This window comes from Diabrotica undecimpunctata, chromosome 2, assembly GCF_040954645.1.
Source record: "Diabrotica undecimpunctata isolate CICGRU chromosome 2, icDiaUnde3, whole genome shotgun sequence".
NCBI classification, from domain to species: domain Eukaryota; kingdom Metazoa; phylum Arthropoda; class Insecta; order Coleoptera; family Chrysomelidae; genus Diabrotica; species Diabrotica undecimpunctata.
Window position 1 is genome coordinate 116,583,418 of NC_092804.1, and position 144,179 is coordinate 116,727,596.

The window sequence follows — 144,179 nt, forward strand, 5'->3', positions numbered from 1 at the left end:
CCATCATGGCAATCTGTAGTTTGCACAGTGCTGCTCGGAAAAGATTTATGGTTATTGTTTTGAACCACGTACGTAGATTTTTCAACCAGGAAATCCTTAGCCTTTCTGGTCGTCGCTTTCCTTCTATTTTTTCTTGTAAAATTAGTTTCAGCAATTCATATATTTCGCTATTCCTCATGATGTGAACGAGGTAGTCGATTTTGGCTGTTTTTATTGTGGTTAACAGTTGTTTTTCTTTTTGTATTATTATTAAAACCAGATTAGTAACGTAGTCGATAGAAGATATCTTTAGGATTCGACCATACAGTCATATTTTGAAGATCTTAATATTCTTGCAGGTAGCGTATGTGAGAGTCCACGACTCTCCATACAACAGTATAAAAAAGATATAACATCGTAGTTACCTGATTTTTATGGGTATTGATAAATCATGATATTTCAATAGCTTAGCCATTTTTTGAAATGCAGATCTTGCTTTCTCTATCCTACATTTGATCTCTTAGGAATGGTCCCAATTTTCATTGCCGTTCGTACCAAGGTACGTATATGTTTTTGCTCACTCTACTGTTTTTTGTCTTATTGTTTACACTGATTTGTCCAAATTGCTGTTCCTTCTTCTAGATCATCATACATTTTGTTTTCTTATTTGTTTAGTGAAAGTCTCTGACATCTCTGATGTCTGTGACTTACTTCTGTTATCTTATTTATTCTGGACTCTGGGAGGAACTCCTATAGGGTTCATAACTGTCAGTGAATACCGCCTTGTCGTCTACGTATCTGATGTTATCGATACATTCTCCGTTAATTCGAATTCCGGCTTCAACATCCTCTACTGCGCCTTAAAAGATTTCCTCAGAGTATATATTAAACAGCTGGGGTGATAGTATACATCCCTGTCGGACCTCACGTTTGATTTTGATATCATCGGATTCTCCTGTCTCTGTACGGATAGACGATGTTTATCCGTGAAGATTCCAGTGAAGACTGCTAATAATTATTAGATCACATATGTTTATATATTTGTTATGTTTTCATCAGCTTTTAGTGTTTTACTATATCGAATGTTTTATGGTAATCAATAAAGCATTCGTAAATATCGCAATTTACGTCTCTACATCGTTGAAATAGCACTTGTATAATAAAGAGAGCCTTAAAGAGAGAAAACGAAATTGTGTACAGCTGATTTTTTCTTCGCACAGTCTATATATCCTTTGACGTATGATCTTTACAAATAACTTGATGACTTAGAGGGCTCATTAATCTGATGGTCCGGAAATCACTGCAGGATACGGATTTTGTTTCTTTGGTTAAGAAATAAACGTCGACTTAAGCCATTTTCGTGGTATTACTCCACTTAAATACATGTCATTAAATATTTTTGTTAGGCAGTGAGTGCCGTCGGTGTTAAATAGTTTTGTGAGTTCAGCATATGCATTGTCAGGTCCAGTAGCTTTGCCATCTTTTAATTGTGATATTGTTTTTTCCACTTCATCTGATGTGATTGGTAGGTGGTCATTACATATGTAGAACGGTAGTTGTTCGGACTTATTATCATCAAAGAGTTCTTGTATGTATTTAGTCCATGTCCATATGTAAATGTCTTGATTTTTAGCTATGGTGTTACCCTGTTTGATGTGAAACATTCCAGACGGTGTATTTTTGATTCACAACATTTAAGACAAAAACATACTTAGTTTAGATCTGTATGAAGGTCTAGAAATTGTCAGAGACATTAGGACTAGCCCCAATTGAATCAATCGTCACCTCTCTTTTAATCGTGACTTTACTCCCATAAACCGACAATTATTTTCTTAATCTTTATTCCATTCTTCTTCTTATAATTTATTGTTTTCTCATCACTACTTTGCCAGTACTTTTTTTTCCATTTGCATCTATCCTTTATCCTTTTCTTCACAATATAAACATTATTCAATATCATTTATTACCAACATTCAGCATACTAGTCTTTCGAAGTCTACCTGAGGTTTCCTACCATTTCTAATGTTTTCAATTTAGCTCAACCTTCTATGCACCCTCCTATTAACATCATATTAACTCATTTCTTACTGTGAAAACAGCTAATCCTCACATTTTCCGTTTTCTCTATCATAAATTTATATTCTAAGATATAACCACCCAAATATTCACATTTTGATTCTTCACTCATATATTACTGCAACTCTTCAATTTTATCATCAGCTCATTTATTTTACATATTGTAAAATATATATTTTACTAAAATTTTTATTATTATACAAATAGTAGTTGTATACTTCCATTTTATATAATATGTCGAGCAACCTCTAATCCATAAAATCTAAAATTATTTTTTTTAAATAGTGCACTCTGCATACTTCGAGGGAATTTTATTAAAAAATATTTTTTTATATATTACTAACTCACATGTTTCTACACACAGTGTATCCAGTGGGAAAAGACATAACTTCAACATAATATCCTGTTTTGTTCCTACTCCCTTGCCACAAATTTAATTTAAAATTTTTATAAATTTTGTAATAGGTACAATTAGGTAGGTACTGCACTTTTTTTAAAAACATACAGAAACTCTTGTCTATAGGACCCCATTTAGTTGATCAAACATGTACACATTTACATATTTATTTTGAACAGTATTTGAATCAAAATTGCCTAAAGTATTTTCAACTAACATTCTTGGTACTTAGTCCATATCGCTGTTCTGGAAGTACCTATAATGACATAACTGTAAAATTAAAAAAAAGGACCTTATTGTGTTGGAGTGATCAAAACTGCATTTTCTAGATGTTTGTAAATCGTCGTAATTGTACTTACAAATTTTTTCATGACTAGTGATTTCGTAAGTACAATTATGATGATTTAAAAATATATAGAAAATGCAGTTTTGATTACTCCATAAAGTCATTTTCCAAAATTTTACAATTATTGTGTCATTATATTTCCGGAACAGCGATATGTTAATCCCCCTTTTTTTCATATATTACATTCTTTTGTGATTACAACACATTTATTTAAATAATTACAATTTCACAATATTCATCCATTTTTCTTTTTAAAAAGACTACAGGTTATCCATACATAGATATATGAATTTGAACTTCTACAGATACTCACACTTAGGCAACCATAAACACTCTTTGAATACTCATATTATCAACAGTAAATATATTATCCAAATTTAATCTATTATATTAAATTATTATACCATTATTGATTTTTTTTAATAAGTCAGTTTATTGAATGACGTCATCACTGGAAGGCAAATATTTATCTTTTTAATTATTTATAATACAATTGTTCTTTTTCCTTTAACAACAAATAATTTAAAACAATAATATAAATTTAATTCTAAATAATATTGGGCATATACTATTCGATGATTTTTTAAAAAACTACCTCATGTATCTTCAAGATCTTGTCATTTCAAAACAATTTTTACTTCCTTCTATCAACTGTTGGTTGTTACCTCTCAGGGCATAAGGTTCCCCTTTTCAAGCTGGGAAATTGTACGTTCCCTTAAAAAGTGTAATCCTTTATCATCTACCTAGTGTCTTATTAATTATAATGTTAGTTACTCAAATGATCTAATTTAAGGGTCATCTGACATCATTATGTGGCTAGTTTCAACTACTATATGGGCGTAAGTAATAATCACATTTTCAATTTAACCGTCAAAATATTACCCCTTTGTTTTAACAGTCTAAAATTTTTACTTTATTGTAAGTTTTTTTAAGCTGGTATACAGCCAACCACTGGGAATTTCCCTTGTAAAATATTAGCCTGTTTATCTCATAATTTGCTAGCTGTGTCAGATATCTGAAGATCAGCTACTCATTCAACCTTTTTATTTCGATTCTTATTTGTCTCGGCATATTGTTGTACATTATTTTGTTGTTTTTTGATTTTCTTCTTTCTTCCATAAGTTGCAGTATATTATCATTCATCCAACTTTTCTGTTCTGTTTATTTTCTATTAGATGTTCTTCTCTGATCTTGTTAAAGCTTTCACATATATTCTGGAACAATACTTCTGCATTATATGTTTGCTCCATGTTACTTAGCTGCTCTGGAGGAATCCATGCGACTGTTTCTTTTATTTTCTTACCTGTTGGTCTTGTCATATTGCATTTTTTGTTACGATTATTTTTTCCGACCTCCTTAAATCCAAACTTAAATTTACCAACAACAGCAACATGATCTGACGATATGTTATCACCGGGTTAACATTTATCTAATAGGGAACTATTACAGAATCTCTTGTTCACCATTATGTAATTAATTTGATTTCGTTTTAGGTTTACTGATTGATCTTGCGGAAAGACCCAGATATATAAGTGTGCTGGTCGTAGTTTAAAGAATGTATTTAAGTAGTTTTGCAAATTCTTATTCCTCAACAATCAGTTTTAATCTTTTTTCCTTTTAATTTTTTTCCATAGACCAAAATCACCAATGAATTCACCGCTTTTCCCTTTCCCAATGTTCGCATTCAAGTCACCCATAATAATCTTCTTTTTTTTATAGAATTGCTCTACCTCTTCTTCTAATTTATCGCTGGAGGGAGTATTTAGTTGGATTATTACTAATCTTTCACAAACAGGTTTAATATTTGTAACATATTGAGGTAATTGAGGAGACACGATTATTCCACACATATGTTGACCGTCATCATTTTTTAAAGGTATACCATATGGTTGTCAATAATACAAGCACCACTATTTGGCCAAACATGGTATTATAAAGTTTTCCAGCCTGATAGATTTTTCTTCACATTCCAGGTACATATTTTAATAATCAACTCTGAAGTTCTTTGAAGAACACTTTTATAGTTCTGTCACAGGAGTTTTGCTGGGGACGACCTTGGAGGCCCTGTGATCTAAAGGTGGATCACCTCCCCTGCTGAATCTTGGCTTCCGTATTCCACGATTAGTAACTGTTTCCACGTTAGTTGTATTTTCCATGAAAGCTTTACTAGGTATCAAGGACCTTTAATGCAATGGTTTCTCGTTGCCTTCTGCATTTTGATGCCGTTGACCACTTTCTTGGTTCTTTCGCCTTCGAAACCAATTTCTTAGTCTCAGGATAATAGAATGCACTTCCACTTACCAGCTCATCCGCCCGAAGCCTTTGGTCAGTAAATGGTGGATTTGTTTATCCCGGCAAACACTTGAACGTCGGAGCCTTGTTAGTTATTTAACAGGATGTACCAGATGACCGTCACCTAGATCATCATAAAAGCAGGTGAGGTTGAGATTTGAATAGCATAGGCTACATGTTGCGCATCATTATCCCATTACATCCTATTCAATCTTTAACCATCGACAATATGTCGTTTAATTTTATACTTTTAAATAACTTACATGTAATTTAATTACACCGACTGCTTGGTAATGAGGTTATTTTAACAAGTGCTTGAAGTTGGAACTTTTAAGTTTACAGAAAACGTTCGTTCTGAATAATTTCAATAATTGTAGTCCATTTGGATTTTTGATTTAATGTTCAATAAATATACAGCAATTACACTAGAAGTTTTTAATTCATTGTAAAAGTTTATTATCTGATATTTTCACCTCCAGCCTCGTAGATGGAATTTTCTGTATTCTTGTGGGGTTATTTAGTTACCTGAATAATTCTCTTCCAAGTTAATAAATAACAAAGCAGTTATGATCTTCTATATCGTATCTTCTCTCTTCTTGTCATTTTTTTTGTGTTTTCTACTCGTTGTATATTATGTTTGTTATCGTACGAGAAATCCTATAAATTCCACCATAGCCTTCTTGTCTCTATATTTCTTGGTGAGGTTTTCCAATTTCTTTGTCCTAGTATTTGCAGTCTTATGGAAGTCTTATGGATGTTGAGTCTTTTGGATGCACCTATCATTTGATTTGCTTAAAAAATGACGTATATCCTACCTCTTTTTTTTTCTCTTGACCTAATAACTGTATACAATCTTTACTAACGTCGACTGTTCTGCACTTTTATAAAATAAAGTTTTCAGTAGGCATTCTTCGTAGTGTTCTTCCTCATATCTTTCATATTTTATTTTTTCTGTTGCATTACATTTGAATTGTATATTAGGTAGGTAAATACTGCGTTCATTGCGTCATTGGTAATAGGTAGGAAGGTAGGTATGGCATTACATGTATCTTTATGTAGAATAGTACAAATAACTTTCTGTAAATGTTAAGCACTATTTGCCTCCCTTCAGATTTAGTTTTCTATTCAGTCTTCCTGCTCATATTACTTTGTTTTCAGTTCATGTTCTTACCGCTCTAATATTTTTGCCATGTTTATATTTAAGCTACATTTCTGATTATACCCTAGAATGTTAATTGATTACTCGAAACAAATAAAATTCAATACTGATTATTTTTTACCCCGACTTTAGATATTCTCTATATTCTTCTTAACAGAACTGGAACCTTCTTTGGTCAATACCACCTGGTTATAATTTGCAACATTTTTGTTGTCGTTATATGTTTATTGTATTGTAGAAAAATTATCAAATACACTGGGTTAGCTTTGTTATATTTTTAGTTTACGTTAGACTATTTATACAACATTGATCTGACTTAGGTACTACTATCATTATTACAACTTTCCTTCAGGAAGCCGCATAATATCATCACTTGTTGTATCCATTAGTCTAACTTACTCCACTCTCTATTAAATATTTATAATAAATAATTATGCGATTCTTCTTGATAAATGTTTAGAGTTTGGAGTATGAAAGTATTATAAATAATAATTACATTCCCTTTTATTGGTTTTGAATTATGTTCGTAATGTTGGTTGCCTATATTTAGTATAGAGAATGAAATAAATTTTCATAAAAAATATGTATTACATGTTCTGTTTTTAATTTGAGTCAATTATTTACTAATCTAGAAATTAATTTTGATAGAAAAAATATCAGATTATTTCTTCGTGGTAACGTTTGGAGATTTCGAAATAAATTACAAAAAATCATTCCTAACATTGTACGTTGAAAAAAGGCAATTGCATTAATTTTTAATACCTAGTTGATTGAAAAAATAATAAAATTATATCCAAATTACAAATAAAATTAAACGGGTTAAAATGAATGACATTTTTATTTTACTGTATCAAATATTTGATACAGTTATGCAAATAGTTACCTGAATCATACATATTACATTAAGCTGTAAAGAATAAACACACTGTAATCCGCAGTTGATATTTCATTCTTTGGAAATAAGTCACTTCCGCCTTAAAGGTGTCAGTATTTATCTGAGTTAGTTAATATAAAACCGTTCACAAATACAGGGCCGTCATTATCCTAATAGCCCCTTAAAAATGATTGTAAAGTAATAAACAATACTCGCCTTATAAATCCTCTATTGTTTGAATTGAAAATTTGTAAGTTATCAGGGCTGACTTAAATCATAATTAAATAAATATGCAAATTTTTAAGGTTCTAAATTCAAAAAATTTAAACTTGGTAAATTACTTAAAACTTATAATCTTCAATACATTGTTATTGGGGTTAATTTTGGTGTTTTCAAGCAATTATTGTTTTAAGATTAACCTGTAAGGTTAACTACCTGTTCTGTAAAATACAATGTAGGTATACCTACGTCGTACATAAAAAACAACCAGTTGAAAAATAATCTTTGAGTGAACAAGTTATTATAATGGAAGGTGGGGGAATTCTACGCACTTAAGCAAAACCTTTTATATTGTTGTTTATTACGTTATTAAAATTATTCAAATTAGTTACTAAAGTTAATCTTAGACGTATATAAGACACAAAAAGTCAAACGGTAAATATACATTCTGAAATTATGAATTCAATTTTTTTGGTGGGTGCGCAAAATTACCCATCTATGTGTGTAACTTTACGCAGTGTATCGGGTAATTTTGCGTAAATTATAAAAATTATATGTACAGTTTAATTTTTTTATTAAAGTATTTATTCAACACACATGTCACATAATATAGTGCTTCAAACTCTCTCGCAGTGCAAGAGGCGTGGCCCAACCTAAACAAGATGCACATTGATACCACAATGCTCTACCCTTTCCCAATTCTCCACAGATCAGGCAGATGTTCTCTGGGTTAGTCGGATACAGTATTTTCAACTAACATTCTTGGTACTTAGTCCATATCGCTGTTCTGGAAGTATAATGACATAACTGTAAAATTAAAAAAAAAGGACCTTATTGTGTTGGAGGGATCAAAACATTTTCAAAAGTATTTATTCAACACACATGTCACATAATATAGTGCTTCAAACTTTCTCTCGCAGTGCAAGAGGCGTGGCCCAACCTAAACAAGATGCACATTGATACCACAATGCTCTACCCTTTCCCAATTCTCCACAGATCAGGCAGATGTTCTCTGGGCTAGTCGGATCTACATCGTGTAGTTCATCATCATCACAGATCTCTTTCTTCGTTTCACTTTCTTAAAATTTAATCTTCTTAACATGGATTGAACCGGTAACAATAGAGTCCTTAATGTATGCAGACGACATAGTACTAATAGCAGATTCCGAGAATAAAATGCAGAAACTAATGGATATATGGGTAGAACAAATAGAAGAACTTAAAATGGAGATAAACGAGGAAAAAAGTAAGATAATGATAATCAGCGGCAAAGGAGATAAGGAAGATAATCAAATAAAGATAAAATGTAAAAACTCAGAATTGGAAATAGTAACAACTTACGAATACCTGGGAAGTATAATAACTAATGATGGAAAAATAGACTGGGAAATAACAAATAGAGCAAAGAAATCAAACAAGTTATATTATGCGTTAGCCCCAATAATGGGAAAAAGAGAACTTGCACGAGAAACAAGAATAAAAATATATAACACAATAGTGATACCGACTGTGCTCTATGCAAGTGAAAACTGGACAATTCTGGAAAAACATAAGAGCAGGATAAACGCAATGGAGATGAGACATCTAAGAAGGATAGTTGGAAAGACAAAATGGGATAGATTAAGCAACGAGACTATTAGGAGAATGGCAAACCAGGAACCGATAATGAACAAAATAGCAAAGAGACAAATGAACTGGTATGGGCATATGATGAGGATGCAATCCAATAGAATAACAAGAAAAATTTATGAAGCAAAAAACATCGGAAAAAGAAAAAGAGGCAGACCAAGAAAAAAATGGATACAGCAAGTAGTAGAGGCGGGAAAACTTAAAAAATCACTCGAGGAACTGAAAATAATGGCAGGAAACAGAAAAGAATGGAAGAGGTGGGTAAATGGAAATTAAAATAGCTAGCCCAAATCCGACACCCTATTAGGGTAAAAGGAAGGGGAGAAAGAAAGAAAGAACATGAATTGATCTTTGGCCTCTTTGCCAAACAGTTTTTCTTTTTGTAGTAGATACCTTCTTCACATTTCTCTCTTTCCTTTCAGCTTCTTCGAGAATATTCTTCATCGGTGTGGATGTTAAGATTTCAGATCGTTTCTTTGTACACGTTTTAATTTTTTTTGAGATTGTGTGGGCTTTTAATAGTGGTAATAAATTCAAAAAAGAAACATTGGCTTTTGATACTCCAGGAATTAGATCCACTCCAGAATTTACTTGTGGGACTTTTCTTATTTATAACTTGATATTCCAGTTGCCCGGTATCGGATACTCTATGCAGGCAAAAAAATCATCTTAAGATTTATATGGGTCGAAAGGATAAATAACAGCAGATTTAAAGCCAGCAATCCCTCTCTTCATTGTAGCAACTTTTAGATAGGCTGTGTTAAAAGTCTCAGCTAACTGAAAGTTAGTTATTCTCTGATGTGGATGTGCTCTGAGATATAATTCACATTCTTTATTAGGTGCTCTCTTAAGATAGCTAAAAAATTAAAGGTCAAGGGGCTGTAGCCTATGGGAAGTGTGCGGAGGTATGAATATGAGGTGAATTGAATTAGCTTTACAAAATGAATATATTGTCTTCATTGAAATATGACTTTTGTGATTGTCAAGTATTAATAAAACAGGGGAATGTGAATTAGAATTGACCTGATATTTAAAGTGCTTTAACCACTCGTAAAACAGCTCGTTATTTATCCAGTCATTGTGGGAGCAGTGATATACTGCACCGATTGGGCCAATATTTTGAAGTTGAACATTGATCCTCTTCCTGGAAAAGGATCAGGACATCATTGGAATGTATCATCCAGTCGCAGAACTTTCCAACGAGATTGCAGAACCTATTTATTTCTGTCCCTTTGGGCCCAAAATTTTAGAAGGTTTTTGCATCGTCATTAGGCCAGTCTCGTCAACGTTATACATTTGATCTGCAGGAAATTCAAATTTACCTGATATTAAAGCAATATTCGAATAAAATGTCTTGACCTCGATTTTATTAAAGATGGTTATTCGATTAATACTTGTCCCTTCTGTTTTCTTCAGACTTACTTCTAGGTGTCTCTTTTGTAACCGTTTCAAAAGATAAAAGAAAATCATTATAAATTTCAATAATTTTTTTTAAATAAAACTAATAGCCCCATCTATCTGTCAAGTACCTACCTGTAGCCGACTCAAGGATTCTTCTGTAATTCCCAAATATATCCGGTAGATGAGCATATTTTTCAACTTGTCACTCACGCCCAATTTCCAGATTCAGGCGCCATGACAGCGCTTCGCTCTTTTCTGTTAAGACCGTCCAACCGTTAAGACGTGTTTCCAAAGTGGGTCTCAATTCAGAGGTGAGTTAATAAATCCTTTTCTTGTCCATATTTCAGTTCAGATAGATATATTATTTTTTTAGACCCTCATTGGAGAGGCTATAATGCTGATATTATATTTCTAATACTCGTCGCAAGATAGTATTGCTATGGAGTTATTCCAGATCATGGCCCAGTAGCAGTATCTTTTTTTGGAATCCCTAACCCCTCTTATCTAGGATGGTGGTGATTTGATATAGAACGTAGCTGAATCAATGGTTTATTTGGTGACTGATTAAATAAGAAGAGAAACAGAGCAGATTAAGGTTGTACCAATTTTTATTATACCTACTTTCAAGACAACAGAAATGATTATGAACTCAAAAAAAAAATGAAAATATAGTGAAGTGTTCTAATTTAATTTAAAGGTTTATTTTCTTCATTGTTCCTAGTTGATAAATAACTATATTATTTTCAATGTAAACAAATTTCGAAATTTGGGGTTAATATATATATCCATTCATTTTCTTTATAACCAATTCTTAATTTAATACGATACAAAGATTTTTTGTTTATGATAATGTTAACATAAAATAATATTTTGGAATCCCTTTGGGATGACGTAACTTTTAATGTTTTCTTTTTGTTCATTACTAAGAAATAATAAAGAATAGTTTTCTTGTGAACTTTCAATAAATCTTAATTTTTTTTGCTCTTCCCCTGCGAGAATAAACCAGGGGTGGCGTCCAATAATAAATTATAACTTCATATTATCTAATTGTGCTTGGATTTAAAATACGATATAGTTTCTATATGTTTATGAAAACCCCGCCCAATTCTCTTCCGACAGTGAGCGATTCAGGCCTTGTAATATTATTGTAGCACGGCAGTGTTACATAAATGTCGCCCAGCGTGTGGGGCTTTTGAATATTCCTGTATCTTCAGAGTTTTTTTTAATATTATTAGTTGTTTTGTACCCCCCTGTATATGTGGTTAATTAGGTCTGTATGTTTTGAACCATTTTTTTGGTTAAATTGTGTATTTGTTTTATCCAATTTTTCATTAAATCAACACTGCTACTATTTTAGAATTTTTTGCAAAGTATTTATATGTATTCGTTTTTAATCTTCGTAAAATTACGTAGAAATATTTCCGTCTATTTTCTGAGATCAAAATAAAACGTATTTGGAATGATGTGATGTAAACATTCACTGCTTAATTTCTTTTTGTCGGTATTCTTAATGCGAACGATATTAATTTGTGTATTTACAGACTCGTCTATAATAAACATTCCATGTTAGAGAAATTTTGTTTATGTCCATAAATTAATTCGTATCTAAACGATGGCTTTCTTTGCAGTTCAGTCTTATTTGTTTATAGGAACCATAATAATTATATTCCTCAATGTGTTTATTTTAAATAAACGAAATGGCTTTTAGCGTTCGTTATTTGAAAAATCAATTAAGTGAATTTTATTTCTTGACCTTGATTCATGGTTTCTATTTACGGCAAACAGTTGGGAATTATACCTATATACAGGCTGTCCCGACCTACCTAATTTTAAAATGTGTTATCTGGTTTTGTGTAGAATACTTACGCGAAATATTCTTTTTTCGAGGATTTGAAGTTGAGTTCTTTGATGTTAGGATGTTTTTTTAATGTCTAGTCTGTTTTCTGTTAAATTTTCTTTTTAATTTGTTTTCGTTTATTTTAAAAATTTATTTTTTCATAGTTTTTAACTTTTTCGTACTTTGAAAAGAAAATTTTATTTCCTGAAAAGGAAAATGCTTTCTATATTTTACAGTCCATGGTTCTTTTGTTTTGAATGTATAAGGAAGTAATGATATGACTTCGTTTCTCTCTGCCTAAGGCGTCTTTGTTGAGAATATAGAGCGGAAATATTGTTATTCTCCTTCTGTTATGTTAATTTTATGTCTTTGTGTGGTCAGATGTAGTAGAAGTATGTTTTTGGTACTGGAACTTATTTTTATTTTGTGGTTTTACCTTTTTTTTTCTCGAGATGTCCTGTAGGACGTACAGGCACGTGACCTGTATTATTGTATCTTGAGTTATTTGTGTGATGTCAGACTGTTGTATATCCAGCAGCTTTCTTTTTTTGTCGTTGACATTTTTGCGGTGTTCTAATAGTTTATTAGACCACATATACCTTTTTGCTTTGAGACTTTTGGCTAAGGCTCAAAAGCTTTCATTTATTATCTTGTGTTCACGATATGGTACAAGTGAGGTTGAAGTAGTTTGCTGTTGTCTATTGTGACTCTTTGTATGTACAGAGGTGAAACAACCCGCTGCCGCCTATTGTGAATTTATCTTTTATCTTTATGTCGACGTTAAGACCACGTTTGTTTAACAATTGAGATAGTTCTGGTACTACCGTTAAATGACCCACTGAGAATTAAAAGTTTATATTATTTTGACTCTGTTAGAATTCTGCTAAATAACGGTAAACATTTCTTTGTGATTTGTATGACGACCATATTGGATTCAATTAGGTGTCAAAAATGTTTTACTGTTCAACTTTTTTATTGTTGTGGTGTGTTACATCCAACATCACGATTTTTTATTATTGACGATGGACTGTAATATTTTTCTATTTCTTTGGAAGATTGTAATAATTCTTCCGTTCCTTTCAAGTCTTTTCGTAAGTTTTTGTTTCGTGAAAGACTCTTATGATTTTTTTTTGTTTCTTTTGGAAACAACAGTTTTAGACTAAACTGTTTGTGTATCGATTATGGTTTGTATGCCATAAACCCATTTTCTTTCTTCTTCTCCAAGATTGTGTATTAACGGTTTGGATTTATTTTCTTCTTTTGTCCTTCTGGAAGTCTTCTTGCTTGGAAATTTTCCACTGTGATCAATCCCAGAGGATATTCTTATGGAACTATTGGCCATCCTGTCTTTCTTCTTTTGCGTTAGTTCAATTTTCAACCAGTGGTTGGAAATTCATTAATTGCTTGACTGTCATAGTCAACTTTATTATTGTTTGATGCCATTTAGGTTGTCTACCTAGTGGATAACCATAGCGAAGCTTGCTAAGACTACTTAGTTGGCCACCCGCCTTTGTTGAGCTGGAAGCATCCCTCTTTTCGCTCCCAGAAACTTTAACACTGATCTGTTCCACACTTTTGGTTAGGTTAGAGCCATATTTATAGAAATCTGCCATTGGTCGTTGTGCCTAATAGCCAACGAACTGTACCTGATGTCGATTCATCAAATCGAGCATCCAGTTTAATTTTGCATGTAAATATGTCGTGATTTTTGTTTATTTTTTATTGTTTTATTTAGACCTAAAAGCTTATCAACCAGTCAGTGTTTCGACAGATAATTTAGATTTGTCTGAAAACGAATAAATCGATTTTCTTAAATTTTTAATACCTTTCTTCTAAAATGTTCAGTCCATTCTTAATTTTTAATTTTTTAGTTGATTCCCTTTGCGCCTTGCGTACTTAATCTTTGCTACCTTCTCCAGCGACTATTCAACCCCTCCGTGGCCCGTGTACAGGAAGAGTTGCGCTAACGCGAACTTTATCCTGGAGAGGATTCGTTTCCTTTCCAAATTTTTTTGGCGTGGGGTCAGTACAGCACTGATACCCTAGTACTTAGTACATTGAATACCACTTTGCTTCGGCAAATCTGTCCCTTAGTGCTTCTTTCCCTTCAGGAAGTTGACACGTTTCAATTTTTTTTTGAGCTGTCTCGACAACCCTTGTTTTATGTCGGTGGTGTTGACTATTAGTCAGGGAGCATCCTGCTATAGTCAAGTGGATTAGTGGACCTATCCCTATTCCAATTAATAATTTTGTGTATCTCAGATGTTGTCGCAAAGAGACGAGCCTCTGGAAGTAGTGTAGGAGACTCCGCACGTCGATCTCCAGAGCAACTCAGTTTGGCTCGCACCCCAGTTCGTTGAACTGTTTTACTTTTTATTATTATAATATTGATCATTTATTGTGTTCAATATGTCTATATATATGTATATATGTCGTATTTCTTTTAGACATAAATTTTATTTTTATCTTATCTTATTCTACTTCGGTATTATTTTCTCTCTAGTTTGTATTGATCGAGATCTTAAGTTTATGCTACCCCGACCAAGAACCTATATTGATTTTAAGGGTGTTTGCAAAATTTAATCTCATTTTATTTTTAGAATACCTTGGTAGAATGTGATATTTTTATGCTTATGTTAGTTTATATTACAATAAATTGTACATACCTTTAGTTGTCTTCAAGTGGATACAAAATTCAATTTATCTTATTTTACGGATTTATAAATCCAAGTAATTTTTTTTGGTATCCATACCAAAGATATCAAGATTCCTCTGTCTAGTTACCAATGATAGTTCATTATAGTATCTGTTCATTTGCCTAAGTTTTACTCTTAGTGTGAAGACCTTCGAATTTCGACTCTCTATTCGAAACCCCCCAAAATAATGTTTGAAAAGATTATTGCTGTCTAACATCCTATATTCTGAATGGCCAGACACTGAGGAAGGCTAGGGATGAAGTAAGCGGATTCCCGCTAGTTGACTCGTCGGAATGATAAGCCATTCATAATTGTATTTCAGTAATAAATCTAGAATAACAGCCTCCCGCGTCAGGAAACTTTTTTTAGTTCTCCAATACCTGTTTAGTTATGTAATCTAGAATTATTTAGACCCTACCCGAAGTTGACCCTACCCGAAGTTGACCTACCGATGTTGTCCCTATTATAGGCGGATGATACACGTTAGTTATCACAAATTCTAGTTGTCATACTAATAACTAAACATCAGCTTTTTTTGTTTCTATAGATGTGTCTTACAGAAATTCTGATGTCTGCCTCTCCCAGTAAACTTATTAAGGCTTGTCTTTGTAGAACTTTAATGTACCCAATTTTGAACTATTAGTAACTCTTTCCTTTTATTTGTGTATTTCTAAATGTGTCTATAATGACGCGCTGCGTTATTACCTTATGTTATTCGTGGATTAAGTCATAGATGAAAGACTCTATGCTTCCGAACAAACGATGACACATTTGTATTTTGTATCTTATGGCGTTAATGATACGATTGTATTATTATTCTTATGTTATTCGTGGATTAAGTCATAGATGAAAGACTCTACGCTTCCGAACAAACGATAACATTATTTTTTTTTGTGTTTTATTGTGTTAGGTCTCATAACGACTACGCAGTAAATTATCTGTTTTGTATCTTGGTGACAACACTAGTATGTTTTGCTTTATATTACTTATGAAATTTCAAATAATAATATCTTAATTATATTGTTTCGATTGAATGCGAGCATTTGGTCTCAAATAATGATTTGTAGATATGTTTTGTTTTATTCCGCTTTGTTCATGATATTGGTTATAGGTGAAATACCCTATGCATTTTGAGAGTGAGAATGCAATTTTTTTTTGTTTACATTTTTATAGTTGAGTCATTTCTATGCGTTCTGTTTCGCTTTGTTCTGAAATCTTTGAGTTGTTCCCACGTGAGTTGTGAAAGAAGGATTCTGTGAGTCCAGATTGTAGCTACATTTGTCCATTCTGTTTGTCTTACCTCTCCGTATATCTATTTCCACTTTTGAAAAGGTTAGTATGGTGTGCCACCATGCCTAGTCCGATTCCACGCTGGTACCCAGTTGAAATCGTGGGGAGGGCTGTGTAACCGTTTCAAAAGATAAAAGAAAATCATTATAAATTTCAATAATTTTTTTTAAATAAAACTAATAGCCCCATCTATCTGTCAAGTACCTACCTGTAGCCGACTCAAGGATTCTTCTGTAATTCCCAAATATATCCGGTAGATGAGCATATTTTTCAACTTGTCACTCACGCCCAATTTCCAGATTCAGGCGCCATGACAGCGCTTCGCTCTTTTCTGTTAAGACCGTCCAACCGTTAAGACGTGTTTCCAAAGTGGGTCTCAATTCAGAGGTGAGTTAATAAATCCTTTTCTTGTCCATATTTCAGTTCAGATAGATATATTATTTTTTTAGACCCTCATTGGAGAGGCTATAATGCTGATATTATATTTCTAATACTCGTCGCAAGATAGTATTGCTATGGAGTTATTCCAGATCATGGCCCAGTAGCAGTATCTTTTTTTGGAATCCCTAACCCCTCTTATCTAGGATGGTGGTGATTTGATATAGAACGTAGCTGAATCAATGGTTTATTTGGTGACTGATTAAATAAGAAGAGAAACAGAGCAGATTAAGGTTGTACCAATTTTTATTATACCTACTTTCAAGACAACAGAAATGATTATGAACTCAAAAAAAAAATGAAAATATAGTGAAGTGTTCTAATTTAATTTAAAGGTTTATTTTCTTCATTGTTCCTAGTTGATAAATAACTATATTATTTTCAATGTAAACAAATTTCGAAATTTGGGGTTAATATATATATCCATTCATTTTCTTTATAACCAATTCTTAATTTAATACGATACAAAGATTTTTTGTTTATGATAATGTTAACATAAAATAATATTTTGGAATCCCTTTGGGATGACGTAACTTTTAATGTTTTCTTTTTGTTCATTACTAAGAAATAATAAAGAATAGTTTTCTTGTGAACTTTCAATAAATCTTAATTTTTTTTGCTCTTCCCCTGCGAGAATAAACCAGGGGTGGCGTCCAATAATAAATTATAACTTCATATTATCTAATTGTGCTTGGATTTAAAATACGATATAGTTTCTATATGTTTATGAAAACCCCGCCCAATTCTCTTCCGACAGTGAGCGATTCAGGCCTTGTAATATTATTGTAGCACGGCAGTGTTACACTTTAAGAACAAAGTTACCCAGTCTGTTCTAGCAAGTTCAGTCTCCTTACAAAGTTTGTGCCTGATTTCATTTGTATCTGCATATTTATACACCATTTGCTTCAGCTCTCTAATAGTGATATCATAAAACATTTTAGCTAGATCCAAGATATGTTTAGTTAATTCTTTCTCCCGTTCTTCAGTAAAGATGTTGAAACTTCGTCCAACTTTTCTAATTTTTCTGCTTGTGCTAATAACAACCAAAGCTATTTGAAGGACGTCACCTGCAATATTGCCACGAGTAACACTTTTCGAACATATGTTCTAGGCATCTGCAATTACAACATATAGGTTTAGTATTTACATTTTACTTTTTAACATTTTAACCTTTTATTTATACAATTTTCTATATATTTTACACCCATTTTTTTTACATTTTATTTTTACATTCTATCTATACACCAATTTTATTTATTTATTTATACAATATTATTATTTTACATTTACACATATATGTTGTTCTGTCCGTATGTGTGTGTGCATGTAACCAAAGAGGTGTATTGCCCAGTTAAATCTGGGCATATACCCAGAGTGTTTGTGGAGAGTAAGGACTTCGAGCGTGCATGGTTTTTTACAGAGCGTCGAGTGTTCCTTTTATAGTAGAGAGTTGCGAATATGAACCCGTCAGGGATACCCTTATTGATACCTTGCAGATTGTTTGATAGAGCGAGGAAATTCCTGCAAAGAGGTGAACGAATAAGTCTGGGAGGCACCAAAGAGATGTTATATCCACACAGGATGGTTCCATTTGGCGTTCCCTCGAGAGTATGGCGGTGGTGGTTTTAGCTGGTAGCGAGCCCTTTTGGTTCGAGTCCGGCACTGTTCTGTAGAGCATTCAGCTCTGCAGTTCGCACATAAAGTCTTTCGATTACAGGTTATAGGGTAATTTTACGCAGCATAAAGTTATTTATCCTTCATTTTGTACACAATATTACCTCATACGACAATAACTATTTAAATGTTTTAAAAATATTAGAAAGACTATTCTAATCGATATAAAATTAACAAGCAAATTCCCAGTAAGAATCTGTTCATTTCATAACATAAAAACCATAGTACAAGAAAGATAAACGCTTAACTTTTTATACTTTGCACGGCTATTTCTTAGAGGAATCTATGTATTATAATTGAAGTCTCAACAACAAACAACAACTGAAATTCGTAAGCACGTGTAGCAATATCTCTACCGGCCAACTGATATGCTTTGTTAGACATTTGGACGTGCGCACATGCCACCAGCTAAGACCGGTATATTTGAATCGACTCTGATCTGAGTATAATAACCCGCTGCGTAAAATTCCCCCACCCTCCCTTATGTAAACAAATAGTGAATAATTTTTTTAACCTTAACCGATAGGCATATGAGTAAAACTGCAGCTATAGAAGAAGCTGCCGCTCCGACTCGGATACCAATTTCAACCGTTCGAAAAATTATTAATAATCCAATACTTTCAACAATTAAAAAAAGATGACAATAATGTTTGTAGGAAATTTAATAGAGAGGATGAAGACATATTATGTTATGTATAAAGAACAGTTGGTGCCGACATTAGACAATCTCCTTAATAAACTCACAGATGACACTGGAATTAAATTGCGGCAGAATAAGTGTTTGCGGCATATGGAATTTAGGTTTAAAAAAGTAAACAAAAGGCAGATATTTATGGAGTTCCATCATCTACTCATATGGCAAACGAAATATTTAACAAAAATAAAACAGTACCAGAGAGAAAATTAATTAATTATTTATATAGATGAGACGTACATCGACATACACGATACTCCATAAAAAGGTTGATTTGACAACAGCGAACACTGTACAACAAAATAACCATCCAATAAAGAAAAACGCGCAACGATATTTCACACTGGATCAGTAGAAGGATGGTTCCAAACGCTATGTATTTATCTGCAAAAAACATTAGTAAAACAAAACTTGCTTGATTATCACCAAGACACAACCTCGGAAGTATGTGTAGACTGGTTTAAAAACAAGTAATACCAAATATACGACCAAACAGTGTAATTATTGTTATAAACGATGCGTTTTATTATAGTACACATACTAAAAAGGATTATTGCAAATTTTAAACAATTTATGTACAAAAAAAGAAAATGTTTGTGATAAGTATGCAAAAAGTGTGAGCCATACAAGTTTAAGACTGTCACCATATTTTTGTATTGTTAATCTTATGTGATGTGACTATGACCGATAATCTGAATGACTTACAGATATTAACAAATCGCATAACAGAAGTCAGCAACAGATACGGACTAGCTCTTAACATAAAGAAAACCAAATTTATGACAATTAGTAAAAAACCAATACTAAACGCTCAACTTACAATCAACCAACAGAATATCGAAAGAGTCGAGCAATATACATATCTAGGCACCAATTTAAATAGCCAATGGGACCACTCAACAGAAATTAAACAGCAAATAATAAAAGCAAAAGCAGCATTCGTTAGAATGAGAACCATTTTCAACAGTCGAGACATATCATTAAAAACAAAATGCCGTCTATTGAACTGCTACATATTCACAGTTCTGCTCTACGGAATGGAAGCGTGGACACTGACTGTTGCATCTATGAATCAGCTCGAAGCTTTCGAAATGTGGTATTATAGGCGCATCTTACGTATACCCTGGGTTGACAGAGTTACTAATGTGGAGGTCCTGCGTAGAATGGGGAAAGAATGTGAAATTCTCATGACCGTCAAAACTAAAAAGTTGAAATATCTAGGACATATAATGAGAAATCAAGAACGTTACGGCCTTCTCCAGCTGATTCTCCAAGAGAAGGTAAATGGTAAGAGAGGACCGGGAAGAAGACGCATTTCCTGGCTTCAAAATTTACGAAAGTGGTATAACACGACTACCACTGAACTGTTCCGCGCTGCAATAAACAAAGTAAAGATAGGCGTGATGATCGCCTACATCCGGAACGGATAGGCACTTTAAGAAGAAGATGTGGCATCAATTAAAATCTGGCGTTAGGAGAAAAAATGTTCCTAATAATCTAAGTACTATTTAAAATTTTGACGGTAATGACAACCGGACTAAGAAGTCCGCCAAAAATTGGATCAATTGCATAGGGGATGGATTGTTTAGAAACATTATTCAGCAAAGATGTATTCGGTAAGATAAAAGATCAGACTTGGGGCACCACTGAATACCTAAAGTTGTTGTATTTTCATTGAAACCTAATGCAAGTAATATATCTGGATAATTTAAGTTATGCAAGTTTTGAAGAACCTTCAGTTCATTAGAGATCCATTTACGCACTGGAAAGCATCCATATTCTAAAATATAGCAAATTTTAAGTCAAGGATAATAACTTTGGAAGCCTCTGGATATTCATCCACGAATCAAGAGATAGTTGATGACGACAACGAGTTAGCAGGCAAGAAGCAGCAGCTGTGCCACATGTAACTGTGTTGAGTTCATAAACGCTAAGTGGTTGAGAAGGCTCATCTCAACATGCAACACAAATTTTCTGCAAGCAACGTTGCAATGGGTTCACTAAAATTTGCCGAACACCTTGCAAATATCCGCAGTGACAACATGAGAATGTTGACGAGATCTTAATATTATAGATACATCATCTTGAAGTGAAGGTCCTATCGTTTGTTGGTCATTAATGGAAACTCCTGATGAAGGGACAAAAGAGCCATTGAAAACTACCCTGAGTTTAGTAGTCAGGCTCTCCTCTTTAACTACTCCAAGATGAGAAAGATGAAAATCTGGTTCGGTAGTATCAGTGGTTCGGCAGTATCAGCCGAAGTACATTGGGATACATGTCCTAAAGCCAAGTATTCGTTAATAAAGTTAACATATCTTTCTTTGAGAAGAACATTAACTTAAAGTTTGCCCTCTAGACTATAAAAACGTCTTATAGCAGCTTGAATAGCATTTCCAAGTTAAGAAAGAGAATCCTTTAAAGGTACAACGAATCTACTTTGTTTGTTTCTTTGACAACTGTTTTTGAAACGTGTTTCACAATTTATTTATTCTTCTGAAAAAAGTTTGTAAGTATGACGCTTTTTTCGAAAAACCAAGATAAGTCAGGGCATATTATATAAAAAGTTATTCATAGTTTTCGAAGATATGGGACCGGCTATAATCCATCCCAGTTTTGTTTTCTGGAGTATTGGATTGTACTTCATTCATTTGAGTAATACATAGCAGATTCCAAAAGTGGCTTACACCGACAAAAATATCAATATTAGATGGGATGTCATAGATTGGATCAGACAAATGCATATTAGAAAGAATATGAAAGGCTGAAGATGGTAACTTGGAATCGTATCACATATGTTGTCAACGATAAAAATGACATTGAAGATTCATAAGAAGAGTGAAACGACTTGATTTGGATATTTGTTTTGAATTAAACATTAGAAGATACTTGACCCATAACGATAACAGAGATTATTACTTTATTTCTGGCAGACCGACTTTATTTAGAAGCCGGTTTGTTACAGATTTGAATGACTACCACTTTCGAAGAGAACTAATTTGTTTAAAGCGTTTATACAGACTAACATAAGCGTTTATACAGCAATAAGCTAAAACACATAAAAAGTGGTAAAGGGTACCAAATAATAAAACTAGTGATCCTTAGCAAACAATATTAAGCTCAAGCTAAATAAAAGCGTCAAGCGTTCTTAGTGTACCTACAAAAAGTTTCATTGCGGCTCGTGACAAAGTCAAAAACGAACAATTAATGTATCTATGCTATAATTTCACTATTTGGGAGAGTGATTCATCGTTTAAACGCTGAATATTCTCAAATTTAAATGTACACAGCGGCCCTCGAAAACTACCTGTTTTCTCAATTGCAATTTGCGTTTTCTCATAAGAAATTACACAATATATAAGTAGTATATTTATTTGTGCTTCTCTATAGAAAAATTAAACAGAAGTTGTCTTACAGTGTAGCCAATTCTTGTTAACAAGTAGTAATTATGGTCATACAAAACCTGTATTCTTCCACGCAGCGATTATTACCGTCATAAAAATACCAAAAAACATGATTTTTTCAATAGTAAAAATTAAGCACAAAATTGTAATTAAATAAATTTTATTTATATATTCCGTTTCGTTACATATTTAAATTTATAAAATAAAAATCGATATTTTAAAACATTATTTTTCAATCGTTTGGCAACTTTGGAATTAGCGACGGAACTCCGTTTCAATTCCGACCCACAGAAAGCCGTAAAACTAGTTTTTGCGGAGCAAGTGCCCATCAACAATCGTTCATTTACATTGGCGTTTCTGAGGGTAGTGCATGTGTTGCATTTTGTGAATATATTTTATGCGATAAGTTTGTGTTATTGATAAAACGTGTTATTGATAATACGAGTGTTATAGTTTGTCGTTTTATAGTAAATTTTTAGTTATATTCTGTGATTATTTGGTTTGAGTTTTATTGGAGTTGGAAGTAGTATGCTATTAGAAAAAAATAAAATTATTGTGTGGAGAAGAAAATATTTAGAAGAAATACGCAAAATTCGCAGCACTGGATGCAAAATATCTTATTTGGATGAAACCTGGATTAACGAAGGTCATACAGTTGGAAAAGTTTGGCAAGATTTAAATGTCAAAAGTAAACGCGAAGCATTTATAGAAGGCTGGTCTACAGGATTAAAAGCTCGATCAGGAAAGGGACAGCGTTTAATCATCAGCCATATAGGAAGTGGTACAGGGTTCCTTGATGATGGTTTTCTTCAATTTGAGTCGAAAAAACAGGTGATTATGAAAGAAATTGAAAGGGAGGATTCAAGAATGGCTTACAGAAAGGGGGATTGCATACGAAGAATCAATGCTCAAAATTTAGCTACTTGACATTGCACGGTTAAGGAAAAGTGAATATCTTAAATATGCTGTAGATGAAACTGCAAAAGATTATGGTATCAAAGTTCTGCGTCTACCACCTTATCATTACGAACTTAATCCCATTGAACTTATCTGGGCGCAAGTGAAAGGAGAAGTAGCACGCAATAACAAAACGTTCAAATTAAACGAAGTTAAGGAACATTTGATTCAAGCAATCCTCCATGTAACTCCAGAGAAATGGGCTAAATGTATAGGCTACATAATTAAAGAAGAACATCGTATGTGGGAACTTGACACTCATATCGAAGTTTAACCAGAGCCAATTATAATTACATCAGGTGGTGAAGATAGCAGCACTGCATCTTCAGATTTAGACAGCGAATAATATTTTCTAATAGATTAATAAGAACATCAGCATAAAAAAAACAAAAACAAAAAAAAAACGAAAAGAACATAGTAAGTGTGTATAGTGTTTGTGTTTAAATAGAATAGTACAATGTTTTGTAACATCAAACATTATTTTTATTTTGTTTATATAGAATTTTATTTTGTCTTATAGGATTTTATTTTGTTTTGTTTTATACTGTTTAAGTATTTTGTTCATTTTATTTAATAAGACAATATGGCTCTTCGACTTCAAATTTGTTTTAAAAAAATTTCATTGTGTAACTCTTTAAGGACTGGTCACGTCAAAAGACATTTTAGCGTAAATTCCGCGACAGCCGGGTGGTATCAGTAAGCTTTCTGCAAAATTACTTGTTTTTTATAGCTTTTTGTTTGTGGCATTCTGTATTTTTAGGGGAATTTAGGGAATGAGCCACAAAATATTTATTCGTATGTTTATTTACTGAAGTTTCGATCTCTATATCCAGAGACCGTTTTCAATTATACAAATGATAGTAATATTTATTTTCTATGGGTTTTTGCTTGTCGTTCTGTATTTTTAGAAATAATGTTGGGAATAAGCCACAATATATTTATTCAAATGTTTAATTTACGGACGTTTCGATCTCTATAAAGAGACCGTTTTCAAACATACAAATGACAGATATATTTATCATTCTATAGCTTTTTGTTTGTGGCATTCTGTATTTTTAGGGAGAAGGTTGGAAATAAGACACAATATATCTATTTACATGTTTAATACACTGACGTTTCGATCTTTATTCTGTTTTTAAAGATAGAAAAAAAAAGAAAATAAATAATATAAGAATATAAAAATATATATTAATAAACAAATAAAATAAATATAACTATCGTTTATATGTTTGAAAGCGGTCTTTGGATATAGAGGTCGAAACGTCAGTAAAAACTTGTAAAAAAATATATTGTGGCCTATTACGAACATTAATATTTGAAAAATAAAATATAATTAACGTTAAAATAAAAGTGAGTGTACGTCACTGGATTTTCATACGTCTTTCCGCATTTCTCCGCCTTTAAACGATGAATCACTCTCCCAAATAGTGAAATTATAGCATAAAATAACAAAACTTTGAAACCTGTTATCATAAAAGAAAATGCATTTTGCATATATGTGGAACATGCCTGTATGATTCAGCACTGCCAAAAATATAATATGCATGGTAAAAACGTGGACAAATTTTTTTATTTTTTTAACAAGAAATTTTAATTTTGGCTATCAAAAGAAACATTTATTTCGATAAATCACATATTAAATAAAAACATTTTATCAATCCATAATTTGATAATTATACCAATTACATTAATTTTAGGTAAAAAGGTCTTATACTCACAATCCGTATTAAGTTGTTCTAGGTATTTATTAACAAGAAGATTGGGTGATTAGTTTAAAAAACTAAAGGCTGAAATAGATGATATATGTAAGCCATTATGTATAGAACTAAAAAATTAATTTGAAATGGTACCAAGAATATATAGAACTTAGTTAATATTCAGTTATATAAAAGTATAAAAATATAAAAGGTGACCAGCAAGTTCTTTAGCGCTGTAGAATGCATAGGCAACATTTGTCAAAGCTCAGCTCTTCCAACAAAAAGCTGTTAGCTAGGTCCAAGTAGCCTGAAGGCATGGGTGTGCTCTGAAATAAATATAAATGTTACCAAACTAATGACACACTTAGATAATTTCTTGTAGTGATATGTAAGTATCATTATATTTTTGTATTACATATAAACAACTATACAACCTATACACTAGTTAACATCCGACTGAAGCTGGTTTTTATACTACTGTTACGATAAATAATGACTCATAATATCTAAACTGTAAATATTATTTCTCAAAAAAGAAAGGAAATGGAACGGAAACAATAGAAGATCATATCCACTGCTGGAAAGGAGTTAATAAAGAATGTAGAGCAAAGGCAGGAGTGGGAATGCTAATCAAAAATAAGTGGAAGAACAGGGTTAGAACATGGGAACCAATCAACGAGAGAATAATTAAAATGCATATAGACATATACGGTAAAGAGACAGTGATACTCAGCGTATATGCACCAACAGAAGATTCCCCGAGAGTAGAAAAAGAACATTTCACGGAACAACTTCAACATCAAATAGAGCTAATTAAGAAGAACGTGGAGATAATTATAACAGGAGACAATAACGGCAGAACCGGAAGGAAAGAAAACGATAAAGTAGTGGGGAGATTTGGAGAGGATGAACAAAACGATAACGGGGAAGGTCTGATTGAATTATGCGAATTAAACAACCTAAAAATCACCAACGGATTCTTCAGACATAAAAATATTCATAAATATACATGGACGCAAGAAACACGAAAGCTAAAAGCGATAATAGACTACATAATAATCAAACAATGTACCACAATAAAGATCAAAGATGTGCGAGTCAGAAGAGGAGCAGAATGTGGAACGGACCATAAACTACTGACAGCAAAAATGGGCATTAATTGGAAACATAACAAGACCCCTCTACAGAAGAACCGTTGAACACTATAAGAGAAAAACCATACAATATAGAACCACTCCAAGAACAATCAATAAGACAACTATACCAACAACGTCTAGATCAAAAATTAATAGAATTTAGATACGGCAACATCGAAGAAATATACGAGCATATAAAGGCGAGTATAAAACAAGCAGCATTCGAAGCCCTTGGAGAAAAAGAATATATAACAAATAAACAGCACTATTATGAAATAAATGAACCAACAAAAAGAATAATTAAAGAAAAAAGCAACTATACAGAAAATGGCTGACAAACAACGAAGAAATTTATAAAGAATATAGAGAAAAAGATAGAGAAGTGAAAAACAAATAAAATAACAAAAGAATGAAGAATGGGAAAGAACCTGCTTAAATATTAAAACATACATAGGAGGTACAAGAACTTCGGAGTCATGGAAAGTACTGAGAGGATTAAAACAAAACTCAAAAGAAAAAATTAAATTGGGAAATGTACAGGACAAAGAATGTAAGGACTATTACAAGGAACTGTTAACAGAACAAAGACCACAATTCATTGGAAAAGAAAACAGGCGAAGACGAAGCAGATCCCCCCAACAAGAAATAGAGATAACAGATAGGGAAATGAGAACGGCCATAAAAGCAATCAAAAATAAGAAAGCACCGGGACCTGGAGGCATCTCGCCTGAGCTTATAAAATACGTATCAAAAAAATTACACCGGATGATACAATGGATATTTCAGAAAGCCATAAATGGAGAACAACTCCCAAAGGAATGGACGGAGGCATATATGATATCTATATTTAAGAAAGGAGATAGAAAACGATGTGAAAACTATAGAGGAATAAGCGTAATATCATCAATAGGAAGATTATATGGAAAGATACTGCGAGAAAAGATAGAGCAAGCAATAAAAGGCAAAATCGGGCAGGATCAAGCAGGCTTCACGGCAGGAAGATCATGCATAGACCACATATACACACTGGAACAACTGTTGGAAAAGAAAAAAGCGAAAAATAGAGATATACATTTGGCATTTGTGGACTTAAGAAAGGCGTATGACTCTACCAAGGTCAGAACTATGGGAGGCAATGTACAAATTAGAAATACAGACGGAACTCATAAAAGCTACAAAAGCTCTGTATAAAGAAAATAAAGTGTCCATTAAAGTGGGAACAAGAATCATAGGAGACTTCACCACAACAAAAGGGCTCCTGCAGGGTTGTTCCACATCTCCAACTCTATTCAAAATATACTTAGAGAAAGCCTTGACTACATGGAAAAGAAAATGCGAAGGCATGGGAGTACCGGTACGGAACGAATACCTATGTACGTTAAGCTTTGCAGACGATCAAATAGTGATTGCACAAGACCAAGACGACCTCAGCTACATGATGAAGAAACTACAAGAAGAATATACCAAGGCTGGCCTAGATATTAACCTCGCGAAAACAGAGCACCTATCTACAAGTGAAGAAGACATAGAAGATCTACAGATTGATGACAACGTAACAATCAAAGGAAAGGATAAATTCAAATACTTGGGGTTTATAATCACGAAAAAGGCAACAACAGAGGAAGAAATTACACAAAGATTATTACAAACAAGAACAGCAATCCGACAACTTAACTCAGTTTGGTGGGATAGACACTTAAATATGAAGACAAAAACACAGATTTATAAAACATTAGTGCGAAGTATTATGACATATGGGGCTGAAAATTTGATTATAAACAAGAAAAACAGCAGTAAGATAGTAGCAACAGAGATGGAATGCCTGCGAAGATGCTGCAGAGTAACAAGAATGGATAGGAGAAGTAATGACGAAATAAAGCAAAGAAGGGGTCCCCTACGCTAAAAGACCTGTTTGGTTCCACGACAATCGAGTAAGTTCTGGAAAGTCAACGCCGCTTCGAGAATAACGGTTGTTTAGTATAAATATAGAGGAACCTTTTTTTACAGTTAGTTCTAGTTTTGAAGCCGAGTTTTTGGTTCGAATATAAATGTAAAAATAAATTAGTGAATATTGTAATAAAGACTTTAATAAACTTGTAAGTGTTATAAATGTCAAAGTATCAAAGAGAACCTTTGATAATAAATAAAGACAATAAATTAGATTAATAAAAATACTACACTACTTTTGTGTCAATTGATATTGTATATTGCTGAATGACTTTTATAATTTTATACTTTAATATATCTGACTATTAACCAAGTCCTGTATATTCTTAGTACCTACCACTTTAAATTAATTTTTTAGTTGTATACATATTGGCTTACATAGAGTGTGTAAAAGCCAAATGAAATAAATTCATTATTTAGGTTATTGTACATATTTATAAAAAATCCCGAAACACGTCAAATTTAAATTATAACTTGACATTCTTTAATGTGAAAATGCAACCCCTACCTTCAACTCCCTTAGAATGACAGGTACAACCCCCAATTTTTAAAATAGGAAGTATAGGCTTGTGATATATCGTTTGAAAGGTCTTTTTATTCTCCATTCAAAAATGTTGTCGCTTTCAAGTTTATTAAGATTAATTAAGATAAAATAAATTAAAATCATGTGGTTACCGAAATTCGCTACAATACAATCAAAAACTAAAATGTAATGCAAAACGTAATAAAATGTAGAACACGAAAAAGAACTATGAATGTTAATGAAGTAGATGTTCAAAATGTTCACCGCGAACGTCTTGGCAACATCCTAATCTCAAATAAAACTGTCTTCTAACATTATTTAACATAACAGGCGTGATCGACCTAATCGCAAGCGTTATTCGTTCTTTTAAGTCATTTAAATCAGAAGGTTTAGTTTTGTACACATGGCTCTTCACATATCCCCATAAAAAGAAATCTAATAATGTAAGATCAGGTGATCGCGCTGGCCATTCAATCGATCCTCGCCCCCCTATCCACCGATTGGGAAATATTGTATCGAGGTACTGCCGGGCATTAAGTTGGTAATGTGGTGGTGCTCCATCCTGCTGAAACTATATCGTATTCGCTGGAACTTGAGGGTTTCCTGGATCAGGATATAAATTTGCCAACGTTGGAATGACATCATTTTGAAGTAGTGCCAAATAATTGTTGCCATTCAAGTTGCCCTCAATGAAAAAGAGACCAATGATATTGTTTCCTACAATCCCTGCCCAAACATTAACCTTTTGAGGGTATTGAGTGTGTTCTTCTCTCATCCAGTGAGGATTTTCCGTGGCCCAGTAGCGGCAATTTCGCCGATTAGCATGACCGTTAAGTGAAAAATTACACTCATCAGAAAACATAACGTCTTCTAATTGGATAATATTGTTATCCAACATGTCCATCATTTGCTCACAAAAAAAAATTCTCCTATCAAAATCATCTTCCATGAGCTCCTGAGTAGATATCATCGTATAGGGATGCAATTTATTTTCTTTTAATATGTTTACTATCGACGTATAGCTAGCATTGAATGTAGTGGATGCCTGTCTACTCGATGTATGTGGATTTTCCTGAAACTCAAGCAACACATCTAATTTGAGTTCATCACTCAGTGCATTGGCAGCTGCTTTTTTTATCTGCCTTACATGACCAAACTCGCGAAACTGCTTCTCTATTTTACTTATTGTTCTTTGGGATATAGGCGGTAAATTAGGAAATTTCTCATGAAATAGACGAGTTACTTCCTGTTGTGTTCGGGTGTTATCTCCGTAACCAATCATTTGTAAAACTGTTATTTTATGCATTTCTGTTAATCTAACCATTTTTCAGAATTGAATTGAACGAACTTTTTACTTAAATTAAAATACTGACAACTTAAATAAAACAATTTACTAATGCGTGTTAAAATAACGTTGCCACGGAAATTCTTTAAAGTTTTTTAATGGTTACCATCTAAAAACCACATTGCTGTGGTTTTTTTTCACTTTTTCATTATCAAGACCTAAACGGGAAATAAGTTTTGAGTATATTTTAGCGAATTTTGGTAACCACATGATTTTAATTTATTTTATCTTAATTAATCTTAATAAACTTGAAAGCGAACATTTTTGAATGGAGAATGAAAAGACCTTTCAAACGATATATCACAAGCCTATACTTCCTATTTTAAAAATTGGGTGTTGTACCTGTCATTCTAAGGGGGTTGAAGGTAGTAAAGAATGTCAAGTTATAATTTAAATTTGACGTGTTTCGGGATTTTTTATAAATATGTATAGTAACCTAAATAATGAATTTATTCCATTTGGCTTTTACACACTGTATATCATCTATTTCAGCCTTTAGTTTCTTGAGAGCCTGATAATGCTGTATAAGTTGTAAACAGCGAAACCGGTCGTTCAATTTTTCTCTTAATAAATATCTGCAACTTAACACAGATTTTGAGTATAAGACCTTTATTCCTAACATTTATGAATATGTACTCACACCAGCAACTTCTTCCTCATATTTTACTAATTACATTTTAACGCAACAAATAATTTTAATTTATTATTTACAGCGAACAAAACTTGTTTAGAGGCCGACTCTGTAACACTATCTTATAAGAATTTCAATGTCGAATTGTAATTCTTTTATAATGATGTGTAAATAATTAAATCAATCTCAACGAGTGAGTTAGTTATTCTTTAACCCTAACATAGTAACAATGAAACTTGTGATTTTTATTGTTTTCACAATACTACATTATGTTTGTGGTGCTCGTATATTATGCGTTTTCCAAATGCCAGCGGTTAGTCATCAACGTGTGTTCCAGCCTATTTGGAGAGAGTTGTCTTTGCGAGGACACGAAGTAGTTGTTGTAACACCCAAGCCACTTAAAGACTCGTCATTAATAAACTTAACTGAGATTGATGTTAGTGCACCAAATAATGAACTTATCAGACGACATGGTTTTCAGTTTTTCATGAAAAAGGAATATGCTGTTCATACAAAAATTCCGAAGATATTTGCGATGCATTACGATTTTGCCGAGGTAATATTAAAGAATGAGGAGTTTATAAAAATTTATAACAATTCTAATCAAAAATTTGATGTTGTGATTGCTCAAACGTATATTTCACCCATACTTTATAGTATAGCTGCAAAATTTAAAGCACCGTTAATAGGAGTTTCTTCTATGGGAGCATATATAGGTGAGTATATTTATAACTTAATATATGTATATAAATATGTTTTCGGCCAAACCCGATTTCAGCAGAAACTAGTTTCGCCTAGGCTAAACTAGTTCTTCCTAGACTAGATAGGATTATTTGGTATAGCCTAGTCCAAACCAAAGGCCAAACTCTAAGGCCGATAAGAAAAAACAGCTTAGGCTTAGGCTAAACCAGTTGATACTGATATAAATATGCACACTTCAGGATAAACTACTCGTAGTACGGGATAGTATAAACATTATAGTATGCCTACAAAGCCAAAATAAATAGATAAACTGAATTAAATACTTAGAAACTTAGAAAAATGATCATTTTTATTAAACAATAATGATTAGTCATTAAAACTAATGGGCAATTGGTAATATAAACAATCATGGGATGAGCTTAACATGTCCTGTATAAGCGTCTCCTCCAGGTTTTTTTGGTCTTCCTCTCCTACTCCTTATAGGAACCCGCAAATCCGCAATTGATTGTATAGGGTGATTAACGTCTTCACGTTGAACATGACCAAACCATCGTAATCTATGCTCTCTCATTTTGGCAACACTTGGTGCCACCCCTAGACTTCCCCTAATATACTTACTTCTAATTTTATCCTTTTTTGTCACTTCACTCAACCATCTAATTATTCTCATTTTCGGTACATGCATTCTTTGTTCCTCTTTCTTTTTAACTGCCCAACATTCAGTTCCATACATCATAACTGGTCTTATGACTGTTTTTCTATGAATTTTCCCTTCAGCTTCATTGGAATTTTTCTGTCACACAACACACCACTTGCTTCCTTCCACTTCATCCATTCCACCCTAATTCTACTGCATTCATCTATTCCTCCATTACTCTGTAACACCGATCCTAGGTACTTAAAACTATTACTGTTCACAATCATTTCACCATTCAAATATATCATTCTATCTGTTTAAATATAAATTCATTATATCCTTATCACTAACTCTATCTTTAAATGAACATTTCCAATACTCTGTTTTTGTCCTACTAAGTTTTAAACCTTTTTCCTAAAGAGCTTGTCTCCACTGTTCCAGTTTTTATTCCAAGTCGCCTTCACTATTTCCTACTAACACTACATCATTAGCATACATTAAGCACCACGGAATATTACCCTGTAGTTTCGCTGCTATTTGATCCAGAACTAATGGGAATAAATAAGGGCTAAGCACCGAGCCTTGGTGGAATCCTACTTTCACATGAAATTTATCAGTCTCTCCTACACCTATCCTCAGACAAGCTGTTACTCCCTCATACATGTCTCTCACAATCTTTACATATTTATCGGAGACTCCTTTCTTATTTAGTGCCCGCCACAGAATCTCCCGAGGAACTTTATCACATGCTTATCACATGCTTATCACATACTTATTCCTGTATTTTTACATCAACTCCCTTAGAATGAAAATTGCGTCTGTTATTTATCTGCCTTGCGTAAAGCCAAACTGATTATCGGATATTTCGGTTTCTTCACGTATCCCTATATCAATTACTCCCTCCCATATTTTCATGGTGTGACTAAGTAGTTTTATGGTCCTGTAGTTTGTACATTGTTGTACATCTCCCTTGTTTTTGTAGACAGTTACTAATACACTGCTTCTACATTCGTCTGGCATTTGTTTAACTTCCATAATTCTATTAAACAGACCTGTTAACCAACTTGTACCTGTCTCTCCTAATTCTTTCCACACTTCCTCAGGAATATCATATGGTCCAGCTGCTTTTCCTTTCTTTATTTTTTGAACTGCTTGAACTACTTTTTCGTTTGTCATGTTGGTCACCATTGCTGTTACTGTCTCCGTTAACTCCACTGGTTGTCTGTCAAATTCTTCAATTAGTAGCCTGTCAAAGTACTTTTTCCATCTCTTTTTGACATCCTTTTCGTGAATTAGTATTTCACTATTTTCATCTTAGATACATCTAATCTGATTAAAATCTTGTGCTTTCTTTGCTCTATGTTTAGTTATTTTATATATCTTTCTGTAGTATCAAGTTGATCGTATAGATTTGTATACACTTCTGCTTTAGATTTTGCTACTGCCACCTTCACTTGCTTTTTGGCAACCGTTTAGTTTTGAAGATCTGTGTCTGACCTATTTTCTGGCCACTGTTTATATAATCTTCATTTCTCTCTTATTTTTGCTTTAACTTCGTTGAACCACCACCAGGTCTCTTTATTCTTAAACTTCTTTCCTGATCAATAATACTACAATAATGAGCCTGAGCAATAATACTTCAATTATTAAAATTATAATTTAATTTTACATGAAGTGCTTTGGTGGCACAGAATTGCAGAGTATCATTGCTGTCTTGCACGTTCATCTATTTGTGGAACAATTTTTGTGGCAGCTACATCTGACAAAACCTTGTCCTGATCCAACTGGATGTCTCGTAGATTCAACATTTAAAGATATATCAGTGTCTTGATTGACATCTGCTGCTTTTAAAAAAGTTTGTTGGGAGCCGACGAATTATGATCAAAAAAAAAATTAAAAATTAAAACGTATTAGTTATATTAATTCTCCAAAAAGTTAGATTAATTATTAAGAAAGAAAAAGTAAAACAAAAAACTGCAATATGGTTTCTGAAGTACTCCATGTTTGGTGCCAACTTTGTAAAAACCTTTGCCTGAAGAATAACTCCAATGATGTTTCTGAGATCACATTTGCCTTTGTCAATATCTGGAATCAGTATAGTCACATTACCTGCAATGTTGCCTGGTGAATGAGACTTTTCAGAAGTTGCATTCATTTTTTTAGCCTGTTTTACCAGATTTTCTTCTGAACTTTTACTAGCTTTTTAAATGTCATTTTTAGATAAAGAAACTTCTTTTTGGTCACTAACTTCTTCGACGTTATCATCATTATCTTCTCTAATGTTGCAGCATTGCAATTATCCTCTATTACCTTCCTTAAGTTATCTTTATCCTGAATTTCATTATGATTTCTTGCGGCAAAGAGGAAGTCAAAAGTCCTACTCTGGGTTCTATTCGAAATAATACCTTGTATGGCAAATAATAACGTTGATGATCATATTGGTAATAATAACTTTGTTTACGACAACTCGAAACAGATTAGTGGATATCTCTTGATACTAATCTCGGAGATTTCGGAGCCAGGATGTTCTTCTTCGGCCTGGGCCACTTCTTTTTGTGATCTTGCTCTGTATTCTAAGGTGTAGAAGGTTATATCTCTCTGGATGTCTTATTACTTGACCGAAATATTATAAGTTTTGAATTTTTATTGTTTTTGGTAAACCATAATATATTTAAAATTTCCATCTGGTTGTGTCTGAAAATCGATTAGATCTACTTGGCACCTACTATTCATTTCCATTCTCCCATAGAGAATGGAAATGAATAGTAGGTGCCATATCGGAGAATGCTTAAGATCCCGTGGACTGACCGAGTCACAAATGAGGAGGGCCTCAGAAGAATGAATAAGAACCGAGAGGTACTGACCACCATCAAATCTCGAAAGTTACAGTTCTTCGGACATATTATGCAAAATGAATCCAGATATGCTCTCCTTCAAGCCATCCTGCAAGGAAAAATATTTAGAAAACGAGGTCCAGGAAGAAGAAGAACATCTTGGTTAAAGAACCTCAGAATCTGGTTCAATACAACATCTGTGCAGCAGATAAGATAAAGATTGCCATGATGATCGCCAATATTCGTAACGGATCAAGAAGAAGAATTCATTTTCAAATGAATAATGGGCTTAGAAAATAATTCAATTTTTTTTACACTACTTATAGATATATACAGGCTTATCAGTTCTTTTGTAATATTGGCATATTTTTTTGACTAACATCCTGTCACGACCACTCGAGCTCGGAGCGTGATTTGGGAATTCCCCGCATGTACAAGTCCTGACATGTGCGCTCAATAATTACTTTCGACTTGGCTCAATTCGTTTAAACTAGGCCGTACTAGGTTATCCTAGAGTGTCGCATTTATATCAGGATTAACTAGTTTGGCCAAGCCTAAACTGGTTTATCCCATCGGGCTTAGAATAAATTAGTTTGGACTAGGCTGTACCAAATAATCCTACCGCGTATAATTGTTCTAATTTTTCAAAATGTTCCAAATGATTTAAATGCAGGAGATAAGTAGAAATTCAGAAAAAAAACCAAACATTGTTTAGTATAGTTCGAAATCAAATATTACGGTTGTAAACAAAGTAATTAATCATTCGAAGAATTCCTGAAGGACTCTTAGTGTAGTGAAATGTGATTTCTTTTTACGTTGTGTGTACGTGACTTATTGGGTTGTGAAATCGAAGAAATTGATGTACGATACAATATTTCGAGTTTCGAATGGATATTGTGATAATAGATTATTTAGATAGGTAGAGGTAGGAAATAGATTTGTTTATAAAATATTTGTTTAATTTTACTTGGAAATAAGCTTAATTTACTATTTTTGCAAGATAACGAAAGATAAGATACCAAAACTAAACTGAGGCAGATTAGAACAACGTGTTAATCTTTGATGAGTTTAAGTATTCGTATACTTCGATTCGTATACCATAAGATTTTCAGATGATAGCGGGAAAGTTAAAGGAATATAAGGAAAAAGTTTAGATACGGATCAGACTGGTATAAAGTCATAACAGCCATTTTAGATAAGCATATGGTACCTTCATGGTACGCAACGGCATACGCTATGCAACCACAAATCCTTCGCCTACTTGTTGAAGAAAACGTCATAGAAGCAGCGAACAAATTTGTATACTAAGGAGCGGTCGTCAAATTTATACAGACAATAGGTGCTATATTGGGCTCATTCTCCTTATTATATCCCCAATTATACCGAGAAGTATAAATATAAAACTCTACAAAATAATAACACGCCCAGTCCTAACATATAGTTTAGAGATGTGTTAAAAAAAAAGTAATAAGGCGAATCTATGAAGAGCTGAATGACAATCGAGTGTAGAGAAGATGATACAACTTCGAAGTTTATAGCATCTACCAGCACCTAGATATCGTAAATACATTAAGATAGGACGTCTGATGTAGGTAGAGCATGTAATGCGGATAGAACAAACTGACCCACGTAGAAAAACACTCCTTGATAGACCTTTCGGTGAGAGAAGAAGAGGGAGACCCAGAACAAGGTTCCTTGATAACATCGATGAAGACATCCTGAGCTTGGCTGAGGAAGGCGATGGCGATGAATAGGGACGACTGGAGAGAAATTTTTGGGGAGGCTAGAACCCACACGTATGACATTACACATTAAATTGCTCAAAATTCTTTACTATAATTAGATCTCTTGTATTGAGGTGGATCAAAAGGTTTCAGCTAAAGTTTATATAAAACTTGGTGTCAGATAGGAATGTGTTATGTCACCGATGTTGTTTAATGCCTACACTGAACCAGTTTTTGAGATTTAATCGTCGCGAAGGTGTCAAAATCGGTGGTGAAATTATTAATAACATCAGATACGCAGACGACATCTCCATAGCGGCAGAGAGTCTTCTTCTTCTTCAGGTACCATCTCCGGTACGGAGGTTGGCAATCATCATAGCTATTTTAATTTTTAAGGCAGTAGCTCTAAAAAGTTGTTTTGAGCTGCATCCAAACCATTCTCTCAGGTTCTTGAGCCATGAAATTCGTATTCTTCCGACGCTTCTTCTGCCATCTATCTTTCCTTGCATTATGAGTCGCAGGATGCCATACTTCTCGCCCCGCATCACATGTCCGAGATACTGTAGCTTTCTTTCTTTAATTGTTAGTTCAACTTCCTTCTCTTTACCTATTCTTCTCAGTACTTCATTGTTCGTAATTCTATCTACAATGGAAACCCTCATAATTCTTCTATAGGTCAACATTTCAAAGGCGTTAAGTCGTCTCATTGTGTCTAGATTTAACGTCCATGATTCCACTCCATAGTATAGTACACTGTATACGTAACATTTTGTTAGGCGTACTTTAAGAGCTAATGTTAAATCTTTGCCACATAGGACCTTTTTCATTTTCATAAAATTAGAACGTGCTTTTTCGATTCTGACTTTGATTTCTGCAGTGTAGTCATTATTTTCTGTTATAAGTGTTCCTAGGTAAGTGTACTTTTTTACTCTTTCGATCTGCTGGCCTTCTACTGTCAAGATTTCGTTAGTATTATGGTTGTTTTTACAAATTTTCATAAACTTTTTGATATTGAGCGAGAGTCCGTACTCCCTACTACACAATACTATTTTACTTATGAGTCTTTCCAGGTCTTGTAAACTATCGGCTATTATTACTGTATCATCTGCATACCTGATGTTGTTAACTAAGACTCCATTTACTCTTATGCCGACTGTTTCATCTTCCAGAGTTTCTCGAATTACCTATTCAGAATAAGCGTTAAATAATATAGGTGATAGTATGCAGCCTTGCCTGACTCCTCTCTTTATTTCCGTTTCTTCAGATGTCTCTTTTTCAATTCGTTATATTGCTCGCTGATTGAAATAAAGGTTTGTTATTAGCCTTAAATCTCTTTTATCTAGGTTTTTATTTTTTTAGAATTTCCATAAGTGGGTCATGTTTTACTTTCTACAGAGAGTCTAAAAGACCTCAAAACCCTGTTGAACGCTGTAAACAACGAATGCAATGAATAGAAACTACAATCAACGCATAGAAAACAAAATTGTTGATGGTCGGAAACATTCATATTGAAGACTCAGTACTAAAAGTAGACAACAAAATCGTGGAAAGGGTGGATCACTTTAGATATCTGGGTCGTTCGATTGACTGCAGAGTTGAAAGTGATGAGGAAATTTCGACCAGAATAGAACTTGCACGAAAAAGCTTTATTAACTGGCGTTCTGTATTGTGCAGTAGAAGTCTGTCATTGACCACATGGTTAACAGTATTGAAGTGCTACGTCTGGCCAGCTTTGTTCTATGGATGTGAAACCTGGACAACAAAAATAAAAATTCTTAATAAATTATCTTATTGGTATACGGTTAGTGCCAGAATTTTCAAAAATGACTATACAGTTGTTCCAATTACAGTTGCACCAATAACACCAACTCGTACAGTTCGAATAAAATCTACTTTCCGAAAAGACTTTTTATTAAAAAATATCTGTTCTATTATATCTTTCGTAAAATTAATATGTCAAATAATCGTCAAAATACCCCGTGTTTGTTACATTCCCTTAAAATTATACTTTATGAAAAATAATTTATATATAGTCAGATTCAGGTGTCTCGTTAAATATGGCGTTTGTAAAAATTTTTGAACAGGTATTCAAAAATCTTCTATTTAGTAAGTCAACCCTCTCAAGTATCTGGTTACGGGAGATTTAATAGAATAGATATTTATTAATAAAAAGTCTTTTCGGGAGGTGGATTTTATTCGAACTGTACGAGTTGGTGTCCATTGGAACAACTGTATCATCATTTCTTAATAAATTAGAAGTATCCGAGTTGTGGTCTCACCGTCACATGCTTAGAATCTCGTGGACAGCACATATATCTAACGAAAGTATGCTAGAAAACAGGCGCAAAGAGCGAGAATTGATCATATATATATTTAGGGATTCTACAGTATTCACTGCCTTCCCTCGCTCAACCGTTTCCATCTCTCTCTGTTGTTCCATTCTCCATCGTTTAGTCCTCTCTTACTCATGGCGTCGTCTACTTCGTTCCTCCAGGATTTTCGGGGTCGTCCTCTTTTCCTCCTTCCTATGGGGCTCCATTCGGTTATTTTCTTTATCCATCTGCTGTCGCTAGTTCTTCTTACATGTCCATACCACTTTAGTCTTTTTTGTTCTATATATGTTAGTATGTCTGTTTCTATTAATGTTCTTTGCTTTGAATTGATCAACGTCATCAAAATAAGAAAGGTCCAATACTTCGGTCATATAATGAGAGGACCCAAATATCGCTTATTTCGGTTGATCATTTAGGGCAAAATCGAAGGAAAGCGCTGGGTCGAAAAAAAAAAACAACTGTCCTGGCTACGTAACATTAGACAATGCTGCCGACCGAGAAACATTTCATCAGCTTGTTAATACAACGATAGCCTACGCTTCAAAACAACCTCGGCACACAAAGAGGTAGAAGGACCCACACAGGGTTGTAAAGACAGAATGATGATGACCTTTTAGGTTACTAGTAGGGTCCAATTTTATTTTTATGGAGTATAACACGCTTCCAATTGGCCCTAGGATAGGAAATGAATATTTAGAAAATATCATCAGTGTCCGATTGCATTCACCAGTTTTTAGTCCTTACCTCAAACTTACAGAACATCTATGGGATACACTTGGAAGCGGCTTCGTTGACGGGTACCTTTGGTAAAACTTGCTGAGCTGAGTGCGGATAAGACACCAGTATGGGATGCATTGGACCAATATTTAAATAACTCAATGTCGACACGTGCTCAGGCAGTTATCAGGACCCAAAAAGAAATGGATAAATATTATTTAACGAATAAGATAAATTTTGTCATTTTCGCCATTTCTATTTTATTATTCATTTATCTATTTATACCAGCTTCAGAGTAAAAACAATGTAGCCGTCGATTTTTGTTGTTAACTATTCATTAGTATTTTGTAAGTAATTTATAGATGATGTTTAGAAGAGGTATAAGTCTGTAGTATTTAATGTGTGCTTTACTGCTTTGTTAATATTTCTGAATTTTTCCGAATAATACCATTTACCATATGATTACATAAATAAGGAGTGTTTTGTATAAACTTTTTATATAAACTATATTTGATTGTTATATCTTACATTTATACCTGATTTTAAAGTAACATCTACAACGTGTAGAACGAAAAACTCAATTTTAAAAAAGAATACTAATTTTTAGGCACTCATTTTGCTATGGGTAACCCAAATCCACCATCTTTGTACTCGGAAATGTTCTTGCCATATAATGGAAAGCTTACGCTTTATGAAAGAATAAAAAGTACTGCTTACTATTTATTTGTTCGATTTTACCGAACATTTGTGATTTTACCTAAATCAGATGCTCTAGCTAGGAAATATTTGGGTAATGACATTCCATATATTGAGGACATCGAAAGAAATATGAGCTTGTTATTAGTAACTACCAATCCATTTCTGTACACTCCCAGGCCAACTATACCTACTATTGTCAGTTTAGAAAGTATTCATATTAAACCGGTAGAATCTTTACCTGACGTAAGTATAATAAATTAACAAATGTTTGATTTTAAATTAAATAAGTCTATGTTGTTCATGTTGTCAGAGAATCTAAGTAAAATTTTTACTAAAATATTTTTCTAAATATATGATGAGCATATTTTTCTTTAAATAGAATTTGTAGGAAGAAAAATTATTTCTAGCATTAATTTAGAAGATGTGGTCATTAAGAAGAATGATGCGCATACCTTGGGTGGATAGAGTTCGAAACGATGACGTCCTTAAGAGAGCCGGCGTGGAAAGAGAACTCCTTAAATTAATTAAAAAACGCAAGATTGGTTACCTTGGGCACATATTGAGAGGAGCAAAATATGAAATACCTCAGTTAATCCTACAAGGGAAGATCGAAGGTAGGAGAGGAGCCGGCCGCAAACAATTATCCTGGTTAAGAAATATTAAAGAATGGACAGGAATACACAATACAGGCGAGCTGTGTCACGCCGCCAAGAACAGAATTCTAGTAATGAGATAGTCGCCTACGCACTTTGGTGTATGGCATGTTAAGAAGAAGAAGATTTATCCCTTTCCATATTTACCCCTGACCCAAATAGATATATTCGGCACATGACCAAATTACATTTCCATCTTCTAAGAATAGTTCATTTTTTTCAGCTCCTCCCAAGCAGATGTATTTCGTTTTTGTTGAGTTAACATTTACTCCCCAACGCTCGTATTTCTGTATTAATCGCTTTTTCATGAATTGCAGGTTTTCCTTAATTAATTGGTATATTTATTATATTATTTATTGGTTAATTGATATGCCCATTCCAGAACATGACCTCCTCTCTTTCTTCAGTGCCTCATTGTGTTTATTTCTGGTCCATGGATTTGGCGTCTTCTGGGTGTGCATTAGAGATATTCAGGTCTGGACTTTTGTAGTTCTTTTGCGTAGTGGCTTTTGAATATATTGATATTGATGGTTGGTATGTTTGTTATATTATATGTCTATCTTCTTTCATATTGTATTATTGCCACGTCTTCTTTAAAAAATTCTTTGTTGATAGCGGTATTGGTTTTTGTCGTCTACTTCTTGTAAAATAAGCCATTTGTGATATGCTTATTGCTTTATCTATTTATGCTGTTTTTGTTTTTTATCTTCTTTTCCCAAGGCTTCATATGCAGCTCCCTTTACCGATTCTACTATGTGGGCATAAAGTATATTTGTGTCGTGGTTTATATATGCACTATTAAGTCTTTGGTCTAGTCTATTCTGATATAGTTTTCGTGTGCTGTCATCGTAAAAGCTGTTTATATTAAAGATTGTTTCCTTTCCAGTTGTTTTTTAGTTATAAATATAGTAATATTTATTATTTCTTACAAATGGGGCATCCTTCGGTTTTTGTTGACAATAATTGAAAAGACAAGTAATATGATAAGGAAATTGTTTTTTTGAGACAGCGATACCGCAGAAATTATATTGATCAAGTTGGTAATAAACTAACATAACTAACACTAACATTTGATTATATTGGAAATATTGATTTAAAAATATTCATAAGCTGATAAAAGACGACCAATAGCCACTGTCTAGTGCATCTTTGGACAATGTAATTGCTGCATATTTGGTCGACTACATCAATTCCGCCTTTAGTTTTATTGTAAACTAGTATTATGTCCCAACATTTAATCTACAGAACCATCAGAATGCTGCGTAGAAAGTAATATGACAATCTTATTTTTTTTCCACTGTAGGATACAAGGGTGGTTTCTTTTTTAAATGCAAGAAACTTTAGTAGTGTATAGGTCTAGCCTTGCTTGGTTGTAATTTCGGTGGATTTTTTTTTCAAAGTGAAAACCAAACTCATTTTTCGATGAAGAAGCTCTTGGGACAAAGGACAACTGGTGTACTATTTATCTGTGGTCAAATATCACTTAAAAATGTTTATAGGGCTCAACGAATCTAAATACAATATCTCTGTTTAAATGTTTGGTAGATTATATCTTTCTTCAGCAAGGATAATGCCAATAACACTACTTGGCCACAATTTCGTTACAGCAGCTTCAGATCCTAGTTCTGTTTTAAACATAAAGGCGACTAATAAAAAGTAAAGTTGAACAAGCATACCTTGAATTAAATAATATTATTTGATTAAATGTGTTTTAAAAGCCTAGACCACTATCACCACCATTATGATGGTGACCTAGTTTCAGGTATACTTTATGTTTACTTAAGTATTTTTAGTTAAATAAAGGTTATGAAAATAAATAAGACAAATAATTTATTGTAATACTACAACAAACTTTAGATTTACACAAACGTAGATGATATTTATCCTTAATCTTATGTTGACTGCACTGTTTTTTTTTTATATTTTAAATACCTTATTTTAGGATCTAAAAAATATTCTAGATGAATCCAAAGAGGGCGTAATATACTTCAGTCTGGGCTCAAATGTTCAAAGTGTAAATATTCCTGAACGAGTAAGGGATACTTTGATAGCTGCCTTTTCTGAATTACCTTACAAAGTGTTATGGAAATTTGAGTCAGATACTCTGCCGAATCAGCCAAAAAATGTCATTATTAGAAAATGGTTACCCCAGAAAGATGTTCTTGGTAAGTTATATTATATCTAGCGTGAAAAGCAGTAGGTAAATAAGTACATTAATATTTTCGATGTAATTTTTTGAAATTATTAGTCTTCAAATGTTTGCATACGTAACTAGATTATATAAAAAAACTATACAGGTTCCAACAAATGACTGTATAGTTTTTTTATTCATTATGAAAAAATATATGATACGAATCCTTTCTAAAGAAAATTAGGCCACTTTACTTATTTATTATTATTATGTTCTCAACACACACACACACACACACACACTACACTCTAGGAAATAATCTAGTATAACATATGTAAATGATTATAAGACCTACGGCATAAGCCGTTAAAAAAAAAACAAACTATGAAATCAAAGATGTACACGGCCGTAGTCGGAATAATCAATTAATTTTCTTCCGTATTTGAATGTTTTTTTTCTGCACGGTTTGTGTGTATGTAGAGCGATCTGTGTATCTATCTAGATCTATTTAGACCACATATGTGACATCTTTCGCTCACAATAACTAAAACACTCAATTTACCCAAAGAACCAATATATGTAAATGAAGAACGCCAGACAGATATAGAGTCCTACTAGACCAGAATAAAGGAAAATATTAAAGCAGCAGCGAAAGATAAAATAGGAACAGAAATGTGTGCCCGTAAAAATCATTGGTTTGACGATGCATGCAAGAATGTAACAAAAAAAAATGAACCCTACAGAAAGACGCTTACCCGACGAACTAGAACAACTGTAGAGAATTACCAGACAAAGAGAAGAGAAGAAAAGAGGATACACAAAAAAAATGAAATCACCTACATACGGAACTTAAATATATAAAAAACCTTAACAGAGAGGAATAATTCAGAGCATTTTATAAGAAAGTTAACATCAACAGAAAATAATTCAAGGCAACCACCAGACAATGCAGAAGTCAGAATAGTGACCTATTAACAACAAGGAAATATGTATTGAGTAGATGGGTGGAATACTTTAACCAGGAACTTAATATGGACGAAGAAGAAGAAAGCGTGGAAGACGAAAGAGATGAGGTAAGGGGAGCAGCTGAGAGAGAAGAGGAACCACCAACGATTCTTGAAGTTAAAGATGCAGTTAAAAAACTAGCCAATAACAAATCACCCGGAATTAATAATCTCCCAGCTGAACTGTATAAAGAAGGTGACAATGATACCATTATGGCATTACAGCAGCTTATAAAAGAAATATGGACACAGAAATCCTTCCCCACTGATTGGAATATTAAAATACTTTGCACCATACACAAAAAAGGGGATATCTTTTAACCACAGAGCTCCAACCACAGAGGAATGACGCTTCTAAATGCAGCGTATAAAATATTCCACAGTACTATGCCACCGTTTGATATCATATGCAGAACGGATAGTAGGAAAATACCAGGCTGGTTTCAGAGGTGGTAAATCTACAATTCATCAGATTGCAACCCTGAAAAAAATTTTGGAAAAAACACTGGAATATGGCATTGATACTCATCCCATATTTATAGACTACAAAGCAGCCTACGACTCTGTAAATAGAAGAGAAATGTTCAAAGCAATGAAAGAGCTAGGAATACCAAATCAGTTGGTAAATTTAACTAAACTAACTCTTGAAAAAGTTGAATGTAGAGTACAAATTCAGAGGGAAATATCTGAACCTTTTAAAACAAATAATGTGCTGCGCCAGACCCTCTCTACTGTATACTGTTTAATCTGGCTCTGGAAAAAGTAATACGTATGTCACAAATCACAACCACTGGTTTAATATATAATAAATCAGTACAAATCCTGGCCTATGCTGATGATATCAATATTGTTGAGAGAACGAACAACGCTGGACGAGAGGCGTATGTAGCATTAAGAATCAGCTACAAAAATGGGTTTAATAATAAACACCAACAAAACGAAGTATATGAAAATAAGCACGCAACCACAAATCCTACGAACACTCGTATAGTAAACGACGTTATCGTAGCAGTGAACGAATTTGTATACCTGGGACTCCTGGGAGAGCTCCTAAACACAGAATTTGCAAGGCCAATAGATGCTATTTTGGGCTCAATTTCCATCTTAAATCGACAATTATATCGAGAAATACAAAAATAAAACTCTACAAAACAATAATACGCTTAGTCCTAACATATCGTCCAGAGACCTGGACTATAACAAAAAATAAAAAAAACATGTTAGGATGTTTCGAAAGGAAAGTACTAAGGCAAATCTATGGAGCAGTGAATGACAATAAAGTGTGGAGAAGACTTTATAGAATATATACAACTTTGAACTTTATAGAATATACCATGAACCTGATATCGTAAAACATATTAAGATAGGACGACTGAGGTGAATTGGAAATGTAATGCGTGTTGCAGTTTCGCAACTGTGTCACAGATTTGTGTGACACATTTGTAATATATTAACAGACTTTTTGTTAGTTTTGATTCTCCCCGTAGTATATTTAAACGAGATTGCGTGTACAACGGTACAGTGGTTCTAAGGACTAAACATTGCAAGACGAGCCATCTGCGAGATAACAAAGACGTAAGTTTGAGATAAGGGACGAGTTCCATATGCCATAATATGAGATAGATGTGTTTTTGAAGTTAAGCGCAGTGCGTCCTAGACACTTCGCTGCGGTCTTGTGATATAGTCGAGTTTTGTCTCCCAGATGACACACACGTGGGTTTCAGTTGAGGGTGGTGCATCCTACTACACAAACTTCGCTTGAGTCTTGTAAAAAAGGCTAGTATTGATTTCTGAATTTTCACCGAACCAGAGGGTTCGCAATCCCATCGTGGCTGAAATCATTTCATTGGATAAGGTACCAATAAATACACCATTTATCTTGTTGCTGCATATATCAAGTACGTTTACTTGGTATATAGATTTGATATTTGTTTAGAACTTTATCTCAGTTGTGCCGCGATCGCGACTGAACATTGTCAATTAAGAACATTTTGCATTTGTTTTGTTTTATTTACTGTATTCTATATTTGTATTTTGTTAATACCGATTGTATTTCATATGTCTCCGTTCGACTCGCGGAGATAAGAATACGGCCGAGGTCAGAAGTCCCTGCCTATCGTAAGAGGCGACTAATGGGTAGGAAGTGAGAGGTGGAGAGCCGTCGCTTGAGGTGTCGGGTTTGTAGAAACGCACACGAACGCTTAGGCGTCACGGTTACCGGTCTATACTCCTAGTATCCGAGACGAGACTCTCGTGGGACCACTCTACTCTCATTCCAAGAGAACCAGTCGAGGTTCAACGAGCTGAGCCCGTACACACCTCTCTTGGCCTTGCGTCAAGCGTGGTGTTGTTGTCGCGGTACGTACCCGCCAGGAGATTTAAGAGTGGTAGAGGAGAGATCCTCGGCGGCGACCTGTCTACGTGCGAGGTGGAAATTCCTCTGCCTGCGTCGCCTATCCGCCTGTGGGAGGGGATAACGGGTAGGCGAGGTAATCGTAACACAGGTACTACGGGAAAGGTGGAGCCCCACGAGACGTTTCTTGTGTACGTAGCGTGGCACCTTCATTTTGGTGTCGGTCTCGTAGGGGCAGTGGATTCGTTAACGGTCGTATGCCGAAAGGCTAGGTAGACCAGGGTCCTACCAATTTTATAATTGGAGGGCACAAAGCCTTAGCAATGTATTTCATGTGTGTTTAGTATTTATAATTGTATTAATTAATTGTATGTACCGCATTATTAATTTGTTTTTATAACATTGACATATATATCCATATTTTTATGTTTTTTATATAATATTATTTCTCTTTATAACGTGGTATATATACGAAATTATATTACTGCTTTCGGTCGGTAGTTTTTTTAGAATCGAAATTTTTTTTTGTTTGTCTTTTAGTTGTTAAATACTTTGTCGCTTTGTTTGAGCCATCAGTTTTCTATCCTTAAAATGGTTGTCTTTTTGGTGTGTCGTTTCGTATTGACTAATATTTAAGTTTTTATATGTTCTTGTTTAGTTATAATTGTATGTTTGTTTATATATATTTATGTTTGATTTGCTTCTTTTTAAAATAGAGTTTCATATAGTCCTCTGGCTTTCATTTTCTTCTATTTTAATATTACATACCCAATGCGAAAGCTAGAAAAACGCTCTTTGATAGACATAATGGTCAGAGAAGAGGAGGAAGACCCAGAACAAGGTTCCTTGATAACATCGATGAAGACATGAGAAATATAGAAATACGTGCTTGGCGAAGAAAGGCGATGGATAGAGACGACTGGAGAGAAATTCTTGAGGAGGCTAGGACCCACGCAGGGTTGTAATGCCAGAATGATGATGAGAAACCAATATTCGAATTGGATTAAATTGGATGGATTTGATTAAAAAAAAAAATAGTTATCTAAAAAAAAATGTGTGGCTTTTAAACACTATGGGATGTTCAGATCAAGTATATTGTATATTTGACTGTCAAACATTTAGGTTTTGACAGACCGACAAGTTTTGTTAATGTATACGGCCACAGTCTTTTTAGAACTGGCAAAAATTCGAAATTTTTTTGGGGGTTGGAAAGTGGTCCTTATTATCTTATTTACAAATGATCTTGTAGGATCGAATATGTGGAAGGAAGACAAGAATGTAGGATGCATAGGATCTGATTCGAAAATTTATTTGAGAGAACAGTCTCTTGAAAATGAAAAAAATTATTTTTGAACTTATCTTTGATCGCCTTTGAATCGATTTAGCACTATAAATGTCAATGATCAAAACTAACAAGAATGTGTGTGAGTTCGACTATTAGGGCGAAATTAATGGTCTTTGACTCTAGTATGTTAAGTATTTTAGTTATCAGAAATTCTTGTAAGAAAGCTACATGTAGGTATAGCAAAAGATTGATATATCTTATACAGGGGTGGTGAAATAAAAAGACGGACATTAGTTGATAATTATAACTCTTGATTATTTGATACAGAATATAATCTGAAAATTCTCATTAGTTCTGAAACTGCTGGTAGTGCAAGTACATTTAAACTACGAGTTTTTAAGAAACTTAAATCGAGTTAGGTTGACAAAGACATCATAGGTAGGTCCACAGAATCTCTGACTGAAGCATTTCGGTCGTTAAGACCATCTGCATACAGAATGGGACTAAATATAAATGTTCAAAAGACCAAATATATGTGTTGCACTAGGTCAAGCAACCCGACACCTACACGAATAATAATTGATGACCTAGAACTGGAAGGTGTTGACACCTTCATATACTTAGGGTCGCTGCTAACCAAAAATAACAACGTCAGTGAAGAAATAAAAAGAAGAATAGTGCTCGCCAATAAGTGTTACTATGGCTTAAGAACACAGATGGCCTCAAAAATGCCTAGAAAAATTAAACTGACTGTATACAAAACACTAATAAGACCAGTGCTAACATATGGTTCAGAAACTTGGACACTAACACAGAATGACCAAGAATTGCTCAAACGTTTTGAGCGAAAAATACTAAGACGAATATATGGAAGCATAAAAGAACAAGGTTTGTGGCGCAGGTGTTACAATTTTGAGTTGTATAGAAGATTTGGAGAACCTGACGTTGTAAAATTCATTAAGGTAGCACGCCTTAGATGGATAGGTCATGTAATCAGACGAGAGGAAGATGCCATAGTCAGAAAAGTTTTTGACCGAAGAGGACCGATCGGACAACGAAGAAGAGGAAGACCGAGACTTAGGTACCAAGACAATCTAGAAAATGATTTGAAGTCTATCGGAATTAGAGCATGGAGAAGAGTTGCCAGAGACAGGGGCGAATGGAGGATTGTTCTGAAGAAGGCTTTGGCCCATAAAGAGCTGTAACGCCACTGATGATGATGATGATAAATCGAGTTAGGTTAGCTATAATTTGGTTGTATCAACTATATAACTTTCGACTGTAAAAAATCAAGGAGTGGTTCACAGCGGGTTCTTTGCAATGATACAGTTATCTCCGACTAATGTCCGACAGTTACCTCATCGACTACCATAACACCTGGCCCTACACCAGCAGACGAAATATTAAAAAGAAAAATCCACTCCACCTCGAATTAGCCCGGAACCAATACCCAATTACTCTAAGTGGGCTCTCACAAAGAGGCGCCGATCCCCACTAAGGATCATAAGATTATACCATATTATCGCTAAGTAAAATAAATGCATTATTTTAAATGCTATGCCTAAATGTCAGTGCTATGCTCTAGGCGAGGATACGATGCGATGGTCTCCATTATGAACGTACCCTAAGGGTATAATAGGGTACGTAGGGGCTTAGAGGTATAATTTGTATATAATACACATTTGTATAATAGTTTGTAATATATAGTATATATTTTTTATACATATAATATATATATATATATATATATATATATATATATATATTAATTTGTTTTACTTTATATTTATTTTTAATTTTAAATATTTCCGATTTACATTTTTTAGCACATCCAAATATTAAAGCATTTGTATCACAATGTGGTTTACAATCTCTGGAAGAAGCCATCTCTAGAACTGTTCCTATTGTAGCATTGCCATTCATTGCTGATCAAGAGATGAATGCACAGCGTTTGACAGAACTTGGAGTGGCAGTAATTCTTGATTTTGTAACGTTCACAAAAGAAGACCTTAAGAAGGCTATAACGGAAATCGCGGAAAATTCCAAGTAAGTATTATTATTTAAAATATTATGCCAATTTAAAATGTGTAAATGTAACACATTTATACAAACTTAAAGACTAAAGTAAAGTAAAGTGACTAAAGTAAAGTGCCATAAACAATGTACTAAACCGGGACAAAATTTCTAAAAAAAGTATTGCTGAGACTCTTATAAGTAAACTTATAGTTTTTATTTAATCATACATAATGCCAAATTATATAGTATATTTTTCAGACTTTCGGGTTAAAGCTAAGATGAAGAGATGATGTACAAACTTAAATACAAAAAAGTAAAAGTAAAACTGGAATTAATCATTATTTAAAAGTAATAAGTTAAACAATTTTAATTACAAATTTCTTCTTTTTCGCCTATAAGGCGTCTTTAAGGCTTTAAACAGGAGAATCGCCTGATTAAACTGCATCCACCTGCATCAATGTTCAGATTGTCGCCCCGCCTTTTTCTGGGTCGACCTACACTTCTCGTCCTGTTGGCAATTTATCTCGAGCGATTCTCACCATTCTTCTTTCTTTCTTTCTGCTAATATATTTTTCCACACTTTTTCTATTTAGCATTTATATCGTGTACACCAGATGTATTTCTTATATTTTCACTTGTTTCTCTGCGTAGAAGAGTATTTTCAGTTGTTGTTTTTTCAAGCAATCTTTTGGTTTTTGTTATTCCTGGTTTAGTTTCTGCGGTGTATGTCATTATAGGCCTCATACGAACCTTATATTCTCTAGATTTAGCCTTAATGTCATGGTTTAATTACGCAATATTATATTGTTTAGACATTCAGCCAATCTTGTTGCTCATATTGTTTGTGTTTTTACATCTGTTTTAACATCTTCTTCTTAGAGTGCCGTTCTCCTACGCAGGTTGGCAATCATAATGGCTATTTTTATTTTTGAACTTGCTATTCTAAACAAATCAATCGATCTGCATTGATAATAATAATCACGTATATTTTTCAATCCAGAATTCTGCCTTCGGCCAACAGATCTTCTTTCTTGAATCTTGTATCTTCTTCTCCTTCTTCTTCGTCTAAGCTTCTTCTTCGTCTAGCCATTCACGTCCACATCTGAACATAAGCCTCTTCAAAGTCTTCCTTTCCATTGTTTTTTATTGTACGCTACTTGTAGCCAATTTTTCCCAACAGTCCTTTTCAGATCATCTGTCCATCTCATAGGAGATCTGCCTCTGGGTCTTTTGTGTTGGTGTGGTCTCCAGGTTAAAATTGATCTGTGCCATTTGTTTAGATCGTTCCTAGCTACATGTCCAGCGTATTCCCATTTCAACTTTAATGATTTTTGCACCACATCGGTGACTTTGGTTTTCTGTCTTATCCATGTGTTTGTTTTCTTGTCCTTAAGTGATATACCTAGCATTGCTCTTTCCATCGCGTGTTGAGTGACTCTAAGTATATTCATATTCTTTTTTGTGATTGTCCATGTTTGTGCCGCATAAGTTAATATCGGAATAATGCATGCATCAAAAACTTTAGATCTAAGATGTAATTGAATTTGTTGATTTCTGAGTATATAGTTCAGTTTATCGAATGCTGCCCAAGCTAACTTTCTTCTTCTTTTTATTTCTTCAGTTTGAACTTCCCTATTTAGTATTATTTTTTGTCCTAAGTATATATATTCTTCAACTTTTTCTATAACTTTATCGTTTATTATTGTCACGGTGTCTTCGGAGTGCATGACTTTTGTTTTGTTTAAATTCATTTTCAGTCCTATTTTAGAAGATTTGGTATGTAGTTCTAAAAGCATGGTTTGCATTTCTTGTAGGTCAGTAGCTATCAGGATTATGTCATCTGCAAATCGTAGATTACTGAGGTAGCGGCCATTGATGTTTATTCCGTTATATTTCCAATTTAGGTTTTTAAAAACGTCCTCCAAAACTAAGGTGAACAGTTTGGGTGATAAAGTATTTCCCTGTTTGACTCCCCTGTTTAATGGTACAGGGTTCGTGTGTTCATTTTCATTTAGGTAGTATGTAGCTGTAGCTTGGTTCATAGTTTCTTTTATTAAGTTAATATATCTGCTGTCTATTCTACAATTTTGCATTGCGTTTATTACGGCCGTGTGTTCTATGGTATCGAAAGCTTTTTCGTAGTCTACAAATGCTAGGAAAACTGGAAAGTTGTATTCGTTACATTTTTCTATTAATATTTTTGTGGTTAACAGGTGATTGGAAGTTGAATAGCCTTTTCTAAAACCTGCCTGTTCACATGGTTGGTATTCGTCTAATTTCCTTGTTAGTCGAGTAGTTATGACTTTGGTGAGTATTTTAAACAGGTGTGTCACACCTGAATCTTGTATAGTGGTGGTTAATTCTGTTTCTTTACCAACCTTTTCCAGTACTTCTTTATTTGTAATTCTATCAGTCCATAATATTTTTAATACTCTGTGGTATAACCAGAGTTCGAAATTCGAATTCGAAATTGTATGGATAAAAACCTTGTAAAACTAAGTAGCAATACCTATAAATAAACTGAATCCTAATGTAAAAGACAAAAGTACTTTAAATATATTAAAATCAAAAGTTATCTTAATATCTAAAAGTTATTAAAATATTTTACAGGTATAAAAAAAATATGAAGCATTTAAGACAAATGTGGACAGATCAACCGATGAATTCACTTGATAGAGCTATGTGGTGGATAGAATATGTTATTCGATATCAAGGGACCACTCATTTAAGGAGTCCTATTGCAGACATATCTTGGATCGAATATTTATTATTAGATATAATGTGTGTTGTTATAACAGTTACTTTAACTTTTTTGTATATATTAAAGTTACTTTCTAGGTTTCTTGTTAAATTGTGCAGTAAAAATAGTAGAAAACAAAAATCTAGAGGGAATAAAAAATTAAAATAGACAAATAGTGTTTTATTATAGTTTTATTGTTGTAGAATACAACGAATCAAAAGATTAGGGAACTAACGATTGCCTTATGACACTCACTGATATAGGTTAGCAAATAAGTACTTTGGATAAATTTGATTAGAACAATATGCAATAAATAAAATATGCAAAATAAAGCGTCATTTTTTACTAGATAATATATAAACAATTTAAGATCGCTATTTGATTTTAAATACTTAAGGTGAAGACCGGTACATTATATAGAAAAGTGACACAATTTTACTGAAAAAGAGGACCTTGTAGCGAGAGTCAGACAATAATTAATGGATATATATATATATATATATATATATATATATATATATATATATATATATATATATATATATATATATATATATATATATATATATATATATATATATATATATATATATATAAGAGACTGTTTTATACAGTCTGACTGTTTGAGTTAAGTAAAGGGACTAACCCTAAATATATGTGTAAGCCAAAGTTATATTCTTTATGTTGGTAACAAGATGACATGACAGTTAGGTGATAAGGATACACTAGAGTTAGGTTAGATAGGTAAGGTTAGCATGTGTGTAATGTCTGAACGCCCGGCATTGTAACAAATATATTTGTTCATTCCACTGTTATATTCTTTATTGGAATATTATATTATCTATATGGAAATATATCTAGAGACTGTCTCAGATTTATTGGAAAGTTTTATCTGTTTATGATAGTTGCGGATCTAACCTCGAAACCAGAAAGTAAAAAGCTGGTAGTTTTCTTAAGTATGATGAGTGACGAGATATTAGAGCTGTACAACACCTTCACATTTGGCGAAGATGAAGGCATAAGAGTAACTTGTGTAAAAAAGTAGTTTGGAGAGTATTGTTTATTAAAGAAAAACGTCATTTATGAACGATTTCAGTTTAATAGTATTAGCCAGCAAGAAGGTCAACCATTTGACTCATTTGTTACAGAACTACGGAAAGCTATTAAAACAACAGAGTATAGCCAACAAGACCAAATAATCACAGATAGAATAGTAATGCAGTTGATATATGTCGAGAGATAGAAATAAGTAAAGACCAGTCTAAAATATTACAAAATGAGTCTTTAATAAACGTAGTTCAACGAAGAGAACCAAGATGTGTTCGTATGTGTACTAGATTAAAACATGTGCTAAGCGTCAAGGCCATAACCATTTTGCAAAAGTTTGCAGGTAAGACCATAAACCTAGTAGAAGCGATGTGACAGGGAAACCCGAAATTCGAAGGAAAGGAATGAAAGAGCAGAAGATGAAAGTGCATCAAGTAACAGAAGTCAGTGTAAGTGATGTTCACTGTTCAGAACGTAAGAGTGAAGGCAGTGAGTATAAGTATTTTGTCAGGTCCGTAAACTCTAAATGTAAATACAAGGCTGGAAAAGGTAAGTATGTGGTCAGCTGATATTTATATTACTGATAAGCTTGTGTTATTCAAATTGGATACTAAAGCTAGAGTAAGCACATTGCCTTTAAGTATTCTTAAAGAAATAGCCTCAACAGCACATATCCGTAAAGTTTATATACCATTAGTATCATATGGGGATTCAAAGTTCAAAATTAAAACAGTAGGGAGACCTACATTAACTTGTGTTATTTAGAATGATAGCGATGATAGATCTTTTATAGTTATAGATACAAATATTAGGTTTCTTTGTTAGGGTTTAAGGAATGCCTAGAATTAAATTTAATCAAAAGGGTAGATTCATTAGTAAGTTCTAAATTTTACTGTTTAAACAATCTAGTAACAACAAAATAATCATACGTGTTTGAAGTTCTAGGAAAATTTCCTAAAAAACACCATATAAAGAGAGGGATGATATAAGAAGACCGGTTCCATATGCTTTACGAAAACGGTTAAAAATAAATTGTGTGATCTTGAAGCGCAAGGAGTTATAAAGAAGGTAAATAAACCAACAGAGTGGGTTCACCAACTTTATTGTGCAAAAGCAAAATGGCGACTTAAAGCTATGTCTGGACCCAAAGAAACTTAATAGAACCATCAAGAGAGAACACTTCCAAATTCATTCTGTTAATAAAATTGTAACTCTATTTGATAGAGGACGGTTCTTAATTGTTTTAGACATGAATGATGGTTATTGGCAAGTGGAGCTGAATGATGAGAGTGCAGATTTAATGATCTTTGGTGCACCATTTTGTAGGTACCAATTTATTAAATCGGCTTCTGGTATCTGTTTAGCTCAGAAGTATTCCAGAAAAATAATTTTGTAATCTTTGGAGATCTTTACTTTGAGGATTTAATTGTCTCTGGGGTCTTAGAAGCCGAACATGACAGGGTTTAAAAAGGGTTCTTGATTGTGCTACCAAATACACAAAATTCAATAAGGTCAAAGTACAGTTCAAACAAACTAGTGTTAAATACCTATTTTCAAAGGATGGTGTGAAAACAAGTAATAAATATATCAGAGCAATCTTAGATATGCCTACATCAGAGTGGAAACAAGATGTTGCAAGATTTTTAGGAATGGTAAAATATGTAGCTAAGTTTGTACCAAGCCTATCAGAAATATCTGCCCCATTAAGAAACTTGACAATATTAGATGTAAATTAGCAGTGTTGAAGTGAGCACCAAGATTCACTGGATTCACTAAAGCATCTGTTGACTAACTCACCAATCTTGGCAGTATTTGACCCAAAGAAACCAATAGAAATTGAAACAGATGCATCAAAAGATGGACTGGGAGCAAGCTTGTTGCAAAAAGGTAGTTATGTGGCTTTTGAATCAAGCCTTACAAAAACTGAGCAGTAGTATGCTTAAATAGAAAAGGAAACCCTGGCTATTTCATTTGCTGTAAAGAGGTTTCACTACTTTGTTTATGGAGCTTGTGTAAAAGTCCACAGTGATTACAAACCATTGGAATCAATTTTTAAACAAAATTTACAGGCGATTTCCCAAAAACCTTGAGAATGAGATTCAAATTATTAGATTATGATTTAGTTGTGTCATAAAAACAAGGAAAAACCATGTACATATCTGATACATTATCAAGGGCATTTCTAAAAAAAAAAACAATAAAACATCTGTAAATACGGAGATAGAGTTTGCCGTTTATTCAATTGCCAATGATTTACCGTTAGGTATCTGAGGAACATAAAAATCAGTTTCGATAAAAGACAGTAGTCGACCCCAACTACAAGTTGCTTTTGAATTTATCATCAATGGCTTCTTCTTCATGTGCCTTGTCCGTTCCGAACGTTAGCAATCAACATGGCTATTCTGACTTTGTTTACGGCAGATCTGAATAGTTCGGCAGATGACAATCCGAACCATTGCCGCAAGTTTTGGAGCCACGAGTGTCTTCTCCTCCCTGGACCCCTTCTGCTGTCTATTTTCCCTTGGACGATCAGCTGTAGTACTCTATATTTATTATGTCTCATAACGTGACCCAAGTATTCCAACTTTCTTTTCTTTATACTTATTCCTACCTCTCTCTCTTTACCTATCCGGCGTAGTACCTCTTCGTTGGTCACGTGCTCAGTCCAGGATATACGTAATATACGTCGGTAAGCCCACATTTCGAAGGCCTCTACAATGGCTGGCCAGAATAAAAATATAAAATTCCAGAAAATGTCAGACACTTTGCCAAACTAAACGAGAATATATTTATAACTAATGATCTTCGTTTTTTAGACAATCAATTAATGGTTACTTTTTCATTAAGATAAGAAGTCCTAAGATTACTTCGTGAGGGACATTTAGGCATAGAGGAAACAAAAGCACTAACAGGTTAAATTTATTATTGGCCTGGAATGGCTATGGATATTGAATCGTATATAAGAGCATGTAAGAGTTGTGAAAAATTTGCTAGAAAAAAACCAAAATAAACCTTTTTATCATATCCATTACCTTAAAGAGCATGGGAAAGAGGAGGGTCTGACATTTTCATATGTGCTCAAAAAAGTTATGTAAATTTATTTGACTCATGGTTCTAACTGGTTAGATTTATTACCAATTATAAACAAAAGTGCAGATGTAGTACCTAATTGTTGAAATTAAGACAGTTTTTGTACGAATTGGATCACCTGATTTTCATGTAACTGACAACATACCATATAATAGTAAAAAATTTAGAAAGTTAAGCAGAAATATTAACTTTACTTTACTTTAATCTTTCGTAGTTCGAATTATCCACGTTCAAATAGATTTGCAGAAAAAGCAGTCTCAATTGCAAATATTAACGAAAACCTTGGATGAAAAAAACATGCAGACCTTCAGTCGGCATTAATAAATATAAAAATTATTCATTGAAAAGTATGGGATACTCCCCATCGCAACTTCTTAATAACAGAAGATGCAAAACAAAAGTTCCAATTTTAGTTAAATTGTGCATCCATATTTGTGTAAGAGTGTTGAAGTAAAAATGTAAGCTAAAAAGGAATTAAATGAAATAACTTTTAATAAAAATGCAACGATATTAAAACCATTGATCAAAGACATGGATGTAACAGTCCTTGATCACTGCAGTAACACCTGGAAGTCTGCAAAAATCTTAAATCAACACGAATCACAACGATCATATATCCTGCAAGATGACAGTGGAAACACTATCAGAAGAAACATATATCATATAAGATCATGAGTAAATAAACATGTGTTAGACTGAGGTGCTGATTAGATTAAGATCAACTACCATCAGTTGGTTCAACTACTAACAGAGAAGCAAAAATTATAAGGAGACGGAAATAATACTTGAAAGAAAATCTAAACGCAGACATTAAAAATGAACAAAACGAGACAATAAAAGTACATATACGGCAGATCAGCACATTGAAAATCCGAGTTATGAAAAAGTGGTTCAGATAATATAAAAACTAAAAAACAATATGTTAACTAAAAAATAATATCGGCAGAATTATTAAAACATGGAGGATTATAACTCTGGGGAAGCATTCATTATCTAAAATATTCATATACACTAAGGAGCAAATGCTGAAAGAATGGGTATATACCTTGGGTATATATTGGCCTTATACTGTCAATATATAAGAAAGGTGATAAAAAAAGGAAGTGTCATAATTATTATAGGCCAGTTACACTTATAAATGTAGTATATAAAATTCATGCTTGTATTGTATATAATAAATTGTTATAATATTCCGAGAATATAATCGGTAGTTATAAAAATGGATTCAGACAAAATATTCATATATACTAAGAACAAATAAAAAAAACTAATGAATACGACATTGAACTATATACCATGTGTTAAAGTCCTAACATATCACCAATAATCCATCATAATTTTAGTTACAATTAATACTAAAACACGAAAATATATTCTATTTATTTTCGATATATTTCAGCTTAAATAAAGTGAGTTTTTTCTCGTCCGTTTTCCGTTAAGACGCGCCATGTTAAAACAAGTTGTCTCTTTAGGTATCTAAGCACGCTTCGATATTGTGTTACCACCAAATCTCCTTTTCTCAAAATAAAAAGTTATCATTTTTACGACCACAACTGGTCATGAATATTTTTTCCTAGTACCAATCGCGTTGCTAATTCATTAGGAAAACTATTTTTTTGTCTACCTAGAACTGGGTCAGTTATGTTTATTTGTTTTCGGAACTTGTAAAGGGGCAATAAATCTTTTAGTTTTATTGTTTTATTATTATGCAGTTTCTTCATAAATGTATAAAAAAAGTGGCTTATTATAACCCACCGTTGGAATGTTATAGTTTGTTAAAAACGATTAAAATTTATTGGTTCTATTCTATAAAATGCTGGATTGAAGCGGTATTCATAGACTCCGTTTTCGGTCCCCCCGTAGGTACATCTCGACCTCTCAACAATAAATGTGTAAAAAGACTCAACTCTCGTTTCTCACGCGGAATGGTCATTCCAGCGGTTTTACAGACTACTCTTTCTGTTCTCGTGCCGGACAGTAATAATTTACTTCGCGAATACATTTGCTCTACGCAAATGTTCGGTCTCACATAGCAGAAAAATAAGAAGTTTTAGTTTAAGTTAAATACATTTATAAATAAATATCTTTTGTAACAGTGCAACGTAAAATAAAGTGTGCTTAAATTCATCAAGCATTATTATTACCATTTCGACTTAAAAAAATGTTTCGACGAAGGATGATTAAATCGAAGTCTGCTTACTTAGCCAGTTGCAACGTCTGACCTGCTACTTGTGTTGTAGAAAGGAGACAAATCACAACACCATGTACATAGACTTTAAATGGGCTTTTGATATTATGAAAAAATAAATCAGCCTCATAAAAATGACGTTGTAGGGTGCAAAAGTTAAAGTAAATGGAAAACTGACTTCTCTATTTGAAATCAATGTGGGAGTGAAACAGGAAGACGCATTTTCAACCATGCTGTTCAACCTAGTTCTTGGGGTAATTATTATAAAAACTAATGTAACCGGCCATATAAATACCAAATCAGTACAAATTACTGCATATGCAGATAATGTCGTTATCATTAGTAGAAACAAGCAACGACTGATGAAAATGTTCAAGGAAATTGTTCCTGAGACTTGAAAAAGAGGGCTTAAAATAACCGAAATAAAAACAAAGTACGTGACCATCAAATTAACACATGACAATGAAAATATTGTCGCAATGGACAGCTATACCATCGAACATATCTGGTCAAAGAAATCAATCAAAAGTATTCCGCAAGTAGCGAAATTAATGCACGTATTTCCAGTAAGAACCGTACGTACTATGCTTATAAAAAATTGGTGACATCGAAATTATTAGACAAACGAACCAAAATGACTATCTACAGAACATTAATTCGATCAATAAAAACCCACTATTGTAAGATCTGGGTAATGACTTCTTCTTAAAGTGCCTATCCGTTCCGGATGTTGGCGATCATCACGGCTATCTTTACTTTATTTATTGCAGCGCGGAACAGTTCAGTGGTAGTCGTGTTATACCACTTTCGTAAATTTTGGAGCCAGGAAATGCGTCTTCTTCCCGGTCCTCCCTTACCATTTACTTTCCCTTGGAGAATCAGCTGGAGAAGGCCGTAACGTTCTGAATTTCTCATTGGGTAATGACAAAAAGGAAAATATAAGATTGAAAACCTCATATATGTACATTGGATATTTATCCTTTGCTAATTGGGTTAAGACAACAGTAGATCAGCATATTTCTACTAAACAGATTTAAGCCTTTGATCAAATAAAACGAAGACATAGAGCCTATTTATTCAAAGCGTTTGTACAGGCTGACGTTATTAATAAGCTAAAACACTTAAAAAGTGGAAAAGGGTACGAATTAATAAAACTAGTGATCGTTAGCAAGCAATATTAAGACCATGCTAAACACTGAGATATATTACACAGATACATTGCATCCCTGCATTTTTGAAACCTGTTATCATGCAAGTTAAAATGCAGTTTGCATATTATATGTGGAAGATATGGACAAAATGTGGACAAAATTTTTATATTTTTACAAGACATTTTAGTTTTGGCTAACGGTAACATTTATTGGATTAATTAAATAATTTTAATAAAAGCTTTTCATCAATCTACATTAAAACGAAAAAAGAGCCACTAACCTAATTTAATGTAAATTATTTTTTGTTTTAGGCAGGAACTTAAATATGTACGTTCACCCAGTAGACAATATAAATATGTCCTTTAAAAATGAAATGACAAAAACAAATCCCTTGTATTCAATAAAAAAGCAAAACTAAATAACATTTTAATATTGTTCTGAAGCTATTGTCTTGTGGCATTTTAAATTAATTACTAATTGTGGCTTATTCCCATTTAAATAGTAATTAAATAACATTTTGGAATCACATTTATTCCGTTATTGAATTTCTGTCGATATTTACATTAAAGTTGCTAGAATTAATAATGGATTTTGACGTGTTTGGAAGGCCCCAAAAGTGCAGAGTATTTATTCTCACAGAGATTAAAATTGCTAGGGCAATAACTTTGTTTCAAGAAGGTTACTCTGTACAGAGACGCTGTACAGCAGATATGTTAAATTTTAGTCGTACTGTTACTACTACTACTACTACTAAAGTTATTAGAAGATAACCTTATACGTATCCTGCGAGGGTGACTACAGCTGGATATGATAAACTTGTACATATATTGTAACATTTTTTTTATAGTTAATATATTAAATTATTTCTAATCCTTTTACCCCGTTGCTGAGACGCCGATGGCCGTATTTGCAAATAATATATACGCGGTTGGTCGGTTGACCATTAGGAAATTTTATTGAAAATTACCGAAATATTACGGAACAATCTACCTACTTATTTAAAAACGACGGTTTAGGTAATCCTCGGTTAATTCCTTCCGGCTCTAAGGCCGGGTTCCTTTATGATAAATTTGTTAAATATCACCGAAGGCACGTTGTCGTAATTTTTCTGAAGAGAACGTAATTCCGGGGATTTTATATTTCATCACGTTCCTAGCTAGAAGGGTACCGTTAGTTTCGATGTTCGTTAGAATCTTTTTGTCTTCTTAGAAATAGATAAAGGCTGATTGTAATTTTCCCCACCTTTTTCTTGCGTAGTTTGGTAAATTTTGGCAAAAAGGAGACCACTTCTGGGTGGGCACTCGTTGAGAAAAGAACCACTTCTGGGTGGGCATTCGTTGAGAAAAGTCCTACTTCTCGCAAGGCGCTTTGCTCATTATCGTCTCTGTGCATTTTCTTTCTAAGTGTGTATACACTTGTATATTTGAGTTTTTTGATCTAATATCATATTAGATTAAATATTGGTATAGAGTACCTTTAATTTTAATTAACTTCAGTGCTTGATACAAGTAAAGTATTGTAGTAAACTAAATTAACTTCAGTGAATTAGTACAGCAGTCATCAGGAATTACTGTAAGTTACCATAATCTTAGTATCTCCACTTATCAGGGCGAATAATATGGTATGGTATCATATTTTTTTCAATCATTTGGGCGAATCTAAGTTCATCCATGTCTTCACCAGACCTGTAGTTGAGAGTAACTACTGATTTTTACATTCAATATTTTCTTACGAACTTTCCATCAGCTACTAAGAAATTTCAATAAACATAATTACTAACATTTAGTTCTCAATCATTAAATAACAGTGCGAGATAGATAATCAACTTAACCAAGTGCGGTTTGGTTAAATTTTTATTTCGGTAACCTTTTTGTATTCTTGTAAATTTAGATTTGATTAATTTGTGTCATTTGCTATAATTGTTATGCATTTTTAACCCAGTGTCTTGAGATATGCCATTAAACAGCAAAGAGAGACCTTCTTTATTCAACCTTGGTTGAATTTTTTTCTTACTCACTATCAGTCTCTCTTCGCTGATAATTGAACCTGTGCATTATTATATTGTTGTATTTGTAAAGGTACTTATTATTCATATTAGTGCTTACTTTTATGTGGATACCACCATTTCATAATTGATGGTGTATTTTTATTACTTGTATGTACATTCAGCTACCGACATCATTGTGTTGTTGAATATATTGTTTTTGTTTTATGTATGTATTTTATTTGTCGACTTCTAACAAGTTTCCTGATATAACCATAATTCTGAATATTTGCTTTTTACCTTTAAGTATTACTATACCTTTGGTCAGTAGAAAGATCAGGCCGATTAAGTTTCGTATGTAAGTAGATGGACGGAGTCCACCTAATATGTTAATTATTTGTTTATATAGTGTGTTGACAAAATTTATTTATTAATTAACTGTTGGTATCTTTCCTTGGATTTGGTCTCAGAACCAAAATATCTTTCTTTATCTCTTTTCTTATTTAAGGTTTCTTAATTCCCTCCTTAAACCCCAAAAAAATTAAGTGGCGCCCTGTTTCTATCTTATCGTATCTTTGGTAATTTTACCCATCTATCTTTTTGTTTATTTCTGTATCTTTTCCAATATCTCTTATCCTATTTTTACTTATTTCGTCCGTTGGTCCCATTCCCGGTTCCAAAAGCTAGTTTCGAACCCACGACTCGCTCTCCACCAACCATCTGGCTGCCGTCCGCAGTATCTCCATTGGTGACCTTTCTAGCACCATCCAAAAAAGGTTTCCGAAGTTACAATATGGGTCATCAGAGATCGTCGACTTACTGCTCGAACGATACAAAAGGAGTAAGTAGAAGCTACGGGACATGAGTAAATACTCAAACTTTACGTAATCGGCTTCACTAATATGGGGAACATGGGTTGAATACAAGAAGGCCAGCTAGACTACCTCCTTTGATCTCTGCACATCGTAGAGCCAGACGCTTGGAGTAACGTGACGTTTACTGGCTAGTCCAGATTTCTTTTAAATTATATTGATGGACGTGTTAGAGTCTGGAAAAGATCAGGTCAGCGCATTTTGGATTCCACAAAATTAAAAAATCTAGATTTTTGCTGAAGTTCAATAATGGTTTGGTGTGGGATAACTTTAAATGGCTGCTCTGACCTAATAGTTATTCGTCGAGGGGTGATGATGACAGAGGGGTACATTAACGAAGTTCTTAAACCACATGTTGTCCCATTTGCTGAAAATATGGGTTTAGAATTTATTCTTCAGCAAGATAATGCTAGACCGCAAGTGACCAGGATAGTACAAAATTATTTGACTACCCACAATATTCAGGTTATGGAGTGACCAGCGGGAGGTCCAGATTTATATCCCATTGAACATATTTGAGATACACTCGAAAAGTGCTTGAGGATCATCAGCCACTAAGAAACCTACATGTCAAGGAAGTTATTGTGGAAGAATGGGAACAACATCCAGATTAATAAACTATTCAAAATGTGATTGAAAGCATGCCTGGACGTTGTGCAGAAGATCGACAAGTTAGAGGAGCTCATAGATGCTATTAGTTTTGTTTTAAAATAATTTTTAGCAACGTTGTTATTTTAAAAATTAATCGAATTTTTCACGTTTGTCACTTTTTATTTTGTTTTTCACAAGGAAATTTACATATTAGTAACAGAAACTTTACTATATTTATAGCGAAAAGCCTTAGATGTAATTAAATAAAACTAATATACTCATGAAAAGAATTAGTTCAAAACTACTAACAGCTTTATAAGTGGCTCCTTTTTCGTTTTGATCGGTGTATAATTTGATAATTGTACCAAATAAATTTTAAATAAATAATTTTAATTTATTGTTTACTGCGAACCAAACGTTCATTTGTTTTTAATTTAAAATATTCGTTTAGAGGCCAACTCTGTAGTACTATCTTACAAGATTTTCAATATAAAATGGTTATACCTCGTTAATAACGATCTGTAAATAATTAAATCAATATTAACGAGTGAGTTTGTTTTTCTTTAACACTAGCATAGTAACAATGAAACTTGTGATTTTTATTGTTTTCACAATACTAGATTATGTTTGTGGTGCTCGTATATTATGCGTTTTCCAAGTGCCAGCCGTTAGTCATCAAAGAGTGTTCCAGCCTATTTGGAGAGAGTTATCTTTACGAGGACACGAAGTAGTTGTTGTAACACCTAAACCACTTAAAGACTCATCATTAATAAATTTAACTGAGATTGATGTTAGCGCAGCACATAGTGAACTTATCAAACGACATGGTTTTCAGTTTTTCATGAAAAAGGAATATGCTGTTCATACAAAAATACCGAAGTTATTTGCGATGCTTTACGAATCTGCAGAGGTAATATTAAAGAATAAAGAGTTTATAAAAATTTATAACAACTCTAATCAAAAGTTTGATGTTGTAATTGCTCAAACGTTTATTTCACCCATACTTTATAGTATAGCTGCAAAATTTAATGCACCGTTAATAGGAGTTTCTTCTTTGGGAGCATACATAGGTGAGTATATTAATTCAATATATATATATATATATATATATATATATATATATATATATATATTACAGATATATATCTTATTCAAGTGCCATCTCCGCGGCGGAGGTCGGCAATCATCATAGCTATTCGGACTTTTGGGACGGCTGCTCTGAAAAGTTTATTTGAAAAGTTCAATTCATCAAGCTGCGCAGCCATGACATTCTACGTCTCCCTATGCTTCTCTTTACTTGGATCTTTCGCTGCATAATCAGTTGGAGCAAGATGTAATACTCTCCACGTCTAATATGTCCGAGATAATCCAATTTTCATTTTTTAATTGTATTTAGAATTTCTATTTCTTTATACATCCTTCTCAGAAGCTCTTTGTTTATGACCTATTCTGTCCACTATATTTTCAAAATTCTTCTATAAACCCACAGCTCGAATGATTTCAGTTTTTTCATTGATATCGCATTCAAGCTCCAAGATTCCATTCCATAAAACAAAGTCCAAAAAACATAGCACCTCGCTAACCTAACTCTAAGTTCCAATTTCAAATCCCCTGTATATAGCACTCTTTTCATTTTGTTGAAATTTGCTCTAGCCTTTTCTATTCTAATTTTTATCTCCTGAATGTAATCATTTGTGGAGTTAATCATTGTTCCCAGATATGCATATTTATCCACTTGTTCGACGTTGGTTTCGTTTATTAGAAGATTCTCGTTATTTCTTTGACTTTTCGATATTCTCATAAATTTCGTCTTCTTGACGTTCATTGATAGACTCTATTCTTTTCCATACTCCGCCATTCTGGTCACCAGTCTCTGAAGATCTTCAATATTTTGGGTTAAGATTACCGTGCCGTCCGCATATCTAATGTTGTTGTTGTTAATGAGAACCCCATTTACTTTTATACATACATACGTATATATATATATATATATATATATATATATATATATATATATATATATATATATATATATATATATATATATATAGTTTGAGTTTAGTTCTTGAACGTTAATATATATTTGTTAGTGGATTTTGGATAAACATATTTCCAAAGTGTGTTAAAGTTCAAATTATAATCTAATACAAACATCATTCAAGTGTTTTTTTCACATCTTGCTTTGTGTGTAAAAACTTTTATCTAGTTGGTATTCGATTAACTATTTACTTTAAACTGCTAGTGTTCAAAATTAATTATTGACTATTTAGTTTTGTCTATGTTTAAGTCAGTTCATGAGATCAACTTAGGTATAATCCGCATATACTGTACAAATCTTCCCTATTTGTATATTAAAATAATAAATTGCCAAGTGTGTCTCTTTTCGACCAGACTCATTACAAAACTGATGACAGAAATGAGATATTGAAGAAACAACCAAAAAAGGTAAAGTATCAAATTGGATAAGCCCTACTCGAGCAGCTTCAATTGACAACCAACTCTTCATTATCGTGGAGAAAACCTTGTACTAGAAGACAAAAAACCGTCAACTGAAGTAAAACCATAACTGTCCAAGTCCAAGTTCAGAGAACATATAAAACGAAACAAAATCCTGCTCAGACTATCGTATGCTAAATCAAAATCTTGTTCAGAAGAAAAGTCCTGTTCAGACAATCCTATGCTAAATCAAAATCATAAATCAAAATCCTGTTCAGATAATCTTAGTACAATAAAAAAGGAAAAAATTATTTTAGCTCCAAGATTAGAACCGGTAGTAGAAATTATCATAGTCATTAATCCTACAATCAACGAGGCCATTTGTCCAGACGTACAAATCTTAGATGCGGTACTTGTGTATCCTAGCATTGTAAAAGAAATAGATAATGAATATGCTCTTACGTCAGTTCTAAATGCAGGCAAAGAATCAGTAATTATTAAACAATTACATATTGTCTTAGAGATTTTACCCTTAAATTCAGATTCTAATATATTCGAAAGCTCAAATTCGAATAGATTGTAAAAGACAAAAAAAATCTAAAAATAGATCATATAAATGAAGAAGAAAAAATTCTCTTATTGATATTTGTTTACAAAAATAATCATGTATTTTATTTAGATGGAGATACACTCTCTTCCACAGATTTTTATCACATGATAATTATGCTAATTCCTCTGTCCCTATAAGTTCCATATGTAGATATCCACAAGCACATAAACGAGAAGTAGTAGATAAATAAATAAAATGCTTGATCAGAAAATAATAGAACCTTTCAATTCTCCATTGAATTATCCTTTATAGGTGATACTTAAAAAACTCGATGCATCAGGTAACAAAAAATAACGGATCGTAATCGATTATAGAAAACTCAATGAAATAAACATCAGTGATTCCTTTCGACTGCCAAACATTAACGACATTCTAGATCAATAAGGTCATTCCAACTATTTCTCTGTAATTGATCTTGACTCAGAATTTTACCAAAAAAAAAAAGTTTCTACCAATGACGCATCAAAAACAGCATTTTCTAACCCTACAGGTTATTACCCATTAACAGAATGTCATTTGGTTGGCGTAACACACCTGCACATTTCAGAGGTGCAGGATTGTCTTATAAGGTATTCAGAATATTTACTAGTAAAACGTTTTAATACATTACGTATATAATACTGGAGTGATTCTCACAGACTGGCTCAAGTCCATCTTTGTTACAATACCTAAAACGCACAGTGCCAGAAAATGCTCAGAATATCGATTAAGTAGCCTAATGAACCACACTTTTAATATTTTCTTGAGAATACTTCACAACAGAATTAGACTCAAATGCGAAGTAGATCTCGAAAATACCCAGTTTGGTTTTAGAAATACTATGGGAACTAGGGAGGCACTTTTTGCGCTAAATATTTTATTACAGACGTGTCGTGATCAAAGAAAAGATGTATTTGCATGCTTCGTTGACTTCAAAAAGGCGAAATTACACCGACGAAATCTGCATACAACGAGGAGTTAGACAAGGTTGCATTTTGTCCCCAACATTGTTCAATGTTACACTTGAGAGACCGCCATATGGAATCAAAATCAACGGGGAACTATTCAATGTAATTAGATACGCGTACGATGCAGTAATTCTGTCAAAAAATATAGAAGGTCTCCCAATTCTGCTTGATTGTATTTACGAAGTGGGAGACGAAATGGGCATTAAAATAAACTCAAACAAAACCAAATTTAAGTCTTAAGTCGTAACCCACATCTAGATGCAGAGCTTCAATTAAATGGAGTTCAAGTTGAAAAAGTTTACAAAATTACATATTTGGGAACTGTCATAATGGACCAACTAGATCCAGACATAGATCTAAAACGAAGAATATCAATTACTAAAACTACTTTTATGAAAATGAACACATTTCTTTAGTTTAGAAGACAGTTTAGAACTAAGACAAAGAATGGTTAAGTACTATATTTGGTCTGTACTTGTGTATGGAGCAGAAGTGTAGACGCTAAAAGTATCAAGTTTGAACAGAATTGTAACATTGAACATGTGAATTCATAGACGAATGCTGAAGATACCTTAAACAGCAAGAAAAACTAATGAGGAAGTACTAAGGAGTGTTAAGGAAGATAGAGAATTACTAAAGACTGTTAAACCCCGGAAAATCTGGGACACAATATGAGGGGAAATCGATATAGGATAACTGATCCTAAGAGGCAAAATAGAAGGCAGTAGAGGTGTAGGAAGAAAACAGATTTCTTGGTTAAAAACATTCGCGAATGGACTGAAAAATCAGATGCAGGGTAATTATTTCATGTAGCAGAAGATCGAGAAGCCTTCGCGGTGGTGATCACCAATGTCGGACAACTCAGATATGAGACGTGCAGAAGAAGAATATCTTAATAATATAGTATATCTTTGCCGATAGTCTCGAAAATCAAAACAAATGCTTAGTTAAAGTTTTCAAACGTATATTCTCTCATTTAAGAGAATGGTTCCAGTGCACATCTAACCAATTATTTAGAGCAACAGCTTCAAAGATACGAATAGCAGTGATGATTGCCAAAACTTCGTAGCGGAGAGGGCACTTGAAGACGATTCTCTCATAATCATAAAATCCAACCAAACAAATGCGAATTCTTACGAAAAGAAGTCATGTATTTAGGAGATGTTATCACAGAAAACGGTGCTACAGCTAATTTAAACAGCATAAAAGCTGTCGCTGAATTTTTTATTCCTCAGTCTCCTAAACAAAGCAAATCATTCCTTGGTTTAGCAGGTTATTACCGAGCATTTATGAAAGATAGCACATCCTCTTGCTAAATTATTAAAAAAGGAATAGTTGAATTTGTAAGTGTGATGGGATTTTGAAAGGATTTTGAATGAAGACAGGACTGTTTCTGGTCGCAAAAAGAGTAACATCTAAAGAGAAAAAAGAAATTAAATGCCGGTGAATTTGAACGATAAAAGAAAATTAAATTGGGTGAATTAAAAACTAATTTTTGTTTTCGAAAGTGTGCTTATTTAAATGGTAGTTAAAAAGAAAGTTATATTTCCTATATTATAATACTCAACACTCCTAGCCTCAGCTTCTCCCAATGCAATGATAATTTATTGGTACTCACAAATGCTGTTAACATTGCACTGCTACCATTCAGCATACATGGACTCGCCACTGCTAGTACTTTTTAAACACTTTCGAAAACAAAAATTAGTTTTTAATTCACACAATTTAATTTTCTTTTATCGTTAAAATTCACCGTCATTTAATTTATTTTTTCTCTTTAGATGTTATTCTTTTTGCGACCAGAAACAGTCGTGTCTTCATTTAAAATCCTTTCAAAATCCCATCAAACTTACAAATTCAACTATTCCTTTTTTAATTATTTTGGCAAGAGGATATGCTATCCTAGAGGAATCTTTCATAAATGCTCGGTAATAACCTGCTAAACCAATGAATGATTTGCTTTGTTTAGAAGACTGAGGAATAGAAAATTCAGCGACAGCATTTATGCTGTTTAAATTAGGTGTAGCACCATTTTCTGTGACAATATGTCCTAAATATATGACTTCTTTTCGTAAGAATTCGCATTTGTTTGGTTGGATTTTATGATTATGAGAGAATAAACGTTTGAAAACTTTAACTAAGCGTTTGTTTTAATTTTCGAGACTGTCGGCAAAGATATACGATATTATTAAGATATTCTTCTTCTGCACGTCTCATATCAGAGTTGTCGGACGTTGGCGATCACCACTGCGAAGGCTTCTCGATCTTCTGCCACATGAAATAATTGCCATGCATCTGATTTTTTAGTCCATTCGCGAATGTTTTTTAACCAAGAAATCTGTTTTCTACCTACACCTCTACGGCCTTCTATTTTGCCTCTTAGGATCAGCTGTAATATCCTATATCGATTTCCCCTCATTTTATGTCCCAGATAAGACATTTTCCGGTGTTTAATAGTCTTTGGCAATTCTCTATCTTTCTAAACACTCCTTATTACTTCCTCGTTAGTTTTTCTTGCTGTCCAAGGTATCTTCAGCATCCGTCTATGAATCCACATTTTCAATGCTTCAATTCTGTTCAAACTTGATACTTTTATTGTCTACACTTCTGCTCCATACAAAAGTACAGACCAAATATAGCTCTTAACCATTCTTTGTCTTAGTTCTAAACTGTCTTCTAAACTGACGAAATGTGTTCATTTTCATAAAAGTAGTTTTAGTAATTGATATTCTTTGTTTTATTTCTATGTCTGGATCTAGTTGGTCCATTATGACAGTTCCCAAATATGTAATTTTGTAACCTTTTTCAACTTACACTCCATTTAATTGAAGCTCTGCATCTGGATGTGAGTTACGACTAAAGACTAAAAATTTGGTTTTGTTTGAGTTTATTTTAATGCCCATTTCCTCTCCTACTACGTGAATACAATCCAGCAGAATTGGGAGACCTATGTTTTTTGACAGAATTACTGTATCGTCCGCGTATCATATTACACTGAATAGTTTCCCGTTGATTTTGATTCCATATAGCGGTCTCTCAAGTGCCTTTTTAAATAACTGGTCCGAGTAAACATTGAACAATGTTGGGAACAAAATGCAACCTTGTGTCACTCCTCGTTGTATGGAGATTTCGTGGGTGTAATTGTCTCCCATTTTTACGATAGCAGTTTGATTCCAGTACATATTTTTAATCACACGAATATCTTTGTCATCTATTCCTATATTTTTTAGTATCTGAATTAATTTTACATGCTGTACTTTTTCGAATACCTTTTTGAAGTCATCGAAGCATGCAAATACATCTTTCTTTGATCACGACATTTTTGTAATAGGATATTTAGCGCAAAAAGTGCCTCCCTATTACTCCATAATATTTCTTAAACCAAATTGGGTATTTCCGAGCTCTACTTCACATTTGAGTCCAATTCTGTTGTGGAGTATTCTTAAGAAAATCTTAAGAGTGTAGTTCATTAGGCTACTTAATCGATATTCTAAGCATTTTCTAGCACTGTGCGTTTTAGGTATTATAACAAAGATGGACTTGAGCCAGTCTGTGAGAATCACTCCAGTCTTATATAGGTATTGTATTAAAACGTTTTACTAGTAAATATTCTGAATACCTGATAAGACAATCCTGCACCTCTGAAATGTGCAGGTGTGTTACGCCAACCAAATGGCATTCTGGTAATGGGTAATAACCTGTAGGAGTAGAAAATGCTGTTTTTAATGTGTCTTTGGTAGAAAATTTTTTTTTTGGTAAAAGTCTGAGTCAAGATCAATTACAGAGAAATATTTTGGAATGACCTTATTGATCTAGATCTAAAAGGTCGTTAATGTTTGGCAGACGAAAGGAATCACTGATGTTTATTTCATTGAGTTTTCTAGAATCGATTACGATTCGTTATTTTTTGTTACCTGATGCATCGAGTTTTTTAAGTACCACCTATAAAGGATAATTCAATGGAGAATTGAAAGGTTCTATTATTTTCTGATAAAGCATTTTATTTATTTATTTGCTACTTCTCGTTTATGTGCTTGTGGATATCTACATATGGAACTTATAGGGACAGAGGAATTAGTATGAATATCATGTGGTAAAAATCTGTGGAAGAGAGTGTATCTCCGTCTAAATAAAATACATGATTATTTTCGTAAACAAATATCAATAAGAGAATTTTTTCTTCTTCATTTATATGATCCAATTTTAGATTTTTTTTGTCTTTTACAATCTATTCGAATTTGAGTTTTCGAATATATTAGAATCTGAATTTAAGGGTAAAGTATCTAAGACAATATGTAATTGTTTAATAATTACTGATTCGTTGCTTGTATTTAGGACTGACGTTAGAGCATATTCGTTATCTATTTCTTTTACAATGCTAGGCTACAGAAGAACACCATCTAATATTTTTACGTCTGGACAAATGGCCTCGTTGATTGTAGGATTAATGACTATGATAATTTCTTCTACCGGTTCTGATCTTGGAGCTAAAATAATTTTTTCCTTTTTTATTGTACTAAGATTATCTGAACAGGATTTTGATTTATGATTTTGATTTAGCATAGGATTGTCTGAACAGGACTTTTCTTCTGAACAATATTTTGATTTAGCATACGATAGTGTGAACAGGATTTTATTTCGTTTTATATGCTCTCTGAACTTGGACTTGGACAGTTATGGTTTTACTTCAGTTGACGGTTTTTTGTCTTCTAGTATAAGGTTTTCTCCACGATGATGAAGAGTTGGTTGCAAATTGAACCTGCTGTAGTAGGACTTATCCAATTTTAAAGTTTACCTTTCTTGGTTGTTTCTTCAATATCTCATTTCTGTCATCAGTTTTGTAATGAGTCTGGTCGAAGAGAGACACACTTGGCAATTTATTATTTTAATATACAAATAGAAGATTTGTACAATATATGCGGATTATACCTAAGTTGATCTTATGAACTGACTTAAATATAGACAAAACTAAATAGTCAATAATCGATTTTGAACACTAGCAGTTTAAAGTAAATAGTTAATCTAATACCAACTAGATAAAAGTTTTTAGACACAAAGCAAGATGTGAAAAAAACACTTGAATGATGTTTGAATTAGATTATAATTTGAACTTTAACACAATTTGGAAATATGTTTATCTATTTTAATAATGATTAAGGAACGTTGTTATTTATGCATTATTGAGAAAAACAATACAAAGTTTATTCAGGTACATTTCAATGATTTTATTTACAAATCTTCTTCAATAGTAAAATGTTATTAGCAGGAGGTGTTTAAAGATTACTTATACTAAAGATCATTATATATATATATATATATATATATATATATATATATATATATATATATATATTGTAACGAATGTTATTGATACTTCGTTTATACGAGTAAATTCTATATATATATATATATATATATATATATATATATATATATATATATATATATATATATATATATATATATATAAGTTTATATATGTGCTGGACCTTTTTTTTTGGCACCTACAGTATAAGCATTCTGCTGGTAGCTGTTTCGTTGATAACTGTTTATGGGTTAGTGTTGTATGACCAACTCCCAGACGATTTATAAAAACCTATTTTTCTTCCACAAGGAAAATAAATTCCTGCAGCTGGCTGTATACCATGTATCACAAAAAGAGGTTTAAATCTTTGTATGTAGGTATATTTAAAAACCCTTAAAAGGGCTACATCAAAAAACACAAAAGTTTTCGGAATAATAGTTCCATCATCAGGTTAAAAAGCAGATTAACATGCCAGAGCCACCAAAATATAAGGGTACAACCCTTTACAAAAAATTGAAGTTACCAAAAAATGTACATGTTGTTGTTTAAAAGTGAGTGATGTTTAATACTTTATTAGATTTAACTTCAGGCAACACATAACTATGCCTCACGTGAGCTCCAGCGTCCGGAGAGTAAACCTCTTCAAACGGACATCAGCTGGTAATCAGTTACCTGACCTTATATTAGATATTATTATATTATCTGACCTTCCAGTTCCAATTTATATCTTAGTAAATTTGCTGTTATATCCATACAATTTGAATTTTTGGGGGAATTAACATGTTAAACTTTCTGGCGATTATATTAAATTGGTGTAGCATACGTTGTAAAACATCTTCACGTTAAAATAGTAGTATTGCGTCGTCTGCATAGATTATTTTAAGATGTTTTTTTTTTCTCAATTACTATCCTTTAAAATTAAATATTAGAGGACTCAGGGAATCTCCCTGTCTTATCCCATTGCCAGCTTCAATAGGGTCAGTTAATTCTTCTTCTACTTTTACTTTTATTGTGTTGTTTTGGAAGATATTTTCGATCGTTTTGATTATTACTAGAGGCATATAATCTGACCCGGTCAAATGCCTTCTTAAGGTCCACGAAACACAGATATACCGGTTTGTTGCACTTGATTTTTCTTGCACTTACCTCATTATAAATATAGCGTCGGTGCATTATTTTCCTAACCTAAAACCTTGTTGTTCTTCTGCTAGTGTTATAATTTCATTCAGTTTATGTGTTATCACTTTGGTTGTTAATTTTACTGTTGTGTTTAATAAATTGTATAAGCGCTACTTGTAAAGATCAATTTATGATACTTCTGCATCTAATATAACGCTATTTTTACTTTCAAATTCACTTAAAATATCAAGTTCGCCAACAATGGACATATGCTTCTTCTGCATCCAAGCATCGATTTAGTGTTCTGTCTTACATTTAATTCAAATTTTAAACTAACACCTACAATGTGTAGAACGATTTTTTTTAACTAAGTGAATTTGTTGTATTATATATATTTTGTTTTACTCAAAAATTGTTGTTATTTGTTTAGGTATGCAACATTTATAGAAAAACTATTAGATTTATATAAAATACTAATTTTTAGGCACTCATTTTGCTATGGGTAACCCAAATCCACCATCTTTGTACTCGGAAATGTTCTTGCCATATAATGGAAAGCTTACGCTTTATGAAAGAATAAAAAGTACTGCTTACTATTTATTTGTTCGATTTTACCGAACATTTGTGATTTTACCTAAATCAGATGCACTAGCTAGAAAATATTTGGGCAATGAGTTACCTTATATTGAGGACATCGAAAGAAATATTAGCCTGTTATTAATGACCACCAATCCATTTCTGTACACTCCCAGGCCAACACTACCTACTATTGTCAGTCTGGAAAGCATTCATGTCAAACCGGTAGAACCTTTACCTGACGTAAGTATAATAAATAGGTATAAGAGATTGACAAATACTTGATTTCAAATTAAATAAGATTGGGTTGTTTATAATATGAGTAGAGACCGGTCATATATGCACTAAACTTTTCCAAAATATGCGCATATATATCATCATCATTTGGCTCTACAACTCTATGTGAGTCTTGGCCGCGTTAACTATTTTCCTCCATTGTTGTGGGTCTGAGCAGCTTTTTCCCATTGCTTTATTCCCATTTTGCGTAGATCACTGGCTACTGCGTCCTTCCATCTCTTTTTTGGACGACCAATTGACCTTCTGCCATCGTGTCTTTCCCAAAACGTGGCGTTCAGGAGTCTTTCGTCACTCGATCTTAGTACGTGGCCCGCCCATCTTATTCGGTTTGCTTTAATGTAGCGTACGCATATATATGCACACATTTTTGCAAATACATATGTCTTGAACCACGAATAGTTTACCGTGAGATATATTTGCTATAAAATATTATTTTATTAAGTTAAAATAATATACGACGACAATTTTCATTGAACTATTTATTGTTTACTATACATGTTTACAGAACTGAGGTTCGTTCGATACTACTAAAAATACATTAAAAAATGCCTTACAGAAACCCCTAGTAGAGGAGAAAGAGTTACTAAGAACTATATAATTTTACCTTGGGGTAAGAACGTAAATTACAAAGTCATTCATATTGTCCTCATCAGAACCATCTATAGAGGCAGCGGATGCGACAACAATGGCCGACGGATTTTCGGGTACATACTTCTGGAAACTAAAATTTACCCAAAACTTTAAAAATTACAACTATGAATTTAAGAAAATAAAATCGAAAAATAATATGAACTAAATTATAATGAGAAGAAACAACATATATATGCATTATTTTTATTTACATAAAATATGCAATTTTTTTACACATATTCATTATATAAATGACAAACAAACCAAAAATGGATATCAGTCAGTAGTTACTTCAAAACACATTTTCAAATAAACATACATACACATTTACAAACATTTTGTATATTCTCGTATAATTAATGACAATAACATGCATAACGTACATTTTTTATAAATTAAGAATACTGTTGAAGCTTACAATAAAATGCTTTTCAATATTATCTACCAATAAAATTATGTTTTTTATTCAAATAATATGTATTTATATTTTGAAAATCAACTTTTCATATGTACCGATGTTATTGGTGCATACCTCAGGATACTGAATAATCTATAAAGATAATCAAGATCTAAATTAACAGTGGTACAAAAATTACCATTTAAAACTTTACGACGTATATTAACAGTAAATAACCATATATCAATTTTTGTACAACCAAAGATTCAAGTGAAATGTGTGTTTCAATGGAATAGTGGGACCCACATGTCCGAAGATCAAATCAGTTACGCCGTAATGGAGTGGTAGTTATCCGACCACCAAGCTATAACCAACCATCCCTCCCTATCGCAGAACATACCGAATGGGGAGGCTTTGTACTATAATTTACTTTGGATACCCTGGGTAATGGGACATCCTCTGTTTTACTTTATGTGGTTAAGCCACCTGATTTTAGGGGTACTTTGGACTTGTCTAAAAATGTATGTCCCGGACAGCGAGTCACCGACCTAAGTCGTAATAGCGCTTACGAATTTGTAGTTAAACTTAACAAATGCTAATTATTGAAGCATTTTTTAAAACCTCTTTATATTCTAAAATAATTAGAAAAAAAATTGTAGCATTGAGCCATGTAACCCATCATAGTAGTGAGAGTTATAACTTGGAGAACTATACCTAATTATTATCTAAAACTACAATTAGAATATTTGCAATATATCGTCTGCAAGAATCAGTAGTTTTGTTAAAAAAAAATGTAATTATTTTTGATATTTTCCATTGTTTCCAAATAACCATTATTTACGTAATATTTGCACAATGTGCATTCAGTTTTTATGTCGAAACGGCAGTTTTTTGTAAATAATTTTTGAATGTCGTTTTATTATAATTTTTGTGAGGAATATTGCTATAAATGAAAGCTCTATTGTATAGAGCTTTTATTTATACCAATATTCCTCACAAAAAATACAATTCAGTGTTACATTTGTGCTGATCATTTTTGGCAGTGCCTAACGGCGGCTCATGAGTTTTACAATATGGGAAGGCTATAAATATAAAAAACTAGACAAATGTGCACTAGCAAAAAATGAGCCAAAAAATGTAATTTAATGTGGAAACCATTAAAAATTGAAAATTTAAGGCAAGTCTGTGATATTAATTGCCAGCCGCCATTAAAGCTAACGGACAGTTTGTAATTGTCAAAGAACGGGTGAGGAGAGATGACAGTTAATTATTTTTATATGCATGGTGTACCAATGAAAATTCTACCTTCTAAAACTCTATAAAATAAATGTTTTGACAACAATAAAGAAACCGGTCGATTCTTATATCGAGGGGACTAATTTTTATGCAAAAGTAATTCTTGCAACTTTAATATTGTAGTGGGGTTCGCAAAACTCACAAATTTTTAAACGGAACAAAAGATCAAATGGTCCATTGCTTTGTCCCGCGATTTGCCAAGAACTAAATTTGCGCGTAAATTTGCTTTCTGATTACAATTTTGGCGGATAATCACAAAATGGTTCAAAGATCACCAATGTTCAAAGTTGAAGACTTGAGGATTTTAGTTAAAATCCCGTTATTCAATTTGCTTGTAAATAATTCATTTTATGTTATTATTTACTTGAGATTTATATAAAAACAAAGAGATTTCACATTATAGATAACAATTAATTTACTGTATATCTAAATAAATTGACTAAGTTAAAAACAAATATTATCGTTATCTTAAACGAGATGTACGTAAAACGATTAGCATTATCGTTATAAAATGCATTTAAATGTAATCTAACTATTGAACTACATAATATCATATAACCGCGAATTATTAGTGGTAGATAATTTACTAATACATCTTTAATTCCCTTGTATTTACGTTAATTAGTGGCATTTGGCAAGGTTAAATTTGGCACTTTGAATCTTGAACTAAAAATGAGTAAAAATAAATTATTAGTGGCGCTACCTATTGCTTATAAGACAGTTTTTTTAGAACCAAAATTTAAAATGGCCTGTGGTTCACATACACACCATGAATTATGGCAGCAGCGTAGACAAGTAAATCAATAAATCGTACGGAATATTTTTCATTAATTCAGATCTATGCAATAAAGATATTATTCTTCAATATTTGATTGATCCTCTATAGCTATTAAAAGGTCAAGGGAAAATGAAACATTAATTACAACCCACGAACCGAAAAAATCGGCATTGTTTTTACAGGACTATAAAATGTTGAAATAAAGTGTTCTTTATTATCTTCTTCGTCTTCAAGACGAACGTTGGCTTTAATCAACGAAATCTATACTTTAACCATTTCTTTTCTAAAGAGATTCGTGCTGACTTCATACGTATTTGTCTAAGATTCTTTAGCCAGGAAGTACGTCTATGACCTGGAGCTCTCTTTTCTTAAACAATTACGTCTATTATTAATTTTAGGAGTTCACATTTATCATATTTTAAGATCTGGCCAAAATATTCAAGCCTGCATTTTGTTTATAGTAGATAAAACTTCTTGTTTCTTATCTAATCTTAGAATGACTTTTTTGTTCGCACTGTGTCCATTCATGATATTTTGAGTATCCTACGGTAACAGCACATCTAAAAAGCTAGCAGTTGTTTTACACATGACGTTAGTAAGAGTCCAAACTTCTACGTTATAATACAAAATGCTTAATACATAGCAGCGCATCACCCAACTTCGTTCATTTTGATAAATAATGCTCTGATCTATTTGATCCTTGCATCCTAATCCCAGTTTTAATTTGGCTAGCAACCAAGGTATTAGTAGAATTTACCCCGTTTCACTTTTTGGCTATTCAGATGTTTTTATTTGTGAGACTACCAATCACTTATTTTTACAACATTTAAGGGTAAGCCCCAAATCAGAACTTGTGGATTTAACTCGATCAAGCAACTCTTATAAACTCTCCAGAATGTCTGCAATTACAACGGTATCGTCGACATACATTCAATTGTTTATTTTTATATCATTTATAGTCAATCCTTCTTCTCAGCTATCGAGTACATTCGTTATGATTTTGTTGCTGTAAAAGTTGAATAACAGCGGAGATAAGATCCAACACTGACGAAAACCTTTTCCAATTCTAACTTCTTTAGATCACTGGTCATTAAATTTTATTCGGTCAATCTGGTTCCAGTACTAAGTTGGTAATTAACTAATTAACTTTAAATCACCCTTATCCAGACCAACTTTTTTAAGAGTATCCAGAAATTTTATGTGTTGGACACGATAAAAAACCATTTCATATTATATAAGACGATTAAAAACCACCAATGCAAATCTACAAATGGAAAACCAGAATGAGAAAGAATCAGACTCAACTCTACAGCTCATACTAGATGAACTAAAAAAATCAAATAAAAGAGTTACTCGCCTGGAAAATAGCACTAAGGATGCTATTCTCCAAATAATAATGGCTAGCGACATCGAGAAAATTGACATCTGCCTCATATCTGAGGTACATTTTACAAATCAATCATACATACAATTCAAAGGATATAAAGTGTATCACACAATACACCCAGCTAATGCAGCCAAAGAAGGTAGTGCAATCGTGATTAAAAACAAAATACTTCACCACGAAGAGTCTGAGTATAAAACTTCACATCTACAAGTGACTACGGTTTTTTGTAAGAACTAAAAACTGTGATATCAATGTTAAATCAATATATTGTCTGCCTAGGCATTGCATTAAAAAAGGACAATATAACAAGTTCTTGAATATCTTAGGAGAGAGATATATGGTAAGAGGAGACTTTAATGCAAAGAATATTGGGGCTCTATACTTTGTCTCAAAGTGACTAGTCTGTACAGGGTAAGATATGCAATGCTAACCTTATGGAAATTTCGCCAAGACGTTGCCAGTTTTATGCAGTGAGCGATGGCGTTTTCTATTGTCTATCTTTCAAATTAAATTTTATGTAATTTACAAATATCGTTTGCTAATAATTTTACATAATACTATACATTATTTGTTTCTAATATTAACTTATTAACTTTTATCTTTTATTAGTAGCAGTAGTATAATAAAATGTGCATTAAATAAACATTTGTTTCAAAGTTTAAAATAATTCCGGTAATTTCTAGTAACTGCCAAATTTAAAATGTTATTTATGTCCCTGCGGTGCTAATTACTGCCATAATGTGTAAGGAATTTGTAATTTTGGTTGATATCAACTGCAAATACTTTCATCTAAGTTATTCAGTAATTAAGAAGCAATTAGAGTAATTCTTGTACAGAATATATTTAAAAGCTTGATACATCCAGGGCCTTAATTAGTCTTTATTTGTTCTTCGTAAACATACTCAAGTTACGATTATTTGTACCATCTTGGATGTACTGTTACTGTTTTGTTATTGTTATTATTTGTTGACGGCTGTTGTTGTGATTTGCTGTTGGCAATTATTGTTATTTTCTGTTGTTGGCTATTGTTATATTTGACGCCGAATTTTTACCGCAAAATGGAGGAAATTGTTCAATGGAAACGTGGAAAAGCTCTGAAACTTTCAGAGAAGCAGATACTAATGAATATTATTAATTATCATCTTAATCAGGATAATAATGATTCTGTATCAAGTGTAATTAGGAAAGTGCCAGAAATGAGTGGTTGTTGCGAAAAGACTCTGTTTCGCATACGACAGGAATATTCATCACATGCTGGATTACAATCTCCAAAGAGCAGACACAAGAAGCGAAAAGTTGGTAATTCTCGTGACAACAAGTACGATGAAGGTGTCAGGGGCCAAATTCGTAGAATAGTTCATCAATTTTTTTGTGACAACATACCACCAACAATAAACACCATATTAGCTGTTGTAAATGTCTAAGAAACTTTGCTCAACTTTTCACGGGCCACGCTATATCGCTTGCTGAGTGATATGGATTTTGTGTTTGTAAAACGTGGCAGAAATTCAATTTTTATTGAAAAACCAGAAATCATCTCATGGCGTCATCGTTATTTACGTGCAATTCGTAAATACCGTGCAGAAGGATACAACATAGTGTATTTGGATGAATCATGGGTAAATATCGGGCATAGTGTGAAAAAAGAATGGGCTGATAAAACAATTACATCTCATCACGATGCTTTTGTTAGTGGTCTGACAACAGGATTGAAAGCTACAACAGCTAGTGGTGCACGGTTCGTTTTATTGCACGCAGAATCTACCAGTGGTTTTGTTTATGGAGCAGAGCTCACGTTTTTGACAGAGAAAAATACTCAGGACTACCACGACGAAATGGATGGACCGACCTTCGAAGATTGATTCGAAAATAACTTAAGACTAAATTTGCAGGAAAAACTGTTGTGGTAATAGACCTCCTTTCACAGCAGAAAGTCAGAACAAATTACCAACAGTTCAACACTAAAAAAAGATATTCAAGAATAGCTTCTGTCGATGGACCTATTTTTTGAAGAAAACTACCTAAAATGCGAGTTACTTGATGTAGTCAAGGCCTTCAAAGCAAAATATGACAGGTACATAATAAAAAATATTCCCAAAAAGCACAATGTGAAGATCCTGATGCTTCCAACCTATCACTGTGAACTCAATCCCATCGAAATGGTTTGGAGTGAAGTGAAACGGTATATAGCTGGACGCAACGCCAATTTTAAAGAAGCTGAAATGCGAAATTTAATTACAGCAGCGTACGAGGTCATTACGCCAGAGAAATGGAAAAACTACGTAAACCACGTAATAGCAACAGAAAAAAAAATGTGGGAAATTGACAATGATTTCTTTTATTTTCAACTTATTTATTAGTTTTATTTTCATATATTTCTACTTTTTGTTACTGCCAACATATACAGTGTGGTTTTTAAAAGTCCTCCCCACCTTAACTTTTGAACGAAACAATACATAAATGAAATGTTTCTTTATATTTTAGTTTTAATTTATTCGATTTTATTTAAATCTATAAACAAATGATTTGTATCGCTAGCACATACTGTAGAATTAAAAACACACTGCTTGTGTGACATAAATAAAAGGCATTTCTTAATTTCTATTTTATTTTAATTTAACCCAAGTATGTTGTAGCACATATTATTTATGTTTGAGAACCACTGACAGAAGAAAGCCAGGCAGGGTCGTTAGTGGGCATTAGTACTTAAGCTACCCTCAACACAAAAGATGGATTAGGCTAAGTAGTAAGAAGTGACGTTTATTTTAATACAAGTTTGCAAAGAAGTACGGCATCGATGTTGTGCATTTACCCTGTACAGATTAGTCACTTTGAGACAATCTATAGACTAATTACCACTTCTATTGGCTATCAACTTTTATTCTTCTATTGGCTTCTATTGGAAAGGAACTTCTATTGGCTATCAACGAACATAGGTGCGAATTAATATCTACTGATCGACCAATCTATTGGCCTACAGATAGAAATAACATTCCTGCCTTAATAGATTTTTTCTTATTTAAAAATAATTCAGATAAATTTCTAGATTTAATTACCTAGACTTTGTCTGGCTAATTGGCTCGGCCAAGGCCATCAAACTGAATAAAAAAAAAAAAAAAAATTACCTAGACATTAATAATGGTTGGTATATGAACTCGGATCATTTACCCATAGTATTAACCCTAAGCGATTCGATCATTAAAAAACATAATATTCCAACATTAACGTATAAATTAACGGATTGGAAAAGTTTGAAACTACGTGTTGAAGCAAAAATCAACCTGGCAATACCCTTACAAAACTCAAAGCAGCTAGATGAGGAAGTTAAACTGTATGGGAGTATGGGAAAACACTTCTATGCTGAAACCTAGAGTAAAGAGAAATAATTATCGAAAGAAAATAAGAAAATTATTAACAAATAAAAGAAAATTAGGAAGAATATGGCAACAAACTGGGTTTCCTCAAGATAAAACAAGATTAAACAATGTGAGTCAAAAACTCAAAAGAAATATCCAACAACTAAAGAATGATACAATTAATACATACATACTTACAAAATTTAACGAGTGATATTAGAACTGATCATTCTTTATAGAAAGCTGCAAAAAAAAACTAAAAAGACCAATTATCCACTTTCCGTCCATTAGACTAAAGGACGGTAATTTGGCCAGGAGCAATGAAGAAAAAGCACACACAAATTTGCTTAACATATTGAAACCACGTTTAAACCAAATGAAAGCCAAGAAGATGGGTAAAATTAGGAAGAACCAGTTTAAGTAGAGAAAGTCATAAGACCAATATCTCCCAAAGAAGTAGTGACTAAAATAAAAGAAAATATCAATCCAAAAAAGCTCCAGGCTATGATTTAATCACTGGTGAGATACTAAAACCTACCTCGTAAAGCTATTGTGTAACTTACTAATCTTATTAATGCTACCTTTAAGTCAATGTATGTACCCAGATTATGGAAAAAAGCGGAAGTCATAGTGATTGCTAAAACAGAAAAACCTCCCAATGAACTTTCTTCGTACAGACCAATACCACTACTTCCTGTACTGTCGAAGGCATTTGAGATTCTCCTACTCAAAAGAAAGAAAACAATTATTGAAACAAAAAACTTGATTCCGACACATTAATTTAGCTTCAGAAATAAGCACGCGACAATTAATCAAGTGCATAGAATCATAAATATCATTGAAAAATCATTAGAAGAAAAGAAGGTATGGTTTTGGTTAAGGCAAGGCTATGGTTAAAAGAAGGGATGATTATGGTAAGAGAAATGAAAAAAGAAGAACAAACAATACTGGATGAAAAAAAAAATAACTTAGAATGATATGCTACATAAGTGATATAATATTAATAGCCCAACTAAACTACATTCGTTTTACAAATTCCCATCTGTCAACAAACGCACGTAAAAGCCAAACAGGGTCGTACTGAGGTATATTATATGATTTTTAAAAATATTTACTTTTGAAACTATTAGTGTAAGAATTTTTTGAAATTTAATTATTGTGAGCAAAATTTAGTGTTCCATTGAAGAAAAATGTTCTAAAATAAAATATTCATTAACTGAGAGATACATAATAAAGTGAACATTTTGAATAAAAAAGCAACACGCTACAATTTGAATTTAAACAGACTGGCAAGTTTGGATCTGTAACATGAGGCAATCTGGCTTAAGGCAATAAATTATATTTAATAGCCTCTTTACGAATGAGAGGCCGAATATCAACACGTGCGTATATTTACAGATGGGAGTTTGCTAAATGAATATACTTTAAAAGTTTTAAATAATGCTTTATGAAATTAACAAAACTGCCACGAAATTTAATATGATAATTTCACCAGAAAAGATAAGATGATACCAGCTTGGAAAAATTACGTAAAAACCCTGTTAACAAAAATAGTCACCTTTGAAATTTCCAGATTCACTATTAAAGTAATAGTTTAACTTGCTCTCTCAGTCTCTTGGTATATCTTGTTTAGTATAGTTGATAGCACTATAAAGAGTTATTATATCGTCATAAATGGTTTTTATCTGCCTCATTGATCTAACTTCTGCCTAAACGTAATATGGATGGCGTTTTTAGCAAGGCAATTGGAAGATAAATTACTTCAGCCTATATTCAAGCTTGGATAACAAGAGCTAACATCACCAAGAGCTTGACTAGATTCTGGTTCTGGTAAAAACATATACGAACTAATAAAAAGTAACGTAGAATAAGATAAGCCTATACCACCACGACCACCATTATAGCGGTGATCTAGTTTTAGATATACTTAAAGGTTTAGTTATTTTTTAATTAAATACAAATTTTACAAGTAAATCAAACGAAAAATCCATTGTAATTCTCAATAAATATGGTATTTACTCAAATGTAGATAACTCTTATCACTCAATGTTGTTATTGTTTTTAAATACCTTATTTTAGGATCTGAAAAACTTCTTGGATGAATCCAAAGAGGGCGTAATATACTTTAGTCTGGGCTCAAATATTCAAAGCGTAAATATTCCTGAAGAAATAAGGGATACTTTGATAGCTGCCTTTTCTGAATTACCCTACAAAGTGTTATGGAAATTTGAGTCAGATACCATGCCAAATCAGCCAAAAAACGTTATTATTAGAAAATGGTTACCCCAGAAAGATGTTCTTGGTAAGAGATATTACATTTAGCATGAAAGCAAAAAAATCAATATATTCATACTTTTAATGCAATTATTTAAAATTATTAATCTTCAAATGTTCTCATATATAATTTTAGATTGGAGATCTAGGATTGGCTATCTAGGAATAGCGAAATGTTAATATGTCTTATACAGGGCAGATAAAAAAGAATGCTAAATCGGGAGGATGATTAGTCTGCTACTTGTGCGAATATATTTAAATTACAAATTTTGAGAAACTCAAATTGAGACTACAATTTCGTTTTATCAACTACATAATTTTCGACTCAAAAAAGTGTTTCACAGCAGGTGTTTTACAATAATTATACATTGTCTTTCGTGATTAGAAGCTTTGGTCGGGAGTTATGTCTTCGAGAAATTTTATGTGCAGTTACAATAAGTATAATCATCAGTTGAGGATCAGCCTATTTTCGAAAAAGTCCGAATGTCACATCATCGACTACGATATTATCTTTCATGACTTCAGACGAAATTAGAAATTACTCACCTCCAATAGCTCGAAAACCAAACTAAAAACTTAAAACCAAACTTAAAAGAAACTTACCAAATAGTTTTGACATATTTCACTCATCTTATTAATTTATTTTATAAACTGGAGTATTTCTGGAAGTATTAAAATACTCCCCTAAGAAAGCCCCAAGGAAACAGAACAAGAGGAAGGCCCCGTAAAAGATGGATAGACGACGTAGAGAGGGATCTTAAAACTATGAACATCAGGCAGTGGCGAAGGAAAGTATCCGACAGGGCAGAATGGAAGAACATTGTTAAGCAGGCCAAGACTCACAAAGTGTTGTAGCGCCATTAGAAGAAGAAGAAGATTAAAATACTCAAAAGTACTACCTATCTATAAAAAAGGTGATTCTTCAAAAATTGACAATTACAGACCCATTAGCATTGTTTCTACTTTTGGTACTAAGTGATTGAAAAGGTTATCAAACAATAATTATATTGCTATTTTGAGTCTAATAATTATTTTAGCAACTCACAATATGGATTCAGAGGTGATCGTTCTACTACGAACGCGGTATCTAATATAGCGAGCACAACTTAAATTACTATGAAATTAGAGGTATCCCTCTTAAGCTTATAACTTCTTACCTATGTGGCAGACACCAGGCGCTAGTGTCTAAAGGTGATATCTCCGATTTTCGTTTCGTAAAACATGGAGCTTCACTAGGTTCGGTCTTAGAACCTCTTTTGTTTATTATTTATGTCAATAATTTGACTGATACGACATATATTATATCAGAAAAAAATAATAAAAAATGTCTTACGTGAAAATTTCTACTAAGTCTAGCACATGGTTTGCTGCAAACAAACTGAAATATATCTCCTATAAAACGCAAAATTTGGTTATATCTGCAAGAAATTTACATAATGGTCCAGATAACAAAGAGACCTAAAATATTGGAAATAATCATAGATAATCCACTGAACTGGTCTGCTCATATCTCATAAATAAACAAAAACCTATATCATTATTTGTTATTCGCCAACTAGCAAGGTTGCAACAAGCAAAGGTTATTGTCAACTTTGAAACATTAAAAATAATATATTTTTCTCCATTTCACTCACAACTAAACTATGTATTAATCATATGGAGCAATTCAACAATGCAGTTCATAAGTTTCAAAATGAAAAAGAAAACTATTTTATCAGATTTTAGCAGGAATTAGTTATCTAGAACATTACCGACCTTTCTTTATCAAATTTAAAATTATACCGCTACCTACCCTGTTGATATTTTAAATTCTGACTGAAATTCACAGAAAAGCGACCGATTGAATAAATCATTTTGATGTTCGCGTGCACAATACGCGAAACTGTCACTATTTACGAACAAATCGCTGTAGATTGCATATTTCAGATAAAAATTGCCTTCTATAACTATTACAATATTTTACCAAAAAATATTAAACAGCTAAGCTGTAATAGTTTCAAAAAAGTAATAAAAAAATTTGTGCCGAAACATTTCTTTTACTGCTCTTACTCTAAGAAAGCTTAGTACTCTAAAGAAAGTACTCGGATCTATTTTATTGATTATTCTTTGTTGACGATAACCTTAGTTATCGTTGGAGCTCTTACTAACTGTGATTTTCAGGATAATACAGTCATAAAAGATTTAATTTGTGTTTTTTAATATTTATGTTTAATTCAAAATATTTACGATTTGCATTTTTTAGCGCATCCAAACATAAAAGCATTTGTATCACAATGCGGTTTACAATCTCTGGAAGAAGCCGTCTCCAGGGCTGTCCCTATTGTAGCATTGCCATTCATTGCTGATCAAGAGATGAATACACAGCGTTTGACAGAACTTGGAGTAGCAGTCAGTCTTGATTTTCTTACGGTCACAAAAGAAGAGATTAAGAAGGCTATAATTGAAATCGCCGAAAATTCCAAGTAAGTATTTTCATTTGGTATATTAGTATATGTCAGTTTAAAATATGTAAATACAGGGTGAGTCATGAGGAGCTGTATATACTCCTACCTCGTATGAATGACTCTATTATCATCTAGCCTCAAAAGTCCACTGCTGAATATAGGCCTATTCTTTGTGTGACCAACCCCATCTATCTTGTGACATACTCATCCAGTTTTTATTTTGTCTTCTTAAATCGTCAGCTCATCATATAGATGTTTGACCAACGCTTCTCTTATGTTCCTTTGGTCTCCATTCAAATAATCTCTTTGTCCATCGCCCATATGTTATTCTAGCTTTGTGTCCTGCCCATCTTCGTTTGAGTCTGGCTATCCTTTCGATGACACCAGTCACCCTGGTTCTTCTTCTGAAGCTCCTATGAGGAATAACAAATGACTTATAACAAATAAAAAGTGTCTGCTCCCATTGTTTATTAATATACAAGGTGAGTTGTAAATTTTTATTTTGATTAAAATATCTATTCGTCATATCTTTTGAACTGTGAGTTAGATATATTTCACATTTTACCAAACGTTACACTACTACTACCTAATTAACTTATTTGTTCAAACTAAAAAAAATCAGACCCGGCTTTATAAAATTGGTTCGTTTTTTTCATATCAAAAATTTCACCCTGTATACGGTTTTTGAAAACTCTAAATTAGACAATTTACTTGTAATAAGTAATCGGATTCACCAAAAAACAAAACTTTTTTAAAACTCAATAACGAGGTTATTAATTATACACTAAATATTTTTAAATTTACACTTTTTAGATTGAAACAAGAGACGTACTTTCGAAAAATAATTTTGAGTCGATTATTTTGCACTCAAGTGTATATATATATATATATATATATATATATATATATATATATATATATATATATATATATATATTATATATATATATTCGATGATCTGAATACCATTCTGAATTTCCTTCCTGGAAAGTTGTTTTCGTTTAAATTAATTGACACAGTTATAAATCGGGATGGCGTGAGTTTTTGAACCCACTGAAATCGAATAAACTCCTACCGAACAATTTAGAATTAAAAGTAGAATTAGTTGTTATTGTGCTGCGTTACATTAATCAACCTCGAATGTACCATGGAACGAGACTGACTGTGAAAAGGCCAAATAATATTGTTATTAAGGCAACGATCATCAAGGAAAAATACAAAGAAGTGTTGAAATTGTTTTCAAATTGTTGGACAATTATGCGCGCGTCGAAAAAGCATCATTGTTGTATATTTATGCACCGTAAAAAAATTAAAATATTGTTTATCAAAAAGCATTAAATTAATTTAAATTTTTTTTGTAACTTATATGCTTGACTATTTTTTGGAATGATTATTTGATACTCCCAACATTCTCAAGTCTTTCTCCACCTGATCCTTAAATCATGCTCTGGGTCTGCCTGTCCTTCTCACTCCATATATTCTTTGGTTATAAATATGTTATGGCGGCTCCATCTCATTCATTCTCTCTATGTGACCTAACCACTGCAGCCGGTTTATTTTGATGGACCTAATAATATCAGGTTTGTCATACAGGCGGTAAAGTTCGAAATTATAGCGTCTACACCATAATCCCTCTTGTACACCTCCGTAGATATGCCGGAGCATTTTACGTTCAATGCATCTTAAGCGTTCTTCATCGCTCTTTGCCATCGTCCATGTTTCCGAAGTGTAGGTGAGGATGGGCTTGATAAGAGTTCTGTATATCACTAGTTTCGTTCTTTTTGTAACTAGGCTTGTTGTGTAATTTTTTTTAATCCATAATAGGCTCTATTTGCCAGATATATCCGTCTGTTAATTTCTTCACTTACTTAAATATAAATAATAAAAGTAAGTTTTCTTTCAGACCATACCAAACGGTTTTGTGATAAAAGTTGCTGAACGCTTTCTACTGAGAAATTTTTGTAGTATATTACCTACAAAGCAATCTTTTTGTTACTCGTTTTTGCATTTCCATCAATAATTAAAAAAAAACTTTATTTTAAAGGAATTAGAGATTCGCAGTGTAGGTCGTTAAATTATATTTCTTGATTTAGTTCCAGTTTCAGTTCCAGTTCCAGTTTCTTTCTCAGATAAAGATCTGAGTTTAGATGGAGATCTGTTTATAAAATAAGATTCGAAGTTTATTTCTGAGAAAAATTTAATTCTATTAAGTCTCAAAATAACCGAATTAGTCTATTTCATAGCGGAATTATTCGATGTCCTGACATTATGTCGAAATGTGTTTACACAGCAAAATAAAGATACAACAGATGAATGTAAAGATAAATTAGCAGCTAAATCAACTGTTGCTGCAACTACACAATGAAGTAAATACTTTTATTTTGTCAGCGCCAATAAAAAACTGAAAATACCGTCAAAAAAATTTAAAAATGTCACCTTTTTTTTCATAGTAATTTTTTTTGGAATCAATTGTATAACTTTGCTTGAAAATATATATAAAAGCACCTAGAAATCACCAGACGGACTTACAGTAAATATGACAGGTCTTGCTAATGAAAACTCAAGACACCAATTGAAAATTAAAAGTAGGGTAAGGGCCAGGTAAATTTAAAAATTAAGTAGGTTCTAAACTAAATGATACAATGCAGGAGCACTCAAATATACGCACAAAAATAGAGAATATAAACAAAATATTAACATCAAACTAGAAAACAGACTAAAACAAAAACAAAAATGAAGAGTGAGAAGGGTACAGACTAGAATTACTAACAAGAGTGAATGACTGTTTTGAGGAAAAAAATCAGATTATAACAGAAATAAAAAACAGAGCATATTTACGGATGCAACAGGGGCACAGAACAAGCAAAGAAGGAATAGAAATAATTACGTAAAGAAGGAAAGAAAATCCACCTCAGAAAGGAGAGAGAAAATATGAACAAAGAACTACAAGAACAAAGTAAGGCAATAGAGATTAGAAAATTTTATCAGAAACTCAATAAAAGCAGAAAATATTTTAAACAAAAGATGTGAAGAGATAAAGGAGGTAATATATTGACAGAACAGCAAGAAAAGCTCAGAAGATGGAATTCCTGAATGCTACCGAAAATGTTTTAGATTATATTGATATTATTAGATTTCGTTTTTAATACTCCATTTAACGTTTTTTATAAAACATATTGGTTTTAATTATGTGTTGTAAGTATACCATACAAATATGCCGCTATACCGAATACAAAATAAATTCGCCGCTACTGACACGCGTCTTTGTAAAACTCATAGGGACAGTTAAATGATACAGTAACATAAGTGACCACGTGTATGATTTCGTCCTTTATTGGCTGGAATATAATTTGTATCTATTCCTTATCTACCTCTTGGTTTTCTACACGTTTTTTTTAATATTACTTTAAGGTATAGAATATCTACCTCAAACACGAGGTGAAAAGTATAATTTTTTGTATTATACAAATTGTGTTTATAAAAACTTTGCAAAAAACTTAGTAGCTACGCCTATGAACAAACTAAATATTAATGGAAAATCAAAACTTTACGCATGATAAAAATAAATGTTATCTTGTTTTCAATTTTTTTACAGGTATAAAAAAAATATGGAGCGTTTGAGACAAATGTGGACAGATCAACCGATGAATTCACTTGATAGAGCTATGTGGTGGATAGAATATGTTATTCGATATCAAGGTACCACTCATTTAAGGAGTCCTATTGCAGACATATCTTGGATCGAATATTTATTATTAGATGTAATGTGTGTTGTGCTAATAGTTACTTTAACTTTTTTGTATATATTAAAGTTACTTACAAAGTTTCTTGTTAAATTGTGCACTAAAACCAGTAGAAAACAAAAATCTAGAGAGAACAAAAAGTTAAAATAGACAAATAGTATTTTAGTATAGTTTTGTTTTTACGGGATAAAATGAATTAAAATATATTGAAATCGATAAAAGTATTATGTACTTTTATTTACTAAGTCAGAATAACCTTGTATCTGTATGAGTTTATTATTTCCTTTTTTTCTTCTTTCAGTACTCTGTCCGATTATCGAACGTTGGCGATCATATTGGCAATAATAACTTTACGGCGGCTCTAAGCGGCTTTACTAGGAAAACAATGCGAAGTTTTAAATTTCATAAAAATCAGGAAATTGGAATACTTGGGGCACATCATGCGAGGTGATAAATACGAACTACTAAGGAATATAATGCAGGGTAAAATCAAAGGCAGAAGAAGCGTAGGTAGACGTAAAATCTCGTGGCTACGCAATCTCCGTGAATGGTTTGGATGCAGTTCAATTGAACTATTCAGGCGCGTAACCAACAAAATTATAATTGCCAGAATGATTTCCAATCTCCGATAGGAGCGGAACATGAAGAAGAAGAAGGCGGCTCTAAATAAATTAGCGGTGGTCTCTTGATACCATTCTCGGAGATTTCGGAGCCAGGATGTTCTTCGTCGGCCCGGGCCTCTCCTTCCGGTGATCTTACCTTGTATTATGAGGTGTAGAAAGTTATACCTCTCTGGATGTCTCATTGCATGACCGAAATATTGTATTATTTTCTTTGGAACACTCTAAATTTAACTACTTTCTAAAAAAAGTGAAGCTGTAAAAGATAGTCTCCAATACAACTAAAAGAGCAATTTAAAAAAAATTAAAGAAAAGACTGAAAAAACTACGGGGTAACAAAATAAGGAAACTGGCGAAGGCTATGTGTGTAGTAATAAACCCCGTAAGTTAAAAAAACTGTATTCTCTATTAACACTTCACATTGTAAACACATTAACAGCAATTTTCTTTTATTTCAGGCCTCATTTCTTTTTAGATTATTTACTCCAAAAATTCGCTACCTTAAAAATCACCTTTAAAAAAATATTTTTTCCTTCATTTACGGTTGTGAGTTGTATTCAAGTCACGGATTGCTAAGACCAAGGTACCGTTTCCAGAACACATGTGTTGCAGATGATTTACACTTCAGAAAGTAACCATATACCAGCGATAAGAATGCAAACAGCCACACTCTAAGAGAAATAAATAAAACTGCTTCGAAGGCAGTCAGTAGAGATTTAAAGAAATTTAAAACCGATAATATTAAACGTACTATACAGGAAATAACAGCCTAAAAGTTCTACTTAGGAAGCTAACGAATGTGAAATTCATTAAATTAAGAAACAAGCAAAATTAAATAATATCACGTAGAGACGAGTTAATACAGCTCGTCGAAGAGTTTTACGAGGAATTATATGGAAGTAGACGAGAAGGTCAAACAGGAATACCAACAGCCATTTAAAAGAAGATCGTGAATCAAGATTCCGAACTAATGCTAGAGATAAAGGTAGATGGGATTCGACAAGCGTTAAGAAAAATTAAAAATAACAAAGCCCCAGGAGAGGATGGAATTTTAATAGAAGCTATCGTAAGTGGAGGAAATATGCTATTAAATAAATTAAGGAAACTGTTTAATCTATGTTTGCAGCAAAGAGAGGTGCCCAAAGAATGGAACAATGCTATAACCATCCTTTTGCATAAAAAAGGAGATAAACGGACCTACAAAATTGTAGACCTATTGGCTTGTTAAACCACATATACAAGCTCTTCAATCGGTTAGTGACATCAAGATTGGAGAAAAAAATTAGATTTCTACCAACCGAGAGCAGGCAGAATGCCGATTAAATTATAGTGCCAATGATCACCTCCATACAGTAAAGACACTGGGATAAGGCAAGAATAAGATGGCTAATTAGGACCATAGAGGAGTAACAATAGATGACGAAAAGCTTAACCATCCCCGTTTCTTAGATGAAATTGAAAAGGTGGGCCTCAGAATGAACTTGACTCAAACTAAGTTTAAGACAAATATGGTCCCCAATAACTATTTAACTATTCAAGACAAAGTGATAGAACTACTGAAGAAATATACGTATTTGGATCATCAAATAAGAATTAGCAGGGATAACCAAACATGCAAAATCCAAAGACTAATAACTTTAGCGTAGGCAGCCTTTGAAAAACTGCAAGACACACTTAGGGCCAACATACCAATTAGCCTCAAAAAAAGTATTTGACCAATGCGTATTACCGATCATGACCTATGGGGCAGAAACTATGAGTCTAACCAAGACTTTCTTCTTCTTCAGCCTTAAGTAATCCAACTTTGGACATAGGCCTCCCCCAAATCAATCCAGTGTCTTCTATTTTGCGCCACTTGCTTCCAGTTGTATCCTCCGATCTTCTTAATGTCATTAGCCCTTCTCATTTGTGGTCTTCCTCTGCTTCTCTTTCCTAACCATGGCCTCCACTGTTGTATTTCGTGGTTCCATCGCTTATCCTTCAGTCGGGCTAACCAAGACTACCGCTTCGAAATTGAGTATGGCACATAAACGAATAAAACGGTTTATGCTGGGAGTGACGTTGCGGGACCGAATAAGAACCGAAGATCTGCGAAGAAGGACGAGTATATCTGATGTTGTGGAATGCATAGCGGAACTAAAATGGAACTCTGCAGGTCATGTAGCGAGAATACATGACGATGGACGAGCAAAATTACAAATTGAAGGCCAAGAACAGACAAACGTAGTAACGGAAGATCACCTACACGTTGGGCTGACGACATCAGGCGTATCACCAAAAATTAGCAACAAAGGGCACAAGATCGTAAAGAATGGAGGAGTTTAAGGGAGGCCTATGTCCAGCAGTGGACGTAATAAATGAAGGCTGGATGATGATAATAAAAGTAACCATATCGGTAGCAGCTTGTCAATTAGTGTGCAGGATAGAAAGGGTAGCGGGAAGACAGTTTTCTACGATATCAGTAAAGACTAGGTCTACTTCAGAGAAGCGACCTTGTCTGCGCGAGCGTTTATTCTTTACTCTAAACTCCTCACTGAGAGACAACATGTCCCATCGATTTACCTTTTTTATATCCCTCCTTGATGAAGGGCAGCATCGATCATCATTACCAGCTTAAAGCGCAAGAGGAAATGATCCTGGATCGGCTTGAAACTCGACTACCATAAGCATGTCTGGAGCAGTTTCAATGGTTGTGGTACTGCGATAGGGAAGGCAACGGGAAACCACCCCATTATTACTCCATAGTTCATTCATAATGGCACTGACATATGTTAGGCAAAAATATACTGATCATGGTCCTTGGACACCAAGATCTGGCAGGAGAAGACAAGCACACAGAGCTTCCCAGGCCCTTATCCAGCAAAATACCTGTGACAATGGAAAAGAAATAAAAATAAAATTAGGTATGTGAATAGGCACATGGAATGTGAGAAGTCTCTATGAGTCCGGTAAGAATCAAAACAAAGTACTCGAAATGATAAGGTTCAATATACCAGTTCTTGTCAAAAGCGAGATGCGCTGGTCGGGGACTGTAAAATGTAACATAGACCACGACGTATTCTATTCCGGAGAAGAAAGCAATTACCACCGGAATGGCGTGGCATTCATTGTAAATAAAGAAGTATCTAGTTCTATTAAATCTATAAGTTATATTTCGGACAGAGTTATCAAAGCCAATGGATATTAATCTGGTCAAAATTTATGCCCCCACAGCGAGCAGTAGTGAAGATGATTTGGAAAAATTTTTTGATGATATAAAGATGGTAATAAATCAGCTGAAAAATAAAGACATGAATATAATAATGGTGGACTTTAATACCAAAGTAGGAAAAGGTAGACAAGAAAACATTGTAGGCAATTTTGGACTTAGAGACAACTTACGGTACTGTAGACAACGTAATGACAGAGGAGATCCTTTTGTAGAATTCTGCATAAAAAACAGTTTATGTGTGACAATTACATTATTCAAGCTACTTAAGCGTCGTTTATACACTTGAACGTCGCCACCAGATACTAAAAACAACATCATAAGAAATCAGATCGATTACATAACAATGACTGAAAGATACCGAGATTCAATCAAGATAACTAAAACACTACTTGGACCAGATGTCCCCTCAGATCATAACTTATTAATCAGTGACATCAAACTAAAACTTTAAAAATTAAAACGCCAAATACCGACTAACCGAATGAAGACTGACTGTATTCGAGAAAAAAACAATATGATTAAAATGTAATTAGGTGTTCTTAATATTGTATTTCTTTTCAAGAACCAAGAGGCCCATCACGGGTACTTTTACTTTTTAATTTTAAAACCTGTCTTAATGGTATGCAACATGTTATGTATAGGTATATTATGACGTGTATATGTAGAGGGTAAATAATAATAAGGTTTTTTCTATTTGCTCTCTATGTATCAGAGTTAAAACACACCATCAAAAGATGTCATAAATTAAGTCTTACTACCTTACCTAAATTTAGTATGTATTTTGTCCATTATTTTATATTTGTGTTATTAATGTTGAGTGTCAATGCTCTCTATGTATCAGAGTTAAAACACACCATCAAAAGATGTCATAAATTAAGTCTTACTACCTTACCTAAATTTAGTATGTATTTTGTCCATTATTTTATATTTGTGTTATTAATGTTGAGTGTCAATGCTATTTATAAATAATTTCAATGACTAGTAAGTTACACTGATGAATTGTGATATTTTGTAAATATTAACATATTCTTTTTATCTATATTACAGTGTCTTGAAAACGAATAAAATAATTCCGAAAGCTAGACAAAAAGTCAAAAGAGTGTTTCTTTAACATCCCGGCCAAACTTCTGACTGCAGTCCTAATAAAGTGTGTTGTTTGTTTATATCTACTCACTAATTTCAAGTATTTCTTATTTATATATATATATATATATATATATATATATATATATATATATATATATATATATATATATATATATATATAGAAATGTAGCCATAAGCTCCCTTACTATTAAGAATCAGCAGATTCCGATATCCGACGTTATAAATAGGAAGAAATCAATATTTTTATTATTATTGTAATTATTATGTTTCAATAGTCAACTTTAAATCATTAAATGTAGTAGTTTGTAGAATTTCTCAAAAATTGTAACTTATTTTCGAAATAAAGATTTTTTTTTGGGAATATCGACGTTGAAGAAACATTTCTGGCGCTGCGAACCACAGGATATTTCATACAGAAACATAGTCGTTTCCTGGTCTACATTAGTTTAATGAAATCCTGAAGAACCTGGTAAAAGAGAAAAATGTATTGGAAATCAAACACGATCATCCTTGCGTAAGTTTTTCCTTTCTTTACCATTGTTTATGAGCATTTATTATTTTAATTGAATTCTTAAACATTTACATTGAATTTATTATTTATTGTTTATTGAATTTATATTATTTATAACATTTTACTTCAACGAATTTTTATATATACTTGCATTTATATTTTTGCATATATTTTATGAGTACATTGAATGATATTTCCCAAAATAGTATCGAAAATTTAAGTTTACTATTCGACAATTTAAATTTAAAAATAAAAAGAAATCTACAAACCTCTAAATCTAAGCCTGCATCTAAATTACGTTCCAAAATGCCGATGACCAATAGCGATATTGCTAGCCTTTGCTCAACTCTGCCCGAATTCTCTTCTGGAGACAACCTCTCCACCTTTATCAAAGCAGTAGATAATTTAATAGTTTTCTTAGGCACCCAAGATTTAAATCCGTCCCAAGAATTTATCTTAAATTCCCATATCGTATCTCGAGTTAAAGGAGAACCTAGAAATTTCTTAAACCATTCTAATAAAACCAATTGGACAGAAATTCGTCCAGCGTTATTAACTAAATACGGAGACAGACGTTCCGAAGACATATTAGTAACACAACTATCCACTACCGTCCAAAAACATAGTGAATCCTACGACAATTATCATCAGAGAATAACTACAAATCTGAACGATTTACTCCAACACATCACCCTAAACGATAATCCCGCGACAGTCACATTTAAAACTCCATACTTCAAAAACATTGCCCTCAAAACTTTCTGTACCGGAATCAACGAGCCTTATTGCGAATACTTATCGCATTTTGAATTAAATTCCCTAGAAGAAGCCCTTCAAAAGTGTATTGCCTACGATAACCACAAAAATCAACAACAATACATGAACTTCCTTAAGAGCCAACAAAACAAAAAGGCCCCACTCAAAAATAAACCCTATCAATCTTCGAATAATCAAAGATCCACAAACTTCCAACCCACATACTCAAACTTCCAACCCACGCATTCAAATTATGTGAGACCTTCAACTCACAACACAGAACCCAATTTTAACTTCACTCCACAACAGAACTATAATTTTCCTCAGAGACAAAATTTCAGTTCTCACGAACAAAATCAATCCTTCCAACGAAACAATGTTCCGAAAAACAACCAACAAAGATTAAATAAATATAAAGCTCCTCGACCCCAACCAAATTTTGCTACTCCAATGAGCGGTGTTCAAACTACCACAACCAGAAACCATCAACCCATGACAATTACAACTAATAGAAGCCACAATTTTCACATAGACTCAAATGATACCCAATATTTCGAAAATGATTTCGAAAATTACGAATCCGAACAAGAGCCCGATTTGCATGATGAAAATCATCAGGATTTTCAAGCCATCCCGTTAGACGATCATCCACCCCCTGTATAAACCTACATAATATTGAAAGTTCCCCTGGGTTACCCTGCTTCGTTACACCCAAAACACATCTACGCGTTTTAATCGATACCGGCGGTTCCCATTCAATTTTAAATCCGCGAGCTCTCAAACTATTTGATAAAAATCATATTTATCGAAAACCTTTTTCGCTAACGTCAATGAAAATTACTTCCAAGCACGACTTAAATATTAAGACGCCACTATTCCTAGAATATGGAATTCCACAAACATTCGACGTAAAAATTGCTGATTTTAGTCAATACTTTGATATCCTCCTTGGAACTTACGATCTGAAAAGATTCCACGCCACAATTAGCTACGCAACTCATACTTTAACCTTTGAGAATCCTCACGTTAGCATTCCATTTGAAACTTTATACCAAAAAATTCCAGTAAGCGTTCATAATGGCGAAGTTTTATTGCGCGAAAGACACTTTCAAGGTATCAAAATTCCCCATTCTATTCACGTTGCAAAAAACGGCTTTCTAGACACTTTCGACTTACCTATGCCTATGAAATTTAATAAGAGAATTGAAGTTGAGAACTTTTGTAATTATAATATAATAAAAATTCCAACGACGCATTTTAATGAAAATAAAATCCGTACTTCGCACTTAAATAACGAAGAAAAATATAAAATGATAAGTCTTTGCAAAAAATTTAAAGACGTATTTTACGACGAAAACAAAAATTTAACTTTCACGTCAGCTGTTAGACACGAAATTAAAACTAAGGATGAAAATCCAATTTATGTAAAGGGATTTCGGCATCCCAAAGCAATGCAGGAAGAAATAAAAAAACAAATAAATAATTTATTAGATAATAAGATAATTCGACCGTCAATTTCACCGTACTCAGCTCCAGTTTGGATAGTACCAAAAAAAGCTGATGCCTCAGGTCAGAAAAAATTTAGATTAGTAATTGATTACAGGAAGCTCAATGATCATACTGAAAGTGATCGCTACCCACTTTCTCAGATAGATGAGATACTGGATAACTTAGGAAAAGCCAGTTATTTCACAACATTAGATTTAGCTCAAGGTTACCATCAGATTGATGTTCATCCGGATTCTATTCGGAAAACAGCCTTTTCAGTTCCGCATGGTCACTTTGAATTTTTACGTATGCCCTTTGGTTTAAAGAATAGCCCAGCAACATTCGAAAGGTTAATGGACAATATTCTTAGGCCCTTTATTCATAAGTTTTGCTTCGTCTACATGGACGATGTCATTATTTTTTCCAAGTCACTGCAAGAACACTTAGTTCATATTGCGACTATTTTTGACACTTTCAGAAAAAATAATTTAAAAATTCACTTAGACAAATCTGAGTTTCTCACGAAAGAAGTTTCTTTCTTAGGTCACGTAGTGACAACCGAAGGAATCAAACCTAACCCAGCAAAAATCGAAGCTATACAAAAATATCCTCTACCAAAAACAGTAAAAGAAATTAAATCATTTCTTGGTTTAATCGGTTACTACCGAAGATTCATACCCAACTTTGCAAAAATAACGTCCCCATTTTCGAGATGTACTCGAAAAGGAGCAACTATCGACCCCACAAATCCAAATTATTTAGAATGTTTTGCAAAATGCAAACAATTGTTAACTAATTCTCCAGTCTTACAATATCCAGACTTCGAAAAGCCTTTTGTACTGACTACAGACGCCTCTAATATAGCTATAGGATCAGTATTATCTCAAAATAATCACCCTATTGCCTACTATTCTCGAACTCTAAATTCCGCAGAACGAAACTACTCCACTATTGAAAAAGAACTTTTAGCCATACTAGATTCTTGTAAACACTTCCGTATGTATTTATACAACCAAAAATTTACCGTAGAAACAGATCACAATCCTCTCGTATGGATCTACAAAATTAAAGACCCCACTTCTAGATTAGCCCGATGGAGACTTAAACTAGAAGAATATGATTTTGAAGTTAAATATAAAAAAGGCAAAGAGAATCAAGTTGCTGATGCTCTTAGCCGAGTCCAAATAAATGCCCTAAGCTCGAGTTCAGAATGTGCTGAACCCCCGAATTCAGAATGTGCTGAACCACCCGACAATTTCGACATAGACGATTTCCTTGCCGATTTTGACAACTTACAAAACAGTACTAACACACAACATACATCAGTTGAGAACCCTATCACTGGAATAGAGATTTCACCTGAACCAATTAATTTATCCTCAAACCAAATTATTTTTAAACCAGAGTCAAATAATTTTGAAATTAAATACAAAAGAATTTTTAACAAACACCGTTACACTGTCACTTTGACAAATAATTGGAAAACAGAAATAGCAAATACCTTCCAAAATATCCTTAGACCAAATCAAAAATTTGCAATAACAATCCCTCACGAATTTAGACCTTTTATCTGTAACTATTTTAAAGAAAAAATAAATTCCACAGTCAAAGCAATATTTTGCAATATACTACTTCAGGACATAGAAGAAGAAAACCAACAAATAGAATGCATAAAGAAATATCACGTAGAAAATCACAACGGAATAATTGAAACCTACAAACATTTAAAACAAAAATTTTATTGGCCCTCAATGCAGACAACTATTTCTAATTTTATCAATAAATGCGAAATTTGCCTAAAAAATAAATACGAACGACGCCCTTATAAACTTCCCCAATTAGGACCGTTGTTAGGTCAAAAACCTTTTGATATACTACATATCGATCTATTCCACTGCAATAAAAACCTGTATCTCACAATAATAGATTCTTTTTCCAAATACGGTCAATGCTATAAGCTCACCGACAAAACTTCCATTTCCATACTAAATAAATTAAGACACTACTTTTCGCACCACAATTACCCAAAAAAGATTGTATGCGACAGCGGCACCGAATTTAATTCCGCAGTCATTAAAGAATTCCTAAATATCCACAAAATCGAAATACATTTTACAACAGTAAACAATTCTTCCTCAAGCTCTCCAGTAGAGCGCTTTCATTCAACTCTTATTGAAAAACTTAGGACCTTACAAGCCCAAAATCCAAATGATTCGTTAGATGACATTCTAACACACGCCATTCTTATTTACAACCAATCAATCCACAGTTCCACAGATTATTCCCCGTTCTCAATTCTGTACGGACCCTATGCAGAAGAAATACATTTCGACTTTGATCTTCCGATATACGAAACATATAATCAAAGACATAAAGAAGAACTCCAACCCTTTATTGCAGAACTATATAATAAACAAAAACAAAAAAGACAACAACTCTTAGATAGACAAAACGAAAATGCCGAAGATATTCCGGAAATAGACCTTACAAAATCCCTATATGTTTCTAAGAAAAAACATAAGTCCAAATTACAAGCCCCTTTCTCCACTATTCATCCAGAAACGCAAGACAAAACAAAAATAATCGGTAAAACAGATAAACAAAATTTAACAAGCACTCACCTTAAATATGTAAAACGAATACGAAAACATGTAGACAAATCTACTCAAGACACAAATTTTTCACAGGACAATCCTCGCCCTGGTCCATCCACTCAATCTTCAGATTCCGAATAACGGTTAAAATCCAGACGACTCTGACTTAGACTTGTTAAAATCACACATAATCTCTTTAGAAAATAAACAAAACGAAATCATAAAAAAAATTAATAACCAAATATCTTATGGAAACTCTTTTAACACGAGATTCGATAAACTTTTAGAAAAACTGAATTCTGATAATTCAATTCTCATATCTGCACTCAACAAATTATCAGCTGATTTTGACAGCTATATCATTCTACACAACGAGATAATAAATCTCCAAAATATAAACGAATTTCTAATGAAACTTATAAGAACCATTACTTTATCTGAACTTAATATCTCTAATATAGAATTATTCACTTTAAAGGAAATAATAAACCTTAAAGAGAACCTTCTCAAAATTTATCCCAGAAATTCAATTCCCAATAGTAATGAACACCCTTACGAACTTATAGAATCAACAAAAACGTTAGTTTGTGTAACTTCAAATACAATGCTCATAATAATTAAAATCCCTATACTCCATGAAATTCCTTATACTACCTATAAAATCTATCCCATTCCAAACAAAGATCATGTTATGATTCTGCCACCTGCAAGCTACTATACAAATAATAAATGGTTCAACACTTGTATAGGACAAGGCGATAACATAGTTTGTTCCAAGTATGTACAATCCAAATGTAACATACCCAATGTAGATAATTGCACAAAAACATTAATCACAGAGAACTTTTTCCAAGAAACCAGCAAAGTCATATTGCTAGGAATAGTTCACCCAATGAGAATCCAGCAGATAGAAATTAATTCAACCAGACTCTTGACGACAGATGTACCAATAATGATTGAAGGTATCCAATTTAATAAAAAGACGTCTCAAGACATTTCCATTCCAAAAATTGTTCCAATAAAATTAATACCAAACCATGAGATGAAAATTGAAAAATTAACAATCCCAGAGACACATGGCCAAATTCAACCAATAGATAATATAGAAGTACTACCCCGATTATCCATAGGACTGAGCACCACTTCTGTTATAATATTTTTAACTATTTTAGCTTTCCTAATAATCTTCCTAATTAGGAAAAGAAAACGAATTTCCAAAATCCTATTTGGAGAAAAATTGCATCCTGCCCAGATCCAGATACTAGACGAGCTGATAGCCGAAGTAACCAAAACTTCGAGGACGAAGTCCCAACCAATGGAGGGAGGAGAAATGTAGCCATAAGCTCCCTTACTATTAAGAATCAGCAGATTCCGATATCCGACGTTATAAATAGGAAGAAATCAATATTTTTATTATTATTGTAATTATTATGTTTCAATAGTCAACTTTAAATCATTAAATGTAGTAGTTTGTAGAATTTCTCAAAAATTGTAACTTATTTTCGAAATAAAGATTTTTTTTTGGGAATATCGACGTTGAAGAAACATTTCTATATATATATATATATATATATATATATATATATATATATATATATATATATATATATATATATATATATATATATATATATATATATATATATATATATATATATATATAACAAGAAAAAGGTTCATGCGAGTTGATAGTAAAATAAAGGTAAAAGATATCGGCATAGCTCGCAACAAAGGAAAAAAAAATATGTAAATATGTGTATAAGATGGAAGGCAACCGTATATACGCATATCTGACTATTGGTCGTCTTCAGTACGGTGCAGCCAAGTTAGAAAAGGAGCATATTAACTTGGGAAAGAATCACTACAGGAGCAATGCGACCGTACTGAAGACGACCAATAGACAGAAATACGTATATACGGTTGCCTTCCATCTTATACACATATTTTATTATATTTTTTTTCCTTCGTTGCGAGCTATGCCGATATCTTTTACCTTATATATATATATATATATATATATATATATATATATATATATCTATAGATCTAGCGGTTAATGTGGGCCCCGTACTAAAACGGTATTATACTAACTCCACGAGAATATACACCGTGTATATTATTATCTGGGTAGCGCTTTATGTAGACTCCGACCAACACGTAGGATTAAATGGACTCCGTAATAGGTTAAAACACTTTTGGGATCCGTATATATTTTGTCGTGTACACAACTAAACTCCTCCGATGTTGCCAATAATTTGATTAGTCGTAGATTTTTAAATTTTACAGCAGGTACGTTTTGGAACTTGAAATTTATTTAAATATCAATCAATTTAGTCATCCCGAAATTTCACAAATACTTGGTTAATGTAGTTAAATATTTTATAGTGGTAATTTATATTACTTGCTTTAATTATGTTTAAACTTAAGTTAGTGTCTGTTATAAGCTTGGAAAAGGCAAGTGTCCATTTTTATTTACTAGTATTTTTTTAATGCATTGACACTGAAAAATTTATTATATAAATGTACGTTCCGATGTTTCGATTGCTACGTTTTATGATTTGTTTCATAAAGTTGTAAAATTTAAATTATAATAATTTATAAATCAATCTTAAAATTAAAATAATTTTTTACTGTCTAATTTCAATATTTCGATTTTTAAATGTAGGGAATTCAATATCTTACTATAATACTTTAGATACACATATATTATACATGGATACACTTGTAAACAGATACTTAACAGATACTTAAATAATAAGGAGGCATAACACCTAATTTCGCTTTTAACTATAAATGTATCATATAACGTAACGTAGCAATCAGTAGTGAGTCATTAGTCAGATAAAATATTTCGGTGACTTTATGGTAATTTGATTCTAGCCAACATATCTATTACAATTATTACATATAATATGTTCGGTCTTATTGTTTTAAAAAATACTTTGTCGCTTTTTAAATATGGTTCACTTATATTCTTCTTGCTTATTTATTTTTATTCGTAATAATTATAACGTACGTAATAACGTACCCGTTGTTGCAAAAAGCACCAACGGGTACGAAAGATATCAGGTATCAGGGGTGGTATTTGTCAATCTAAATGCCGCCTACGACACATTAAATTAGAGGACATTTCTCCAAAAACTGTATGACAAACTGTAAACATCGTTTTATCCGCGAATATCTACAGAACGCAAGATTTTTCGTATTATTCAATGGTAATATGGAAAACGCAGACAAACGGTCTCGCTTGGGGTAGCGTAATGGCACCAACACTGTATTATATTTACACAAATGATCAACAGATACCAGTAGATACTAGGATTTTCATGTAGACGATACATTGTACAACCAAAAACTTTTGTTGCTGCAGTGGAAAAAAATCGAATAGATGCCTTAAATATAATAAAAATAAACTACGATTTTTTTTTTTTTTTTTTTTTATTTAATTTAACGTGCTTGTGACAGCTTCGGCCATTAGCACGAGGCACCGTGGATACAATTATAAAGGTACAATTACATATTATATACTATAGTTATATACTATTTAATAAGTTTTCAAGCTTCAGGAACTGGATAGCTGTGATGACTTGGCTCTGGTTCGATAATATATCTTTGATGTCGCCTTCCATGCCCAGTTCTTGGCGTCGTTTATTGTAGTGAGGGCAGTCCACAAGGATGTGTAGAACGCTTAGTGGAGATTGGCAATAGTGACAGATTGGCTTAGGTGCAGAATTCATTAGGTGACCATGTGTACATCTGGTGTGACCAATACGCAATCTTCTAGCAACAACCATCTCATTTCTAGTTATACCAGGGATAACGAACCGCTCAATCGTCTGATCTATTTGGTGTAAAAATGTAGTGGATTGGTTCCAATGATTCTGCCAGTAATTTCGTACGAGTTTCTTTATACTAGTTTTTAGGTCACTGGCAATTTGTATATTACGTGGTGTACAATTGGATACAGCAGCTTCTTTGGCAAAGCGATCGGCGTTGTCGTTACCCATAATCCCGATGTGGGAGGGAATCCATATGATAGTGATATGGATGTCGTGGATGATAAGATTTTGGTAAATATCATGGATTTTTTCTACAAGAGGGTGATTAGTAAATAGATTATTGATGGACTGGATAGAGGCAAGGGAGTCTGTACAGATGGCAATATGTTGATTGGGTGCTGTACAGAGTTTGAAGGCTTGGTAAATAGCATACAGTTCACCAGTGTGAACGCTGCATGTGGCAGGTATTTGACATGAACTAACGACTGTTTTCGTAGTGGTAACCGCACAACCAACCCCCGTTTCGCTCTTTGATGCGTCAGTGTAGAGTACCCGATCGAATTTCTTAAAATTAAGAATTTCTAGTAAGGATTTCCTAATCAAATCCTGGTTGGTTTCTGCCTTACTAAACTTTGTAAGTGACACATTAAATTTCGGTAAAGTTTTGGTCCAAGGAGAGTTCTGCGGGATCGGGAGAGGGTTAGTTAGGGATAAATTTATATGTGGTATTAAAGTTGGAAGTAAGAGGGCGATAGTGTGTATGCGTGGAGCAGGAGGGTGAGTACTAGTATAGTTGGGTAATGTCAGCAGTGTGTGTACTGGATTAGAAAGGTTAGCTGAAGTAGAGGCAGCGTAAGAAAGGAGGAGATATTGGCGCCTGAGCCAAAGAGGAGGTTCGTTGGCTTCGCGGTAGAGGCTCTCAGCTGGACTGCTACGAAAAGCTCCTAAACAGAGGCGGATAGCAGTATTATGCACAGAATTAAGGGTTTGTAAAGATGTTTTGGATGCTGACATATATATAAAGCTGCCGTAATCGAGTTTAGAGCGAATGAGAGACCTATATACTTTTAATAGTGTACATTCGTTAGCGCCCCATTGGTAGTGGGAAAGTGTTTTGATAATATTTAAACGTTTTAGGCACTCTGCTCTAGTTTCCTGAATATGTAGTTTCCAAGAAAGTCGGGAGTCGAATATTAGTCCTAGAATTTTGCGGTGATCAACGACTGGGAGAGGGTGGTTATTCACTAAGATTTTAGGGGCAGTGGAGAGTGTTTTTCTGGTAAATTTAATGAGTTGTGATTTTGTAGATGAGAGGGACAGGCCGATGGCAGTCAATCTATTTTGTAATAAGTCCACAGATGTTTGGAGAAGTTTGCAAGTAGTAGTGGTCGCAACACCATGGCAATAAATTACAAGGTCATCAGCATATGAAGTAAATTTGACTGGGGAGGGAAGACTGTGGCATATATGGTTAATTGATAAAATAAACAATGTGGGGCTTAATACAGAGCCTTGAGGGACTCCGTCTTGTTGGATGTGTGGTGATGATATACAACCATTTACAGAGACTCTGAAAGATCTAGAGCTAAGAAAGTGCTTGATGAATTTAAAAATATTACCATTAAGGCCATATAATAATAGTTTATCGAGAATAACCTGTCTAGGTATTTTATCGAAGGCAGCTTCAATATCAAAAATGCAGGCAATCACTTCTTGACTGTTATTAATAGCTCCGGCGATGTGGGTATGAAGGAGGACGAGGTTATCGCTTGTGGAACGATGTCGGCGAAAACCGGATTGTTCTTTAGGTAAAATTTGGTGTTTGTCAATAAACCATAAAAGACGTCTGTTTATCATCTTTTCCATTAATTTGCACATGGTGCAAGTGAGAGAAATCGGTCTATAGGACTGAGGAAAGATTGGTGTTTGGCCATGTTTTAGGACAGGTATAATTACGGATGTGTTCCATTGAGTAGGAAATATTTGAGAAAACCAGATAGAGTTATATATGTCTAACAGGAAAGTGAGGCAGCGGTTGGGTAGGTTTTTAAGAAAAATATAAGGGATATCATCAGGGCCGGCAGAAGTATTTTTGCATGAGGATAAAGCAGATGTAAGTTCAGAAAGTGAGAAAGGAGAATTAATATTGTCGATATCTTGTAAGTGCTGTGAAGTGAGGTTGTAGGAGAGCGGTTCTTGTTTAGAGGATGAAATTAGGGGTTTGAGTTTGTTGTGAAATTGTTCCTCAAATGTATTAGCCAGGGTATTGCAAATAATTTGGCTGTTGCTAGAAGAAGTGCTGTTAGAGATTAAATGGGTAATTTTGGTGTTAGTTTTTTGTCCCTGAACTTGTCGGATTTTTTTCCACATTTGGGAGGGATTTGTGTTATCATTCAAAGACGATACATAGTTATGCCACGATGTTTTCTTGCTCTGTTTGACAACGTATTTGGCTTTGGCTTTCAGCTTTTTATACTTAATTAGATTTTCAGGACTTTTATGTTTGCGGTATTGATTGAGCGCAGTCTTTGATTGTCGAATTGCGAGTTCACATTGAGAGTTCCACCAAGGAACAACTTTATGTCGGGAGCTAATTGTAGTTTTGCCAATATGAGTTAATGCTGCTTTAATTATGGCATCTGAGAATAGTTTTATGGAATCATCGATATTATTAGAGTTAGGTAATTTACATATTAGGGATTCCGATTTTTTGGAGAACTCTGGCCAATTAGCCTTGTTGAAGCGCCAATAACTTCTCACTGAAACTTGGTCATAGGTGTTGTCACGTATAATTATAGGGAAATGGTTGCTGTCGTGAAGGTCGTCCGCTGTTTGCCAGGATAATTTGGGGGCCGATTTGGGATCACATATGCTTAGATCGATGGCAGAAAAAGCACCTGAAGCAATGTTAAAGTGGGTGTGTGATCCCGTATTAAGGATACATGAACTAGTGCAATCAAGAATATTTTCAACAACTTTACCACGTCCGAATGTACGCGAGGAGCCCCACATAGTGTTGTGGGCGTTGAAGTCTCCTACAATTATATAGGGTTGGGGGAGTTGGTATACTAAATCAAGAAGTTCTTCTTCCTTTAGAATGTAGTCAGGAGGGATGTATATAGAGCATATTGTAAGTTTGTTAGGGCAGTAAGTAGTGATGGCGACGGCTTCGAGATTGGTAGTCAGAGGAAGAAGAGTGGAGTAATGGTCTTTAGAAGCAAATATAGATGCACCTCCACTAGCTCTGGAGCAGACAGATCTGATGTAATGATACCCTTCAAAATCTTTGAGTGTATGGAGATTAGTTGACGTGAAGTTAGTTTCCTGTAAGCAAATGAAGGTGGGGTGGTGGAGAGATATCAGTAGCTGCAGACGTTCTAAGCGCGGATAATATCCGTCGCAATTCCATTGAATTATAGTGAATATAAAAGTTATAAATTAAGGCAGGTCGGTTTTGTCTAAGGATGGGTCACTGTCATTAGAGCTAACAGATGCAAGACTAACAGTGTCAATAACATCATTTAGATTCATCGTAGCCTTAATTTTTTTTTGTAGGCGAGTTATACGATTTTTAAGTGATCTATCAGAGATATTATGGTATATTTGTTTAAGGTCATCAAGAAGGGCGTTAATGTTCGTAGTAAATTGGTATGCTTCAGCTAAGGGGTCATGGCAGTCGAAAGAATTTTCCAAGAAAGCAATTAATTGTAGCGAGTTAATTGAAAAGGATGATGGGTTTGCTGCTATAAGATTTTCTATGATTAAGCGGGCAGACGGGCTGATAGTGGCTGATGGTTTTGTATCTTTGGTTTTCGATTTTTTTTTAGGGGCTGATTTGGGGGCCCGGAAGGAGGTGTCATCGAGGGACTGTGGATCTATTGGAGTGTGAGTAGTAGGATCTGAAATGGCAATTACAGGGGGAGAATCGAGGCTTGAGTCAGTTGAATGGGCTCTTTTCAGGAGGGCGATAGTAGGAGGTGTAGGTTGAGGTTGATCTAAAGGTAGAGGTGTGATGTTGGATAAATTGTCGGAGGCAGAATTTGGGTCAGAAGTGTGAGAGGTGCCGGAAGGTGCGGTGGGGCTATTGTTGGTGGATTCATTAGGTACTTGGGCGAAACGGGGGTGGGTGGTGGTATCCGGTGGGTTTTGGCAGGTTTCAGCCGTATGTCCGGCTTTTTGGCAAAGGAAACATTCTAGTTTGTCTGATGTAACGAAGATTCGGAAGGAAGTGTTTTCAAAATGTATTAATACGGAGGTTTGTATTTCGAAATTGTCTTTATCTGGTATTACGTAGATAGACCGTCGAAAACTTAATATATGGGAATAATCTTCATCGGGTGAGCCTGTACGAATCTGAGATACAGGTGAGGCTAGTTGCAGACCAAGTTCGTTTTTTAATGCCTGCTCGATAAGTTGATTTGGAATCGATGGACATACATTAGATATTAACAATCTTTTAGTTGGGGAAATGAGTCTGCGGATGTGGACAATTTCATTTTTAACGGAAACGGTGGGATTGTTTTTAAGAAGAATATCGACGTCAGAAATAGAAGCAAGAAAGATGCAAATGCGTTGGTTAGATATGCGGGAAGCGTGGGTAATACGCTTTGGTGTTACGATTTCACCGATCGCCTTAATGTAATCGAAGAGAGCTGTATCTGGAAGAGCATTTAATACTATTGCTTGCTTTCTGCTAGGATATGATGTGGTCGCCGGTGTAGGTTTTGTTGTTTTTGATGTGGTAACAGCTGCGTAGCTTGGAGCGGTGGGTTGAAGAAGCATTTTTAAATATTCTGGATGCCAAAATATTTAATGAAAATCAGGCGCAATGCCTGGCCTATTTATTGTGTTTGTATCAATTATAAAGTTTACATACCAAGTTGTTTCACAAAAAACTTTTCACTTTCAATAATTACTTGATAACAAAACACATTAACTGACAAGTTTTTTTTATAAGAAATACTATTTGAAGAAGCCGAGGTGTTGACTCGTTGGCTTTTCGAATAGGAATGGAAAACTACGATTTAATTTTAAGCCAAACCCCGAAAATTTTAGGAGCGCTCCTTCAATTTTCCCAACACAGGCGCTTTCACAAAACTGAACATCCAATAGTGTGATGAAATCCTTGAACTCTGAATTTCCTCTAAATACCTTGTAGATAGTTTATATCGCACGTTGTCAATCACAGAATCTTGTTTAAAACTAAAAGGCAAACTAAGGACCAGTAATAGTATGCTCCGAAAGGTTGTCAGCTAAAAATGGGGCGCACGTCCTTTCACCCTTAAAACGTAAATGATTTCACTCTTCTTCTTGCTTAACTGTCTTTTTCCTTTTATTCCGGTATACTCTGTACGAGTACTAGAAACCAATTCGTTAAGGTTTTGCTTAGTAGAGGAGATATGTTGTGGAATGCAATTTTTAGATTCCCATGTCTCTAATAACATCTTTATCAACTTCTGTTTTTCCTTGCAATTCTTAGAAGGCACAGATTAAAGCAAAATACTGAATTTGGTTTCAAAAATTAGTTTATGTTTTTTAACCAAGTTTGACATCTTGGCGTCTATGCATGTGTCCGATCTACCTTAAGCGATTTATTTTCCTAAACAATATATTTATAAGAGCTTTCTTTATTTAGTATGTGTTCTTATTCTATACGGATTTGTAGTAATATGATAATGAGGTTAAAAATGTTTTCTTATTATTTTTCTTTCAAATATTCGGAGTTGTTCCTTATTTGTTTTAGTCATTGTCCATGATTCGCATTCATGTATTAAAATAGGTCTGAAGTGAATTATGCTTTGTATTTCTTTAGTGACATTATTATTAACCGTGATTATTAATCTAAGATATTTAAAGTGTTCCATACTTTCGAAATTATAGTTGTTGACTTTGATATTTTATCTAGATGTAGGTATTGAATTGCTTTCTTCTGTTAATTCGCTTGTAATTGGTTTTTATTTTGTTGATTTTAAGTGAAACATTTTTCGTGCTCTCTTCACTTTGTTGAAGATGTCGTTTGCGGACGGGAGAGAGTTTCTTATAAGATCAATATCATTAGCAGATGCTAGGACTGCTTTGTACCTTGAGCCATTAATGGATTGCATTTTAAATAGACGTTATTTCTATTTTAGTAAGCTGTTCATTAATTTTTTTTTGTTTAGCGTATCATTCTTCTTCTTCCTATGCCGTCCTCATTAACTGAGGTTGGCGACCACATTTCTAAAAGTATCTCTGTCTTTTGCAACGTGGAATAATTCATCTACAGTCATGTTTGTCCAGTCACGAATATTTCGCAGCCATGACTTCCTCTTTCTACCTATTCCCTTTTTGCCATCGACTCTACCCTGCATGATGGCCTGCAGAAGACTTTATATTCCCTAGTATGTGTCCCAGGTATGCAGTCCTGCGTACTTTTATTGTTCTCAACAATTTTTTGTCTCGACCCATCCTTCTCAGCACTTCCTCATTGGTGACCCTGGCAGTCCATGGAATTCTCAACATTCTCCGGTATATCCAAAATTCAAAGGCTTGAAGCTTCACAACTATTTGCGCTTTTACCGTTCATATTTCTACTCCGTACAATAGTTGAGACCAAACGTAACATTCAACAAACCTCAGACTCAGCGCAGTATTCAGATTTTTGTCACAGAACAATTGCTTGAATTTTAAGAACGCCGCCCTTGCCATTTCTATTCGTACCCTGATTTCTTAGTCTGAACCTAATTCTTTGTTGATGTAAGCTCCCAGATATTTATATTTTTACTCCCGTATTATTATTAAGAGGATTTTGCTGAATGTCGATCTAGGGAATCCGGTGGTATGTACATGATGTTTCCATAACCAACGTTCGAATAAAGATAGCAACATCATACAAGAGACTAAATCTCAACGCCAAAGTTACGCTGGCTATATCCAAAGGCTTTCTAATAACTGCATTGCCAAGTTAAACTGGGAGAATGCCCCGAGAGATAAAATGCCCTTAGGACGTCCACGAATCAACAGGGGAGGTAACATATGGTCAGATTTAGGAATAATGGGACTACCTACCGACCCATCATATTTATTAACACATGCCTGTACAACCAACTGCTATACAACCTACAATCAATACTTATCTGTTGGGAACTATGAAGAACTCAAATCCATTACATGTAGTCAAACGAACTAGGCTTAAAAAAAGTTATCTTAGGAAAGGCACTTCAGAAATATTGACATATATTTTTAAAACGATATTTACGTGGCTAAGTTTTCAGTAGGAATGAGGAGACAAAAAGCAGAAAAGCTAATAGAACCTTGTTGCGTTCTGACTATACTATGACGATGACCTTTACAATATAAACAATACTTGGGACAACTGTTTGTCTCAATTTGGTCATTTAGAATTATGTGTGTATTTTTAATTTGCTAATTTCCACAGATTCTAATTTCCATAGAATCTAAAGATATCTAAAGGCCTTTATTTTAAATATACTTTTTTAGTAATGAAAATACGTAAATAGAACCTGGAATATACATGTAACCTTTAATCTCTGGGATAAAATCATAGAGGGATAAAAGGTCACCAATGGAGACACTGCGGACGGCAGCCAGATGGTTGGTGGAGAGCGAGTCGTGGGTTTGGAAACTAGCTTTTGAAACCGGGAATGGGTCCAACGGACAAAATAAGTAAAGATAGGATAAGAAATATTAGAAAAAATACAGAAATAAACAAAAAGATAGATGGGTAAAATTACCAAAGATACGATAAGATAGGGACGCCACTTATTTTTTGGGGTTTAAGGAGAAAATTAAGAAACCTTAGCAAAGAAAAGAAATAAAAAAAGATATTTTGGTTCTGAGACCAAATCGGAGGAAAGATACTAACAGTTAATTATTAAATTAATTTGGTCAACACACTATATAAACGAATAATAAACATATAAGGTGGACTCCGTCCATCTACTTACCTACGAAATTTAATCGGCCTGATTTTTCTTCTGGTCGAAGGTATAATAATATTTAAAGATAAAAAGCAAATATTCAGAGTTATTATTGTATTAGGAAACTTATTAGGAGTCGACAAATAAAATACATACATAAAACAAAATCAATATATTCAACAACACAATGATGTCGGTAGCTGAATGTACATACGCTGAAGTAATAAAAATTGACCATCAATTATGAAATGGTGGTGTACACACAAAAATAAGCAGTAATATGAATAATAAGTACCTTTACAAATACCACAATGTAATAATGCACACATTCAATTATCAACGAAGAGAGCCTGATAGTGAGTAAAAAAAAATTCAACCAAAGTTAATTAAAGAAGGGTCTCTCTTTGCTGTTTAATGAGCATATCTCGAGACACTGGGTTAAAAATGTATAACAATTATAAGTTAATTATCTATCTCACACTGTTATTTAATGATGGAAAGTTCGTAAGAAAATATTGAATGTTCTCTAAATTGAATGCAAAAATCAGTAGTTACCCTCAACTACAGGTGAAGACATGGATGAACTTAGATTCGCCCAGATGATTGAAAAAAATATGATACCATACCATATTATTCGCCCAGATAAGTGGAGATACTAAGATTATGGTAACTTACAGTAATTCCTGATGACTGTTGCACTATTTCACTGAAGTTAATTTAATTTACTATATTAGTTAAGTTGTATCAAGCACTGAAGTTAATTAAAATTAAAGGTACTTTATACCAACATTTAATATAATATGATAGTAGATCAAAAAACTCAAATATACAAGTGTATACACACTTAGAAAGAAAATGCACAGATAAGGTAACAAAGAGACGATAATGAGCGAAGCGCCCCAGCAGAAGTAGGTCTTTTCTCAGCGAGTGTCCAACAAGAAGTAAAGTTCTTCTCTCCAAAAATTTGCAAAACTACCCAAGAAGGTGGAATATCTCCCACTCAAAAATGATAGGACATTATCCATTTCTGAGAAGGTAAAGTTCTAACGACTATCGGAAAATTCGAGGTAAATACAGTACTAATAACGTGAAACGTATATATACTTCGGCGATATTTAATAAATCTATCAAAAGAAACAGACGAAACCGGAATGAAATTAACTAAAGATTAACCGAACCGTCGTCTTTAAATAAGTAAGTAGATTCTTTCGTAATATTTCGGTAATTTTCAATAAAATTTCCTAATGTTCAACACGACCACCCGCGTATATACATATTTACAATTACGGCCATCGGCGTTTCATCCACAGGTGTAAAGGGATTAGAAATAATTTAATATATTAATTATAAAAAAAATGTTACACATTATTATATGGGACTTAACCACAATTGATTATAATGAGAAATAAATTTTACATATTTATGTTTGATTTTTCGAGTTTGATTCAGAAATCGTTTTTTACTTTTTTTAATTCATTCCTTGACTTTACTGTAAACATTTTTGAATTTCTAATTACAATTTCTATAAATATCTAATTTCTCATTGGTTTGTTTATAAAGTTTTGTCCGTTTTACGGGACATTTCCCGGATTATTTTCATAAGTACTCATCTGCTGACTAGAATTAGACTGTCGTTACATTGTCTCCATTCTCGATTAGATCGTTTTTGATCTTTTTAAACTACTAGAACCTTCTGCTGGTTACGCAACTTCTTCACTATAAAATGTTTTAGCAACATCGTTAATCTGAGAGTCGCAAATTTTTAAAATAAGTCATAAATAGTCTGCACCAAAAACAAAAAAAAAATTTTTAAAAAAAGACAAGGTTTTTTTAACTTGGCTAAAGTGCTAATCTGACCCAAGAACCTTCCTCCTTTTTCCGGGCTTAGGACCGGCAACAAGATCATTGAGTTAGTATGTCAATGATCCTGTAGGCGGAGTTAAAAACCTGGACTTACCGAGATACAAAACTACTTCGCTAAAATTAAAATTTGCAACAAAAAATAAAATATTGCCTATTAAAAATTAATAAAAATTAACAGAGTTTTATAAACCTGTCTATATGTTTAATTTATTAAATAGAACTATTTAATTGGTATCATTTGAAAGATATCATCCTTATACTAAAACAGACAAATTCCGCAGTAATTTCTCAACACGCCAACGTATTAACATTATAAAGACTGATTTACAATATAAAAGATCTAAGTGAAATTAAACGCCTCTATAAAAAAAGAAGAACAGAAGTGTTGAAATGGCTAACTTACTGCTCAATTAACTTCCAATATATTATATTAAACGAAACAACTTGACTTAAACACAACGAATGATAGCACAAAAGACATATCAAAGATATTAGGTAAAAGTAGAACTGACAATTCACAAACAAGAAAAGAAATTCACATATTTAAAAGACTTAGAACAAATTGGTATAAATTCCAGAAAACTTTCATTTTCTCGAAAATAAAGAATAAACTACACAAAGAGCCGAGATAACTGATATTCCAAAAGAAAGATTCAGTGTTTTCACCAGTCTTAGGTTTCTACTGAAACATTTAGGCGTCGAATGTCGCTGTGGACCGAGCGCCGGCGACTGGCTACTAACTGAAGGTTTTTTCTAGAATACCATTTACCAGCTGTCTGTAAGCATCTATAAGGCCAGATTTTTAATTTAGGAAGAAGGACAAATTGAAATTTTTTTTATTTAATATTAGTAATGACGAAATAATAAGAAAATGCCTAAAATAAGTTTATACAACATCAGAGAGGTATGTTTTAGAAACAAGAAACAATATTGTTACGCACTAGTTGTAACACCACTTCAATTAAACCACCAAATACTTCATAATAATTTCTAATATTCAAGCATAACTAGGTAAGAAATAGAGGAGTAGTATGAAACCATCATATAAGCCAAATGACAACATAGAGAGTAGTAAAAACGGCAAGATCAGTAGGAAGACCACAAAAACGATGGAATGACAACTTACTGTCATATTTTTAACTTTATCTTGAGATAGAAGATTTTATTTTTCTCGAAAATGAAAAAGACACTACACAAGAGCCGAGATAACTGATATTCCAAAAAAAAAAGATTCAGTGCTTTCACTAGTCTTAGGTTTCTACTGAAACATTTAGGCGTCGAATGTCACTGTGGACCGAGCGCCGGCGACTGGCTACTCACTGAAGGTTTTTTCCAGAATACCATTTACCAGCCGTCTGTAAGTAGTATCTATAGGGTCAGATTTTTAATCTAGGAAGCAGGACAAATTGAAACTTACTTTATTTAATATTGTTAATGACGAAATAATAAGAAAATGCCTTAAATAGGTTTATACAAATTCAGAGAAGTATGCTTTAGAAACAAGCAACAATATTGTTATGCACTAGTTCTAAGACCACTCCAATTAAACCACCAAATACTTCATAATAATAATTTCTAATATTCAAACACAACAAAACACAAAAATAGAAAATCACCAGGACAGGACATAATACCGAACAAACTCCTAAAGTAAGGAGGACCAGATCTGACCAAACAACTATTAAAAATAATCCAAAAAATATAAGAACAAAACAGAATTCCTTAGTAATAGACATCAAACATCCTAATGCCTATATTTTTAATGCGGAAATTACAAAATAAATCATTACAATATTACAAACCGCCATATCTATGTTTTGTGGACCTTACAAAGGCATTTGACCAAGTAAAATTAAGAGACTATACCCGCTTACTATATGCAAGAGATATACGTCTAGGAATAATTAAAACGATCAAAAATATCTACTGAAACAACACAATAAAAGTAAAAGTAGTAGAAGAACTAACTGTCCCTATTCAAGCTGGCAATAAGATAAGACAGGCAGATTCCCTGAGTCCTCTATTGTTTAACATGATTATGGATGAAATAGTAAAAAAGTAAGAACTAAAAAATGATTAAAATGGGAGAAAACAACTTAAAATAATCTGCTATGCAGACGACACAATACTACTCTTTAGAAGTGAAGTTGATTTATAACATATGCTGCATCAATTTAATAAAACCGACAGAAAATTTAACAGGATAATTTTCCCAAAAAACACAAAATGCATGGTTACAATAGCAAATTTACTAAGATGTAAGTTCGAGCGGGGCAGGTCGAATAATAGAACAACTGATCGAGTTTAAATATATCTAGGCATCACATTATACAGCTACGGAAAGTTCGAAATCAAAGTGGAAGATCAAGTAAGTACAGCAAACAGAGCCGCAGGGTACCTAAATGAAACAATATAAAAAAAATATCGGGAACGAAACGAAAAGCCGAATTTACAAAAGAATCATCAGACCAATAATGACCTACGCGACAGTACCAAGACCTGACACAAGGAAAACAAAAATATGTTAGAAACAGCAAAGATGAAAAAAGTTAGAAACATTGATGCTAAAACACTATGAAACAGAGCTGGAAGTACAAATATACGACGTAGATGATAGGTTAAGAATATTTCAAACTGGTTAAGAAATAGAAGAGTGGAATAAAACGATCACATAAACCGAATGACATCAAATAGAGTAGTAAAAACGGTTAGAGACGGTTCCCCAATAAAAATACGATCAGCAAAAAGACCACAAAAACGATGGAATGACAACTTACTGGAGACACATTGAAAAACAGACAGGGTCATGTCTATATGAAAAGAAAATATAGAGAAGAAGAGCAAAATACAAAACCGTTTAATTTCCATGTAATATTTTTAAGTTTATCTTGAGATAGAAGATTTTTTTTCTCGAAACTGAAAAAGACACTACACAAAGAGCCAAGATAACTGATATTCCAAAAGAAAGATTCAGTGCTTTCACCAGTCTTAGGTTTCTACTGAAACATTTAGGCGTCGAATGTCGCTGTGGACCGAGCGCCGACGACTGGCTACTCACTGAAGGTTTTTTCCAGAATACCATTTACCAGCCGTCTGTAAGTATCTATAGGGTCAGATTTTTAATCTAGGAAGAAGGACAAGTTGAAACTTGCTTGATTTAATATTCTTAATGACGAAATAATAAGAAAATGACTAAAATCGGTTTATACAAATTCAGAGAAGTATGCTTTAGAAACAAGCAACAATATTGTTATGCACTAGTTCTAAGACCACTCCAATTAAACCACAAAATACTTCATAATAATAATTTCTAATATTCAAACACAACAACACACACAAATAGAAAATCACCAGGAGAGGACATTATACCGAAAAAACTCCTAAAGGAAGGAGGACCAGATCTGAAAAAACAACTATTAAAAATAATCAAAAAAATATAAGAACAAAACAGAATTCCTTAGTAATAGACATCAAACATCCTAATGCCTATATTTTTAATGCGGAAATTACAAAATAAATCATTACAATATTACAAACCGCCATATCTATGTTTTGTGGTTCTTACAAAGGCATTTCACCAAGTCAAATTAAGAGACTATACCCACTTACTGTATGCAAGAGATATACGTCTAGGAATAATCAAAACGATCAAAAATATCTACCGAAACAACACAATAAAAGTAAAAGTAGAAGAAGAACTAACCGACCCTATTGAAGCTGGAAATTAGATAAGACAGGGATATTCCCTGAGTCCTTTATTGTTCAACATGATTATTGATGAAATAGTAAAAAAAGTAAGAACTAAAAAAGGATAAAAATGGGGGAAAAACAACTTAAAATAATCTGCTATGCAGACGACACAATACTACTCTTTAGAACTGAAGTTGATTTATAACATATGCTGCATCAATTTAACAAAACCGGCAGAAAATTTAACAGGAAAACTTTCCCAAAAAATACAAAATGCCTGGTTACAACAGCAAATTTACTAAGATGTAAGTTCGAGCGGGGGAGGTCGAATAATAGAACAAGTGATCGAGTTTAAATATATCTAGGCATCACATTATACAGCTACCGAAAGCTCGACATCAAAGTGGAAGATCAAGTAAGTACAGCAAACAGAGCCGCAGGCTGCCTAAATGAAACAATATAAAAAAAATATCGGGAACGAAACGAAAAGCCGAATTTACAAAAGAATCATCAGACCAATAATGACCTACGCGACAGTACCAAGACCTGACACAAGGAAAACAAAAATATGTTAGAAACAGCAAAGATGAAAAAAGTTAGAAACATTGATGCTAAAACACTATGAAACAGAGCTGGAAGTACAAATATACGACGTAGATGATAGGTTAAGAATATTTCAAACTGGTTAAGAAATAGAAGAGTGGAATAAAACGATCACATAAACCGAATGACATCAAATAGAGTAGTAAAACGGTTAGAGACGGTTCCCCAATAGAAAGACGATCAGTAGGAAGACCACGAAAACGATGGAATAACAACTTACTGGAAAAACAGACAGAGTCATGTCTATCTGAAAAGAAAAAAAAGAAGAAGACCAAAACACAAAACCATTTAAATTCCATGTAATATTTTTAAATTTATCTTAAGATAGAAGATTTTATTTTCCTCGAAAATGAAAAAAACACTACATCAAGAGCCGAGATAACTGATATTCCAAAAGAAAGATTCAGTGTTTTCACCAGTCTTAGGTTTCTACTGAAACATTTAGGCGTCGAATGTCGCTGTGGACCGAGCGCCGGCGACTGGCTACTAACTGAAGGTTTTTTCTAGAATACCATTTATCAGCTGTCTGTAAGCATCTAGAGGGCCAGATTTTTAATTTAGGAAGAAGGACAAATTGAAACTTGTTTTATTTAATATTATTAATGAAGAAATAATAAGAAAATGCCTAAAATAAGTTTATACAAAATCAGAGAGGTATTTTTAGAAACAAGAAACAATATCGTTATGCACTAGTTCTAACACCACTTCAATTGAACCACCTAATACTTCATCATAATAATTTCAAAAATTCAAGCATAACTAGGTAAGAAATAGAACAGTAGTATGAAACGATCATATAAGCTGAATGACAACAAATAGAGTAGTAAAAACGGCAAGAGACGGTTCCCCAATAGAAAGACGATCAGTAGAAAGACCAGAAAAATGATGGAATGACAACGTACTGGAGACACATTGAAAAACAGACAGGATCATGTCTATATGAAAAGAAAATATAGAGAAGAAGAGCAAAACACAAAACCGGTTAATTTCCATGTAATATTTTTAAGTCTATCTTGAGATAGAAGATTTTATTTTTCTCGAAACTGAAAAAGACACTACACAAAGAGCCGAGATAACTGATATTCCAAAAGAAAGATTCAGTGTTTTCACCAGTCTTAGGTTTCTACTGAAACATTTAGGCGTCGAATGTCGCTGTGGACCGAGCGCCGGCGACTGGCTACTAACTGAAGGTTTTTTCTAGAATACCATTTACCAGCTGTCTGTTAGCATCTATAGGGCCACATTTTTAATTTAGGAAGAAGGACAAATTGAAACTTGTTTTATTTAATATTATTAATGAAGAAATAATAAGAAAATGCCTAAAATAAGTTTATACAAAATCAGAGAGGTATTTTTAGAAACAAGAAACAATATCGTTATGCACTAGTTCTAACACCACTTCAATTGAACTACCCAATACTTCATCATACTAATTTCTAAAATTCAAGCATAACTAGGTAAGAAATAGAACAGTAGTATGAAACGATCATATAAGCTGAATGACAACAAATAGAGTAGTAAAAACGGCAAGAGACGGTTCCCAAATAGAAAGACGATCATTAGAAAGACCACAAAAATGATGGAATGACAACGTACTGGAGACACATTGAAAAACAGACAGGGTCATGTCTATATGAAAAGAAAATATAGAGAAGAAGAGCAAAACACAAAACCGTTTAATTTCCATGTAATATTTTTAAGTTTATCTTGAGATAGAAGATTTTATTTTTCTCGAAACTGAAAAAGACACTACACAAAGAGCCGAGATAACTGATATTCCAAAAGAAAGATTCAGTGCTTTCACCAGTCTTAGGTTTCTACTGAAACATTTAGGCGTCGAATGTCGCTGTGGACCGAGCGCCGGCGACTGGCTACTAACTGAAGGTTTTTTCTAGAATACCATTTACCAGCTGTCTGTTAGCATCTATAGGGCCAGATTTTTAATTTAGGAAGAAGGACAAATTGAAACTTGTTTTATTTAATATTATTAATGAAGAAATAATAAGAAAATGCCTAAAATAAGTTTATACAAAATCAGAGAGGTATTTTTAGAAACAAGAAACAATATCGTTATGCACTAGTTCTAACACCACTTCAATTGAACTACCCAATACTTCATCATACTAATTTCTAAAATTCAAGCATAATTAGGTAAGAAATAGAACAGTAGTATGAAACGATCATATAAGCTGAATGACAACAAATAGAGTAGTAAAAACGGCAAGAGACGGTTCCCCAATAGAAAGACGATCATTAGAAAGACCACAAAAATGATGGAATGACAACGTACTGGAGACACATTGAAAAACAGACAGGGTCATGTCTATATGAAAAGAAAATATAGAGAAGAAGAGCAAAACACAAAACCGTTTAATTTCCATGTAATATTTTTAAGTTTATCTTGAGATAGAAGATTTTTTTTCTCGAAACTGAAAAAGACACTACACAAAGAGCCAAGATAACTGATATTCCAAAAGAAAGATTCAGTGCTTTCACCAGTCTTAGGTTTCTACTGAAACATTTAGGCGTCGAATGTCGCTGTGGACCGAGCGCCGGCGACTGGCTACTCACTGAAGGTTTTGTCCAGAATACCATTTACCAGCCGTCTGTAAGTATCTATAGGGTCAGATTTTTAATCTAGGAAGAAGGACAAGTTGAAACTTGCTTGATTTAATATTCTTAATGACGAAATAATAAGAAAATGACTAAAATCGGTTTATACAAATTCAGAGAAGTATGCTTTAGAAACAAGCAACAATATTGTTATGCACTAGTTCTAAGACCACTTCAATTAAACCACCAAATACTTCATAATAATAATTTCTAATATTCAAACACAACAACACACAAAAATAGAAAATCACCAGGAGAGGACATTATACCGAAAAAACTCCTAAAGGAAGGAGGACCAGATCTGACCAAACAACTATTAAAAATAATCAAAAAAATATAAGAACAAAACAGAATTCCTTAGTAATAGACATCAAACATCCTAATGCCTATATTTTTAATGCGGAAATTACAAAATAAATCATTACAATATTACAAACCGCCATATCTATGTTTTGTGGTTCTTACAAATTCATTTCACCAAGTCAAATTAAGAGACTATACCCACTTACTGTATGCAAGAGATATACGTCTAGGAATAATCAAAACGATCAAAAATATCTACCGAAACAACACAATAAAAGTAAAAGTAGAAGAAGAACTAACCGACCCTATTGAAGCTGGAAATTAGATAAGACAGGGATATTCCCTGAGTCCTTTATTGTTCAACATGATTATTGATGAAATAGTAAAAAAAGTAAGAACTAAAAAAGGATAAAAATGGGGGAAAAACAACTTAAAATAATCTGCTATGCAGACAACACAATACTACTCTTTAGAACTGAAGTTGATTTATAACATATGCTGCATCAATTTAACAAAACCGGCAGAAAATTTAACAGGAAAATTTTCCCAAAAAATACAAAATGCCTGGTTACAACAGCAAATTTACTAAGATGTAAGTTCGAGCGGGGGAGGTCGAATAATAGAACAAGTGATCGAGTTTAAATATATCTAGGCATCACATTATACAGCTACCGAAAGCTCGACATCAAAGTGGAAGATCAAGTAAGTACAGTAAACAGAGCCGCAGGCTGCCTAAATGAAACAATATAAAAAAAATATCGGGAACGAAACGAAAAGCCGAATTTACAAAAGAATCATCAGACCAATAATGACCTACGCGACAGTACCAAGACCTGACACAAGGAAAACAAAAATATGTTAGAAACAGCAAAGATGAAAAAAGTTAGAAATATTGATGCTAAAATACAATGAAACAGAGCTGGAAGTACAAATATACGACGTAGATGATAGGTTAAGAATATTTCAAACTGGTTAAGAAATAGAAGAGTGGAATAAAACGATCACATAAACCGAATGACATCAAATAGAGTAGTAAAAACGGTTAGAGACGGTTCCCCAATAGAAAGACGATCAGTAGGAAGACCACGAAAACGATGGAATAACAACTTACTGGAATAACAGACAGAGTCATGTCTATCTGAAAAGAAAAAAAGAAGAAGACCAAAACACACAACCATTTAAACTCCATGTAATATTTTTAAATTTATCTTAAGATAGAAGATTTTATTTTCCTCGAAAATGAAAAAAACACTACATCAAGAGCCGAGATAACTGATATTCCAAAAGAAAGATTCAGTGTTTTCACCAGTCTTAGGTTTCAACTGAAACATTTAGGCGTCGAATGTCGCTGTGGACCGAGCGCCGGCGACTGGCTACTAACTGAAGGTTTTTTTCTAGAATACCATTTATCAGCTGTCTGTAAGCATCTAGAGGGCCAGATTTTTAATTTAGGAAGAAGGACAAATTGAAACTTGTTTTATTTAATATTATTAATGAAGAAATAATAAGAAAATGCCTAAAATAAGTTTATACAAAATCAGAGAGGTATTTTTAGAAACAAGAAACAATATCGTTATGCACTAGTTCTAACACCACTTCAATTGAACCACCTAATACTTCATCATAATAATTTCTAAAATTCAAGCATAACTAGGTAAGAAATAGAACAGTAGTATGAAACGATCATATAAGCTGAATGACAACAAATAGAGTAGTAAAAACGGCAAGAGACGGTTCCCCAAAAGAAAGACGATCAGTAGAAAGACCACAAAAATGATGGAATGACAACGTACTGGAGACACATTGAAAAACAGACAGGGTCATGTCTATATGAAAAGAAAATATAGAGAAGAAGAGCAAAACACAAAACCGGTTAATTTCCATGTAATATTTTTAAGTTTATCTTGAGATAGAAGATTTTATTTTTCTCGAAACTGAAAAAGACACTACACAAAGAGCCGAGATAACTGATATTCCAAAAGAAAGATTCAGTGTTTTCACCAGTCTTAGGTTTCTACTGAAACATTTAGGCGACGAATGTCGCTGTGGACCGAGCGCCGGCGACTGGCTACTAACTGAAGGTTTTTTCTAGAATACCATTTACCAGCTGTCTGTTAGCATCTATAGGGCCAGATTTTTAATTTAGGAAGAAGGACAAATTGAAACTTGTTTTATTTAATATTATTAATGAAGAAATAATAAGAAAATGCCTAAAATAAGTTTATACAAAATCAGAGAGGTATTTTTAGAAACAAGAAACAATATCGTTATGCACTAGTTCTAACACCACTTCAATTGAACTACCCAATACTTCATCATAATAATTTCTAAAATTCAAGCATAACTAGGTAAGAAATAGAACAGTAGTATGAAACGATCATATAAGCTGAATGACAACAAATAGAGTAGTAAAAACGGCAAGAGACGGTTCCCCAATACAAAGACGATCATTAGAAAGACCACAAAAATGATGGAATGACAACGTACTGGAGACACATTGAAAAACAGACAGGGTCATGTCTATATGAAAAGAAAATATAGAGAAGAAAAGCAAAACACAAAACCGTTTAATTTCCATGTAATATTTTTAAGTTTATCTTGAGATAGAAGATTTTATTTTTCTCGAAACTGAAAAAGACACTACACAAAGAGCCGAGATAACTGATATTCCAAAAGAAGGATTCAGTGCTTTCACCAGTCTTAGGTTTCTACTGAAACATTTAGGCGTCGAATGTCGCTGTGGATCGAGCGCCGGCGACTGGCTACTCACTGAAGGTTTTTTCCAGAATACCATTTACCAGCCGTCTGTAAGTATCTATAGGGTCAGATTTTTATACTAGGAAGAAGGACAAGTTGAAACTTGCTTTATTTAATATTCTTAATGACGAAATAATAAGAAAATGCCTAAAATCGGTTTATACAAATTCAGAGAAGTATGCTTTAGAAACAAGCAACAATATTGTTATGCACTAGTTCTAAGACCACTTCAATTGAACTACCCAATACTTCATCATAATAATTTCTAAAATTCAAGCATAACTAGGTAAGAAATAGAACAGTAGTATGAAACGATCATATAAGCTGAATGACAACAAATAGAGTAGTAAAAACGGCAAGAGACGGTTCCCCAATAGAAAGACGATCAGTAGAAAGACCAGAAAAATGATGGAATGACAACGTACTGGAGACACATTGAAAAACAGACAGGATCATGTCTATATGAAAACAAAATATAGAGAAGAAGAGCAAAACACAAAACCGTTTAATTTCCATGTAATATTTTTAAGTTTATCTTGAGATAGAAGATTTTATTTTTCTCGAAACTGAAAAAGACACTACACAAAGAGCCGAGATAACTGATATTCCAAAAGAAGGATTCAGTGCTTTCACCAGTCTTAGGTTTCTACTGAAACATTTAGGCGTCGAATGTCGCTGTGGACCGAGCGCCGGCGACTGGCTACTCACTGAAGGTTTTTTCCAGAATACCATTTACCAGCCGTCTGTAAGTATCTATAGGGTCAGATTTTTAATCTAGGAAGAAGGACAAGTTGAAACTTGCTTTATTTAATATTCTTAATGACGAAATAATAAGAAAATGCCTAAAATCGGTTTATACAAATTCAGAGAAGTATGCTTTAGAAACAAGCAACAATATTGTTATGCACTAGTTCTAAGACCACTTCAATTGAACTACCCAATACTTCATCATAATAATTTCTAAAATTCAAGCATAACTAGGTAAGAAATAGAACAGTAGTATGAAACGATCATATAAGCTGAATGACAACAAATAGAGTAGTAAAAACGGCAAGAGACGGTTCCCCAATAGAAAGACGATCATTAGAAAGACCACAAAAATGATGGAATGACAACGTACTGGAGACACATTAAAAAACAGACAGGGTCATGTCTATATGAAAAGAAAATATAGAGAAGAAGAGCAAAACACAAAACCGTTTAATTTCCATGTAATATTTTTAAGTTTATCTTGAGATAGAAGATTTTTTTTCTCGAAACTGAAAAAGACACTACACAAAGAGCCAAGATAACTGATATTCCAAAAGAAAGATTCAGTGCTTTCACCAGTCTTAGGTTTCTACTGAAACATTTAGGCGTCGAATGTCGCTGTGGACCGAGCGCCGGCGACTGGCTACTCACTGAAGGTTTTTTCCAGAATACCATTTACCAGCAGTCTGTAAGTATCTATAGGGTCAGATTTTTAATCTAGAAGGAAGGACAAGTTAAAACTTGCTTTATTTAATATTCCTAATGACGAAATAATAAGAAAATGCCTAAAATCGGTTTACACAAATTCAGAGAAGTATGCTTTAGAAACAAGCAACAATATTGTTATGCACTAGTTCTAAGACCACTTCAATTGAACTACCCAATACTTCATCATAATAATTTCTAAAATTCAAGCATAACTAGGTAAGAAATAGAACAGTAGTATGAAACGATCATATAAGCTGAATGACAACAAATAGAGTAGTAAAAACGGCAAGAGACGGTTCCCCAATAGAAAGACGATCATTAGATAGACCACAAAAATGATGGAATGACAACGTACTGGAGACACATTGAAAAACAGACAGGGTCATGTCTATATGAAAAGAAAATATAGAGAAGAAGAGCAAAACACAAAACCGTTTAATTTCCATGTAATATTTTTAAGTTTATCTTGAGATAGAAGATTTGTTTTCTCGAAACTGAAAAAGACACTACACAAATAGCCAAGATAACTGATATTCCAAAAGAAAGATTCAGTGCTTTCACCAGTCTTAGGTTTCTACTGAAACATTTAGGCGTCGAATGTCGCTGTGGACCGAGCGCCGGCGACTGGCTACTCACTGAAGGTTTTTTCCAGAATACCATTTACCAGCCGTCTGTAAGTATCTATAGGGTCAGATTTTTAATCTAGGAAGAAGGACAAGTTGAAACTTGCTTTATTTAATATTCTTAATGACGAAATAATAAGAAAATGCCTAAAATCGGTTTATACAACTTCAGAGAAGTATGCTTTAGAAACAAGCAACAATATTGTTATGCACTAGTTCTAAGACCACTTCAATTGAACTACCCAATACTTCATCATAATAATTTCTAAAATTCAAGCATAACTAGGTAAGAAATAGAACAGTAGTATGAAACGATCATATAAGCTGAATGACAACAAATAGAGTAGTAAAAACGGCAAGAGACGTTTCCCCAATAGAAAGACGATCATTAGAAAGACCACAAAAATGATGGAATGACAACGTACTGGAGACACATTGAAAAACAGACAGGGTCATGTCTATATGAAAAGAAAATATAGAGAAGAAGAGCAAAACACAAAACCGTTTAATTTCCATGTAATATTTTTAAGTTTATCTTGAGATAGAAGATTTTTTTTCTCGAAACTGAAAAAGACACTACACAAAGAGCCAAGATAACTGATATTCCAAAAGAAAGATTCAGTGCTTTCACCAGTCTTAGGTTTCTACTGAAACATTTAGGCGTCGAATGTCGCTGTGGACCGAGCGCCGGCGACTGGCTACTCACTGAAGGTTTTTTCCAGAATACCATTTACCAGCCGTCTGTAAGTATCTATAGGGTCAGATTTTTAATCTAGGAAGAAGGACAAGTTGAAACTTGCTTGATTTAATATTCTTAATGACGAAATAATAAGAAAATGACTAAAATCGGTTTATACAAATTCAGAGAAGTATGCTTTAGAAACAAGCAACAATATTGTTATGCACTAGTTCTAAGACCACTTCAATTAAACCACCAAATACTTCATAATAATAATTTCTAATATTCAAACACAACAACACACAAAAATAGAAAATCACCAGGAGAGGACATTATACCGAAATAACTCCTAAATGAAGGAGGACCAGATCTGACCAAACAACTATTAAAAATAATCAAAAAAATATAAGAACAAAACAGAATTCCTTAGTAATAGACATCAAACATCCTAATGCCTATATTTTTAATGCGGAAATTACAAAATAAATCATTACAATATTACAAACCGCCATATCTATGTTTTGTGGTTCTTACAAAGGCATTTCACCAAGTCAAATTAAGAGACTATACCCACTTACTGTATGCAAGAGATATACGTCTAGGAATAATCAAAACGATCAAAAATATCTACCGAAACAACACAATAAAAGTAAAAGTAGAAGAAGAACTAACCGACCCTATTGAAGCTGGCAATTAGATAAGACAGGGATATTCCCTGAGTCCTTTATTGTTCAACGTGATTATTGATGAAATAGTAAAAAAAATAAGAACTAAAAAAGGATAAAAATGGGGGAAAAACAACTTAAAATAATCTGCTATGCAGACGACACAATACTACTCTTTAGAACTGAAGTTGATTTATAACATATGCTGCATCAATTTAACAAAACCGGCAGAAAATTTAACAGGAAAATTTTTCCAAAAAATACAAAATGCCTGGTTACAACAGCAAATTTACTAAGATGTAAGTTCGAGCGGGGGAGGTCGAATAATAGAACAAGTGATCGAGCTTAAATATATCTAGGCATCACATTATACAGCTACCGAAAGCTCGACATCAAAGTGGAAGATCAAGTAAGTACAGCAAACAGAGCCGCAGGATGCCTAAATGAAACAATATAAAAAAAATATCGGGAACGAAACGAAAAGCCGAATTTACAAAAAAATCATCAGACCAATAATGACCTACGCGACAGTACCAAGACCTGACACAAGGAAAACAAAAATATGTTAGAAACAGCAAAGATGAAAAAAGTTAGAAACATTGATGCTAAAACACTATGAAACAGAGCTGGAAGTACAAATATACGACGTAGATGATAGGTTAAGAATATTTCAAACTGGTTAAGAAATAGAAGAGTGGAATAAAACGATCACATAAACCGAATGACATCAAATAGAGTAGTAAAAACGGTTAGAGACGGTTCCCCAATAGAAAGACGATCAGTAGGAAGACCACGAAAACGATGGAATAACAACTTACTGGAAAAACAGACAGAGACATGTCTATATGAAAAGAAAAAAAAAAAGGAAGACGACCAAAACACAAAACCATTTAAATTTAATGTAATATTTTTAAATTTATCTTAAGATAGAAGATTTTATTTTCCTCGAAAATGAAAAAGACACTACATAAAGAGCCGAGATAACTGATATTCCAAAAGAAAGATTCAGTGTTTTCACCAGTCTTAGGTTTCTACTGAAACATTTAGGCGTCGAATGTCGCTGTGGACCGAGCGCCGGCGACTGGCTACTAACTGAAGGTTTTTTCTAGAATACCATTTATCAGCTGTCTGTAAGCATTTATAGGGCCAGATTTTTGATTTAGGAAGGGCAAATTGAAACTTGTTTTATTTAATATTATTAATGACGAAATAATAAGAAAATGCCTAAAATAAGTTTATACAAAATCAGAGAATTATTTTTAGAAACAAGAAACAATATCGTAACACCACTTCAATTAAACCACCTAATACTTTATCATGATAATTTCTAAAATTCAAGCATAACTAGTTAAGAAATAGAACAGTAGTTTGAAACGATTATGTAAGCCGAATGACAACAAATAGAGTAGTAAAGACGGCAAGAGACGGTCCCCAATAGGAAGATGATCAGTAGAAAGACCAGAAAAACGATGGAATGACAACTTACCGGAGACACATTGAAAAACAGACAGGGTCATGTCTATATGAAAAGAAAATATAGAGAAGAAGAGCAAAACACAAAACTGTTTAATTTCCACGTAATATTTTTAAGTTTATCTTGAGATAGAAGATTTTATTTTTCTCGAAACTGAAAAAGACACTACACAAAGAGCCGAGATAACTGATATTCCAAAAGAAAGATTCAGTGCTTTCACCAGTCTTAGGTTTCTACTGAAACATTTAGGCGTCGAATGTCGCTGTGGACCGAGCGCCGGCGACTGGCTACTCACTGAAGGTTTTTTCCAGAATACCATTTACCAGCCGTCTGGAAGTATCTATAGGGTCAGATTTTTAATCTAGGAAGAAGGACAAATTGAAACTTTCTTTATTTAATATTCTTAATGACGAAATAATAAGAAAATGCCTAAAATCGGTTTATACAAATTCAGAGAAGTATGCTTTAAAAACAAGCAACAATATTGTTATGCACTAGTTCTAAGACCACTTCAATTAAACCACCAAATACTTTATAATAATAATTTCTAATATTCAAACACAACAAAACACAAAAATAGAAAATCACCAGGAGAGGACATAATACCGAAGAAACTCCTAAAGTAAGGAGGACAAAATCTGATCAAACAACTATTAAAAATAATCCAAAAAATATAAGAACAAAACAGAATTCCTTAGTAATAAACATTAAACATCCTAATGCCTATATTTTTAATGCGGAAATTACAAAAGAAATCATTAGGATATTACAAACTGCCATATCTATGTTTTGTGGACCTTAAAAAGGCATTTGACCAAGTAAAATTAAGAGACTATACCCGCTTACTGTACGCAAGAGATATACGTCTAGGAATAATCAAAACGATCAAAAAGATCTACCGAAACAACACAATAAAAGTAAAAGTAGAAGGAGAACTAACCGATCCTATTGAAGCTGGCAATTAGATAAGACAGGGAGATTCCCTGAGTCTATTGTTCAACATGATAACGGATGAAATAATAAAAAAAGTAAGAACTAAAAAAGGATAAAAATGGAAGAAAAACAACTTAAAATAATCTGCTATGCAGACGACACAATACTACTTTTTCGAAGTGAAGTTGATTTATAGCTTACGCTGCATCAATTTAGTAAAACCGGCAGAAAATTTAACAGGTTAATTTTCCCAAAAAATTTAAAATGCATGGTTACAACAGCAAATTTACTAAGATGTAAATTCGAGCGGGGGAGGTCGAATAATAGAACAAGTGATCGAGTTTAAATATATCTAGGCATCACATTATGCAGCTACGGAAAGCTCGAAATCAAAGTGGAAGATCAAGTAAGTACATCAAACAGAGCTGTAGGCTGCCTAAATAAAACAATATAAAAAAATTAAAATATCGGGAACGAAACGAAAAGGAGAATTTACAAAACATTCATCAGACCAATAATGACCTATGCGACAGTACCAAGACCTGACACAAAGAGGACAAAAATATGTTAGAAATAGCAGAGATGAAAAAAGTTAGAAATATTGATGGTAAAACACTATGAAACATAACTAGAAGTGCGGATATACGACGTAGATGCTAGGTGAAGAACATCACAAACTGGTTAAGAAATAGAAGAGTGGAATGAAACGATCATATAAGCCGAATGACAACAAATAGAGTAGTAAAAACGGCAAGAGACGGTTCCCCAATAGAAAGACGATCAGTAGGAAGACCACGAAAACGATGGAATAACAACTTACTGGAGAAACAATGAAAAACAGACAGGGTCATATCTATATGAAAAGATGAAAAAGAGAAGAAGAGCAAAACACAAAACCATTTAAATTCCATGTAATATTTTTAACTTTATCTTGGGAAAGAAGATTTTATTTTTCGCGAAAATGAAAAAGACACTACAGAAAGAGCCGAGATAACTGATATTCCAAAAGAAAGATTCAGTGTTTTCATCAGTCTTAGGTTTTTACTGAAACATTAAGGCGTCGAATGTCGCTGTGGACCGAGCGCCGGTGACTGGCTAATAACTGAAGGTTTTTTCTAGAATACCATTTACCAGCTGTCTGTAAGCATCTATAGGGCCACATTTTTAATTTAGAAAAAAGAACAAATTGAAACTTGTTTTATTAAGAAAATGCCTTAAATAAGTTTATACAAAATCAGAGAGGTATGTTTTAGAAACAAGAAACAATATCGTTAACACCACTTCAATTAAACCACCAAATACTTCAACATAATAATTTCTAATATTCAAATATAACAAAAAGCAACAATAGAAAATCACCAGGAGAGGACAGAATAACGAACAAACTCCTTAAATACGGAAGACCAGATCTGACCGAATGAGTAATAAAACTATTCCAAAAAAAAAAAATTGAACAAAACAGAATTCCTCAAGAATGGAGATTAAGCATCCGAATACCTCTCTTCAAAAAAGGAGGCAAATCGGACCATTAAAATTTCAAAGGAATTAATTTATTAAACACAACAGTAAAATTAACAACCAAAATGATAACAAATAAATTATAAATAAATAAGTAAAAATAAATAAATTGAATGAGATTATAACTGAGGGTTTTTTCTAGGATACCATTTATCAGCTGTCTGTGAACATCTATAGGGTAAGAGTTTTAATCTAGGAACAATAACAAATAATTGAAACTTGTTTTATTTAATATTATTAACGCCGAAATAAAAAGGAAGTGCCATAAATAAGGTATAAATTTTCAATTATCAAACATAATAAAACACAAAACTTTTCCATGTATTGTGTCCAACGTGACAACGTGATGGTGCAACAAATAATACCAAAGATATACATCAAAGTTTTAAGTTAAAAGTAGAGCTGAAATATTAACAAACATGAAAAGAAATTCAGGTATATTGAAGACTCAGTTATATAGATTAAATAATTTACTCAAAATTTGTTGATCTTATCACTAAAACGTTTTGCTAGAATACCATTTACCAGCTGTCTGTGACTATCTATAAGTGCAGAGTTTTAGGTAGGAAGATAAATTTAACCTTATTATAGGGAATATATTAACCGGAAATAATCCATAAAAAGAATGATATGCAATAGAAAGATGGACAATAATAGAAATCTTTTGTAAATACGTATTTCTGACTCATTGGTCGTCATCAGTACGGTGTAGCCAACTAATAATAGCAGAGAAAAGTTAATAAAACGGGTGAATGAATAAGTATATATTTTTAAAAAATAAAAAAGAATTAATGGCCAAACTTGTTCAAAAAGAATTTATAAAATTTAATAAAAATATGCTAGGCAACCGCAAATACATATTTACTAAGATTATGCAGGTTTTTTGCAGTTGTTTTTCAGCTGGTCTTCATTATTCATGTTCATTGGTCCTTTTTAACTAAACTGTGAAATAATTTTTTCCGTTGCTGTACAGGTTTTGCAAGTACGGTACAAGTGTTGACTCCGCATTCAATAAAGACCCTTATCCTACAATAAATGTAGCCTATCTGTAAAGTTTTATGATTAGAAAATATTCTTTGAAAAAAAATGTGTAAAAATACGAGAGAGAATGAAGAAGAAGAAGACATGACAATACCAAACTTAATAGGGTTCTAACACCAAATAGAACCTATATGATAAGTTTTAAGGAAGATTTAAAAATACGTGAGAGAATGAAGGAAAAGGAAAAGAAGACAAGTCGATCGCAAAATCAAAAGATCATTATTACACCATGGAAAACTTATGTGCCAAGTTTTAGAACCCCAGAAGTTTGCTTTTAACAAAATTAATAGACCTTAGAAAATTAAGAAGAAAAAAAAACATGTTAAACCAAAATTAACAAAAAGACTTTGAGAAGAAATTGACGCCAAATTTACTAGAGTTCCAATATGCTTATACCAATAGAAACGTAAAGTTTTAAATACCTAAGATTTTCGTACAAAACACAAAACAATCTGAGAAGAAGAAGAAAATAAAACAGTTTATTTATAATATATTATTTATATTACATTACAATAATCCAACTAACTTTCTTCTCAATATTTAGTTTAATACACAAACTGACCTATAAACTATAATAATATTAAAATTGTTAAAAACTCACCTGAAAAAAATTTCTAGAAAAATCTTCACTGGAATTCCTTACCTGCCAGCGAATGGCCACTAACTGAGGGGCTCCTGGAAGGTGCGCTGTATATATTCCTGATTTGCATGCTGGATGTGTACCGGTTTGTTCTGGTTCGATATTGGATTTTTCTATGTGAAGGATATGGGTAATGGAGGTGATTAGATTGAACATAAGGAGCGGGAATAGAAATGGTTCATGAAGGTTTGGGGATGGGAATAAGAAATGATAAACGAAATAGTGTGATTCACTTTGCAGTGGCATGGGGTTTGGCTGTCATTAACGTTTTTTATCACGTTCTTTATGAAGACTGAAGACCAATATGTTACCTATAGTGGCGGGGGAGGGAAAGTGAGATCGATTTTGTTCTGGAGTGGAAGGATGAGTGTGTAACTAGTCAACATCGATTGTTGATAGTGAATGCGGAGATAAAGTTAAGGCGGACAGAAAAGCAAGTAGGATACCAGAAAGTGAAGTGGTGGAAGTTAAAAGATAAGAGTAGAGTGCTGGAAGAGATTGAGAAAAAAAGTAAATGACTGGTAAGATGCGAACGGTAAAGTTGTGGTGCGAGAGGGAGAGGAAATACTAGATTAAACATCTGGTAAAGGACCTCCTAGAGACAAATAAACTTGGTGGTGAACAGTGTAATAGAAGGTTAGAGAGAAGAAAAAAGCTAGAAAGCGGTATGGCAGATCTAAAAGAAAGGAAGATAAGGATATATACAGGTAGCAAAGCGCGCTATAGTTACTACTAAGGAAAGCTAGTCTGCACAGCTGTATGAAGAGTTTGAGACACAGTTTGAGTTTGAGAGGGAATTGCTAAAACAAGGGACCAGTCATCAAAGGACTTGACCCTCGTGAGGCAGATTAAAAGTGCAGATGGAAGAGTGTTAAGAACCGATTAACACTTTAACGATATTGAAATAAAGCAAATGAGTACTTTAGATAGTTGCTAAATGAAGAAAAATAGAGAATAGACAGAGGATGTGGGTTCCCAAATGTGAATATATTACCAGGGATAGCTAGACACGCAAGTTGTTGAGGGGTTAAATAGGATGAAAAATGGTAAGGCAGTGCGACCTGATGAAATACTTGTGGAGGTTTAAAAGGCTCTTCGAGAGGAAGCGGTTGATATTTTGTAGCAAATGATGATTAGGATATATGAAGAAAAAAAGGATGTCCAATGCATGGAGAGAGGGTGTGATGATATCATTGTAAAAAGATAAAGGAAACATTTAGGACTGTCAGAACTATAGAAGGATAAAGTTAATGTCGAATACAATGAAAATCTGAAAGAACACTGTAAAGTAAAGGTTAAGGAGAGAGACATCCATAGGAGAAGAACAGTTTGGGTATGTGCCAGGAAGAAGAACAACGGATGCCTTGTTTGCTTTGAGACAGTTGATAGAAAATTAAGCGAGAAGAAAAGAGAGCTATATTTGGTATTTATAGGTCTTGGGAGCGCGTACGATACAGTTCTTAGACAAGGTCTATGGAGATTTATGGCAGAGAAATGGGTTCCCGATAAGTACATAGGGCTCGTGAAGGAAATGTATGAGGGAACATACACCAAAGTAAGGACTTGTGCGAATAGACGACCGAAATCTTACCATTCACGGTTGGTTTGCATTAAGGCTTATTACTAAGTCCTACCTGTTTAATGTTATTATGGATGTACTGACAGAAAAAGTAGGGCAAAGAGCTGCTCGATCAATGCACTTTGCATGATATCGTGTTAGTAGAAAAGAGCAAAAAAATGTTGAGGGGAAGTTGGGGTGTTTAAGAAAGGCTATTGAAGAGGGAGAACTACGGGCTGATTGGTTTAACTGGAAGCGAATGAGCGAGTTACTTTGTGATAGAAAAATTAAGGAAGAGCTGAAAGGAAAGATATAAAAGAGTGTGGTGAGACATACGTTGGTGTAGGTATAAAAGATTCAGGAAAATAAGATGGAGGTAGCTGAAATAAAAATATTACGGAGGATGTTGAGTAAGACTTGAAATGACAGGATCAGAAAACACTTAATTGGGGAAAGAGCCGAGGTGACTACAGTTTTAAAAAATACTCCAGAAAAAAGGCTGTGGTCATGTCAGACGTAGACATGAAAACTATGTGGGATGAAAGATCAAGCTGCTAAAAGTTGATGGAAGGAGATGTAGAGGAAAACCGAGGAGAATATGGAAGGACTGTATGGAAGAGGACTTGAGAGAGAAAGATTTAGATGAAGAAGAACCGGTAGACAGAAATAAGTGGCGACGAAGAGTAAGGAACAGCGACCCCTGGAAATAAAAAAAGCTAAAGAAGACAAAGAAGAAGGATAAGGATGGTAAAGCCTTATTTTAGGCTACTTGCTCCAAGCATTCCTCTTCTTGGAGTTTTTCTGTCTGTTTGGGACGATTTTCTGTTAATGACTTAAGACCGACGTCGGAGTCGAGGTGGGAGTTTGATGGAGCTTAACGTTATGCAATGAGTTTGCGAAACCACAGAAAACCAATCTTCCCATGTCCTTGTGTAAATAAAATCGACTATGAAGGAGTTATGTAGTTTTGTCGATGGCTAGTGGGTGCATTATAGGAGCTAGAGCGTAGGTGAGATATAACGGGATTAAAATCTGGTCTGTATAAATCTTTGATTTATAGAAAAGTTGAAGGTTGACACTACGATTGCGTGTCCGTACATATTTCGGAAGATCTCGTTAGAGATATTGGTAGGAGTTTTTTCAGGTAAGACGTAGAAAAAGATCATGGAAATGAGATTAATTATCGATTTTATGTCGGAAGTGAGTTCGTATGAGGAAATTTGTTTAGGGTAGTGACTGTATGTGTGTGTTTCTATGTTGTGGAAGCACTTTTTCTGGCGGGACATTTGTGTGAATATACCGAGTATGTGCCGCAATAGTTTAATCCGGATGGTGCATCTGCCATTTATATTTGTGATTTTGTTCGCAGTTTGGAGAAATAGTGGCTCTTTGTTGGTATTCTGTATTGTGACATTCGCTTTGGCAGCATCTAGAACAATATTTTAAGCGCAGGGGGATGACGTTATTCGATCTAGGGATCTCACAACGAATAATCTTCAGTGTTTCAGTGCTTCTGAGAATTTGTGTTTTCAGAAGTTCTCGAGTTCAGAGTTCTCGAAAACTTAGACAAAGTGTATAGGGATGTTATTTTAGTGGACAATTAATCTGACAATTTAAATGTTAGGGAAGTGGCCTTGTGACTAATGGTCTTCAATGTTTTTTTTGTAAAAAATTTTTGTTACCGCCTGTCATGACGAGGTGGAGGTTTGATTGGATTTTGGTTGTAACTTTTGTGGAGTGTTATTAAAATATATAGAGTCAATAGTGATTATCACGATATTGCTTCTTAGTTTTGTCTAGAATTCGTGGATATTTAGGGGTTAAGGTTTAGGGTTATGTGTTGAGGGATGCTGTTATGTCTAATGAATAGACTTTTAAGTGGGCTATGTTATTGGGAAGAAGTTCGTTTGATTTTAAAATATTGTTGAGAAGTGTTTTGTTGGCAATCGTTTGGTGGGATGTGTTCTATAAGGTATTTGCTATGTTGTTTTGTTGAGTTGTCTTGTGTTTTTTTTGTTGCTGTGTGTGTGATAGTTGTAGGAGATGCATTTGATGGGTTGTTTGAGTTGATTGTTGTGTAGATTGAGTTGTATGAGTTTAGTTTTGTGTTTTTTGATTGTAAGGTTGAGGGTAAAGATTCAATGTTGTGTATTGTGTGTAACTGTAATGTTAATGAATTGTAATATGGAATATAAGGTATAAGGGGTGATGTGTTGATTTTGGATTTGGTTGTAAGTGTGGTGGATTTGTATTTGTAAGGAGAGTAGACTGTAAGTGACTTAAATTTTGATAAATGGGTAGATTTTGACTTTTAAATAAATAATCGGTTGAATCTGTCTTGATTGCGGAATTATTAAGGAATGCGTGCGTTTATATTTGTTTATGTGATGTTTTCTGGGACTGGACGGCGGTGTGGGATGGGTGTGTTTTGGTTGGATTTGTTTGTGATGGTTAGGTATTTGGCTCCGGGTAAAACTTCGAGTTTTTTCTGCAGAGGTTTGGTATTAATGGGGTTCGTTGTATAAAGGTAGGCTATCTTATTTAACTTGTTCACGTAGACTGCAAAGAAATTGTTTTCGTCTTCTATCATATGCGAACTGATTAGGATTAGTGGGGTTTGACTGCAGAATTTGGTTAGAGATGTGGTTTATCATGTATTTTGTATCGTATTAGTGTGCTGCATTGAGTGATACAAGGGAATCTCCGTTCTACTAATCCTAATAGTTCCGTATACTCACCACTGCTTCCCTAAGTTCCTCTGTTGTTTAAATCGGGCGTCCGTCTATATTAATGGTCACTCGGATCAACTGGGATGACCGTACGCATACCGACTGGTTGTTAATCTCCTTTAACAGGAGATTATTATTCGGCTATTAATAACTCGAATAGTCTATTTGTATAAGTTTTAAGTTGAGATCCTTTGATGGTTTTGTTACATAAAGTTGTTTGTGTAGTGTGTTATTTTTTTGATGTCATATTTTAGAGAGTTGCCTAAGTTTAACGTGTCTAAGAAAATTTTTAGTTGGTTGTAATACAATCTGATTTATGGAGTGACTATAAAAGATGAGTTTTGATGTGTATTTCAATGTGTGTAATGTCTTTGTTGTGTGTAGTTAGGAATTTGTGTGTTGTATGTCCTGTGACTGTTTTGAATGTCACTTGATGTGTAAGTTTTTTGAATATCAGATCTGAAATGATCCAAACTATGACCTGGAGGATGGTAATTGTTGTGTTGTGTGTTTGTGGTTGCGTTATATGTAAACGGAGGATATAGTTTTTTATTGGAAGATGGCTATTTTTAAGTAAAAACTTCTAAAGCGATGTTGAACACTTTTTGATGGGAAACAAATCATTACATACGCGACAGATTTTTGCGACCGTCATCAATACGTAAATTGTTCGCAAAGTGGCACAGCTCGAGAACTGTTATTCGGATCGTGACATGTAAGGTCTTGTCGGAAAGAGAAAAAGGTAGCTAGTACAATTAAGGAAAAAACAAACGTATCGGCAATTCCAAAGGGGCATTACGTTAGATCCCCGTTTTTATTGGTCCTATTGCAGCATGTGGTACATTAAATGAAAGAAGAGGGAATAAAATTATATTAAGATAAAAACAAACAAGACGACTACCAAACAGGCACTGCACAGTATCTTGGTTATTAATAAACGTATAATTACATACGATATATAGACACTACGGATGAAAATAGATCTACTAAAAACCTATTAAAGTCAAAAAATTTTGATTTATTGACTTTAAGATTCTGTGTGAAAACAAAATAAACAACGGATACAATTCTAACATGTGATATATAAATGAAAGAAGAGGGGATAACGATTATATAAAGAAAAAATAACAAACAAGATGACTACAAAACGAGCACTAGACATTATCTTCAATCTTAATGAGTGTAGAGTTACAAACCAGATGTCATAGGTTACTATGCATAAAAATAAATTTACTATAAGACAAGTTTGGAGTTGTTGACTTAAAGAAGGCCTCGGGCTAAGTACAAAATAAACAACCGATCGAATCTTAATTTGCGACCTAAGATATAGCAAATATAGGTATTAAGATACCTATAGGTAGGTAGATAGGCAAAAATAAACCAAGCGACTCCCAAAATTGCACTACACAGCATCTTCGATATTATTGAACGTATGGTTATGGTTATGGTTATTGTAGATCGGAGCAGGGCCCAATTGTGAGCCCTTCAGACACTTAGACCTGACTAGTACTAAAGGGCCCTCCAATGACAGGTTTGAGTCCCACAGGCAGAGTAGATGAGCCCTGTATTGTCAGGGCGTCGGCCCGTTCGTACCCCTCCATGTCTGTGTATCTATTGGTCAGCGCATTATGAGTAAGTGCTTTTTAACTTGCTGATGATCGTTTTTGCACTTTTAAACTCAAAAACCAGCTTAGAGTATCCTAACCGATGCTAGAATGCATCCAATACATTTCTTCATGTTTTTCAAGAATTTAATATGGATTCTTCGATAATTTTTTGCCTTAGCTTTGCAACACTTGCTGGTTTAGTTTTATAAATTTTACTTTTAAAGTATGCCAAATAAAAATAGTTTTTAGGATAAAAACGAGTGAACGAGAAAATATCCGGAAAATGCCTGATCTAAAGACCGCCGAACAGTTACACAAAGATAAGCTAGAGCTTCATTTTCTTCAAACCGCATCTCATTAAGATTGGATCCAAACTTATTTTTCAGGGCACATACAATTTCATTACTAAATAACAGTTCATAATTATTTAAATTTCCTTTTATAAAAAATGACCCAATTAACTGAGTACCTACTTACTATTTCCGATCATACATTCAGTTCTGGTGGTCTTTGAGTATTGTTTTCACGTATCCACTGTGGATTTACCTCACTTCAATATTTTAAATTTGCCCGATTTACATTCCCACAGAGTGTGAATATTGCTTCGTCGGAAAAACATTTCTACTGAAGTTCTCGTCATTTTTATTACACCATTAAAATGTAGTCTTCAGTCGTAGTCAACTTCATTTAATTCTTGTAACAACTGGATTTTGTAGGGTTTAAATTAATTCTAATGTAAAACACGTAAGTCTGAAGAATGACCTACATCATGTATTTGTGTACTTTTGCGTAAAGATGTATGTGGATTTTTGTCGAAACTCTGCATTCAATCTAAAGTTTTTATAATTTAAATGGAAATAAGCCACAAATAAAGGTTAAAGTAAATTTATTGACGTTTTAATTTCCACTTGGGAAATCGTTCTCAAAATACAAAAATTTCTCAAAACTTATGTTTGTATTTTGAGAACGATTTCCGAAGTGGAAATTGAAACGTCAATAAATTTACTTTAACCTTTAATTGTTGCTTATTCTTTTTAAATAATAATTACTTTAAAATGTCACAAGAAAATAGCTTCAGAACAATATCTAAAGTTTTATTGTAATGTATAACACTTCATGATCAATCTGTTCGAATGCCACCTTTTATTCGTTTAGTGTCCTTAAAGCGCTTTACAATTTTTTTTACCGTCGTCTTATGATAGAAAAATAAATTGGGGGAGTATTACTGAAGAAGTTAGGCACTTTACAATTTGCTCTTTTTTATTAAAAACTTTCTTTATTGTAACTCATAAAATAACTATTAGCTTTAGTTATTAATACAATTTATTTTTCAAATCTTTTTAATAAACGTCAAGCTATTGTTAGTTTTAAAAATTATTGTCAAAATCACAGAACTTTAACTTTACTGAATTACTTTAAAACTCTTTGGCACTAAGAAGTTTTATTTATTTAAGAGCTTCACGACCAGACAAAATACCAATTGTTAGATATTGTTGAAATCGTATTAAAGTAGGAATTCCAATAATAATACAATCTACAGAGTATTTTATATAGAAAACCAAAGTGATTAATAATATCAAAAAAAAACTTAAACCTGGCAACATTGCAAGAATCACATTTAAAATCTCTATATTACAGAATAGGCGTATCTTAGTTCCTGTACAATTCGGACCATCCATTTAAGAGATAATTAGGCGTTTTCAGACTTTTAATCCACTCTGTATATACAGAGTTGTGAATCGTCAAATCGGCCATAGGAAACCCAGTGGAAAATTTTAAATTCATAAATTCCTGCTTCCTTAATTATTTTACACCAAAAGTCAAGAAAAACTATTTGTAGGGGACTAAAATATGTATCGAAAACAAATATTAAAATTGTTCTACGACTTAAGCGTATTCCAAAATTTTGCAAGAATATAATATATTTTTCAATCCACCCCTTAAAGTCAAGCCACACGCTGTGCAAGAATGTGTATGACCTGTTGCGTGTGGTCATATTGATGTTTCTGATATTTGACAATATTTAAATTGCCAAAATCTTTATTTTGTGATTTATTGTTTAAAAAACAATAAAGTTGATTAAAAATGTAGGTATTCAGTTGAGGAGAAAGTAGCAATAATAAAAATGTTTTATTCAGGCAATAGTGCGCGAGTTGTCAGTTCTTTATTTGGCGTAAGATATCGCAATAAACTAATTATAAGTCATTTAGCAATTCAAAGGATTTTACAAAATTTGAAAAATACTGGGATCGTGATTTCTAATTGTGCCTTTACAAACAATATTGCTGAGGTACCAAGAAATTTAGAAAATCAAAATTAAATAAATGTATTAACAGCAGTTGTAGAAAATCCTAAAATAAGCTCTCGGATCATAGACGATGAAGACCAGTTTAATACTCATAATTCCACGGTCTTAAAAATTTTGAAAATGAATAATTTCCGTTCATATAAATTTCAATGTCATCAAGAACTAAAAGAAGGAGATGTTGAGGGACGAGCGGAATTTTTGTTATGCAATTTTAGAGAGGGCTAATGCAGACAGACAATTAAAAGAAACATTTTGTTTAGTGATGAATGTAGGTACATTTACTTTCAATAATAAACCAAATGTTCAAAATTAAAGGATTTGGTCGACAGGAAAGCCTGAGGATATTATTGAAAGCCATACCCAATATCGTCGAAAAATAAATGTCTGGTTAGGAATAAATACAATATTATTGGACCATTTTTCTATGAGAAAAATTTAAATTCAAAAATGTTTTTAAACTTGCTACAAGAAGAGATTTTACCCGGACTTGCAGAAATAGCTCCAAATGAAGAAGAAATTTGGTTTCAAACCGTTAATTTAAAATCTTATTTTCATCACAATCACAACCAATAATTGTTGTTTAGTTCCATAAAACATAATATTTATCTTGACCGTGCTACATGAAGGTACACTGAACGAGAAAAAAAGTGGCTACCCTATAAATTGCCAAAAATAAAAATTCGAGCAGTACACGCAGTAGTTCCATTTTGTTCATTTACTGAGACAATTTTGACTTAATGCATGATAATAACAATTATCAATTAAATGAATATGAATTAAAAATCGTAACAACTTACTTAAGGAGAAATAGGAATTAATACTCTAGAATGGCCAACCTAGAGCCTTATCTGAATATCATCGAACATCTTTGGGATAAACTTCATCGTAGGGTTAGAAGTCAAACAGGCCAGCCAGAAAAAAGAAGAAGCTTCCTGAAAGAGCATGTTTTTATTTAAAATTGGTTCCTTTTCCTCCTAAATCGTATGCAAACGGTTATTGATGTTTTAGGGCATAATACCCGATATAAGACAATGTTGTTCAAGTTCACGCTTAATTTTTGTTGTCTTTTAATTCGTTTCGATATTACACTATTATCTTTTGTAGCCCTCTAATTAAATAAATGATGCTAAATCTCATGCAATGATGCTCAAGCAGTAATGACCATTTTTGTATTAAAAATAAAAATATGTTGAGTATACAATATAAAACAATGCATAAAACTTCTAACGAATTTCTATTTTTAGAAATTTATAGAGTAGCCACTTTTTTGCCGGTCAGTGTAATTTCAGAACCTTGATTTACATTTATATTTATACAGTAGTATACAGTATTTACAGAAAATAAGTAATTTAATGTCTTAATGTTATTGCAGTCTAGTAGCTCCTTCTAGAGAAGCTTAATAAACTAAAAGTCTATCAAGATACTATAAGAGCAGGTAATTCCAAAACTATAGTGTATTTGCAAAAAATGCCAACTTACGCCAAAAATCAATTGCCGACTAAATTTTCAGAGTACAAAAATCAAAACTGATCGTTTCAAATCACCACACAGCTGTATACTAAAACGTGGTACTAATTGTGGATTTTATCACGACTTAATTGAATTGAAAGTATAAATACTGCTTATATAAATACTATAAAAGAATCTGTAATTGTTTTGGTTTGTCACTTGTAACCTTGGAAACGTTTTTTGGATGGTGCTGAAGTCACCAATGGAGACACTGCGGACGGCAGTCAGATGGTTGGTGGAGAGCGAGTCGTGGGTTCGAAACATACTTTTGGAACAGGAAATGGGTCCAACGGACGAAATAAGTAAAGATAGGATAAGAAATATTAGAAAAAATACAGAAATAAACAAAAAGATAGATGGGTAAAATTACCAAAGATACGATAATATAGGGAACAGGGCGCCACTTAATTTTTTGGGGTTTAAGGAGAAAATTAAGAAACCTTAGAAAAGAAAAGAACTAAAGAAAGATATTTTGGTTCTGAGACCAAATCGAAGGAAAGATACTAACAGTTATAAACAAATAATAAATATATAAGGTGGACTCCGTCCATCTACTTACCTACGAAACTTAATCGGCCTGATTTTTCTTCTGGTCGAAGGTATAATAATATTTAACCTTCGGCCAGGCGCACTCTAAAT

The 144,179-nt window shown here is 33.3% G+C and overlaps 2 protein-coding genes and 1 long non-coding RNA gene across 3 annotated transcripts; 2 read left to right on the forward strand and 1 right to left on the reverse strand.

Moving 5' to 3' along the window:
* Positions 1-30,795: 30,795 nt before the first annotated feature.
* LOC140433879 (UDP-glucosyltransferase 2-like) lies at positions 30,796-52,634 on the forward strand. Its single transcript, XM_072521852.1, has 5 exons — positions 30,796-31,354; positions 40,193-40,527; positions 42,880-43,102; positions 49,537-49,756; positions 52,337-52,634. The coding sequence occupies exons 1-5, from the start codon at positions 30,868-30,870 to the stop codon at positions 52,632-52,634; spliced, it is 1,563 nt and encodes a 520-aa protein (XP_072377953.1). The 5' UTR covers positions 30,796-30,867.
* Positions 52,635-63,885: 11,251 nt separating this feature from the next.
* On the forward strand, positions 63,886-95,756 carry LOC140434806 (UDP-glucosyltransferase 2-like). Its single transcript, XM_072523336.1, has 5 exons — positions 63,886-64,459; positions 74,291-74,625; positions 84,603-84,825; positions 87,040-87,259; positions 90,837-95,756. Exons 1-5 carry the CDS (start codon positions 63,973-63,975, stop codon positions 91,132-91,134), a joined length of 1,563 nt encoding a protein of 520 aa, XP_072379437.1. The 5' UTR covers positions 63,886-63,972; the 3' UTR covers positions 91,135-95,756.
* LOC140434807 (uncharacterized) lies at positions 75,253-101,743 on the reverse strand. The gene is made up of 3 exons (XR_011950089.1): positions 101,510-101,743; positions 96,703-96,926; positions 75,253-75,400 (listed from the first exon to the last, which is right to left on the reverse strand). It is a non-coding gene; the product is annotated as an uncharacterized lncRNA (long non-coding RNA).
* Between the last annotated feature and the right edge of the window lie 42,436 nt (positions 101,744-144,179).

Bases quoted from the DNA above. Each gene is read 5' to 3' on its own strand.
- LOC140434806 (XM_072523336.1), top strand. From the start codon at position 63,973: ATGAAACTTGTGATTTTTATTGTTTTCACAATACTAGATTATGTTTGT. The intron at 64,460-74,290 runs GTGAGTATATTA...ACTAATTTTTAG, and splicing joins TTCTTTGGGAGCATACATAG to GCACTCATTTTGCTATGGGT. The intron at 87,260-90,836 runs GTAAGTATTTTC...ATTTTTTTACAG, and splicing joins GAAATCGCCGAAAATTCCAA to GTATAAAAAAAATATGGAGC.
- LOC140433879 (XM_072521852.1), top strand. From the start codon at position 30,868: ATGAAACTTGTGATTTTTATTGTTTTCACAATACTACATTATGTTTGT. The intron at 31,355-40,192 runs GTGAGTATATTT...ACTAATTTTTAG, and splicing joins TTCTATGGGAGCATATATAG to GCACTCATTTTGCTATGGGT. The intron at 40,528-42,879 runs GTAAGTATAATA...ACCTTATTTTAG, and splicing joins CGGTAGAATCTTTACCTGAC to GATCTAAAAAATATTCTAGA.